The sequence below is a fragment of the Leopardus geoffroyi genome, chromosome C3 (assembly GCF_018350155.1).
Source record: "Leopardus geoffroyi isolate Oge1 chromosome C3, O.geoffroyi_Oge1_pat1.0, whole genome shotgun sequence".
Classification (NCBI taxonomy): domain Eukaryota; kingdom Metazoa; phylum Chordata; class Mammalia; order Carnivora; family Felidae; genus Leopardus; species Leopardus geoffroyi.
In genome coordinates, this window is record NC_059338.1 from 145,419,982 (window position 1) to 145,538,841 (window position 118,860).

At 42.8% G+C, this 118,860-nt stretch overlaps 3 protein-coding genes and 1 long non-coding RNA gene across 10 annotated transcripts in view; 2 read left to right on the forward strand and 2 right to left on the reverse strand.

The window, feature by feature from the left end:
* Positions 1 to 12,399: 12,399 nt before the first annotated feature.
* Positions 12,400 to 20,001, reverse strand: CHCHD7 (coiled-coil-helix-coiled-coil-helix domain containing 7). 2 transcript variants are annotated; one of them, XR_006706696.1, is made up of 5 exons: positions 19,873 to 20,001; positions 16,611 to 16,680; positions 15,058 to 15,156; positions 13,139 to 13,702; positions 12,400 to 12,926 (listed from the first exon to the last, which is right to left on the reverse strand). XR_006706696.1 is itself a non-coding variant. In XM_045455199.1 (4 exons), the coding sequence occupies exons 2-4, from the start codon at positions 16,662 to 16,664 to the stop codon at positions 13,598 to 13,600; spliced, it is 258 nt and encodes an 85-aa protein (XP_045311155.1). In that variant the 5' UTR covers positions 16,665 to 16,680; positions 19,873 to 20,001; the 3' UTR covers positions 12,400 to 13,597. The 2 variants fall into 2 exon arrangements, 1 of the variants encoding a protein (XP_045311155.1); XM_045455199.1 differs by having other exon boundaries at positions 12,400 to 13,702.
* Positions 20,002 to 20,329: 328 nt separating this feature from the next.
* On the forward strand, positions 20,330 to 70,684 carry PLAG1 (PLAG1 zinc finger). Of its 6 annotated transcripts, XM_045455202.1 has the most exons (6): positions 20,357 to 20,591; positions 53,206 to 53,309; positions 53,844 to 53,915; positions 60,828 to 60,926; positions 63,559 to 63,917; positions 64,438 to 70,684. In XM_045455202.1, the coding sequence occupies exons 5-6, from the start codon at positions 63,676 to 63,678 to the stop codon at positions 65,693 to 65,695; spliced, it is 1,500 nt and encodes a 499-aa protein (XP_045311158.1). In that variant the 5' UTR covers positions 20,357 to 20,591; positions 53,206 to 53,309; positions 53,844 to 53,915; positions 60,828 to 60,926; positions 63,559 to 63,675; the 3' UTR covers positions 65,696 to 70,684. The 6 variants fall into 6 exon arrangements, with proteins under 6 accessions (XP_045311156.1, XP_045311158.1, XP_045311157.1 ...); XM_045455201.1 differs by lacking the exon at positions 53,844 to 53,915 and having other exon boundaries at positions 20,364 to 20,591; XM_045455200.1 differs by lacking the exons at positions 53,206 to 53,309; positions 53,844 to 53,915 and having other exon boundaries at positions 20,330 to 20,591.
* A 15,562-nt stretch (positions 70,685 to 86,246) lies between these two features.
* LOC123586237 lies at positions 86,247 to 91,306 on the reverse strand. The gene is made up of 3 exons (XR_006706697.1): positions 91,159 to 91,306; positions 86,846 to 87,047; positions 86,247 to 86,479 (listed from the first exon to the last, which is right to left on the reverse strand). It is a non-coding gene; the product is annotated as an uncharacterized LOC123586237 (long non-coding RNA).
* A 26,925-nt stretch (positions 91,307 to 118,231) lies between these two features.
* The window catches only part of MOS (MOS proto-oncogene, serine/threonine kinase), a 1,880-nt gene continuing 1,251 nt past the window's right edge, over positions 118,232 to 118,860 (forward strand). The window contains exon 1 of the mRNA XM_045452892.1: positions 118,232 to 118,860. This exon is cut by the window's right edge and continues 1,251 nt beyond it. The gene's annotated coding sequence lies outside the window, so the exon portion shown is untranslated.

Genomic DNA, 118,860 nt, shown 5'->3' on the forward strand with positions numbered 1-118,860 from the left:
GTAATTGAAGTCCTTGTACAAATTTAATTTGTTCTTATTTCAAAATGTGAGCTCACTCACCCACACAAACACTAATTCTCGGATTTTGTTTGCACTGAACTGAAAAACAACTTACTTGGTTGGGACATTTACCCCATCATCGGGGCCTGGATTTGGCTCTGGAAAAGGAGGGACAGGCAGTTTCAGAATAGACTTTAAGGTATTCAGATGCGGATCTATCTTCTCTGGGAGCCGGGAGGCCTGCTTCTGCTGCAGCAGCTTTTCAAAGACTCCTTTAAGGAATTTTACCAGGCCTTCTCCGAGCTGTGCATGCGCCAAAACATATATTGACATGATAAACCACAATGGATTTAAGTGTTTAAAGTCAAAAATACACTTTTAAAAATAAGTACTTAAGTTGGCTGATTGAGCAATATACCTGCCTGCTGAATTGAATTTGTTTAGAATAAACCACAGGGTACACTTTTTCTCAACATTTTCCACGGAAGCCAGGAAAACCAAAGGCGAAAAACACAATTCCGTGAAACATTTCCTCATTTCTACTTTACGGAACAATCGCAACGTGTAGCAGACTGACATAGCCAAGCCAACAAACTCTGACATCTCTGCGAAAATGTTTAGGTTCAAATTCAAATTAAATATGCTTCCTACGCCCTGGCTCGGTACACTTCTTTCTGTCTTACACTTGTCTCTGATACCTCCTTTATCCCCTTCCTGATGTCCAAAAAATCTACTACAAGAGAATCCCCCCAACTTGAAAAAAAAAATTGTTGAAAATGTCAAGTACCCGTTTTTCACCAGTGGGTTCTGTGTTTTCCTGTCCGTGTTAAGAATGGAGGCATCTAGACTGTCTTTTCTCTTCCTTTGGGATGTACAGTTCTTATCACACGTTTCAGTTGTCTCCATCGTTTCCATTCGGGTGGAATACTGTGAAATATTTTGACTTGAGCAACTTCTTGTGTGGGTGGGATTTCTAGGGTGTTCTGAAGTGTAGAGGTGATGCTGTCTCACTCATTCAGGGAGAGAGAGAATCCCAAGCAGGCTCCACCCTGTGAGCACGGAGGCTGATCCGGGGTTCGAACCCACGAACTGTGAGATCATGACGTGAGCCAAAATCAAGATTTGGGCCCTTCACTGACTGAGCCACCCAGGCTCCCTGCCTCCAGCATAGTCTAAGAAGGGGTATATTATCGATTGTTTTGTAAGATTTCAAGCACCAGCTGGAAGCAGCAGAGGGGAGAAAATTTGTTTCAGGAGACAGGTAGTTCGGAGAACCCTTGCTCCCATCATGTCCCCTAGTTCGAAGACGTTCAGTGCGATCACACCGCAGGTGACCCCAAGAAGGTCTCAGAATTTGCCACAAGGGCCCTTGCTCTCCCACGTCTCCAAAACTGGTTCTCTGGTCTGAGGGTGGGACCTAAAGAGAAGTACCCCACTATGGCCCGGTTGTGGAGCAGATCAGAAGTTGTCGAATTCTTCCTATGGCCTACAGGGACCCTCCACATCCTGAGATGTGGATTCATTAGGCTGGCTGGCCTCCGTCCGAGACGAAGGTCTGATACACAATGTGTTTGGCACAGCAGGGCCTCCGGCAGCCAGGACAACGACCAGCATGCTTCCCAAAGGAGGAAGGAGTACTTCCGGAAGGAGGAGAAGAAGCACTTCCTCCTCCTACCTGAGGCTCCATTATTCCAATCTCAAACGGTGTCTTCGTTATTTTATACTAGCCTTCTGATCATGGCTCTGAGCTTGACTATGAGTACACAGTGCAATGTCCTGGAGAAAAGTGAGAAACTGAGGCAATCACGTTCTAAACACGAAACCAGATGCTCACGGACAACTAACTGGATTTTTCACCTAGGACCTTTGGATCCCGTGTGGGAAGAGATTTTCTTCAGAGGTGTTTGGCATTCTATAGATTCAAAAGCGAAAGTGTCTTTGAATTCAAAAACTTCATGCGCAGCCTTTGCTCATTTTATTTTTTTAACTTCACATTTTTCGATGTTGTGAAACAAACACCCTCTTTCCAGAATTTGAATCTAAACAAGAACAAAAGTATAAGCTAATCAATAGGAGTATCCACAGAGCTTGTAATAGGACATTGATTTGATATGGACTCTTTGCTCATTTTATGTATGAAAACGACACCTACTTACTCCTTGTGGTTTATGGTTTTAAAGTTCATTGTACTTACTCATGGTCCTGCCCTCACTGTTGTCCTTTGCTGTCTGGATCCTACAACGCTTTGACACTGCTTTTCGTTGGTGCATTTTCATTGCCTCAATAAACATCATTGCCAAGCTCGCTCTCTCTCTCTCTCTTTTTTTTTTTTTTGAAAGAGATGGGGAGCATGGAGAGCATGAGCAGGGGAGGAGCTAAGAGAGAGGGAGAGAAAGAATCCCAAGCAGGCTCCATACTCTCAGCATGGAACCCAACACAGGGCTTGCAATGAACTGTGAGATAATGACCTGAGCCAAATTCAAGAGTTGGTCACTTACCCAACGGAGCTACCCAGGCACCCCGATTTCCAAGTTCTTTAAATGCTTCTTCCTGCTGTCATAGGGACATTCATATGACCTCTTTTTACTTCCACATCCTAAAACCTAGGAGATGTTCATTAGAAAAGCAAAGTCACCCATTTGGGTGGTGGCCCCAACAACCGCCAGGGAAGATTGAGCTCTGTTGCCCGTGGCTATTGGCCATTGCCAATGCATCCCCTACCCCTTGCCCCCTGCATCACATTACTCCTCACCGTTCTCTTGCCTTCAGGGTCCTTTTTTTTTTTTACAGCACTTATAACTTTCTAATATGCTATCTAGTTCATTTGTTGTGTTTATTGCTGATTGTCTCTCCCTCACACTACAATCAAATAACTCCCAGGAGAGCAGGAGTCTTGGCCTATTTTGTGTAGTAATACATCTCATTTGCTTTAAATCTCTTTAAGGACGGTGTAGCACATATGGTAGGAATTCAATAAGTATTTGCTGTACAAATGAATAAATGCCACAAGACAGGTACTTCTCTAACGCTTAGGTCATAAAGCCTTCCTTACTGACTGCTAAATCGTTTCCTTGGTTACTTTCTTCATCTCCAGGTGTTGAACATTGGCAACATTTTAGCCTCTGTTCATGTCTTTCTTGTACAATCCCCTGTGGCTCAGGACTTTTACCTAAACACCCCCATTTCTCGGATCCATTCTGACCCATATTCTTCAAAGTGCCCCATGTTTCAATATATAATGCATATTCACTCTTGATTACTCACCCCTTTTAAGTAAATCCACCCCATCGCTTGTCTTACGGTTTAGGGAAGAATTCAGAACTTCAGAGCCATAAACATTTCAGGACAAAGGTTTCTATTCAAATTAACATAATGCTCTATCTTTGTAAATATGTTGTCTTCTTGAAATTATTGAGTTGCCAAACCATACAATCTCATGCATCTGGCCCTCTCCCTTGCAGATACTTAGATAATAAAATTACTGTAATTAGTTTGGTAATCACTCAGCACTAAAAAGAACCTCTTACTCAAGAGTTCTATTTTGAGAGTACGAGGAGTTCAACAACATGGAAGTGGATAGTTGGGTTTTTTGTTTTTTTTTAATGTTTTATTTTAGTTTTTGAGAGACAGAGATAGATAAAGAGAGAGACAGAGCTCAAGCAGGGGAGGGGCAGAGAGAGAGGAAGATAGAGAATCTGAAGCAGGCTCCGGGCTCTGAGCTGTCAGCACAGAGCCCAATGAGGGGATCCAACCCACGAACCATGAGATCATGACCTGAGCCGGAGTTGGATGCTCAACCGACTGAGCCACTCAGGCACCCCGAAAGTAGATAGTATTGATCTACTGTTCCAGCAAATAAAAACAAAGTATAAGGTCCTTGATTCTCAAATTTTAAAGCCCGCTATTTGAATGAAGATTTCATAATTCCCTTCTTACTTTTCCTTCTCTTCAAAAGGTAGGAATAGAGAATACAGATAAGTAATATGTATTGGTGCTGCCTGACTTGGTCGCTATCCTCAGCTTTTTACAGGTATCGTCTTTTTCAATTCAACCACCCTCTGAAGTTGGTATTTTAGAGTTGCAGAACTAGATACTTTTACATTGAGCAATTTGTCCAAAGCCTACGGCTTCGGAGAGCTTAGGATATTTAGAAAGAAGTACGGTCATAAATCTAGGCAGGACAAAGCAAAGCCCACACCTTCACCCACCAGCTGCACACATCCCATACCGTCCCTTCTGTCTGCAGCCTTTGACGTCTTCCCTCCCCCATGCCAAAATGATAAATAAAGGATTTTTAAAAAGAGGTAGAGGTAAGTGACCCTAATAACTATCTCTAAACACCCTTGTGCTAGATACCAGGGGTCCTAAGATCCGTGAAGGCCTGGAGGTGTAGACCCCATGGTCAACAGGACTGCGGAAGAATCAACCAGCCCGGGCTTTGTCGTGTTGTCAGTGTTTGGTTTTGTTTTCCTGAGAGGTAAAGAAATGTAGTTCATTGAGGTTGTGTAAGACATTCTTCAAAAGTGGGAATTACATACAGAAGCTGTCAAGGGTTTGGAATGCTGTTCTACAAGGCGACATACACATCTGAAATGAAAGACACAGAGAGACAAGATGACACTCTAGTTGCCAAGTCTATGAACTATAAATTCAAAACACCCCCCGCCCTAATCCACGGTTCTCCAAGTCCTTAAGGAGCCTATGTAGGGGTCAGGAAGGTCTTTGGGACAACAAAATGACAAACCCAGCCTTTTCATCCCGGAGAAAAGTCCACTCTGCGGATCACCCAGACCTTCGTGCCCCTCTCCCTTGCTACTTCACGACAAAGAACACTGTCATCTCTCACTAATGTCACATCTTACTTCAAGAGCAGAAAATGGAGACAGGGCTGACAGGGCGCACGGAATCAAGCGTTTCGAATGACTCCTTAGAGTCAATGAATGGTTCCGCGGAGAATCCGCTATACAACCCGTGATGCTGATTAATTTGTAAATTTCCTCCTCGAGTATAAATTTTCTCATTCACTTTTCCATCCCCTACAGAAGCCTTTTATTTGTGTGCACATTCAGCAAGTGCTAAATGGCGAAATGAACAGTAATCTGAATAATGGCCACAGTCAGGAGCCGCAAAGAAAACGAAAGACGCTGAGGAGGCAAAGTTCACCGCAGGGAAAATGGGAGTGGGTGGTGGGGGCGGTGGATGGAGGCAAGTTTTCTTAAGCGGCAAGGGTCTGTCTCGTGTCTGCAAGCCAAGGAGAGCACCGATTTCACGGGGTTGGGGGGCAGTTTAGATCCGCCCGTGTTTCTGACAACACCTTGTAGATTGCAGGATGCTGCGCTCGCGAGGAGCATAACTGTCTCTGTTTCTGCAGTTCGGTGCAGGACGTGATTGACACAACCCTCGTGTACGACGCAGGGACGAAACGACAGGCACCAACACATAATCGTGGGCAGTCAACTGGAGCTGCTCGCAGCAAGAAGGCACAGGGAAGGTAGAAGAGGGGGGAGCTGTGTGTGAGGCTGGAGTGATCCGGGGACTCAGAGTGCGGGATAGAGCTGACATGCAAAGTCTTCGGGCTGTCACAAGAGCTAGAGGCGATCCCTAAAGGGAAGGGGGGACAGTTTTTGAAGGGAGGGAAAGGAGAGGGCTCCTGTTCGTGGGTAGAGGGACAATCTAGCCAAGAGTCAGCTTTATTTGTGCATGTCACGCCCTGAACACTGACGGATATTTTCTTCTGGGTGACTGAGTAAACATTTCCAGTCCATCCGAAATGAATTTTCTTGTTCTTGCTTATTGCAGCCTTCAGGAGTATATGAAGCATCTAGGGTAGTGTTACGGCATGAATGAGAGAAAAAATATGGGGAGAGAACATTCTGGGCCAGATTTTATTGTGGAACTGTAAACGTGAAGGAGAGAAATAAAACAACAATTTGGCTTTTTGTAATCACTTCTAGCACAGATGGAGTTTGGGGAGCATCTTAGGGGGGACCTGCCGGGGGTGGGGGGAATTGAGTGAAAAGGTTAGAGTAATTGAAATTGTAGCTTTCCCAGAGTAGACCAAGAATAATCTAGGCTTTCACTTATTACAAATAAGTTAAGTGGATCTATTTTTTATAAATGTGTTTCATATATTAATATCTACATTCACAACACATGTGGAACTTTCCGTGGGTTTCACAACAACCTATGAGATAGGGCACTTTGGGGCGTCTGGGTGGCTCAGTCAACTGAGTTGGGCGTCCGACTTCAGCTCAGGTCATGATCCCACGCTTCGTGAGTTCGAGCCCTGCATCAGGCTCTGTGCTGACAGCTCAGAGCCTGGAGCCTGCTTCGGATTCTGTCTCCCTCTCTCTCTGCCCCTCCCCTGCTTGTACTGTCTCTGTCTCTCTCTCAAAAATAAACATTAAAAAAATTTTGTTTAGGGGCACCTGGGTGGCTCAGTTGGTTAAGGGCCCAACTTCGGCTCAGGTCATGATCTCACAGTTCGCGAATTCGAGCCCCATGTCGGGCTGTGTGCTGAGAGCTCAAGGCCTGGAGCCTGCTTTGGATTCTGTGTCTCCCTCTCTCTCTGCCCCTCCCCTGCTCATGCTCTGTCTCTCTCTGTCTCCAAAATAAATAAAACATTAAAAAAGAATTTTTTTTCAATTTTTTTAAAGATAAGGCATTTTTAAAAATCTAATATTCACAGTAGGCAAGGCTCTAAAGGCTGACGCTATTTACTGCACAGGCAGCGCACGGCAGAGCCAGAATGCAAATCCAGATATGTTGATTCCAGACGCATTCCATTTCCAATCATGTCATGTTTTACCTCTGTGTATTAAGCAGGATTTTTGGGGTTAAGCTCCGGCATCGGAAACTTTATTTTCGTCATTCCTGATCTTTGTATTCTCCAGGGCTCACTGGCCATCCATAGCCAGCACCCTGCACCCATTTGAATCACCCCGTCTTTTCTCTCAGCCCCTCATCAACCTCGTCAGGCCCTCCCCCCACCCCTGCCTACACTTCCCTGAAATCGGCCCACTTTCCCGAATCCTGCCAACGAGATGCTGTGAAATGACCCTTACTTTCTTTTTCTTTCTCTGGAGAGCTACCAGTATTGGTGGAGGAATCTGAGTTGATCCCAAGCCCATTTATTTAAGGGCTCTAAACGTCATGATAAAAGAAACAAAAATCGAGCCCCTGGAGTTTTGGTAGACGGACAGATTTTTAGATGTAATTTACAAGTCTTCCTGGAGGAAAACAGGTGCTTATTCAATTCAACTTTCTCATGCACTTTTACATCCTTCCAGAAGCATACGAGACTTTGCATTTCGGGGTGCAAGAGCTTCCACCCAGGTGACAGACGAAAGGCCCAGCACCCTGAAAGACGGGCAGCAGCCTTGCGGGGTCTGAAGGCGAGAGGCCACTTGTGATATTAGACCTGCTAATGAAAACGGTCCAGTGCTTGTAGCTGAAAGGCAGATCAAGCCCACCTCTTTTTCAATCTTTTTTAATGGTTATTTTTGAGAGAGAGAGAGAGAAAGAGAGAGAGACAGAGAGACAGAGTGTGAGTGGGGAGGGGCAGAGAGAGAGGGAGACGCAGAATCGGAAGCCGGCTCCGGGCTCTTGAGCTGTCAGCACAGAGCCCGACGCGGGGCTCGGACCCACAAACCGCGAGATCATGACCTGAGCCAGCCAGAGGTGCCCCAAGCCCACCTCTTTTTAGCTCCTTTGCAGAATAAAACATTTGACGCCGAGTGCCGGTTCTCATTTTCTTATTCTGCAAAATAAAAACAGAAGGTGAGACATTAATAGAACGTGTGGGCAACTTTAATTGCCTAATTTTACATCGGATTGTGTACGCAGCTCCCCGGGGAATACGCGGTGAGTGTCACTGCAGAGATGGGAGGAGGATGAAGAGATGACATCAATTCTGACTGGCGGTACTGGAGACGACACATGCGAGCTGAACCTGAAGGCAGCATTCAACTGCAGCCCTTGAGGGACGGCTGTTCAGGTTGAGAAAATGGGGCGTGGTCGGCCAATGTAGAATGTGACAGCGGAAAGGATACGGCCAGACCTTTTCCTGCCTGTCTCCCTCACCGAAGTCTAAGGTCTTTGAGGACACAATCTTGGCCTTGTATGTCCTAAAGCAGACTTGCTCCCACCTTCCTCAAGCCTGCAAGCACCCTTCACAAACGTCCCCAGATCTCAGAGGACCTTGTAAACCAAAGGAAGGAATCTGGACATTTATCATGAGGAAATGGACAGGACTTGGAAATTGAAGTCGGACTTACTGTCTTTGCATTCTGGAAAGGCTCTCCTGGCTGCCGTGCGGAAAAGGAACTGCGAGTCAGGCAGGAATTTACGGAGGAAAACAGTTGAGAGGGGGGTTGCAGTGATCCAGCATCATTGTAAGACCCCGTCTCCGCACCTCCAGAATTATTCTTCTAAACACAAACTGGATTTGACCCTCTCCAACTCAACACAGTTCGTAGCTTCCCTTTATGTACAGAATAAGGTTTAAAGTCTCAAGTAGGGCCTTCGAGGCCCCTCATGGGTACCTACTCTACCCGTCTACGTTTTTCCCTTCACATGCTCTGGCCTCAGTCAGTAAGGACTAATCCCCGAATACCCCACATACACGTGCCCCTGTGTGTTTATGAAGGAACTTACCCTCTTATTCCTACTGTGGTTCTCCTTTCCTTCTCCCGCACAGCCCAGTGAAGTTCTTTGAGGGCCAGATGGTTGACTTATTCATGCATGTTCCTCCACCCCCTTTAGCCCTAGCACTTTGTACATTATAGGCAAATATTTGTTGAGCAGAATTGAACTGTAATAACAGTACTTGTACTTGGATTCATTTAATATTTATTGAGCACCAGAAACCATAAACAAAAAAAGATGGATCCATTTAATTACATTAAAATGTAAAACACGGTATAGCAATTCTAAGTTAAAAGACAAAATATACAAGTTACAAATGGCAGAGAGGCAGATTCCTTACTATCCCAAGAGGCCCCCAAATCATTCACACCAAATATCTAAAAAAAAAAAAAAAAAAAAAAGTGGGCAAAGGAAATAAATACACTCATTCCATTCCATTTTTCACTCATCAATTGTAAGGATGAAAGGGCTGTAAAGCACTCAGTGGGACTGAGGGTGTGAGGAAGGAAACACTCACAGGCTTTGTTCATGGGAGTAGAAATTGGGCTGCTCCCCCAGGGACGGTGATTTGTCAATACCTACAATATTTAAAATGCAGACGCCTTTAACCTAGAAATACTTCTTCTTAGAAATGCATTATAGAGTTCGAACAGAACAAGCCAAGAGCCGTATGTAAAGATGTTTGCTGCAACCCTGTCTCTAAGAGAAAACCGTCAATGGGAGACTGGTTCAATGACACTGAACTACACAAGGGAAAACTGCAGCCATTGGAAGAAATGGAGTAGGGGCCTGGGTGGCTCAGTCGGTTAAGCATCCGACTTCGGCTCAGGTCATGATCTCAGTTTGTGAGTTCGAGCCCCTCATTGGGAGCCTGGAACCTGCTTCAGATGCCGTGTCTCCCTCTCTCTCTCTGCCCCTCCCCTGCCCGTACTCTGTCTCTCTCTCAAAAATAAATAAACATGGAAAAAAAGAACCGGAGCAGATCTATAATCACTGGTGGAGAATTATTCCAAACTATACAACTAAGTGGAAAAAGCAAGGTACCTCCAGCTTAACGCCCTATGATGCTTCTTTTGTGCAAAACAAACACATACACAGATATGCCTGTATCTGCAATAAAAAACTTGAAAACTTTTTGACGCCGGCTGCTTCTGGGCAGATTTACATTGTAATGCCTTTTGCATTGTGTGGACCTTTGAATATCGCGTACCCATTTGCATCGTCCGAGCACGTTTTTTCAATGTGTTCGACTTCAAAAGCCACCCCTCCCCCCAACAGGTGCACAACTGTTGATCATTCACACACACTAGAAGTTTACCAGGTACTATGGATATATAACCATGAATGACCTTGCTTGTATCCTCCAAGAGCTTTCAAGTAGGAAGTGCTTCTTAAGACTACACACACAGTGTGCCACGCTCACCCATTACACGGATAATCTACAATGAGATGCGCCCCCCCCCCCAAGGGTGAGAGGCACGTGAACACAGTAAAACACCTTCTACATATTTTGTTAGTTGATAGTTGACATCAAAGCTTTGTCTGACTTGAAAATTTTCTCCAGACACCAACAAACAGCCCCATACAATTGATTTCTCAGGTTAATCAGCTCCGCTTCTCCTGGAGTAGTGTCTTCGAGAAAGAGAAATACAATAGTGGCAAATGTAACAGCTGGGTGATGAACCCCTGGGACTCTGCCCCTCCAGAGTGGTGCAACAGGTTCTTGCACAATCTGGTTCCAAGAAGAGTATACTGAAGTTATCAGGGTATGTGTAAAGACACAAACAAGGGATTAGGGAATTACTAAAGGCAAACTTAGAACCGAACAACCTTGCCTAAGTGGAGCCATGTTATGATTACGTACATTAAGGATTTGTTGGTCAAAAGTCCCCAATGAGTTTGTCACCAATGGTGCCTCATAGAACGCGCTCAGACACACGTTCAAAGAACTATGCCATTCCTGCACAGCTATAGTCATCAAGACAGTGTGGCTAAAGACAGACATACAGGTCAATGGCACAGGATTCCAAGTCCAGAAATAGACTGACGTACACAATCGATTTGCAGTAAGAGCGCCAAGACAATTCAACAGAAGAAAGCACAGCCTTTACAATAAAAGGTGCTGGGACCTGGACAGCGACATACAAAACAATGAAGTTGTGGACTCCTACCTCACACCACATACAAAAATGAACTCAAAAGGGATCAGAGACCTGAACATGAGAGGCAAAACTGTACCACTCCTAGAGGAAACACAGATGCAAATTCCCGTGACCTTGAGTTAGGCAACGCCTTCTTAGATATGTCACCAAAAGCAACAAAAGAAAAACTAAATTGGACTTCATCAAAATTAAAAGTTTTGGGTTTCAGGAGCACCTGCGTGGCTCAGTTCCTGAAGCAGCCGCCTTCAGCTCAGGTCGTGATCTGGCGGTTTGTGAGTTCGAGCCCTGTGTCGGGCTCTGTGCTAACAGCTTGGAGCCTGGAGCCTGCTTCGCATTCTGTTTTCCCTCTCTCTCTGTCCCTCCCCTCCTTGCTCTCTCTCTCAAAAATAAACAAACATTAGGAAAAAAATTTTTTTTAATTTTGTTTCAAAGGACATCATGAAGTAAAAATACAACCCACAGAATCGGAGAAAACATGTGTAAACCACGTATCTGATAAGGGACTTGGATTTAGCACCTATAAAGAACTCTCACAATTCAGTAATAAAGATACACCACCCAACTTAAAAATAGGCAAAGGATCTAAATGAACATTTCTCCGAAGAAGATACGTGACCGGCCAATAATCACATAAAAAGATGCTCCACATCACTAGCCTTTGGGGAAATGCAAACCCAAACCACACTCTGATACCAGCTCGCACGCGCTAGGATGACTGTAACCAAAGGCGGATAATAAGTGTTAACAAGGATGTGGAGAAACCGGAACTCTCGTACATTGTAAAATGGTGCTACCACTTTGGTAGATAGTTGGTCAGTTCTTCAGATGGTTAAACACAGTTACTGTACGACCTAGCCTTTCACCTCCAAGGTAGGTGTACATTCAAAAAGAAATGAATGCCCACACCAAGACTTGTACCCCACTGTTCAACAAACAGCAGGACTCATCACAGCCCCAAAACGGAGACAACCCAAATACCCATCAACTGATGAACGGATCACAAAAAACGTGGTACATCCATACCATGGAATGTTATCCAGCAATAAAAAGGAACGAGGTGCTGATACGTGCTGCGTGAAGGAGCCTTGAAGACATTGGGCTAAGGGAAAGAGGCCAGTCGCAAAAGAGCACACATGGCAGGGCTCCATTTATATAAATGATCAGAATAGGCAATTCTAGAGGCAGAAGGCCGTTGCCTAAGTGTCGGAAAGGTGGGGAGAAAGGGAGGTGTGAGGAGGAAATGAAGAATGTGTTCTTTCTGGGGTGAAGTGATTTACTACCAATTGTGGTGATGACGGAAAACCATCAGAGTCCCACTTTAAACAGATGACTTCTGCGGTATATGAACTGTATCTCAACAAAGTTGCTATTTAAAGAAGAAACGAAAAGAAAAAGAGTGAGGCCGGGACAAACAGCGCCGGGATGAATGTTGATGTTGGTATGTACGTTTAAAGAGGGGACATTAACATTCCAAGCCCTTAAAACGGCATGCTTAAAATACTGAAATGCTGATCACACAAGTATGTATGAATGTCTTGTCAGGTCCTTTTTCAACCCATCATTTTTAGAGCAATCAATACAAATCAAGGGATTTCTCAAACAGTCCATCTTTTATTCAAACAGAATCACATTTAACAATCAGGGTCAGATGGCTTAAAAACATCTGACCTGGGTTTTGGACAAAGACCAACGAGACGGATAGTTTATGGTCAGCAGCCTTTAAAATAATACTCTTGACCCAGCGCCAGATAAAGACAAGGGACACAAGCTGTTTTCATTGATTTTTTTGTATACATTAAATATTATTAAATAATATGTTATAAAACTGTTCTGTAAATGAGACAAACTGGATTTAAATAGCTGGTGGGTATGAGAGTTGCCACACGACTTGCCCCCATCACCATACTGAATGCTGTTGTGTTTACGGCAGAAAACGGAGTGGGGCTCTAGTCTCATCCCAGTGCGTTCACCTATGAACCCCTGTATCCTTCCTACCCATCTCTTCCTGCAAAGAGAAATCCCACTTCGAAGAGAATCATCTTTTTCCCATGACTGCGCTTTAAGAATACTATCCCTTCAGAAGGTTATCCAACACGTGTGGATTTCAGTCACGGAATCCTTGAAGCCTCCCCTTACGGAAAGAAAAGAAAACCAGTTCTTGGGCCTGCCATTTGTCTAAGACAACCCCCCCCCCCCGCACTCCTGCTTCCCCGCCTAGTCAACATACTAACCTTATTTAAACAGAGGTAAGGGAGTGAAGCGAGGGTTGGGGTCTTGCTTTGCACTGAGCCGGAGATTTGAGGCCCGCCGCCCAGCCACCCTGAACTCACCTTCCCGGGCTTCTGTCCGCCTCTCCACCGCCACCTCGTACTCTTGGTGGTACAGTCTACAGACCACTCTCCAGACCCAGCTCGAGCTTTCCTCCCATCGCGTTGCCGCGCACGTCATTTCCCATCCTTGGAAACACCACCTTCCTTGCGCTGCCGCGAAGTCTTTCCTTGTTCTCTGTGCCCGTTACCCGCAGAAAAGCGGGACTCCTCATGTCACCTTTCCTAATGCTCCCTTACCTTCAGGAAGTAACGCGAACTCCGCGGCATGGCACAGCCAGCCGCGGCGGACCACCATCATGGCACTGAGCGCAAACACAGAGGACACGGGGCTAACTTAACTTTGTCTCCCCTTGTAGAGCTGGAGATCTGTCTGCGTAAGGCCCGAAAGGTGTTCAAAGGTCACAGTCACCGTTTATTAAAAATATTCATCTGCTTCTAAGTTAAACAATTTTAATGCAGTCAGTAGGGCATCTTTCCCATCGCCCCCAAGATCTCGTCTCTTTCTGCTGCTGTAGGCATAGACGGCTGCACTCCGTTCTGTCTTCTCTGGATCATGACAGAATTCTGCACGTAGGTTAAAAAAAAAAAAAAAAAAAAAGGAAGGAGAAGAAGAAGAAACCAAAATCAGACACATATTAAATGCTAATCATTTGCCAGTAATTGCTTATTACGTCCTCATAAGGGAAATTCTAAAAACCAAGTGTAAAGAAAAACCAAAAAACTAATTCTCATACTTCGGACAATATTTTCAAGCTATTAACAATTAAATAGAAGTGATTATTCTCATAGGAATCCATTGACAGTAACTGGGCTGGAATATACTGTTTAAGTACGAGAGCACAGGAATCCAGTCCATCAAGAGGACCTACTAAGTGACTGCTAAATGAAACCAACAGTTAATTCAAAAGAGGGACAGGAAGTAGCTGGATCCAGGGCTCAGAGAAAAAGAAATCATATACCGATGTCTCAAGAAAAAGGGGGGCATTTTAACTACCATGGGTGGTGGTGGGAAAGGAGAAGGCAGAAATGGAAACCTTACCCCCCCCCACCCCACCCCCCGGTGAAACAAGAAAATCATTTGCTTTATTCTGGTCCTGGAAGCTCCAACGTGATTCTGAAAAAAGATGTAAGAGGGGCGGTAGCCCCGGGGTCTGGGTGCAGAATACAGTCCCTGGCTCCTTTGGCCCTGGAAGCCACAGGTGTGGGAAGAAGGCTCAGCTAGAGCCCAGGGTTAGTGGAAGTCAGTTCCCCCTGAGGCCCAGGCCCCAGCCTGGGCCAGAGAGGTCAAGGAAGAAGAGGGCTGGAGAGTATGTTCAGTTCCTTAGCGATTGCACCCCAGGAGGGTGTGAGCCTTAGGGTTACCTCCTCACCCTTCTCGGGGGGTACTAGGTTCCCGGGGCCACTTGACAGTCCCTAGGGGTTCAGCCTCGGGGCTCAGCCTTGGCAATCCCAGGGGTCCCTCGCCTTCCAGCTCCAGCTCCTCAAAGGATGAGCCAGTGGTGCCCGACTCACTATGGCTGTGCTCGCTGCGGGTGTCACCATCGTCCCAGCCACGGCTGCTCACCCCGGGGGACAGTGTGGCAGCTGAAGTCTGTGTTACGACAGAACAAGTTATCCAGTCTGCTCCTCTCCAGGAAAAGTGAAATTGTAACAAGCTTATTGTTTTAGGGCTGCAGATCTTACGTGCATAGGAAGACCCACCTAAGTCAGAACTGCGTTGTTATTGCCTGGATGGAGTAGTAGGAGGAGGTGGCCACTTAAGAGCTCTCAAGGATCCTTTAGGGTGCACGCAGGATAGAGCCGAAGTTAAGTTTCCCCAGTCATCACTAAGAAAAGACTGTGGGTACTGACTAAGTTTGGGCTTCAATTTCACGCCTCAGAGAGGAGTTTTAACACAAAGCTAACCGAGCTCGGCTTACCCAGAATTTCCGGCAGTTTTTGTACTTCAGGAAGTAAGTGGAACACTTTTCCCTGTCATAGTTATTTTCATCCATACATCTGGTAGAAGCATCAGATTCCTTAAATATGTAAGATAGGCATCATTTAGGGGGTGGAATGGGATCAAAAATAAATAAATAAATAAAAAATCCCAAACTTCTGAGGCTCCTTCCCCCCAAAGCAGGTAACATGAACTCGTTCCTTTCTGTTCATTTTAACGAACGCGTCATGAACAAACACTGAATTATCTTTCCGACTATCCCAGTACTCATTCTGCTCAGAGCAGACATCTTCCTTTTCATAGTCTGGGTCAGTTTTCTGAATATCTGATCACAGGAACTTGAGCCGGAGCACTGACTGAGATCATTTACCCCAGTGAGTGTTTAACAAAGAAGCTAAGGCAAGGTGCAACGTGCTCGAAATCACTACTGCGCAGCACAGAGTCAAAACCCAGTCTCCCAGTTCCACTTGGCTGTTTGATGTTAAGCTGGTTTCGAGAGCCCAAGTAAGTCGCTAATAACTGGTCTACATCAAGGCAACTTAAATTACCACCACTCATCTCGATGTATTTTTGGCTATCACTCACTGCGTTACGCAAGTACATATACGATTATGTATGCCGTTTTAATAGATATCATTAATATCACTTCAAAACCTACGTGAGCAACACAGGGCTGTGAGTTCAAAGGAGAGTAGCAGCCATTTGGGAATTAAAATTAAGCTGTCTAAACCGGAAGTAGATTGGATAACAAACTTCAAAGTGAAAAGTAGGATTCTGAGAGGTCATCGAAAGGAAAGCGTTAACTAAAGGGGTAGGTAATTTGCTGCACAGCTCTAAGAAACACAGTCTCTCTAGACAGACTGAATAAAGCTGTTGAAAACAGATCTGATACACGAAGCAAAGCGAAATTTCTACGCCAAATATTTAACGAGTGTGTATATTTGAAAAATGTATATAGGATCAGGGAATAGCACCAGTCATAGGAGACTGCGTTATCCCAGGGTAACAAAGCCACAAGTCAGTATTGCTGGTCACACCACATACATGCCAATAAAACCTTATTATTACAACCAAACGTTTTGCTTATATGATAACCTTTGTGGAAATCTTTAGGCTTTAAATGGGCACATTCTATTATAGGCCCTTATTCTCAGCCAGGCTGTCTCAAGGACATGATGAAATTATTGCTATTAAAACATAAATTTCAGTGGCAGTTTAAAAACATAGTTTGCAACTTTCCATTTCTGGACCAAAGATTTTCCTTGCTGTTAACCTATGCCTGTCTGGAGTTTCAGTGACAGCTAAATGCTTGCATGTTATACAAGCAACAGTAAACTCAGAAAAGGTGAATCTTTGTCAGCTAAATTATGAACACCTAAAAATGTTCTAGTGAAATGAGGATACGCTGGCCAGGAATCTTTTTTGTATTGAAATAACTTTATTCAAGAACCGCAGAAAACAGATACCCACAAAAGCAGAACAAGCCTGTTTTTCCAACTTAACCTCATGAAAATTAAAAGCAAACCACCTTACCGACAAGCAAGGGTTTATGTCTGGATCTCTCAGCCGCCGTGCTACCATAGGCATCCTAACAGGTTTCTTACTGCAGGCAGACGTTGGAGAAAAGAGTTACATGGCAAATGAGAGAAAAATAAATCAATACATCTCATTAGACCCACGAGTACTTGAAAAATTAATTTTGGCATAATGATTATCGAGTAAGGAACTTCATATGGCCTCTGTATTCTGAGAATAAACATTTGGATGTGTTTTTCCTTTGTACTGCCATGGTGCCTCAGCACAAGGGCCATATCTAAATTCGCCCGCTGCAAGTTGATCATAATGCCCAAGAGGACAGTTCAGCTATAATTCAGTTTTAGTTTATCTTTATTTCCAAAGGTTAAGCTGTGAAATGTCCTAACAAAACCTGAGAATACAGCGTGCATTCTAACAATTACTTCCTTATTGTACATCGATCAGCATATAAAATGAGTGTGGAGTCATTAAGACAACCCAACTTTAGCAAAAACATTTGTTAACTAAACTTAGAGTGTGTACTCTGTAACCAGCACCAAGGTTGGCCAACATACCAAAAGAACAAAGTGATGGCTCAGCTGACATTTCGAAAAGTTAAAAAAGAAAAACTAAAGCTTTACTTCCAGGGGCGTCTTCTATTTAACTGATACTTCCCTTGGTTTAAAGGAAGTCACAGAATGTTACCGTGGTTCATTAATCTTCCGACTCAAGCCTTGCACATACAGCTCTGCACAAGTCTTTATCGATTAAAGATTGATCACAGTTCCCTAAGAGCCAACCGATGATGATTCTATCAAGTCACAGAGTACTTCCATAATAGGCATGTCAGCTGTACTCTGGGACAACTGCTCTCTCTAATGGAGTTCAACCGAAATTGGCATGTCTATCATCTTCGAAGACATGTCATAGAAAGGAACTAAAAGAGAAAATGTTGAAAAAAAACCAACAACAGTCAACACACTGTTAATTATTTCAAAGTGGCTTTTTTTGTTTTAATACATCGATATTCTATTGATGAGCCACCCGCAAATATTTTTAAATGTTCTGCACTAAGTTTAAGAAGCTGAGTTAACCTGCTCTTGAATCCTGCTCTAGCTTAATCATCTTCCACCTAAAGATTTAAGGCGAAACAAGCAATGATGCAATATGACGTACAAAACACCGCCCAGCAAAGAACCGCATCAGTCAGTATGACCAAAGGTCAGAAATTTTGTATGAAAGGGTTTCTACTTTTCTGGCTCTGGACGACACCATCAAAAAAATATCTGTCATGTTAAAAGAAATAAGGGACACTCAGGAAAATCAATCAAACCCCGTAAGTTCCTAAAAAATGGAGGCATTTGCAGTCAAGGGTTACCTAGTTCAGAGACCAGGCTGTCCAGGCTAAAGGAGATTAATCTTTACAAAGAAGGGTGGAAAAGAGTTTAGTTATTCCAGGATCCTTTAGATTTTAGGAATCCTCTAAGAAATTATTTCATTTTATGATTTTCATTGATCAATACATGAACATACTTAGGGGTGCCTGGGTGGCTCAGACGGTTAAGCATCTGACTCTTGATTTCGGCTCAGGTCTTGATCTCACAGGTTCGTGAGACTGAGCCCCGCACTGGCCTCCATGCTGATGGTGCAAAGCCTGCTTGGGACGTTCTCTCTCCCTCTCTCTCTGCCCCTCCCCTGTTCACACGCGTTCTCTCTCTCTCTCAAAATAAACTTAAAAACAATACATGAATATACCTTAACTAACAGAAACATCGAGGTAAAAAGGAATTTCAAGATGCTGTTCAATTGTATCTAGAAGCTTCTTCCTCTCCCGAATATGATTCTTTTGCAGGCTTGACTTCTTATGAAGAGATAACGATACTAAATAAACTCACATCCTTCTTTTTTTTAACATCCATCCTATGACGTGAGAATACAGAACTCTGCTTAGCTGTTCATACTCCTTATATATCATCTCAACAACGATCAGCTTGGGGCAAAATTCAGGTTGCATGCCTTACATGAAACTGCACTTTCACTGCATTTTAAAATCATCACCAATCAAGAATTCTTTGATAAAAATAACACCTGGGTAACATCACATATACACAAAATCAGGTTTGCAGCATGAAGTTATTCACATTTCATTTCCTTTCTCTTCCGGATTCTAAATACAAGTCAAAGTAAGTTTGGATTTCTAAATGTCACTTTCTTTGCATGAATCCTCAAGTATCACTGGAAATGAAGAGGAAATGTCAATTTACAGTGAGGAAAAGGGCTAAAGGGAAGATCGAGTGTTCCGATAGAGAGGGCTTATCTGCTTACTTTCTGAAGGCACGAAGCAAATATTACAAAGCAAGTTCTTCTTGCAGAGGACAGACAGAAAGAAAACCAAAGATTTGAGGGAGGGGTCACAAAAGCACAGCACATTTGAGGAATAACTCTAAAAATCTCTCCAAAAGGCAAACTGTAAAAAAAAAAAAAAAAAAATATATATATATATATATATATATATATATATATATATATATACACACACACATATATGTCTTGATTTCCCATCCAGTTCACATCCCCACTATGTCTTGATTTCCCATCCAGTTCACATCCCCACTACTCCCCAACTAGCTTTGAAAGGCAAGGGAAAGGGAACGATAGTGAACACGTCCATGCCCACATGCTGGTCAGAGCCCAGGCAAGGTCTGTGGGTCTGATACAACGCAGATGCAACTAGCAGGAAGCTGAAACACGTTATGCCAGAGCCCAAAGCCCTTAACCCACTGCTGGGTGCAGAAAGGCAGGGTCAGGAAGTCAGCATGGCATAGCGGGGCGGAGCGGGGAAGTCGAATGGAGAAACTGGCTGCGAGTCCGCGGCCTCGCTGCCTTCCGCGATGCTGCCTGTCGGTTTAACGGTGGACGACGGGCACAGGTGAACACACCTTGCTTTGACCTTGGATGGAGCCGAGTGGGGCAGGGGGAAAGGAAAAGGCAGGAAATTGGAGGTGGGGGTAGGCAATGACGCCCCAAAGGCCGAGAAACAGAGTGAAGAAAGAGCTAGGGGTGCCCAGGCAGGCCGAGGGTCACCTTCCTCGTCCCCAGCCCGGATAAACCCGAATCGTGGGGAGAAAGAGGGACAGGAAGGGGCCCGCGCTGAGGCAAGGCCTGGTGGTAGGGGCTTCACACCGAAGGAGTGGATTCGGGCCCCGCGGTGGCCCAGGTGCACCCCTCTCTTCTCGCATCCCTGCAGCCGCCGCGGAAGGAGGGGCGGGGGACCACTCACCTCGGGCCGCCGCTTCGCCAGCGCCCAGGCCGTCTCCAGCTCCAAACACGTCAATGGCTCACGCAGCTGGACCTTAAGTAGCGCGCATCCCAACGTGCTGCCCCCGCTCCCCGGCGGCCGCCGGCCCAATCGACGCGCGCCGCCGCCAGACTGACAGCCGAGCCGGGCCCTGCCGGGCGGGGGCGGGCGGGCCTCGCCCCGCCCCCAGCCGGCGGGAGGAGGGCCCAGGCGGGAGGAGTGGGCGGGGCGGAGCCCGCGGTGCCGCCCCTTTCCCCCGCCCCGCCGCGCCCCCCGGGCCGAGGCCCGCCTCTTAACACTTCGGCTTGACAGGCGGCACCGCCGCCCAATCGGCGGGCCCGTCCCTGGCGGCGGCGGCGCCTAGTGGCCGGCCCCGGGGCGGAGCGCGCGCGGGGGGCGGGCACAGCGGCGGGCGGGGACCGGGGGCGGGCCGGCGGGAGGCGGGGGTGGCGGCCGAGCTAGCCGGGGGAGGCGGCGGTGGGCGCGACGTCGGCGGCGGCGGCGGCGGCGGCGGCAGCGGCAGCTGCAAGTTGGGCTGCAGGGGCAGCGCATACACTACAATGGCTGCTGGAAAGAGGCGTAAGGAAACAATTTCCAGGCCCGCCGCGTCCAGCCCGAAATATGAGAAAAAAATTATTAGAAATTCCGCGGGCGGTGTAAAGGCGGCGGACGGGCCGGAGGGAGGATGTTAAAGCCCCGCGGTGAGTTCTCCCGGGGTCCGGGGCGGCGGAGAGGCGTTTAGCGGGAGAAATATCAGGGTTATTTAAATTATGGGACTAGCCGAGGGGGCAGAGGAGCAGCGGCGGCGGCAGGAGGAGGAAAAGTTTGTGCTACTCTCAGCCCCTGCTCAGGACCCCAGAGAGAAAAATAATAATAAAAAATAAAATAAAATAATTAAGCGGGGGTGTGAGGACTCCCGAAGTCGTTTCTGACAGGGCAGGGGGCGATGCGACTGGAGACCCAAAGGTGAGGTCGGTGGGAAAAAAAAAAAACCCTTTATTCAGGGTCTGGAAAGTTTGAAAAGTTTTCCTCCTCCTCCTCCTCCTCCTCTCTGGTGCTGTGAATATTGTGACAGCGGCAGCGGCAGCAGCGAGAGCGGAAGACATTAGAGACCCGAAAAATAAGGGAAAAATTAATATAAATTCAGTTTTGAGAGTAAACTCTCCGCATTTTCCACCAAAACATCCCGGGGGAAGGTCGCTTCCCAAAGGGCCTGGCGGAAACCCGCAGTCGGCAATATTTGGGGGGCACTTTGAGTGACTTGGGGTAACTTTGCCCCTTTTTCAAAAGAGGTTTTTCTTTTTTGGAGAAATGAATTTGTTTTTGCCCTTTCCTCAGGTGGGCGAGTCGGGGTCGGGGTGCGGGGTCTGCGGGGAGGTGTGAGCCCTGGATGTGTGGCTGCGAGGGGGGGGTAGGGGGAGGGGGTGCTAAATGAAAGCAGGAGATCTGCACAGAGCAGGGACAGCTTGTTGTCAGTATCATAAACAACCAAAATGGAGGGAGAACTCAGGCATATAACCAAATAAAAATTTTTTAAAAATCGCAAAAAATCCCTAAAAATCCGGGATGCTCCCCCTTTTCTCGCTAAAGGTAAAAGTATGAACCGCCTTTCCCCTGAAGTCCATTTTGACTTTGCAGGGACCAAGGAGTTAATATTTATTTATTTTTTAAAACTTTCGAAGGGCAAAAGCCTTTTATAACTCAACCGACAATGAGAAAACGTGAAAATCCGATGCAAGAGAAGGAGGGGGAGGGAGGGGGGAGGTGGTAGTGCAGAAACTGCTAAACTTATTGGTAATGTGGACTGATCTGAGATAAGATAAACACTATATTTGCTATTTTATAACTCTCTTTTAATGATCTTTGCGGGGTGGGTGGTTTTTTTTGGTGGAAAAAAAAAGTGATGCCATTTTCTTAATAGAGTTAATACGTGTGATTGGAAGAATAAACCTTTCCGGCTTTAGATTGCATTTTCGTCGCATTTATGTTTCAGGTTTTGTTAGTGGCTCCCTCCTTTCTTTAATCTGGGCTCTACAGAGGAGGGGTAGAGAGGTGATGTTGCACAGAGAGACTGGAGTGCAAGACTGGAGCACCTTTTGGGGAGGGGTGGGGAGTTGCTTGGTTTCTCCCTTCCTGACCCGTTTGCTTCACCTGTTCATCCTCAGTAAAGAATATTAAGCTGAAGTTTTCTGGTTTTACGTATATAAAAGGATGGTGCCTCTTGCATCACATTGAAGTTAATGGGAAAGTGCTGCTGATGTTGGTTCCACGTGGGATATGGGACAGAGCAGGGCATTTTAAAGGGACAGCTTCTCTTTTCTTGTGATTTTCATCACCTACACAGAATCACTGTCTGAGGACCAAAAGCAGAGGTGCTGGGAGGGTGTGGTGAGGGAAGAGCCTTCTCTTTCCACTACTCGAGTGCAGCCACCTTTAGGAGTGATGGAGGGAAAGGAGGGATAAACAGGCTCACCAGAAGATGGACATTGTGTAGATTAGTTTGTATCCAAGCTGTTCTTTTGTGTAACAAGCCTCCCAGGAACTTTTCATGTTACATTTCTTTGCTTTGGAAGCTGGTTTTGGAAGGATTTGTGGAAAAATGGAAATAGTTTAAGGTGTGTGGTGTAATGGTATAGCATTATTGAACAGTTATGAATTCTGTGCAGCAAGATCAAAGAGCTGTGGATGCCCATAATGTGATTTTACAGCCATTTTGTAAAAGCTGTAAAATACCTAATATTCAATTTGGCTTAAGGTACATCGAGGACTTCTGGTTGAAAACTGCAGACAGAGTGGTGGAGATTCTTTTACACTGTAAGCAGTAGGCATTTCTTTAAGGGAAAAAAAAAGCACATCCACCAACACCATGGAAAAGTTTACGTAGACCCATTTTTAAAGCCCATCCTATACATGTGCTGGAACTCTGCTACTTTGAAATTAAAAGGTTTTAAAATCCTGAGACCTGTCAGTCTGCATCTTTTCAGTTGAATTTATTTGTGTTATTTGCCAGGAAATGTTTACTGATCATAAACTACTATTGACTCTAATGGTTTACATGTTCACAGTATTTTCAAAAATTAAAATGTGTCCACTGTCAGCTGTGCTCTATTTGAGATTAAGGTTACCCTCGGAGAGAATTTACTTGGGCTCTGTTTTCCACAGGTATATGGAGTTCTGAAATAAATGCCTATTTTCTTTTGTTTTTTTTATGAGTTATAGCAATGGATTCAAATTAGAGCTGGATTTTTAGACTTCTTATACAGAATATTTTCTCCTTCCATACTGTACAAGCAGATTATTGTTTTGAAGCCCATTGTATGTTAACGTGTGTTCACAGCTGAGCCCCTATCTGCACCTTTCTGTAAATACCTCCCTAACAGCATTAATATCGGTGTAGTGTTTGAGTACATCATCTTGTGGTTTCTGATTTTGGAAGCAATTATAACTTTCTAAGAACTCATTAAAAATTATTCCCAAGAACCACTGTAAAATCAAAACTGATTGGAAAGTGATTAAACTATCAATGGGAAAGAGTAATTTCCCCTTCCCCAAAATAATCATCTGTCCAGGGGTTTCAGAACGCCATTAATATTTATAGAACCTTTGAAATACATTTTACATTTTCATTGTATTTTGGCTGGAGACAGTTCCATTAACTATAAGTAGTCAGGGTTAGGCTATGTGTTTAAAATAAATGAGACCTTTACATCTTGAATGCTTGCCACTTTGATAAACTAGATAGTAATATCATTAAATTCAGTTTCTGTAAAAGTGAAGGAAAAGTATTTCTGCCACTTGCATTAGACTATTGAGTTATTCAGTTTGTTTGGACACTTCAAGTTATGATTAGTGAGTTGTCAACCTAAATAAAAGTGCTGGTATTGTGATTTTTTTTTTTCCCCTTTCCCACAAAGGGTGGTATAAAACTTTCTTCGTGTTTGGGTTTTACACGGCTAGCTACTTAACTGAATTAGAAAATGCACTGAGAGTGTACAATGTATAAAAATCTGTAATTCCTTAGAGAGTCTTATTTGGATAGGACACAGCATAATATCTAATTTGAATTGGTTGTATTGAGCTTTTTAAATGTCTTAGATACACTACCTGTTGAACATACTTTTTCTGAAGCTACTACTAAATTATACAAATTTACAGAAATAATCTAAGGATATTGTATACTCAAACTCTTTGTTTCAGTTAGAATTAGAGAAACCTCCTAGTTTGAGATTCTTATTTGAAATTTATATGCCTAGTTCTGCTATTTGAAATCCTATAAGGAATTTAGCACTGTGGAAGATAATTTATAAATATGGGCTAATACTGACAAAATTCTACATCTGTATATTTATTATAACCAAAATATTTTAGTAAACAGATGTCTTACAGCTAAATAGTGAATTTGCTTTTATCAAAATAGTTTAAAAAGTTTTAAGGATACTCTTTGTGTTTTAATATCCTACGAAAGTGGGAATTTTTTCCTCATTTTTAACACAATTGTATACATTTTGATTGGTATTCTGGAAATTTTCCTTTCTGAGGATTAAATTGTTGTTTGCTAAATGAAATGTAATGCTCCTGTCTTTGACATTTGAAAAGCCAAATATCTGAAACATATATCTATAGCTAGCTGTCTTTTAAGTTTTGTTTCAATAATCATTTGCCTCTTGAACTGTGTAATCAAAATATTGGTTCCTTCTAGGAATGTTTTAATATTCTTTATTTAGAATCCTGTTTTTTGGAAAATTAAAATATATAAAAAATTACCTGTTACACACACATTCATCCACACACACACAAACCCAAGAAAAAAGTTTCACTGAATGAGTTTACTTACACTGCCTGGATTACTTTTTCTTTTTTTGTGTGTTTCCAAATGTATAGGAAATAAATATAAATTTTTTCTCTTTGTGTTGATAATATCGTAGATTCTTTAGTTATTTGAGTAAGGGAAGAGTTTCAGAAGAAGGAAAAACAACTGAATGTGTACAACAAAATCCAAGATAGTGAATATGTTAAAGGTAAAAGGGTTATAAATTGTCCCTTGAGCCATGTTTTAAATGTTTTAAGAACCTGATAAGCACCTTTTCTGAAACATCAAATACTTGGAATATGTATCAGCCACTGCAAAAAAACAAAAGTGGACTTTTAATTTCTTTAATTTTAACAGGAATTAATGCAGGCAGCATATTTAACCAATTAGTTAGTGTTTAGGTAGCCTTGGAAAAGTATTTACAAATAAGTTAAATGTGAGGGCAGGGTACATTGGATTGATAAACTGCAAAGTGAACTATGATTTTAGAATTCGTGTGTGGGAATTCTTTTCCATTTTACGATAAGACCACTTTGGAGGTAACTAATTTTTACTTCTTGCGTTTATTTCAGTGCCCAAATTTTTTGAAATGCCTGAACCTGACATCTACTGTATTACCACTTTTCGTTTGTAACAGGACAGCTTTTCTATTTCATTAGCAGCTTTCATTTCCAGGCATAATTTGAGAAATTAAATGAAAATGTTTAGATCATAATATTTTATGAAAGCATTGGTGTGTAGTTGTTCACGTTTGATGTTACAAGAACTATATGAAGTACAAAAGCCTCCTAGAAGTTATGACACAGACATAATTTGATTTTTGCTTTTAACTCGCTTGGCCTGCTGTCCAGGGGTGTGCATTCTCCTCAGTAGGTACACCTGCCCCTGCCTCCCCTCTCCACAGTGGTATGGGCAAGGACAGGGCTGTGGGGCACCACCGAGGGTGCTTTGGCATTTTTGTTTTCTGTATGTTTGGTATTTTTGTTTTGTGTGTGTATTGTTGTTTGTGGTCATTAGGGTGTCAAGGCTTTTGCTTTTTTTTTAAATTTGTAATGCTTATCAGAAACCAGAAATCCATTTTTGTAAAACAAATAATTTCTCATCTTCAAAAAGGGAGGTGGTGTGCATTAAAATTGTTAGTGTTTAAAAGTCCCTGGATGTCTTGTAAACAGAGTTACTGCAGGATCATGGCGTTAAAACTAACCACAGTGTGCGTTGGGAATTGGAGATGACTACCTAAGAAATGTGTGTGCATATGTAAAATGAGTGAATTTAGGCAATTATGTCCTAGGTTAATAGGATAAGCAATTTGCTTGAAATGTTTCCTTGCAGTTTTTTTTTTTAAGTGAAATTTTTTTCCTAATCTAAAAACCCAGAAAACCTAGAACTGTAAAGGTGCTAGAAAGTCTTTTAGGTGCCTTTTAAAAATAAGAGTTTAACTAGTGAAAGTGTATAACAGGAACATAAGAATGGACTAAAATGCCCAAAATTGTTGGGAAAGAAGTAAGTAGATGAGAATTTCAGAATAAAATAAAAATCATGGTAAATTTAAAAATTGACTTATGTGAGTAAAGAATAACTAATTACAGAGCAAAAATAATAAATTTACCCCCCCCAAAAGAGAGAGGTAATTGGGGGAATCTATAAGAGAGTGTTTTTAAAACAAATTGATGACTTTATGATAACCTTTTAAAAATAGGTTCCTCCAAAGCCTTTCCTCTGTGTCTTCTTAGATTTGAATCAAACTAAATTAAATTCTAAGAATAGTTTGTAGTGGTTTTTTTCAATTCTTTAAATTCAAGTAAGGAAAAATGATTTTCTTGCTATTTTTAAAAAATGTTAAAAGATTGTTTTAAATGTGTACCTCAGTGAAGTGTTCTGAAAAACCTTAGAAAATATTGAAAATTATTTTCTCCATTCTTCATCAGAAATTTTAAAGCTTTCTGTTAGGTTAATGAAATAGATTTTTAAAACGTAGGCTAAGAACCAGGTACTTTGTAGGCTTTTTTTTAGGGCAATTTAAATCATTTCCTACAGACTTAATAACATTTAAAAAACTTTTCACAAGGTAAAGATAAGAACATTCAACAAAGTTCTTAATTTCTGGCATGTTTTTGAGTGTCTGCTGACAGTTAAAGGAAAATTTTCTTTCCTATTTATGAAGTAGCAATTGATTTTCTGAAGGAGAAGCTAGACTTACTATAGTGTTATGTTCCCGTGTCCAAGTTTCCTTTAGCATGAGAAGGTATTTTGAGGGTAGAGGAGGCATCTTCTCCTAAAGGGCGGCCGAATCCTCTGCAGATTGTGAACGATGATCTGTCCTTGCACAGTCTCGAACTCTACCTTTTTTGAGAAGGAGAGACTCGTGTTAGACTTTCAGTTAACAAATACTTGAATTATTGTCTCAAGCCAATATCGAAACTGTACATGTGCCTGTTGATTCCTTATGATATCCTAGCTTCCAAAAAGTTTCTGAATATGGGACTATGAATTCTCAGATGAAATGCTACAGTTAAAGGACTGCCATCAGTTTTTTTGTTGTTTTTTAATTTCTGTCTTTTTGATCAATAGTTAGGCAGTAGAGCCTTTCGTTTTGAGATACATTTTTGGAGACTGTTAAACTAGAAATCAGTCGGAGAATGAGGGACTTAGCTCCTTTGGCTAAAAGGCAAGCTGAGAAAATGTTTTCATCAGTTCTGGTCACTAAAATATATTAGTAAAAAGTTGATTGAATCGTTCTTGATCAGAAGAATTTTAAGAAACGGAACCTGGAAACTTAAGGTAGTTCAGACACTCAGGTTAAAAATAACACCAGTTGAATTTTAGTCTGCTACATTTTCTCAGTAATTTGATTTTATTTTCTTGAATTGTCTCAAAGCTGGAATTACATAGTGCCCATATCCCTGTCCACCATACCCTAAAAGGATGAGAATAATAGGGTTTTTTTTTTTTTTAAATCAACTTTAGCCAATGAAATGAAAATACAGTTTTATTTAAGGGTAATGTTATCTTTCTTAAGCTTTTTGTATTTCCTAAGTATAATTTCTGTAACTGTTCCATTCCAAAGAAGAGAAATTAGCTCCTTTACTTTGAAATTGAATTTGTTCTAAATTTGCAGCTTATGAGAGTTGGTTCTTTATATAGCTGAATAAGATCTATTATAACCTTAAAAAGAAATATTCATGTGACCAGTATATGTTATTATAAACTACACCTCAAATATGAATTCACTTTCTTTGTATTTCTAACCTTATTTTCTGAGGAAATCTGAGAAAATATTTTTTATGTGTTTTTCTAATTTGTTATTGTCTGAGGTCATTTCATTGGGTAAAATTTCAACCTTGGTTATGTTACGCTTCTAATAGTGGTATTTTATTTGCAGATCACTATTCAGATGCTTAGGGTTTCAGCTCTAAACAGAATTAGCCATCTAAGAAAATAGGTAGGTTTATTATACCAAGCGGCGTAGAAGATCCCTGCTAGGTCTTATTTGGAAGAGTTTAAAACGTTTCTGAGAAGGAAAATGCCTCAAAGATAGGGTGCTCTTCCAACAACAGTGGGTGATATTTTATGCCTTTCTTGTTCTGCTTCATAAACCTTGAGCATCCTTGGAGCTACTGTCATCCAAACAAATAACTGAGTTAACTATGCCCTGGGCAAAGCACATGTACCAGGCTCAGCTTTTAAGGTAATTTGCTTTACTTTACTTTTAAGAGAAATGTGTAAGGCAAATGAATATTCCTTAGCAATAATTTTGCATACATTACCTTTTAAGAGGTTATACATGCACAGTATATTATCCTAAATCCAAATGAATCTGATTATCAAGGAATCGATGTAATTCGACACAAAACGAGGGTTTTAAATATTGGGATAACTTGATGCACTGCTGAAATTTGGGAATTTTCATTGAAAGTTGTTTCTGTACCTGAATTTATTTTTATATGCCTAGAATTTTGTAAACAAAGTGAAGACCTATAAATCTGACGCTTTGTAGAAGTTCATAAACGTCTGTTTTTTTACACAATGTGTATATATTTTTCAAATACAGGCACGCAATTACTTAGAAAATTATAATATTTGATTATTGCAGTTATTTTTGAAGGAAAAATGGTGACAAATGGGTTAGAAGTAACTTTATGCCAGTTGAATATCCACTGCATTTGAAATTTTTAATCATTAAGCATTTAAGACTCTTGGGGATATTTCAGTTCTTTTTAAGTAGTGTTACAGATGTTTTCCTGAAAAGTCTCCCTTTTTGGACATTATAACATAATTAAGGCAAGTGTTTTAAAACTTTAACTGCCTTTACCTAATCACAGCATTTTTGCTCCCAAGATCCTATCATTCTTAAAAGAAGTTTCTATCTTGAAGCACTTTTAATCATAGCTCGGGTCATCTTTTTTAAATATGCACTAGGCTTCTCTTGTTTCTTCAGGTAGGCTTTTATCACTATGAACTTCCCTCTTAGAACTGCTTTTGCTGCATCCCATACACTTGGTAGGTTATGTTTCCATTTTCATTTGTCTCTTTTATTTCTCTTTTGATTTCACCTTTGACCAGCAAGTTGCTGGTCATTCAGTAGCATGTTGCTTATTAATCTTGTGTGAATTTTCCAGTTTTCCTCATGTAATTAATTTCTAATTTCATACCATTGTGGTTAGAAAAGATGATGCCTGATACGATTTTAATCTTCTTAAGACTTTTTGGGGGTCTAAAATATGATCTCTCTTGGAAAATGTTCTGTGTGCACTTAAGAATGTTGCTTTTGATGGAATGTTCTGTGAATATCTGTTAAGTCTATCTAGTCTAATGTGTCATTTAAGGCCAATGTTTCCTTATTGATTTTCTGTCTGGATGATCTATCCATTGATGTAAGTTAGGTAGTAAAGCCCCTTACTATTGTATTGTAGTTTATTTCTTCCTTTATGTCTGTTACTATTTGCTTTATTTATTTAGGTACTTCTATTTGGGGTACATAAATGTTTACAAATGTTACATCTTCTTGTTCAAATGAACAATCTAACTTTACACCTCAGGGAACTAGAAAAGGAACAAATGAAACCCAGTAGAAGAAAGGAAATAACATCTGTTAGAGGAGAAGTAAATGAAAGAGACTAAAAGGACAATAGGAAAGATCAGTGAAACTAAGCTGATTCTTTGAAAAGATAAAATTGACAAACCATTAGCTAGACTCACCAAGAAAAAAAGAGAAGACTCAAATCAGAAGTGGAAAAAGGAGATACAGAAATACACAGAAATACAAAAGATTATGAGTACCATGAACAATTGTATAGCAACAAATTGGATGACTGAGAAAAACAGATAAATTCCTAGAGGCATACAACCTACCCAAACTGATTCATGATGAAATAGAAAATCTGAACAGACCAATCAGTAGTAAGGGGATTGAGTCACTAAACAAAAATTTTTCAAGAAACAAAAGTCCAGAACCAGATGGTTTCACTAGTGAATTCTACCAAACATTCAAAGAAGAATTAATACTAATCTTTCTCAAACTGTGCCCAAAAATAGAAGAGGAGGGTACTCTTCCAAACTCATTTTATGAAGCCAGCATTACCTTGATACCCAAAGTAAACAGGATGCCACAAGAAAAAATTACAGATTAATATCCTTGTTGAACATAATATAAAAATCCCCAACAAAATGGTAGCAAACTGAATTTAACAATACGTTAAAAGAATCCTATTACCATGATCAAGTGGGATTTATTCCAGGGATACAAGGATGGCTCAACATTCACAGATCAGTCAGAATGATAACCACATTAATAAGAATGAAGGATAAAAGTCATGTGACCATCTCAGTAGATGCAAAAAAAAAAAAAAGCATTTGAAAAAATGCAGCATCTATTTATGATAAAAACTGTCAATAAAGTGGGTGTAGAGTAATGTGTCTCAACATAATAAAAGCCATATAGGACGAGCCCACAGCTAGCATCATATTCAGTGGTGAAAAGCTGAAAACTTTTCCTAAGATCAGGAACAAGGCAAGGATGCCTAGTCTTGCCTCTTGTATGCAACGTGGTATTAGAAGTTTTAGCCAGAGAAATTAGGCAAGAAAAAGAAATAAAAGACAGGCATTTAAATTGGAAAGAAAGAAATAAAACTGTCCACTATTTGCAGATGGTGTGATATTATATATATGGAAACTCCATCAAAAAACTATTAAATTTAATAATCAAATTCAGTGAAGTTTCAGGATACAAACTCAATATATAAAAATCTATAATGTATCTATACGCTAATAATGAACTATCAAAAAGAAATTGAGAAAACATCACCTTTTGCAATTGCATCAAAAAGAAAACCTAGGCATAAATTTAACCAAGGAACTGAAAGACCTATATATTGAAAACTAGAAAACACGAGAGAAATTGAGGAAGATACAAATAAATGGAAAGATATTCCATGCTCATGGATGAGAAAAATTAATATTGGTCAGACGTCCATACTGCCCAAAGCAATCTATATATTCAGTGCAATCCCTGTTAAAATTCCAAGGGCATTTCTCACAGAAACAGAACAAATAATCCCAAAATTTGCATGGAACCACAAGATACCAGATAGCTGTGAAATAGTCTTGAGAAGAACAAAGCTGGAGGCATCAAATTTCCTGATTTCAAACTATATTACAAATCTATAGTAAAGCAGTATGGAAAAAAAAAAAAAAAAAAAACCAGTATGGTATTGGCATAAAACACACACATGTATCAATGGAACAGAATCGAGAGCCCAGAAATAAACCCACACACATATAGCCAATTAATTTATGACAGAGGAGCCAAAAATGCAACGAGGAAAGATCACTCTCTTCAATAAACAGTACTGGGAAAACTGGGCAGCCACATACAATAGAATGAAACCGGACCACTACCTTATACCATACACGAAGATTAACTAAAAATAGAGTAAAGACTTGAATGTGAGACCTGAAACCGGGACATCTGGGTGGCTCAGCTGGTTAAGTGTCCAGCTCTTGATTTTAGCTCAGGTCACGATCTCATGGTTCCTGAGTTCGAGCCCCGTGTTGGGCTCTGCGCTAGCAGCGGGGGGAGCCTGCTTGGGATTCTCTCTCTCTCCCTCTCTTATTGTTCTTCCCCCACTGGTGCTCTCTTTCTCTCAAAATAAATAAATAAACTTAAAAAAATTTTTTTTTTTTAAAAAGAAGACCTGAGACCTTAAAACTTCTAGAAAAAAAAAAGGCAATAAGTTCCTTGGCATCGGTCTTTGGTGATGATTTTTAAAAATCTGACACCAAAAGCAAGAGCAACAAGAGAAAAAAATAAACAAGTGGAACTACATCAAACTTAAAAGCTTGTACGCACCAAGAAAACCAACAAAATGAAAAAACAGCCTACTAAATGGGAGAAAATATTTGCAAATCATTTATCTGATAAAATCATTTATCTGCTAATGCCCAAAATATATATGAACTTACACAGCCCAGTTGCAAAATAAACCAAACAATTTAGTTAAAAAATGGACAGAGGATCCGAATGGACATTTTTCCAGTGAAGACGTGCACATCACCAACAGGTACATGAAAAGATACTCAACATCACTAATTATCACAGAAATGCAGATCGAAACTACGATGAGATATCACTTCACACCTGTTAGGGTGGCTGTTTCAGAAAGACTAGAAATTACAAGTGTTGGCAAGGATGTGGAGAAAAGGGAACCCTGTTCGCTGTTGGTGCGAATGTAAATTGGTACAACCTCTATGGAAAATAGTATGGAGGCTCCTCAAAAAAGTAAAAATAGAACTACCAGATGATCTTGCAATTCCACTTCTGGGTATTTATCCAAAGAAAATGAAAGCACTAACTTGAAAGGATATGTACATCCCCATTTACAATGGTCAGGATACAGGAACAACACACACACACACACACACACACACACACATACGCTGGAATATTATTCAACCATTAAAAAAAATGAAACCTCACCATTTGTGACAGTATGGATGAACCTTGAGGGTATTAAGCTAAGTGAAGACAGAAGAAGACACGTTCTTCATAATCTTTCTTATATGTGAGAAATTAAAATAAATAAAACCAACCTCATACATACGGGGAACAGATTCGTAGTTGCCAGAGGCAGAGGGTGGGGCAAGGGTGGGAGAAATAGATGAACTAACTTTTTGTTTTTAATTTAAATAAATTGGAAAGAAACACACACAACAACAGAAGAGTGTGTGTGTGTGTGTGTACACACACTTGAGATACAGCTGCTCTACTTAAGCACTGGGTATAATGGGTACAATGTCTTAAATGTAATGGTACTCAGTTTACCTTTTATCAGTGCAGGAAGAGGAAGAGAAGGTTTGTTGTGAGAAAAGTGCAATTGATCCCATTCAGAGCCTGACTCATAAGAGCTTTTCTAAAATGCATGGTACTTCTGCCAGAATTAAAAGGAATTTCTTAATTAAAACCGAAATCGCCGTGAGTCTCAGAAGTGTTTTCATAATCAGGTTGCGGGCACACTTGTGTGTGGCCGCCTGGGCCATTCGGGTGTTCTGCCGTTTGCCTGTGTTTTGTTCTCAGTGCTGCCACCCTGTGTATGGCAGTGCCTGTGTACCGCATGCACTAATTTTCTGTGCTTTTTATCAAGCGATAACGTCCAAAACCACTTCTGAAAAAGAAGCAGATGTATTATAGTAAATTTTAAAGGCATTTTAGGACACTGTGCTTCTGTATCTAAGGCTGTACTAAATCAGAGTTTTGAAGTTACACAGTTCAGAAGTATGGTATTCAGCTGCCAAAAAAGGAACTTTGGGAATTTTTAAGGGTAAACGCCTTTATCTGTTTCATCGATCACTTCACTAACATAAGGTGGAGTTGTACAGGTGTTTTTAAGATAGCTTGAAATTGATCAAATAAGAAAGCAGAGGGTTTGATCCTTTAAAGATGAGAGTTTTATTTTAGCCAAGTTTTAGTTAAAAGTTCTTCCTAGTAAAAAGCAAAACCAAAATGAGCACAAAAAAGAGACTGTTTCTGTTTAAAAGAAAAAGAAACTTAACTTGATTGGTTAAATTATTCCCCGAATCATTAGCCAACATGACTTTTAAATTATATCGCCCAAAATATTTTGAGTATTAATGCCATGCGTCCGTTATAAAGGACTTTGGCTGGAGAGCAATGTTTTCCTTTACCTATATTCTCTCATTGTATTTCCACCTCGGTCTTGTGGGATAGGAAGTGCAGGCATTATGTAAATGCAAGGGGCAGTCGTGATTTCTGAAACTGGCATTCCGTTACTTTGTGTAAGTAAGTCCTTAGGATGCACTGGCCATGTAAGCTAGTTATGGTACATTAATTTGCTCATGTAAACCTAAATTATATCCAGATTGGAATTTATATATTTATTTTTTAAAAGCTGTAAAAATGAAATTTTCAGTCATAAGGTCGATGCTAACGCAAGTTAGAAAGTGCTACATGTCTACTTATTTTTAAGCCATCTACTGGGAATTGGGAGGAAATTCTAAGTTTGCTGAGTTAAAGGAGATTTTTAAAAATATAAACCTGAACTTTGTTTTATAGGATTTCATGATCTCACAAGGTGTAGTCTTGATCAGTTTTTGCTTTCAAACACATTTATAACAATGCCATCCAGCTTCAGGATAATGAGGGTCTGTTTTTGAATTTTTGAATTTAGCTCCATAAACAATGTAATTCTTTATTATGACCATTGAAAATAGTGTTTAGTTAATTTCAGGTATTAGGCTTCCGAGATAGAAGGTGTCACTGGTGATCTTACCACTCAGGAGAATTGAAAGAATTTAATGCTGTGTGCAGCAGCATCCCAAGTCCTCCAAGATTCCAAGTTAAGTTCCAGATCCCTATTTTGTTATTCACGTACTTACCTCTGCAGATTTAGGGAATTCAGAGACACACCCCACATTTCAGTGTGCCCAAGTTTTGTTTTTTTTTTTTTTACTTTGGCCAGTCCCTGCAATGTTTTCCTCACACACCTGTCCACATCTTCCCTGTCCCATAAGTCCCATCTCAAACCATCTTCTTTTCAAAGTTTCTTTATTCTCCAAACGGGAGCCAGAAGTAGGAAGAGTACTTCCTGCCCCTCTTAGGGAACTTGTATTTGCCTTCTGCCTTTCCTTTGTTTTTCTTTTATGCCTGCGGATGATAGGTTGATGGATGAAAGGGAAACAGGCAGTATATCTTAAAGTGCAAAACGAGGGGTGCCTGGGTGACTCAGTCAGTTAAGCATCCAACTCTTGATTTCAGCTCGGGTCACGATTTCATGGTTTGTGAGTTCGAGCCCCACAGCAGGCTCTTCACTGGCAGCACAGAGCCTACTTGGGGTTCTTTCTCCCTCTCTGCCTCTCTCTTTCTCTCTCTCAAAAATAAATAAATAAACTTTTTTTAAAAATGCAAAATGAATGGTATAGGTGGTAAAAATTATAGGTATTCCGAGGAGGGAGAGGTGTACTTGAGGTGGGCTTTCAACAGGAGTGAGTTAGGAATGGGCAGAAAGAAGGGAGGGCCTTCAGGTGAAAGGAATGATTTCAGCAGAAGTGAGGAGGCAGAAATGTGCTTATTGTCCGTGGCCTCCAGGAATACCAGTCTGACTGGAAAGGATGGTTTGTTGGGGGGCAGCACCAGGTGAGACTGGAAAGGTGTGCTGATGCCTGAATGTGAACAACCTTGATTCCCACCCAGCCCAACGAGTTTGCACTCTGTGCTGTGGAAGGCACTGTAGCTTTTTGAGGAGGGGAGGATATGAGTTAGGAAAGTAAAGTCGGCTCAGAATCCAAAAGCAATTGAGCCCATGGGTGTGAGAAGGGAGTTACAGAAATGTTACTATAATCCAGATTGGAAGCAGTCGTCCACGGCTGTGCACATGACTCAGATCCTTATCACCAGTCCCTTCCTCACTGGCAAGTTCTAGATCCACATTTTCAAAGGCCTTTTTGACATAGTTGCCTGGATGGAAGGCTGGCTTCTCAACTCTCAACATCCTAAAGCCAGCAGTTCAGACTTGAGTAGTTTTATTTGTCGCCCGACCATTCCTTCCGACCCCTGGTCACAAAGCCGTCTTTTCTACCCTTCAGTTGGAACTTGTGATGTAGGTCTAGTACTTCCTTTGTAGAAACATAAAACATACACGGGCATATAGAGGAAGAAGTGGCTCAATAGCAGTAGATGATTCGATCCACAGAGGAGGTGGTCCTAGAGCAGCCGATGGGAGGGGAGAACTAAGAACAAGGGAGGGGTGACCATTCTGGGCCCGTGGCACACACCGGGCGCTCCCCCGTAACTGGAGTACAGGATGGCAGAGGTGAACAGAATGACGGTTGAGGAGGCTGGAAAGGGAGACGGGGGCCAGGATGTACCAGACCTTGAATGCCGCACTGAGGGATCTTTATGCTTTGAGAAGGAGACCCCCTGAGATTCACGGTTGCGTCTTTAGTGATGCAGAGCCAGTCTTCTAGCTGTGTCTCTGTTCTCGGCCCCTTGGCTGCATCTTCTCCTCGCGGATTCTCAGCCCCCACACCCTCGTTCCCCCACCCTTGCGCCTGATACCCTGCCCAGTCCACAGGGAAGACGGGGCCAGCCACGCGGCTCCCCGCCTACCTCCTCCTTACCTCTCGCTCTTCCAGAATACTCCTGTGGGTGGGGCACGCTTTAGCAGAGCCTCAGGGAGTCTGTCTAGGGGGGGCTGGGCCTCATGACCTGGGGAGGCACGTATCAGTTGGCTGGAGCCAACCGGCTTACCACACACCCCTCCCGTCCTGGTATTTCCCATCTGCCCCCGTTCACCTGCGAAGTCTGCTTCCATCTTCCCCCGTCAGAAACAAAATGTCGTAGAAGACCTTTGCCTCTGCCCCCCGCCCCACCCCCAACTGTGTATCTCTTCTCCCTTCCCATTGGTGCCACACTCCCTGACAGCATGGTCTCAGCCCGGTCTCTGTTTCCTTCATCTTCTCTACCTGATCCTGCCCCCCTATTTTACGTCTGTGTTCCAGGAGAACATCCATCAATAGCCCAACCAATAGTAGCATCTTTCCATTTTATGGCCACTCGGCTTTTCTGCAGGACTTGACGTGCTCCTGAAAACCCCCTCCTCTCCTGCTCTTCTGGCCCCACTCTCCCTGCTCAGACACCTCCTGTGCGCTCCCCTCTGGTGGTGCCCGTTCTCCCAACATCTGGGCGTCTCCTCGGGCTCCTGGGACCCCGTCTCTCTGCTCGCACCCCTCCTGAGCACAGGCTCCCACTCCTGCCGTACCTGTGCCTGGCAGCTTCATGCTGAGAAAGCTTCAGTCGCTCCCCCCTCGTGGGCCTCCACGGCTGTTAATCTGTGTACGCAGACATCTCCACGTCTGCGTACAGGACGCTGTCCTCACATCTCAGCGGACTCTACAGAGGGCCTGCCACGGGCTAGGTACCCTGCCAGACACGAAGCCAGACTGCACGGAGACAGACGGTAGAGAGTTCGCTCAGCTCGTGGCAGGTGGTCTGGAAGGCAGTAAGGAACACAAGGATGAAGAGTTGGGGGGCTGGGAGAGAGGGACCCTTACAGACCGTGTGTAGCGGCCTAAAGGAGAAGGAGCAAACCAGGAACACCCTGCGAGGGGCGCTTCCCGAGAAGACCCTGACGGAGGAGGAGCCCAGCCAGGCACAGGGAGCCGGGTAGGGGGTGAGGCCAGAGAGCCACCCCGCGGGACTGTCTCGTGCCCCTTTGGGGACAGCCGGTCCAGACTGGTTCGAACTCCTTAGCGCCACATCGGTTGCCCTCTGCCAGCTGGCCCACACCTCGGGCCTCGTCCTCATTCACGACTGCCCCTTCCGTGTGCCAGAGGGCCCGGGGTGCAGTGGAGTCATCCCCTCCCTGGTGTCCTCGAGAGTGCAGCTGCCTGGGACTCGTGACCTCGCACCTTCCTCACAGCTCCCTCCCCTGCTCCTCTGAGCTTGGTCGCCTGCCCGAGTGTCCCAGAGCACTCCCTAGCCTGCCCATGTCTCGGTCCGGGTGACACCTGTGCTCGCCCAGCCAGCTCCCTTCCCTGCTCTCATCCTGTGCGTGCCCAGCCTCCTCACTAGACGGAGCCCCTACCTCCTCCCTCTTTCTGTCTCTGGAACCGGGCTCACCCACACCGGCAATATCTGGGGAGGGGCGCTCTGCCCTCGGGGCCATACCAGAGGGTCAGCTGCTGTGGAGGGGAGCTGGAGGAGGCTTGGAGCCGCGGCTAGGGTGTGTTATCAGAGTCCTGCAAGAGGGTGTCCCAGGACAGCGTCCCTGAGAGGAAAGGCAGTGGCACTGGGCCCGTAGAAAGGCAGCGAGAAGACGCCTGGGTTTGCCGGCAGGCGTGGCAGCCGGCCGCTTGTTGACCATGAAGTGTAGGGTGGCAAGGATGGGAGACAGGGAGGTGGCTTGTTCCATCTCTTCTGTCCCCCACCCTACCCAGTGGGCTCCTCCCTTCGCAGCCTGAGCCATCCCTGAGACACACAGAAGCCCCCTCCTCGCCCTCACCTTGCGGTGAGGCTGCGGAGACAAGTACACCCCAAAAAAGACAGCCAGCCACGCATACGGGGGAGAGGACGTACACACGTCCAGAGTCCCGGAGAGAGAAACTCACACACACACACAGACTAAACACACAGTGGGGACGGGAGACCTGTGCACCTGGGGATACTAGGTCTTTCTATAGATGTGTGCATGAATTAATGTCTGTGCTTCAGGGGAGGGAGAGAGAAAGCAGCATGCCCAGCTCATACCCAGAGAGGGGAGAGATACAGAAACTCCGTCTCACCCCTGCCTGGGGGACACCGACGTCTGGATGAGGGGGGAGAGAGTGGCACACATCCGGAAGGTGGAGGAGGTGGAAGGACGGGGAGATCCATTCCAGGATGGGGAGGAGGAGACACACATACTGCAGAAAGGTGGGGGGCAGTAGACATCCTTACAGCAGGCTGGTGGAGAGACACTCACCTTGGGGTGCACAAACACACAAACCAGGAGAGGGGAGACAGAAGTATACCTCCACCTGGGAAAGCAGGACCACAGAGAAACGCAGAGAGCTTTGGCATGCTTGTGCACCCACACACGGGTGTGCTCACACACAAAGGAAGCCACACACACATCACACACCCCAGGAGGGCCAGGAGGCAGACGGTGCGGGAGGGAGGGGGGTCCACACACAGGAGATGGCACCCAGGGCAGTGAGAGGAGACGTGACGGGGGAGCGCCCCCCGCGCCTGAGGAATCCAGAGACACACGCTTCCCCCCGCCATTGGTGTTTGCACTACCGCAGCCGAGACCCAAGGCCGGGAAGCGCTCGCTTCGCCTCTCGGTCCAGGGGAGTGATGCGTTCTGACGCCCGCGCTGGCTTTTCCCAGAGGGACAGTCTGCATATGGACATTATCACTTGACTGCCGAGGGTACCCTGAGCTCCAGTGTATCCCCTTGAGGTCACACATCTCCGGAAAGGTCACACCTTGTGCCTTTTACCCCCAAATAAAATACTAGAATTGCTGGACATTTGCACAGTTCTGACTGTAACGTACATGTTCATCGCAGCCATCCTGAGAGCGTTTCGGGCAAGTTCAGCCACCTTCAGTAGACTTCGGAAGCCTTTGGCTCGGCCCGCACCGTCGGCCGTTACCTGAAGCACTCACCCCGACCCGCCCTGCCCTTGGCGCCCTCGAGTCCTTCAGCTTGGGATTCTCTTCTCCTGCTTCTGGCCTGACTCCGTGGTTCTTCTGTGCCCCCAGAGTCCTGTGCCCCTGGCCTACAGCTTGCTCTGACTTGCACTCGGGGATGTCCCCCTGCCCTGCTCAGGGAGCTAAGTCTTCCCTATCATAGCTTCGCACAGCAAGCACGCAGTACGCTTCGCGAGGCTTGAGCTCTAAGAGTTGGAAATGGAGTCTCGGGTGGGTCCCGTGGCCTCACTTACCCAGAGTTCCTTGGGGGTTCTCTCCCCGCTCTCCAGTCCCAGTTTGCTCTGCCCCCTGTCCCCCCAACAGGAAGCCAGGCGCTCCAGGCTTCAGGACTCCTTGCTTCCCTGGAGCTGCAGGCAGGGGGCCTGTACAGGCTCTGCCCGGCTTCCTCGTGGCTGTCACCCCCTTCGGCCACCCCTAGACACCGAAGCCGGACTTCCTTGTGGCTCCGCCACCACCCCACTGCCATCTCTCCCCCCGCCGCCCCCCGCACCTCTCTCCCTGCCCATGCTCACTCCTGTGCTGCCCTGGCCTTGTGGCAGGCGGCCTGGGGGGGGGGGCTGGTTAGCTGCGGCGGGAGTGACGTGGTAGCTACAGAAGTGGTGGATGGGGAAGTTGGCTCACTTCTTGAGCAACGGCACCCCCGACGCTACGAAGTGCTTACCGTGTGCTCACTGTCCAGCACACTTACACATAGGGACCCTTTCAATGCTCGCGACGACTCTGTAAAGAGAGGTACTGTGCTTATCCCCCACTCACAGAGGAAGACACTGAGGCTCAGAGAAGTTAAGTAAGTGTTAAATGAGATGATGCATGAATACAATCTCAGCAAAATACCTGGTTCATCTAAGTGCTTACATGGCTTTTGTTTTCTAAGCAGCCCTGTCCACTCTGTTCTATGAAATTCTAGCTAATATAATGACACCGATAATAGTTGTCATAGAACTAGGATCTCTAATAATCGAATAGTAGATATATATTATAATTATAATATATAAGATAATTATATATAATATAGTAAACTAATATTAATCTATTGTATAACTAATATTTCCCTTTTATTTGCATTCTAGTATTTAATAAAATAGAAATACCTAGTATTTTATGACCTGGTGATTAATACTAGTCTATTAATAGTTAATAGGGATTCTAATTAGAATTTGTAATAGACATGACATAAGTGCCCCAAGTTCACTGAGGAAATTGAGTCTATCAGATATGCCCTATCTGCAGTCCGTCCTCTGACCACAAACCTTATTTGCACCCTAACCCCTTCTTCTCTTGCCTGCTGGGAAGCTCTGCTCTCCTGCCCGGGGCTCACCATCTCTTTTCCTGTCCCATCGAATATGGAAATGCGTACCCCACACTGGCTACGTTTCTTCAGCCGGTGGACAGACCAGACCAGAACAGCATGAAGCCCTCACTGGACTCTGCCACGTCCGTCCGGCCTTCCTCTTTTTTTCCACAGACCTTGCACGCGCACATACCCCTACCCCCGTTGCCAAGTCCAGCAGATGCTTTCCCCCAGTGTCTGGTCTGTCTGCTCCGTGACACAGGGCCCTTCTACCGCCGTTGCCTCCACAAGCCACCGTATTCATCCCAGCCTGACACAGTTCTCTGATCCCGCTGGACCAATTTATTCTCCACCCTTAGTAGAGTTAAAAAAATTACCCCATCACAGTCCGCTAAGTGATTATTTGAAAGCCTAAATGTTGAAAACCCTCTCCCACACGATTTGTTTCTAAAAAACAATCTATAGAATCGAAAGGCCACGAGTCCTAAAGCTGTTTGTCATGGTGTCACTTTTACGCACAAGTACAAAGGCCTACTGGGCTTCAGTTGGGTAGCATACATCGGTTGATTGGCCTGTGACCTTTGTGGCAGGGCCAGGCTTTCAGAAATGATCATGCACATTCCTTAGCTCACAGAAGTTGTAAGTGTCATAAACTACACGCAATTTCTTTGTCACCGTCCACCGGTTTGTATTAAGCACTCATACGGTTTGTGATACATCACATATGTTTTTTACCATGTAGGTTATGTGTGGTGCTGCCTTTAGAGAATTTCTTAAACTTTTGATTATAGAATATTTCAGATACACAAAAGCATAGAGAACAGTAGAATGATCCTCATATTCCCAAAACCTGATTCAACAGTTCTGTCTCAGCCTCTGTAGGCAGTCATGTGTTGTCTGTCCCCTACCCATGCGTATCTCTTCTGGGGAGTCTTCTGATGCAAAATTACTTCATATCATTGCATTTTTCTGGTGTATTTCCAAAACGTACAAACTCTTTCTAGAGATATCACAGTACGATGATCACAACTCAAAAGAACGATGTCTTAACATCGTCAATTATTTAGAAATGTTCAAATCTTTACCATCATCTCAATATTTTTTAAGTTTGCATAACCCATAGGGTCTGTATCTACAGGTAGTTGATAACATCTCTAAATCTTTTCTGACCTACTGGTTACCCCTTCCCTATGTTCACCCTTAAAATTTGCTTGTTGAAGAAGTGGGGTCTTTTTGGTTTGGTTTAGTCCTGTAGAGTTTCCTGCACATCCCTTTCTTGGTAACTGCATCCCTGTAGGACTGCCCGACATGCTTCTGTGGCCCCTCATTTTATGTAAGATTCAGGTTCTCCTCTTACCTCCAAACATGTTAGAGTCACCTAGAAAGAAAAGTAGGAAGGATTGAATTTGTGGAAGAAGTAAATATTAAGCTAAGTGCCAGAAACAAGAATAACATCGATATACATCAAATAAATACAGGCACATGATACTGTGTTTCCAACGTAATATCAAAGTTCACATCATTGAAACGTTAAATACAAATAGGTAATTTTTTTCATTAAACCACATACCTTTGTAAACCAAAGTCAGATCTTCTTTGCTTTATATCCTACTTTGTGAAAACGTGACATCACATAAAGGTTATCTCCTGTGCGCTTGGATGTTACTTCTGCGTGTTCCTCACAAGCTAGCTACGTGTGAGTCAGCGCCACGATTTATCTCACCTTCTCCTGGTGTTGGCTGTGCACCTTATTTCCAGCCTTTAAAGAAGCGTTGATGAATGGCCTTGCACGTAAACCTTTGTGTGCACCTCAGGTTATTTTCTTCAGCTAAGTTCTTAGGTGGGAAATGGGTGGGGGAGATGATAAATGCTTTCCTTGGCTTGGCAACTGCACGGCCATTTTGACCTCCGGGAGGACATCTTCAGTCATCGTTAGCACATGGGAGTGCCCACTTCCTTAACTCGCCTCCACGTGGGCCTTGACCACTTAAGGAAATCTTGCTGCCATCTATGCTTTTTGATTTTTCTTGTGCATATTTGTCTTTCGTATGTTTTCCCCTCCGAGCTGCCACTGCTTGCTGCCATCATTACGGTTGCCTTTGACGGCTGAGGCCACTCATATTCCCCGTGCCAGAAATCCCAGGACCCCGACTTGTTATCATTTTGCCTGAGAGATTGGCACCCGGTGAGGGAGGGCGCACGGCACTACCTCCTTCGTCAAGTGCATGGAGCGTGTGGCTTCGTAACGTCTACTTTGGCCGTTCACAGCCTGTTCCTCCTCTCTGTTTTTTTCTCCCTGTTCTAGATCATTGACATCACAGTATAAGTGAGAAGGAGATTCCTACTACAAGTGCAGTTACAGTGAGGGGGAAAAACTCACCTGCCAAATTCTGAATTAATCCGAATTCTCAACGCAAATTATGGAAGTGATTATTCACATTACCTAATTCCTTTCTTAAAAAAAAAGGATTCAAATTGGCACCTCTTTTGGTACCTTTAAGTATTAACTGGGGGGATATCAGCTAAGAAATCTAGATACTAAGAAGGTGCAAACCTTGTAATCAAGATTCTCTGACGCTATCATACGTACTAAAACTACGTCACATTTGCATTCCGCCTTCCAGAGTGTCGCCGTCACTTCACGCTGCTCACCTCTGTGAACGAGCCCTAGCGTGAGCCTTGCTGACCACAGCTTGCGTCCCCTCCATTCCACTTACTGCCTTCCCTGCGGGACCTGGGCTTCTCGCTCTGCGGACGCTCTGCGCCTCTCCTTTCCTCTTGGTCCGTGTTCACTTGCTCTCTGCCGCCCCGGCTTGCTCTCGCTAGTGCTCCAGAACACTGCGCTGCATCGCCTGCCCGCTTTCCCACCTTGGTACTCCCAGCCCTGGCAGGATCCTTCCCCCTGGCTGCTGCTTTTCCTGGGCTTCCAGATGGACGGTCATATCACCACGTGATTTAGAACTAGCATGTGTCAAGTGGTCCTGAAATGACGGCTTGAGTCCAAGGCCCGTCAGGATTGGGTCCCAGGTTCCTCTCTGGCTCCCGTTCCCTCTCCTCCCCCCACAGCACCAAACCGCAGGTCCTCCCTCGGGCTCGTCAGTGCGGTTTCATATGCCCGCCCTCATGCCATTTGCACTGCTGGAATGTTCTCACCTCGCCGCGTCCACTTGGCCAGTGCCTGTTCATCGCCGAAAATCGTGCCCAGCCGTCCCCTCCTCTGTGAGGCAGTGCTCACTTGTCTTCTCTGCCCTCCGCCCGTGTGTTGTGGGGTCTCAGGTCAGCGTCTGCACACAGCCTCTCCTCCTGGACCTGCTCCTCTGCTCTGGGTCCCATCCCGCTAACCCTTCATCCTTTCTTTCCCTGGTCCTATCAACACGTAAACGTGCCAAGCCTCTGCCAGCTTCGGAGCAAAGGCGGTGACACAAAGTTCACTCCTTTCTGTACCTTCCCCTTCAGCCGACACCATTCCTCTGAAGAGCTTCAAGCCTCAGATCTCTCACATCGCACCCCTTCCTCAGCCTCAGCGTTCCATGCGGCTTCCTCCGTCCCCCTGAATCTTTCCAAGATTACTAAAAACCTACCCATCTCCACAGCAAAAGGGAGTAGGATTTAGTTCTTATCTCGACTACTGTCTCTCTTATCTTGACTACTTCCTTCCTTTTGCTGTTCGGACCGTCCGGCTCCCTGGTCTGTCCTCCCGTTCGGTGGCATTCCCCCACCCCTGCGCTGGCCAGCCTCTTCTGTCCATTGCGTAAGCAGAAGGTTCCTCCTTCGGCCCCTTTCCACGCTCCTTCCCCTGAACACCTGCGTGTCGTGAGCGGACTCGCCCCTGTGTCTCTGTCACAAGCCGTCTTCAACCAACAAGCCTGTGTTGGTTCTCCCTTGTCTGTTAAACACACCACCAGGGTGCTTTGCGTGTGATGCCCGCTCCCATCTATCCCTCGTAGCAACCTACCGGGTTTACGTATCTCACCTTTTCAGCTGCAAAAGGTAGGTCCCTTTTTACCCACAGCATCACAGCTGGTGCACTTGACGCCTGTCACCACCAGTCAGGATTGCTTCCGCAGATGCCACGGAGGCTGACCTCGCCCACAGAAGTGCCCTTTGCCCTCCATGCTCGGCTCCCTCCAGCCCTTTCACAGCCTCCTGGTCCCTTTCAGCCCGCCTTTCTACAGCCTCATTCCCCACTCCCTCGCTTAGGCCACCATCAGCTCCAGTCAAGGAAGAAGTAACTGCCCCTGCCATAGTCCACGCGCTCTGCAGGGCCCGCCGTTGTCCCTGCCCTGTCCCTGCGCCTCCCGTGGGAGCCGCACCCCACCTCCAAGCCCCCCTTGACAAGTCGACGTCTTCTCTCTCTCCGCTCACTTGGCTCTTCCTCCCCACATTTTCCCCTCCAAAGCTCGAATGAGTCTTTTATCTCTGTGAATTCCCATTATTCTTAATCTATACTTATTATGGGGCATTTTCTACCTTCTGTTTTGTGTTATCGGTAACTATAAATACTCTTTTTGAGACATCTCCCCTTCTAGATTACACGCTTCTTGATAATAGAACTGGTGACTAATTACATTTTTTGTTTTCCGTGACAGTTGAATTAAATGATGGCGATTTATTTATCCAAAACTTTACTCTTACAGCTCATTCCCAGAGACTGTGTGCAGGTAGGGAGACTCTAATGGTATATTGAGGAAGACGAACTTGCGAGACATGACCACAAGATGGCACAGTGACTGCAGTGTCCTGGTATCTGTTGAGGGTGGGCCAAGAGAGGAGAGAGAACAAGGTTTTCTCGATTGCCGGATACTCCAGGGAAATCCGAGAGAATTTCCAAGTTTAAAGTATCCGGTCAATTCTTAATCCTTCACAAAGGTCATCAAGTAGGTTGGGCAGCTGTCTTCTTCCACACTGGCTAGTGGAAGGGAAGCCTTCCCTCCCTCCCTCTTTTCTCTTCCTCCTGCTACTCATTCAGTAAATGTTGCAGTACCTCCTCAGGCATCCACTGTTCTAGATATTAGGGACCCGGAAAGGGTCGGTAAAAAGCAAGATCTCTGCTGTGGTGGAACTTACTCCGTGGCCCTCGCCGGTACTCAGCGGAAGCTGTTGGAGACAGACCCAAGAGTTCCTTTGCTATTTTTTTGTTACTCCTGAAGTCGCTTCTTCCCCCTCTGGCCCAGCACGGATTGATCTGTAGCTTTAAATTACCCAAATGAAATTTAGTTTAAAAAGCAAAAGGACAACAAGTCAGCGTATCGTTGTGATCAATTTTGTCTTAGCCGTGATTTTCTGTGACCTTCTACCTTACTCGCCGGCTATTCCGCTTAATCAAGAATCGACCGTGTTCACTTTGCAGTTAAAGGTATTGAGGTTCAGAAAGGCCAAAACGTGCGTATTGCATAGGCAAATACATGGAAAAATACATACACAGGTCTCTATATCATTCATTACCTTATGGTCAAGATCAGTGCCAGTAAAACTCTTAAAAACAGGGGCACCTGGGTGGCTCAGTGGGTTAAGTGTTTGACTGTTGATTTCGGCTCAGGTCATGATCTCATGGTCGTGAGATAGAGCCCTTCGTCAGGCTCTGCTCGGAGTGTGGAGCCTGCTTGGGATTCTCTGTCTCTCCCCCTCTCTCTGCCCCTCCCCCGCTCATGTGCGCGCTCTCTCTCAAAATAAATAAACATTTTTTTAAAATTCTAAAAAAACAAGCAAGTCCAGTATTGTGGCAGGTACCTACAGATCTATTTGACATAAACTACGTTGTTGCCAAAGGTACTGTTTGCCAAGGTGGACCTAATATAAATTTATTTCGTTCAAATTGCATCTAGTGTTTAGAAACATTTCTTCTGCCACGGGATGAGCAAGAGTGTAAAAGTAATACGGGTACCACCGTTCGGAAGTCTCAAAAAACACACACGGCTTGTTTTAAAACTGGGAGAAGTTACCTTCCGCTGGAGCAACCTCCTTTGTGGTGTGTCACAGTTGAGCACTCATTTTTTGCCCCAGGATTGGATCCCCGTCTCCTCCCTGTGCCTCCCCTCCATACCTGATCCCTCCACCGGCCTGGCTCTGCACGATGGGATTCATTTTCCCACTCCTCTTGCCAACCCTTGCTTCAGATTCGGGAGGATGATTGCAGGGGATTAATCTGAGATGCTATGGGAAAGAGACATTCCCACGTTCGAGAAGTCACAGTGTGGAATTTCGGCTTACTGCGGGCGTACTTCGATGCAGTACCTTTTTCCCCCTAACATGTAGCTGTTTTCTCTGATTTGGGGTGATCTTTATATTTTCAGAGGCGTGATGCAATCTTTCACCACAGTTAAGCCGCAGGCAAGGGTCAGTCCATCCCTGGGTGGTCACGATCACGTATCACCAAATCAACGTTCAGTTCAACGTGCAGAATGGCCCTTGGCTCCCCGTGGATTGGTTTTGTCGTAGCTGTGATTTGGGGTTATGTGTGACTGTGACCGCCATAAAAGTTAAGGTACACACCACCTGTGTCGCAGAGATGAGACGATTAAGAGTATACCACTTACCAAACGTCACTTTAGTACTCATCTCGGTCACATCTGTGTGCGTGGTCGTCTTTTCACGGAGCACCGCCGCTGTTTGTCCGTCAGAGATCGTGCGGGCTGTGATTCTGTGGGAGCCAGGGCCAGAACAAGAACAAACCAGAACAAAACCCCCTATTTTTAAGTGCACTTCAGGCCATTTGGGGGCGGCACTTACTTCTGAACAACACACTGAGAATAATGGCTTTGCGTTTTGAACCCTCAGAACTAAGCCAGAACTTTCCATCCGTGACCCCGCTGACCTTGCACCGCACGGTAAGTATTTATTCCCACCTTGCAGAGGACAATGCCGAAGAGCCATCCAGTTGTCCGAAGTTACAGTAGGGCCGAGGCAGGATTCGGGCACCGCTGTGGTTCCCGGAGGGCAAGTCCCTCGCGTCCAGGCACCGTCCCCTGTGCTGCCCTGGGCTCTGTGACCGGGTGGAGGCGCTCAGGTTGCGAGGCCCTCTCCGCAGCAGAGGAGCCGAGGAGCAGTGAGCGGAGATTGCCAGAAGCGTGCCGCTCGGGTCACGGGTCACGGGTCACGGGAGGGCGGCTTTCTGTAACCCAGGGGCCCTTCGGAGTGGGGCGCGGGGAGCAAGGCGGGCGTGTCCCGCAGGGGAGAAGGGGCGGCCCGGTCCCGGTTGGGGGCCTCCCTTTGAAGGCTTTCCACCCCTTTTTGTTGATTACGTGTTGACAAACGCTGCAGAGGCCTAAGAAATGAGTTTACAACTCGGGAAGGTCAGATTTCTCCGGAAAAAGGTTAAGCTAAATAAAACCGGAAAGGAGAGCCCACACTCCATTCCGTTTCGGAAAGCAACAAAAGCACACGGAGGCTGGTCGTCTTCTGAATTACCTAGAAACGTGGCCGGGGATGGGAGTGGGGGGCAGCAAATCGTACAGGTGCCCACATTCAGGGTAATTGGTAAATCATCAGAATAATTTAAAAATGCTCAGCCTTCGGTAACATGACTCGCAAGGCCCCTCTACCCGCTGCCGGTCTCTTAGCTCCAGCGCCTGCCTCTGGCTGTGGCTCCAAAAATAACAAATTGCCTCAAGTTACCCAGACGCGCTGCGCAGTTTCTGACTCCCTCTACCTGCGGTACCTGCCCAAGCGTGGCTGATACCTGTTCTTTTGTTATCTTGGCCCCAGGGTTACTTACTTTTAATTAATCAAAGGCAGGCCCGCCAATTAGCCTGGCACTTCTTTCTTTCAAGGCTTCCACGAATTAACATATTTAAAAGGTACGTACAGAGGCTGCATGGAATCGCTTTGGCTGGTAGTTCCTTTGGTATTTGATAAAGGGAACTTATCCCAGAACTATTTGTTATTTGTAGGTCTCAGTTCCAACCAGAGTGTATTCCTGGAGCCTCTAAATCACATAGCACGATGTGCCAGTCTCTAAAGCAACAGGTGAAATGCACTGGCTTCCTCCACGGGCAACAGCTGAGAATGTGGCTCTCAAGCCGCCTAGACATATCCTTTCTAGTAAGGACTGAATGTGGCTCTTCCATTTAAGCCAATATTCCTCTTTTTCTTTTTTCCCCCTCTGAATGGGAAGGGAAGATTCTAGTCATTTTGAGTCATTGCCCTTACAAAGGATTTTAGTTTATCAGTTCACAGAAAGTGGTGTGCTTTGGGTTTTTTGGTTTTCGGTTTTTGGTTTTTGTTGTTGTTTTTTTGTTTGTTTTTTTGCAAACTTCAGTGAATTCACATGAAGATTTGTTGGTCATCCTCAGTAATTTGTTTTTTCTCAACATGAAAACTTGGGCTTTTTTTCTGGCTCATTGAGGTATGACTGATATCTTCATAAACTGCACACATTTAAAGTGTATAATTTGCCAAGTTGTGACCTACGTCCACATCCCTGATACCCTCACCACAACCAACGTAGTGAACATAACCATCATTGTGAGAAGTTTACTCGTGTCCTTTGGCGAGCTGTCCCTCCCAAGCCCCCCTCCTGTCCCCGGATAACCACCGAACTGCTTCCTGTCACTACAGATTAGCTTGCATTTCCTAGACTTTTATATAAATGGAATCATTTCATATATACTCTTTTTTCTGTCTGACTTCTTTCATTCGGCATAATTATTTCCAGCTTCCTCCATGTTACTGTGTGTATTAATAGTTCCTTCCCGTCTATTGCTGATTAGTAGTCCATTGCATGAATCTGCTTCAGCTTGCGTATCCACTCACCATATTGATGGGCATTTGGGTCGTATCTGGTTTTTTTTTTTTTTTTTTTTTTACTATTACAAATAAAGCTGGTATGAATATCCACGTACGAGTCTTTGTATAGATACAGGTTTTCGTATCTCCTGGGTAAATACATAGGTGGTGACATGGCCGTGTCATATGGTAGACACATGCGTAACATTTTAAGAAACTGCCAGACTTTGAAAAAGATTTCATTGTTTTTTCCTTCTTGCTAGTGGCACGAGTTCCGTTTGCTTTACATCCTCACCAGTACCCGATGCAGTCAGACGGTCAGTGCTTTTCACCGTAGTCATCCTAGTGGGGTAGATGGCGCTGTCTCACGTGATGTTAACTTGCGTTTCTGTAAGGACCAATGATGTGGAGCATCTCTTCATGTGCTTACTGGCCATCTTCATTGGTGAAATGTCTATTCAGATATTTTCCCATCTTTCAATTTGTTTGTTTTCTTATTGTTGAGTTTTGGAAGTTCTTAGTATATCCTAGGTACAAGGTCTTTATCAGATCCAGGCTTTGCAAGGACTTTCTTCTAGTGGCTCGTCCTCTCATTTTTTGAACGTTATCTTTTGAATAGCAGTTTTAAATTTTGATGAAATCCAGTTTACCAATGTTATTTTATAGGTTGAGGTTTCAATGTTGTAGCCAGGGAATTTCTGAGTAACTGAATATCACAAGATTTTTGTCTGTTTTGCTCCAAAATTTTTATAGTTTTAGGTTTTACATTGGTGTCTATGGTCCACTTGGAGTTAAGATTACATATAGTGTGAGGTATGGATTCAAGTTGTTGTTGTTGTTGTTGTTAATGGACAGCAAACTTTTCCAGCACCGTTATTTGGAAAACCATTCTTTTTGGTAAAATATTTTTTTAATATAAAAGTAGGACATTTGTAAAATACAGAAGAATATAAAGTGTGTATCTTGATAATTTTTAAAAATAACCTAGATACATTTAAGGTTATTACGGGGGAATAGTTCTAAGTGTTTAAGTGTAGACTTCACGAAATTGGAATCATAGTGTATTCTCTGTCTTACTTTTTAAATACATCATATCAGTGTTTTCCCCATGTGATTTAATACTCTCTAGATGCACGGTTTTTAATGGCTACATTGTTATTCTGTCACACAGACATACACCTTACCCCTTTTATTACACATTATCAATTTTTATTCTTAAAATATACTTCGAACATACTTACACTTAAATCTTTGTCACCTTTCTCGTTGTTGTTGTTTTTTGCTTACATTTTTAGAAATGATTCATGAGGTCAGCATATATGAACATTTAAAAGGCTTTGATGACATATTTCCACAACGTAGTCCAGAAAATTTTAACAGTCTACACTCCCACCAGCAGCTACTAAGAAACTTAGTTCTTACGTCAAACTTTTTTTTTTTTTAAGTTTTTTTTTTTTTACGTTTTTTTTTAAAAGCATCAGGGATGCGGGGCGCCTGGGTGGCTCAGTCAGTTAAGCGTCTGACTTGGGCTCAGGTCATGATCTCGTGGTTCATGAGTTCGAGCCCCGCATCAGGCTCTGTGCTGACAGCTCGGAGCCTGGAGCCTGCTTTGGATTCTGTGTCTCCCTCCCTCTCTGCCCCTCCCTTGCTCACACTCTGTCTCTCTCTCAAAAATAAACATTAAAAAAAAGAAGAAGCAGCAGCAGCTCCTCTTGTCATCTAAGATGAAAACCTCTCCCTTTTCTCAGGCTCCCATCTGCTCCATGTTCTTCCCTGCCTCTTCATGCTCACTCAGCACAGAAGCTGTCCCAGGTCTGTCCCACCTGGCATCCTGAGTCCCCCCTTAGGTACCAGCCCTTTTCTTCTCCTCCAGTGCAAAGCTCTCTGGAAGAGAACCTCCCTTTGCTGGAAGTCATTTCCTTGCCCAACTGGCAATCCCCCCAGGGGTGCTTCTCCCTCCTCCTCCTGCCCCACTCGTCCCCTCCCTCCCACTCCACCCCCACGGTCTTTCTTGCTGTGGGGTGGTGTCTTAATGTGGGAGCGGCAATCTACATTCTGAGTAGCTTTGTCTTTTCGTGGGGGTTGCCACCTTGTCCTTCCTTCTATCTGAAGCTCTGTCTCTGCCCATCACGTCTTTAAATTACCTAGTTTTGTCTTAAAAGCGGTGGCCTCTGGGCACCGACACGAGTTAATCAGTAACTCGGTTTGAATCCGTCTCTACAAGAGTCAGCTACACAACTAGGTCTGCCTTCTTCTTACCTCCTTTGTTACTGTGGTCAGGCACTCAAGGGCTTGTCTGCGTTCTTCTAGGAGATGCCTGTTTTTGCTGGTTCTCAGCTCTCTGCTTTAGACTATTCCAGCACCCAGCTGCTGTGTCTCATTTGCACAAGCACGCCCTATACTTTCTTCTCTCCCTTCTTTTTCCTCTCTTCTCCCCCCACCCCACCTCCCCAAGTACTTGTTCTCAGCGTCTCATAACTGCCCCACTTGCCGTCCTTGGTACGTGAGTGTACAATGTCCCAGCCATTTGGGTTTAGTGCACTTCTGTCATTAGAATCTGTAAACCAGTGTCTGTAAACCATACTACACTCCGGCCGGAGCACCACCTCAGAATATGTAATAAGCCAGGCTTCCAATCTCGGAATTCTTCTGGCTAGCTGCCATGCCCCCCACACACCCTTCCCTCCCCCCTCCCTCTCCTGATTGTGCCTTCTGGAAGGTCACAGTCACCAAAACTCAGCTGTATTCTTTCCCTTTTCTGACCCTCTGGTACTTGTTTATACCGTATACACTGCTGATTCGTCCCTGTAATACTGCCTTATGGCAGCTTTTGTTTTAATTAACAGTCCTATCGCTTCCCTTGACATCAGGTATCTCTCCCGTGGCCGCAGATCTCTTGCGAACAGGGGCCGTGCCTGTTTGCATCCCCAGGAATTTCAGATCGATGCCGCATGTAATAGTTGTTGGCAATATTTATTGCATCAGTGTCAGCTGTTGGTCTTAATCAGCGGCAGCCACGTATGACTGAGCGTCGACTCTCTGGTCTGGAGAAACGAAGCCGAGGATTTCTGCAAGAGACTCCTGGCATCCCTTTCCTGCCTCGGTTAGCGCCTTTGGTGGTAGGCCTTCGTCACCTGTACCCACAGAACGAAGCTGTGGCTCATCCAGATCCCCGAGTACTTCGGAATGCGTCTTGCTGCCTCTTCGTGTGTTCTTGAAGACAGACTTGCCAGCTGCGAATTCGCTTTCAGACAAATAATAGTCTCATCATAAGGACACAGGCAGGAGCTGAGCAGTTCTCTGTCTCCTTACTCTGTCTCTACTTGGGGGCATTTCCGGTTTGCACCCTGGCCTGTGAACACATGGCCTGAGGGAAACACTCCTGGGCAGCGTTTCTCCATTAGCTGGTGTTTAGAAAAACCCCAAACAGTTTTTCTGAAAATTTTATAGAGAAGATAGTGGATGTGTTTGAAATACAAATGAGGGAAGTAAGTGGCAATTTTGAGAAATGGCAGTGAACTGGGAATATTTGAGTAAAAATATGAACAATCTAGAGAACTTGTGATTTGGGGGGAAATCTATAAATCCAGGTATTTTGAGTTACTTACTTTTCGCTTATCAATGTACTATGAATTGTTTCGTATTTGTCTCTAACAGGAATTGAGCTAGCTTTTCCGATAAAGTATAAAAATATGATAATGCATAAAAACCAGTTTGGTTCATATGCCATTAACCAGATTGGTTCTGACTTTTGGAATTTCAAACTAACTCTTCTTTTCTTTTTAGGTTGCCTCTTGGTGCTGCATTGGCCGTATTTGGCACCCAGAATGCTCCATTCTGTGATGATCTATTAATAAGGTTACCTTGTAGAGTTTGGAGCAGGGCCTCAGGTAGGTGGCTTTTATCATTATATGGCATGGCTTTCAAAGTGATCCATTATTTCAGTTTTTAAATAATTTAAGACGTCACATTAAAAGCTTTGAAAAGCATGCCACATAATAAGCATGCCACTTACTATTTTAAGGTCTATCAATACGTATTGTGCTCAGCAGGACTTTATTAATACTTATAGTCTGATGGAAGGATTGGAATACTGGCAGTGAGCAGTCTCCCTTTGTGCACAAATTGCATCGCTGCTGTAAAAGCTTACTTGTTCATCTTCCCCAAATAGCCTGCAGATGAACTCTTCAGCTCCTCTTTCTCTGAATCTTGCTCGGAGTGATAGACTGTCCCACGTTACCAGTCTATCTCCTTTCTGTCTGCGGGAAGGGATCTGATTAACTACGGGCAGGTGGGGAGGGCTGCTGTCTCTGCTTGCTGGGATGGGGCAGATGCTAGGATAAGGGACCCAGGGGGACAAGAGCAGTTTGCTAGCCTTGCTGGAAAGGGGACACACCCAGGCATCTAGATCTCCCGGCCCCTAGGTGCAGCTCAGTGGCACAGCGTCGAGGTGTAGAGATACTTGGACATCCAGGCACCCGTGGATGTGGTACCAGGTAAGTCTGTCAGCAGGACTTCTGATGCAGGATTGAGGTTTAGAGGCCAGGACCCTCGGCCCTAGGAGAGGTAGAATGATAAGAACAAAGATGGCCGTGCCAAGAGCCAGACGATGGGCCCAATGGGGTCATGAGCTCCACTGAGGGCAGGCAGGGACCCAGCTCTGGGGGGAAGAAGGATGCAGGCTGGGAGCCGGCGAGGTCCCACAGTATACGTGAACAGAGCTTTGTCGTCAAGTAAAAGGTACATAAATTAATCTGGCTGAAATTCCTAATCACTGTATCTGTGAAGAGTAAGCATTAAAAATCTAGTTAGCATACTGTTTTGAGTCATTTGTATATTTGTACAGTCCATTTTTAAGATATATGAGAAGATGTTCCTAGTTTTTTAGTGTTACAGGTTGTGGGTTTTTTTGTCCACTAGGTTTTGTTGAAACTGTTTTAGCGGCTAGAAAAAAAGAAAACTGTTTTCCATTACTTTTCCTTAGCCAACGACATTTATGTAGATTTTCCCGTTTTGATTTCTCTTGTGTCGGTAATCCCTCAGACGTTTTCTCTGACATTTTCAACGTCATTTCAATGTCACATTTTAATTTCACGTGAAGAACATCCTCTTTAAAGAATTTGAGTTTCACTCTGTTCCTTTTTCTTTCCTATAAAACTTCATGGGCTGTTTCCAAACGGTAAATCGTAATCGACACGGTTGCGTGTGCTCAAGGAGGTATGGAATAGAACATTTGAAAGCAGAGATGTTCTGAAAATGCAGGCCGACTGAGCACCACCCAGGCATGTCTCTGCAGTGCCTGACAGGTCACCTGCAGGCCTCTGAGTAGCACATGCCCACGTGTCCCTGACTTTCAGCGCCCCCTGACCGAAACAGGAGGGACCCCCAGGTGGTTGTGATGGTCCCCTGGGTTCCCTTCCACTCCTCTGCCAGAACAAACTAACAGCTTCGCTCTACAAGCCGCCTTCTGAGCTTGCTTTACGCTGCTGTGAAATTTCAGAAACATCAGAACACGTTTGTTTACCTGCTCGTTTTGATTCCTGAAATTCCTTCTCAGGACTATGGTTATGGTCAACAGATATTTATCGAACATCTACTACATGCCAGAACACTGACCAGGTGCTGGGGGTACAAGGATAAGTAACAGTCTCCCTGCAGATGAATTTAGGATCCCGGGGGAGAGGCAAGTAATTCCAAGAAGAGCTTTACCAGGCACAGGCTTAAACTCCGAGAGGTAAAGTTGTGAAGTTCGTTCTCGCTCAAGTAAAATCAGCCAAGGAATGTAATTATCAAGTCTCTTCTCATTGCCATGGCCGGGGCGGTGCACCTGCCCTCTGGAGGTGGAGGAGGGAGTGGCCACCCTGACCTGACCATTCTGCCTAGACCTGATATTATTTACTCAACTATATAGGAATATATAGAAGCGGCTGTTTCCAGACTGGTTGTGTCCTGTCTGGACGGCCACATGGGCATAACTTAGGAAGTCATGACACACAAAGAGCCTTACCTGGATGTGGGCTATCTTCCTGATACAGTTTAGTGCAGCTCAAGATTTTGCACACACACTTAACACTTATACCTCTTTGTATCCCATAGCACAAGCCTGTCTTTAAAGTGCATTTTACTTTGAGATGGCCTCAAACTAATTCTCTGCATGAGCTTTTGTAACTACAAAAAACTTTTCCTTTCTCATCACATGTGTTTTCATGTGCACTGTCTCTGCCTTCCCGTTGGCATTTTAGGCATATGCAGTACGAGTGCTTGGAGAGTTCAGACCCAAAACCCGGAGGATGCTGTTTGTAATTGAGTAGTGTCAGGCAGGCAGCCATAAATGAATGGAGGCATGTTCTCCAAAGGTCGGGGGCCCATCAGTGTCAACATTTTTAGAGTTGATATCAAGCATTTTTGTTGTAGCCCCAGGAACATAAGAATGAAAACAACAACCCCTCACAGTTCAGGAGATAGGCAGTTTTCCAAAGGAGCGGACCTGTGAGTTACCTACCTACTTTATACCTAGCCAGAGCACCGATATTCTGGAAATGTTTCATGCCAAAAAAAACAAAGCCAGGAAAACCTCTAAGAACAGTTAAAGTTTTGATTAAGCAATCTTTGCATTCAGATGCAATTGCGATTCTTCGCTCTTTCTCAGGCACCATTGATTCCCTTGTGCGCAATTGCCCTCTCATTTCCTGTTTGCAAATACTGACTAAAATTGCCCTTTGTGAAGAAAATGGAAATACCTGGTATAGCACCCTTGTGTATTTTTTTTATTTGCTTTTTTTTAAGCAGGTTCTTTTTTTTTTTTTTAATGTGTATTTATATTTGAGAGAGAAAGGGACAATGAGAGAAAGAGGGGAGAGGCAGAGACAAGGAGACACAGAATCCAAAGCAGGCTCCAGGCTCTGAGCTGTCAGCACAGAGCCCGATGCGGGGCTCGAACCCACGAGCCGTGAGATCATGACCTGAGCCGAAGTCAGACGCTCAACTGACTGAGTCACCCAGGCGCCCCATTAGTTTTTTATTTGGATGAGAATATACAGTCTCGGGGGAAGAACCCTCCACATACTAGTTGAGATGAAATGCTAACTTCTAAGTTATGGATCATTATGAGTCACCCAGGCGCCCCATTAGTTTTTTATTTGGATGAGAATATACAGTCTCGGGGGAAGAACCCTCCACATACTAGTTGAGATGAAATGCTAACTTCTAAGTTATGGATCATTAAAAGAGAGCTTTTAAAAGAGAAGAAAAAAATTTTAACATGACATTTATGTTCTATAAAATCAATAACCAATGAAAACATTTCAGAATTGGAAGATAAAATTTACTTGGATGTTCCATCTTCATCACATTGTCTGTTCCTCCTCGCTGGATACTCTAGAAAATGTAATAAACAGCCATACCTGGGTTCAAGGTGGCCCAAAAAGGAACATCCTAATTGTACAGAGAGAGAACCGATGTTGGAGTGTGTTGGTTCCACTTTGGAATTGGTTGAGTTTTTCCCGTTGGTCCTTAAAAACAAATAGGTCTGCTTTTTCCCTTCACTTCTCTGTTGGCTTCTGGTATTTGATTTTTAAATATAAGGCCCTCTACCTATCAGTAAAGCTAAATTTTATGGTAAGTTTCAAAAGGGTTGTGTTAGAACTACATTTTAATGGATTGCTCCAAAGTTGAAAACATCAAGTACCATTATTCAAAACAGGCAGTCTTATTTTTACTATTTTAGTTAACTATGATTTCTCCGGGAAAATAAGTACAGTAATTTTAAGTATTTTGAGTATGAGGCTTGTTATTTGCTCACAACTCGGGCGGGTCAGGTGCCATCCCAGCTCTTGGCCGTGTCTCCCTTTCTAGTGGCTTATTTAGTTTATTGGACCACATTGTAACTGTACTATATAATTTTTTACTTGAACATAGATAACGTATATTCCGTCCTATGTCTGTTCCGGTGATCGAGCAAGCCTGTAAGTCCGTTTTGACGCTGGAAGGCACGTGCCCTGCTTTAATTATTTTCATTCATTCAAAAAAATGTTTACTTTTATGAGAAACAGCAATAAATAACACTGACACAGCTCCTGCCCCACCATCTATTTTTAATAGGCTTAGGTCTTTGTAGTTGCAAGATAATATTTTTCCTTTTATTATTCATCAATAAGAGATTTTACAGACTTACAGAAATTGAATGCCGTAAAAATTTCCACATTACATTCACAATCAAAAAAGCGTTCTGAGTATGCCATCGCCCTTACTTCAAAATTGGTCCTCGGTTATGTGATCTTGTTAATTTCTTCCACATTATTCAAAGTTCTGTTGTGTTTTGTACTTGTCAGTTAAAGTATTAACTATTGGTAAGTTTCCTTTTGCAAGCTACCTATCTATATGAAAAACATGTTTGAAGCAAATGTTGACGTTTTCTGCATTGTTTACTAATGGTGTTTTATGATTAACACATGGGAGAATAAACACAGCTTTGATTATCGATGGCATTTGCCCTTAACTATCAAAGTACATGTTTGACCTTTAACTTAAATACGAAAGAAGTATTGATGCAGGTAAGTGTTGTAAAAATTCACAGCTGTTAGACAAATGACAATCAGAACTGTGGAATTTAAAAGCACAGAAAGTTTCAGTACAGGGCTGTTCTTAGGCCGGCGTCCCCAGAGGAATTTGTTTTAGTAGACCCTCTGACGTATGATTCATTTTTGCTTGTTATGTTTCCGTGTGAGTCACTGTTTTAGAATGTAAAACATAGGAAGATGAACATGTGTGTGTACGCTGTTTTTATGTGTGCAAGTTGCCCTAGGAAAAAAACGTGCGTTCTTAACACCAGCAAACACTGGAAGGGCATTCTGAGGTGTTAGTTTCTATTTGAAACGGGTAGATGTACATTTTCTACCTGGCTTCCCAATTCTTAGATCAAGGCAAAGGAGAATGGTAATCCTCTGAAGAACATGGTAACCGCTCTTTGACGCACAAAAAAGAAAGATAGGAGTACACATTTTGTTGCAGACTTTTCAGAACGGTAGTTACGATACTTTTTAAAAGTTGTTCCTGTTCCCGTAAAAAAGAACCCAGAAGTAACTTGAGCTGACGTTTTAGTTAGGGTTACATAAATGCGAAAAAATGTATATTTTTTAATGCTTAGTTTATCAAGCTCAATAATAATGAAGTCTAACCAGCTGCTGGTTTCCTTTGTCTGAGGAAGTAACTAGCAGCCCTTTGAAATTATTTGGTCATTCATAACAGCCCAAAATAGACTGAATTTAAGGAAATTAACTGTGACTTTAGAATTATGTTTTGTGATAGAATGAATGAAAATGATGGCTTTATGATTTTATTTCAGACTGTAAAATACGTAATGTTTTGAAATAGTAAATATTTCACATCAAGATTCAGATTTTAAACTATTGAAATACTTCAACTCTAAAGGATTTTTATTATAAATGACATTGAAGAGTAAGCATCCGTGAAATTTGTATGCATCTACTTGAAATGCAGCGAAATTTCTCCTGGTCAGGAAAACTACATGAATGTATTGTTTACCGGTCCACTTTGGTTTTCACACTTTTTTCCTACCCAAACCACCATCCACCCAGATAGGTATGCTGTTGTTATTTGAACCGTTGCTGCAATTACTTAAAATTTACTTCGCAAACTGCCTTTATTAAAAGAAGCAAAGTCTTGTATTTGTTGCCTCGGTGGGGGGGTATCGTACTGGCAGCTCCGATCGGGGGAACGGCACTGTTCCCTGGTCTTGTCTTTTAAGTGGCACCACAGGATTTATCCACTTGCAAACTCATTTGCCGACCCGTCCTCCTCCTAGAACGCAGGCCTATAAGAGCGAAAAAGGAATTTTAGGGCTTCTGCCACCTCTTGACCACATAGGTGCTGTCAGGATATTCCGCTTCTTTGGGCCTCTCCCCCTAAAATGGCAGTGATGATAAATCCACCTCTCAGGTCCACTGAGTCCCAGGGAGATCATAGAGATGAAAACACTCTGCACTTGTAAGGTATTTATATTATTGAAATAACATAATATACAAAACAGGCTTTCATGTGCTTAACTACCCTACCAAAACCTCAGTATGTGCCCTGGGCAAGTAAGTATTTACAAGTATTTAATTTTATTATTTTGCAATTTTGATGTGCAGAATTCAGTTCTTCCATTTATGCATGTCCTGTGCTTTCCAAAAGAATGGAGCTTTCGCTTTAACTTTTTAAATATCTTTTATTAGTCACAATTTTTATTTTTCTTATTTTTTAAACTATGAGAATAATGCTGCTTTCAAATGTACTTTTAGTAGTCTTGTAATGATGCTTGAATGTCCTCTAGTAAATATTTTATTTACACAACAAATTTTTAAAAGTACGACAATTTGATTTCAGGGGAAATTACTTAGATTTGTGTTTGGAACGTTAAGTAAAATTATTTTCACTTAACTTGTCATTAGGGAATCCTTTCACTACTATATTTTAACTACTTGATTTCTGTTACCCCTCTCGTGTTCTTACAGTCACGATTTCTGAACATTCGCCTTTAAAATATTCAGAGTTTATTAATCTCTCTGTGCCCTGTAGTCGCTCCAGTAGAGAATCCTAGTTTTTTCTCCGCCTCTTGACCATTCTTTTCGCATTTACTTGTACCATCGAGAATTATTAACAGATTTGTTTCCTGCGCATGTCCTCAGTTTACTGAAGATCATGCTAATAGGCATTTTGTAAAGATACTTTGAAGATCTTTCGACAGTGACCTTTTAAAACCCAGCGACGCTCCGTTCCTGATGCCTCCGCAGCACACCTGTGTATAACTTCCCTTGCATGCTTTTGAAATCCAAAGAGCACAGAGTTATCGCTACATTTCAGCCATCCTGCGCAGCATTCCGAGAAATAAACTGGCAGGTGTTGCAGGTGACCGAAGTGTAGCTCCGAGAAGCCCGTAAGTGTGTGCACTGTGGGCACACAAGGTGCTGGCTTCAGGAGTCTGCTGTCCTGTGGTGAGGTTCCAGACGCACTGAGTTCGTCTCCTCCGTACTATTATTAAGCTCAACGAAATGCTGATCGGTTTGGTTTACAAAGAGCGACTCTAACATCCATTTCTCTCAGTAGGCAAGTTAGACTTAAAAAATTAAATTGAATTTGGGAAAGAAGTGGGGAGTCATTCAGCATCACACAATGCCATTTATGTAGGTAATACTACTTTACTTTTTGTTTCTGCATTTATTTGGTCATGTAAACGTGCTTAGAACTAATACAAATTTGCAACTGGTGAAAATTAATGCATGACTTACCAGCAGAGTATGGAATGTAAGCATGTGCCATGAAATTGCAATTTTCTCATTCTTTATTTTCTATCACTTACGTGCCGGTCCCATTTAGAGTGTAGTCCACTCTTATTTTTTGTTTCATAGATTGGCCAAAATGGGAAGGACTGGATTCCGCTCTCTTCCACGAAGAGTCAATGGGACTGGCTGAGATCAAGGTCTGAGGCTCTTTCCACCTGTCACCAGGTAGGCACTGAACAAGAATCACTGCCATTCTGTGCATGTCTCTTTAAAGCATTAGATTGATATGCATATTATGAAGGTGGGCTTTTATTCCTTGTTGAACCCACAACCTTGTATTATCCTATCGTTTTAAATGCACCTGTAAGTAATTTGACTTTTGTAATATGTTGAGATGAAAAGATATTATTAGCCATGAAAAAACTTCAGCTGGTCTTAGAAACGTGTAATATTTGAAATCTCCAGTTCTTCATTGCTCAGTATGTACATCCAAAGATGATGAAATTCACTTGTTATTCCATATTGAGTATCACCAACTTGAATATAATCCATGTCTGTATATTGTTTCATGGTGTACTTCTAATACTGGTTTTTTTTTGTTTTTTTTTTTTTGTTTGTTTTTTATTATTATTAGAAGCTGCCATTTTTTTCTCAACTGAAATTCTCTGCCCCTTATGCTTGGATCTCTAAACACAACAGTGACAAATATGACCAGTCTTTGAAATATTTTCAGATATTAGTTACAAACAGGGCCTCAGATACTTAGCATTCCATGTTGATTTTACAGTCGAAACATTTATCAGCTTGTTTCCCACGGTACTCTAAATAAGTGCATGGAAGCATGATGTTAGGAAATGAGGTGGTCAGAATTGCTGTCTTGTCCTGCGTTGGCGCAGTGCTTTCTACCAATTTACAGTGTCATTGCTGGTCACAGCAAAACAGCTGTGTAGATATTTCTGAGAGACAGAAAGAGAGAGAGAGGGCGAGAGGGGGAGAGGGAGAGAGGGAGAGAGGGAGAGAGAGAGAGAGAGAGAGAGAGAGAGAGAGAGAGAGAGAAGCTGTCTCTTGAATGAGGATATAACCAGAAAAGAACAAGTCCCTGAGATTAGGAAACTCTAAAACGGGGAGAGCATATTGTGGTAGCATCAGTAATGTCACCTGTGTTGACTGTGTTAATGTCACTTTTAAACAGCAGAAGGCATGCAGACAGTTTGCACAGCTTGAAGGAAGGCCTTGCTTGTGTCTTCCTGCTGACGAAGAAAGTATACGTGAAGCCCACACTGGTTAACTTACCCCCAGGCTTTACTTTTTAGCCAATGAGTGAATTGCCCTGTTTTGCCTGTTTAGGGACAGCCTCCCCCTTCAAATACAGTGGGATCTAGTCCAATATGCACTTCGTTTCACAGAAATTAGATTCAGTCTAGAGCCCCTGCCCAAATATAACTGGACACGGCAGGAGTCCGTATGCCACATCCAGCCCATAAGGGCAAATGAGTCTGATGGCAAAACCCAAGGGGTGTAAAGAAACGGGCTTTCGTTGTTTTTTGAAATACATCATAGCATGAGAAGTCCAAGTGAGCAGTACTTGATAACAGTCATTTAGCGACGTTCAGTTTTCACTTTAAAAAGCAGGTATTTTTTAAAAGAGGTTGTAGGTCTCATCATTTCTGTGCCCCTTAGAAGTGAGTTGTTAGACTGGCACCCAGGAACCTGGAGGAATCCTTTAACTCTTTTTATATCAGGTGGATCTTTGGGGACTTGGTTCCTTACTCTGAGAAATACAGTTGGTAATACTCACTGTCTCTTGTCCGTGAATTTTCAAAGTTTTCAATCAGTTTAAAAAAGTTTTTTAAGTAGACCTACTCTTTGCCATGCAATACGTACACTTCATCCTTCCTCACAGCACCCATAACGAACCGAAGCTCTGACACACCTTTTACCCGAAACACCTCCACAGTGATGCGTCCTCGCACAGGTATTGTGCTCCAAGCCAAAAGTCTCACTGGTGTGCCACCCACGGGTCACAGGTGTGCCAAAGACTGGTGCCCCTCAACTCTTGGAGAGGCCTGATGACTCGGGCTCATCCACTAACCTCAGGGTGCCCGATGAACAGAATCCTCTTCTGTGATGTGCAAGAAGGCGAGGAAGAAGTCCCTCAACCCAATCTTTCTTCCCCCCGAGTGACCAGGAGCCGTGATCCTCACTCGCCTCAGTATAACTTCATCAGATACTCTGATTTCAAGAAGAGAAGTCATTTCTCCTCTTGACTCGGAAATCCTTCTGTGTGTGATAATAGAGAGCAAATCTCCACCCTGGGTGGTGCCTTCAACTCTCTCAGGCCTCCTGTGTCTGCATTAAGCACTTCCTCCGTGAACTAAATGGCTCACAGGGTGCCTGTAAGAGTTTCCCGTTGCTTATCTGTGTTTTTCTGTAACACGGAGTCTGCCCAGAGTTGGCTTGCCCAGGCTAAAGGGGTTTTTTCCACGGTAAAAATATTTGCAGAAACCTTTTTATGCTCTTAGATTTCTGTTGTCTAATCCCTTGTCAAAATTGAGGCTTAATGATGCCACTTTTAGTGTCACGTTTTGACGCTTCCTGAGAGTTCCTGGAATCACTACTGCTTTCCCTACGTATGATCATTTGTCAGGTAGAATTTCAGGGGGGTGCGTGAACTGTTCATTCTGAGCAATGCGTTAAGATGTGTTTTGCGAATATAAAGAAACCTACAGATATTACATTAGACCAGCTGAATCCATTTTATGGTTCCTTTTTGAATTCAAAAGCATCACATAGCAAGTAAAATTTTTAAAAATTAAATTTAGTTACAAACTAGTTGTTTCTTATTTTTTTTTTCCAGTCCCTTTTTGCTTTCTTTTACGACCACATGAAACTTGAGAAGCCACCTAAAGCTAAATCATTTAGTGGAGTTGGGCAGTTCCCAAGTGTCCAACAAGAAGGCCTGCTTTAGGCTGCGATGGCCACTGTCATTCCTGGTGATTTGTCAGAAGTAAGAGATACCCAGAAAGTCCCTTCAGGGAAACGTAAGCGTGGTGAAACCAAACCAAGAAAAAACTTCCCTTGCCAACTGTGTGACAAGGCCTTTAACAGTGTTGAGAAATTAAAGGTTCACTCCTACTCTCACACAGGAGAGAGGCCCTACAAGTGCATACAACAAGACTGCACCAAGGCCTTTGTTTCTAAGTACAAATTACAAAGGTATTAAACTCTATTTGTCTTTCAGATTATATTTTCTATTATGTTGGCCATTTGAAGCCATTGTAAACGTATATATCTGTATACACATTCTTTAGCCGCTTTGCAGAGAGGAAATGTTACGTAGATTAGACGTGGGCTAGTTTTAGCGTTCTGAGCCACATACTTTTACGTGTTAGTGTCTTTGGATTTTTTTGTAAATGCAATGCTTAATGAGAGTAGAATTTCCGTGCGTACAAAGAAATTGCCAGAAAAGGGTACGGACGTTTTACGTGAGTATGTTCAGGCTCGCTCACTGGCTTTCGTAGTCGTAGCTAGAGGCCGGCAGAAACTAACGTGGCAACTTGAACGGCTCGAGTCCTGCAGAGCCGAGGGGTAGTGACTGTCCTTGTGGCGCATGCTAAGTTAAGACGCGTCCGTAATCAGGGAGTTTCTGGCATAGCGTAGTAGCGTAGCTTCCGTTTGAAAAGTGAGTCCGTCGCACTTGTGTCGTGGTACTTACAGAATATGTCTGTGTTCAAAGGCACATGGCCACTCATTCTCCTGAGAAAACCCACAAGTGTAATTATTGTGAGAAAATGTTCCACCGGAAAGACCACCTGAAGAACCACCTGCACACGCACGACCCTAACAAAGAGACGTTTAAGTGTGAAGAGTGTGGCAAGAACTACAACACCAAGCTCGGCTTCAAACGTCACCTGGCCCTGCACGCCGCCACCAGCGGTGACCTCACCTGCAAGGTCTGCCTGCAGACGTTCGAAAGCACAGGAGTGCTGCTTGAGCACCTCAAGTCTCACGCGGGCAAGTCGTCCGGCGGGGTCAAGGAGAAGAAGCACCAGTGTGAGCACTGCGACCGCCGCTTCTACACCCGGAAGGACGTCCGGAGACACATGGTGGTGCACACTGGAAGAAAGGACTTCCTCTGTCAGTACTGTGCACAGAGATTTGGGCGGAAGGATCACCTGACTCGCCACATGAAGAAGAGTCACAACCAGGAACTTCTGAAGGTCAAGACGGAACCGGTGGACTTTCTCGATCCATTCACCTGCAACGTCTCCGTGCCTATCAAAGACGAGCTCCTTCCGGTGATGTCCTTACCTTCCAGTGAACTGTTGTCAAAGCCATTCACAAACACTTTGCAGTTAAACCTCTACAACACTCCGTTTCAGTCCATGCAGAGCTCGGGACCCGCCCACCAGATGATCACAACTTTACCTTTGGGAATGACGTGCCCGATAGATATGGACGCTGTCCACCCTTCTCACCACCTTTCTTTCAAATACCCCTTCGGTTCTACCTCATACGCGATTTCGATTCCTGAAAAAGAACAGCCACTAAAGGGGGAAATTGAGAGTTACGTGATGGAGCTGCAAGGCGGCGTGCCCGCCTCATCCCAGGAGTCCCAGGCATCATCATCTAAACTGGGGCTGGATCCTCAGATCGGCTCCCTAGATGATGGCGCAGGGGACCTGTCCCTGTCAAAAAGCTCGATTTCCATCAGCGACCCCCTAAACACACCAGCCTTGGATTTTTCCCAGCTGTTTAATTTCATACCCTTAAACGGCCCTCCCTATAATCCTCTGTCGGTGGGGAGCCTCGGAATGAGCTATTCCCAAGAGGAAGCGCATTCTTCTGTGTCTCAGCTGCCCCCCCAGACCCAGGATCTTCAGGATCCCGCAAACACGATAGGTCTCGGCTCCCTGCACTCACTGTCCGCAGCGTTCACGAGCAGCTTTAGCACGAGCACCACGCTCCCGCGTTTCCATCAGGCTTTCCAGTAGGAGTCCACGACGTGGACCGAACGCAGACATCTGTGTGTAGCCCTGCCTTAGGTGACCGTTTGTATTTTAGTGCCTACGTTAAAACAGCATAAACATTTCTGCTTTTGTACAGTACCGATTTTCATTAAGCCAGTATGACATAGAAACAAGCTTTTATAAGCGAGCTTCGGAACCGTTTGCGTTCAGTTCTGTTTACCTGGGTATTTTGTCCACGCTCACTGCCAATTGTCCTGTTTTAAGATGGTTTTTCCTCTAGGGAAGCCATTATTATCAGTAGCGGTAAAGTCTTACGAGTCCCACGTTCAAATTACTTTTAGATCTCAAAATGTCCAGTTCTGTCCAATAACCATGGCTCTGCCTTTTGACATTTGGCTCGTTAAAGAGTTTTGCAATAGGATGTAAATTTTCTAAAATGTATGTGAATAACCTGAGAGTTTTTAAATTTTTACTAGTCTCTAAATGGATTCATAAGCAAATGTTTCAAATGAATTAAGAATCCAGTTTGGGGAGATGATAGATGTTTCTTTAGCTATACCATAATTTCAGGTCAGTATATTTTGAAGACTTTGCTATTGTCTGGCTCAGATATTTTGCTGTCTTTATTATGCACATGTAAGGAAAACGAAACCTAAACACAAAGCACCAGTATTTATAGCAAAAAAAAGACTCCTGGGAAGGTGACACAGCATTCCATGTTACTCAGTAGTTGGCCTTAAATCAGTACACAGGATATTTTTTGCCACCTTTCAAAGTTGCTCTCTTTCCGATTGAATAGTGCTAGTCACGTTACGGCATGGGACTCTTCAGAGTCAGTGTATGGATCGATCTCTGGGCTCCTTAATCCTTTCCGCCTTTCGTGGCCAAAGGGTGGGGTCAAGTGCAGTCAGCAGTTCTATTTTAAAATGTCGGTCCACAGTTAGCCCAGAATCGAGAGCCATTGTGGAACACAGGTGTTAGGTGTGTTTATCCCAGAGCGGACCGTCTCTTCTTGGATGGCGTGATAGATAGACTGCTAAGAAGGCAGATGTGTGACGTAAAGCACTTGGTTCGGCTCGGGAACCTGTCTAGGGATCATGTCCCTTGTTGCCAGGGTTGGAAACTAGCCTCTTGAAGCGTAAAGTCAAAGCATATCGCTTACGTCACTCTTACTTAACGTGAAAGCGACGATCGAGAAGAGTGTGTTCCCTGGACGCAGCAGTTCTTATGGGCTTTCCTCCTAGTAGACAACCACCAGCATCCTTCTGAAGGTCACATTATATTCTTCTAAGTGTTAGCTGGGACATCTGCCTAAGAAACATATCTATTAAGCACTTGCTAACACCTTATTTGGGGACCCTGTCTGTTGGGGTGGGTAGGAGGGGGAAGGTTTATAGAAGAGTGTATATCTCTTGAAAAAAAAAAAAAAAGAAAGAAAAAGAGAAGAAAAATATTTCTGAGTACTCATTAGCCCTGTACGGAAGCTTCTTTTTTTCATTCACAGGGCCGATTATCACTGCAGATTGCGATGTTTACCCAGAATTTCTAAACATGAGTGCAGATTACGGAATATAATACATTATTTAAAATATTTGGGAGTAGTATAATTTGTGGAAAAATGTAAATTGTAATAATGTAAAGGGGGGGTTTCACTATATATATTATACACACACACATATATCGCACTTCATAGAACCAGAGTTGCTCTCTTAAAGGAGCTTTGGCTCCTGATACTTTATCATGCTCCTATTTTTTTTTTTAAATTCTAGGAGCAGTAGTTTTTATACTTATGTATTTAAATTTTATTATTAAAAAATTACATTTTATAAAAAGTGTGTTCCAAAGGCATTAAAATTATATATGTTAATAAGGAAATACATTTAAAATTTTTTTCAAACTGCTCCTAAGCTTTTGATTAGGAGACTATTTGCTCTGAAAGTAGGCTTTTAGCTCTGCTTTATTACTGCTTCCTTTAGTTTCTATGAAACAGATTGCTTACTTAAATCATTAGTTGAATGATTAGTGTTCAATATTGCTTTAATCACCATTAAAAAAAAAAGGAAAAAGAAATTGGTGACAGAGCACAAATAAATAGAAAACCTATTTTTAAGTAAACGTCACAAATACAAGTGTGGAAGCACTACTTTGTCTAAAATTTGCTTCAGGAGAAGTCAAATTAATGACCTGAGACGCTGGCCTTGGTAGGCTGTATTTCACTGCTCATAAACGATTAAAAAGGGAGTACCAGGATTTATGCAGCAAAGCATTTTGGAAATGGGGAATGGCACCATATGCGTGTATATCTTTTTAGCCTAATTCTCGCCCTGCACGGAATTCAGATACACAGAGGCATTTCTTTCAGGGCACCTGGGTTAGAATTGTAGAGTCTTAATATTCACGTGAACACCCCTCTCTGCCTGTTGCTGCCTCACAGACTTGAAATAACGCTTCCGAGGAAGAGGGACTTTCAGCTCTTTTGTTTCTCACATTGACTCTACTGGTCACCAGACCCTTTTGGAGAGAATTTCTGTTAAACACGAGGCAGCCTCATTTACTTTAATTGCACAATGGTCTAACAAGGATGCAACACAGAACTGGCTCTTTTTTCCTAGAAAAAGAAAAGTGGACATGTGTTTTTCCATCACCTGGATGTGTTAAAAATAATGATTGCCAATGCTGTTTTTCACTCTCCCCATGGCCAGAAGCCTCATCCTTGAAATTTCTAGTAGTGCCTTTGCTTGGTTTAAAAAAAGAAAAAAACAAAAAAAAGGGATTAAGTAAAAACGTAAAAATAATTCAGTTTCTTAGAATTTGGACCTCAGACAAGATATTGAACCTCATTCAGTTTGAACTTCCACACGTGTGTACAGATTCGATCCGCAGACACAAAAGCACGAGTGCGGAAGGGTCTTGGCACCGTAAGCAATATTATCCACTGATGTATGCAAATATCATCTTCATAGTAAAGTGGTCACTGTTACAATTCACATTTTAAACTCCTATTACCGAGTGCAGTTTGCAAAACTCCGGTCGTCCTGGCTGATCACACATCACTCTTTGTGCAACTTTTTCATTTCATTTCGTGTTTCTTCCAAGCTGTGTATTTCTGCCTATTTGTTGCTTGTGCTTTATTAGTCATTTGTGGAATATAGTGATATATTGTGTTAATTGGGACAGTAGCGGTTTTTAAAAACCATATACTGACTGAAACATGAGCCAGAGCTGACTGCTTTATTAAGCTAATAATGAATGTTAAAAGAGTACATAATTCAGGATCGTTCATCTAGTAAGCAATACACGTATATAGGCCAATATTTTTTTTTTTTAAAAAATAGAGCTTGGTCAACCTCTATACTACACATATTACAAGATATAGCACTTTCAAAACGAATCTAAACCTTTACAGAAACTTTCTTATAGGTTATGCCTTTTATTTTAAGACTTATTATAATTTGTTTCAAGTGCCATTAGATGATATATATGTAGGCCTTTGATATATAATGCTTTGTGTTCAAAAATGGTAGATGGTATTTTAAACAGGTACATTTTTACAGTGTTTTCTTATCAATTTGCTATATTGCACAGAATCAGTGTGTGTCTTTTCATAAGGTTTTACAATGGTTTATTTTTTTACAAGGTTTACGTGTCTCAAAACACACTGTCTTCCCAGTATGTAAATTAAAGAATACCAGTTCACCCAAGTTGCTTCTAGCCTACTGAGATCCACGTGACATTGGAGGAGATCTTCTAAATGGCGAGCATTCGTCATTAGCAATGGCAGACTGTTGTCTCTGACGAGTAGTGCCTCGGTTGACTCTGTCTTCTTTTTCTCACAGGGTGTCAGCAGCCATGCCTACACCACAGATAGTCTTGCTGTGATCACCTAGATCCACGCGAGTCGTGTTGTGTAGTTTTGTGCTAAGAACCCTCCAGGGCGCCCTTTCGATCACGTAGAGCAGACCCATGCCACCAGCAGTGGTAAAGGCACACGTAGGCCCTCATCCCCCTTAGGCCCTTCTACATTATCAGCCCTCTGAGGATGGAAAGGCAGTGTCTTTTGATAAGTGCTCTAGCTCTAGAAATGACAAGAACCATTGCTAATGTATGAAACACTTCCTTGTATAAGCTTCAGTGGTACAGACGAACCAGAATGAATGTTTATCTTCTCAGAAACACTCCTTCGGTATTATGTTGGGTCATGCTGCTAATGGAACTTGGGATACAACTCTTCATGGTGCTACAAACTTCTCTGTCTCGTTCAGTCATATTTTTGTATCCATAGGAAAACAAGAGGACTCCATTAGGCGTAAAGGTGTACAATATATTTTTATACTGTGACTCAGTTTGTCATGAACAGACTTTTACAGCACCCACCACAATGTATTCGCGTGCACTTGCAAAAGGAAATCTGGGACGTGCAAATGTTACCGGAACAAACCCAGCTTTTGTCTGCGAGGTGACTATTACTCAAAGTGAAAAGTGGGCTTCGTAATACGGTGTGGAGTGAAGAACATGCTGTAGGTTACTAACAGCCCTTTGAATTTAACAAAAACTGGGAATCCACTAGGAAATGGATTGCATCATGCCTGAGCATAAGCTGGACTGCTGAAATTGTACTTTTAGCTGACGAGAAAGTGTTTGGACTAGTACTCTCAAGATGTTCTAATGATAAAGGTGTGAGTCAGAATAGACCAGAAGAATCTGCATTCCAGGCTGAATTTTTGTATATTTTTCTTGCATTTAAAAATCGCTATTCTGTGATATGGGGAAATCAAGTGGCTTATCATGTATATCGTGTACTTAAAATGTATTCACAAACTACTGTTGTATTTGTATAAAATATAGACAAAGATCGTATTTTTTGTGTGTGTATAAGCTCTGTAAAATAGCAATCACATTATGAAGCTGCACTGATACATTTTAAACATCCACATCCAAAGAAGCAGGCTATTTATTGTCCAGTTACCCAGATATAAAATATTACTTTGCTGCTAATTAAACAATAGTACTGCAGCTTTTTGTGGCCTACAGTGTGATGTTTGCTGTAAGAAAAAGATATGTGAACTCCACAGAATATATGAATAAAATTCTAGAATGGCTTTAGATAATGTAGCCCTTCCTGAAGTTTTAATAGAGGATCAATTTCTGTTGGGTAAAACTCCCTTTTCTTCACTTTGAATTTTAAAGATTTTCTCCTGGGGTTAACATAAGGTTCTAGTAGCTGGCTGGAGGACAATGCTTGGTTGTTGAAAGGAAATGTAAAGTTCCAGGGGTTCTTTTGTTTTGTTGGAAAACTTTTGTACCTTTCAAGGAAGGATAGAAACTGTAAATAAAAAACAGTCGAAATATCATGCATCAAAACTTTAATCCAGGTGAGAGTCCAGAAAAAAGAATTCCCAAAAGGCCATTAGAATGTATAAACCCATAATGGTTCTTGTTCCCGTGACATAAGATTGGCCTTAAGCATTCCTTTCACACGAAGTGTCGGCCGGTTCCGGTAAATTATCCTTTTGGAGGTTCCCTGGGGGCTCTTCGTCTAAAATTTTGCTGAAAACCCTCCCGTGACGGTTAACTGGACCAAAACGCACACACCGCTTCATCTAAAACGCATCGGTTAAACAGTAATGCAGCTTCAGAAAGAGAGAAATGGTCGGAAGGTTCAGTGAGTAATCTGAGCAGAACCAATTGTAGAAATAATTTGTCACGGATCCCCCCAGCACCTCTTCCAGTGTGAGAGGAAAAGTCCCTCTTTATACCTTTGGCTCTCCCGATTTAAGGCTCACCTCCTCCTTTCCCGTACTTCATTCCAGAAGATCTAAAAGCGTTTCTTTGTTAACTCTTAACGTTAAGGCTCAAGACATTCTTAAATTCGTGCATATGAAATATTTCAAGGACCGTCGATCAAAACAAGATGCTTTCCTTAGTAACAAAGGCTTAGAAAAAGTATGTTTGGGATTAACTCACTCAAGGTGTAATCTCCCTAATGGAAAAGTCATTAGAAACGCAGTTTGTTCATTGCTTCCTAGACCCAATGGGGTTAAAAGACTTTTTCATTTGTGTTATTGTTAAATGCAGAAGTTCATACCAAGGGTTTACCATCCGGGGAGGCAGAGGTTCAGTCTGGCTGTGGAAAGCTTGAGGTCTGCTGTCACTTTTCCTTAATCAGACATCTCTTCAGCAAAAGGCACCACTTTGTGCTAAGTCCTAGGGTATTCCAAAGAAATCAGCTTTATAAAAAGAAGGTGATTTCCTGATCAAGCCTCCGACTGATGATGGCAGCATCATTGCAGTTGGGGAAAGCCTAAAAACTGTATTGAGCCATACCCAGTAGCCCTTTTTTGCAGATCAAAAGTGGTCAAAAATTGGCAATTTCAGCCTAAAACGAAAACCAAACAAAAAATCCAGGGTGTCTTGACTTCACTGCGTTCTGTTCAACACAGAGGTCAATAATACATTTTTCTACTCAGAAGGTGTTTGACTCTTGGCCAGTGTGATGGTTAATTCTATGCACCAACATGGCCGGGCCGTGGTACTCAGACAAGATGTTGTTGTGGGGGTATTTTTTAGATGTCATTAGCATCTATAACCAGCTCACTTTAAAACAGACTACCCTCCATAAGGTGGGTGGGCCTCATCCAATCAGTTGAAGGCCTTCAGGAGAAAAGACTTGAGGTTCCCCAGCAAGAGGGAATTCTGCCCCCCGACTGCCTTCAGACTCGGGCTGCAACAGCAACACTTCTCTGGGTCTCCAGCCTGCTGCCCTGCCCTGCACATTTCGGGCTTGTCAATTCCGTGATCACGTGAGCCAATTTCTTTTATATTTATATGTTTATGTTTATATTTATATTATTTATATTTACATTTATGTTTATGTTTATATTGTTTATATTTATATTTATATTTATACACAAGTCCGATTGGTTTCTCTGGAGAACCCTGGCTAATACAACTAGTGTCAACTGTCATTCTTTAGAGGTGCTAGTTTTACCTGGAAAGAAGTAGAAATCTTTCGATCTCTGATGACAGTGTTCTGCCAGAGAACGTAAATTCCCAGGTTCTGAATGCTTTAGAGAAGAATCACACACACAGAAGAACGCAGTGCATAGTGGAGATCGTACACATAAAGGAGTTGTCAGAATCTCCTTTTCTGTGCTGTTGTTTTGGCTCCCATTATTGCCAATGAAAAGGGTTTTCTCCTAATGAGCATGTTTTTACAAAACATCAACAGGCTAACTCTGCTTTCCTCCGTAGAAGCATGCTTGAAATGTAGACCAATATTTATTATACATGCACGAGTGGAAATATTTGTGAGTTGAATCTTTTCTTTTTTATTTTTTTATTTATTTATTTATTTTTTTTTTCAACGTCTATTTATTTTTGGGACAGAGAGAGACAGAGCATGAACGGGGGAGGGGCAGAGAGAGAGGGAGACACAGAATCGGAAACAGGCTCCAGGCTCTGAGCCATCAGCCCAGAGCCTGACGCGGGGCTCGAACTCCCGGACCGCGAGATCGTGACCTGGCTGAAGTCGGACGCTTAACCGACTGCGCCACCCAGGCGCCCCGAGTTGAATCTTTTCTGAAAGCAGGCAAGAGTTCATTTATAATACCACCTCAGTCAAGGGGTTCAGAGGGGACGAGAGTCACAACTCCCATAAGCTATGGAGTTGTCTATTTCCTATTAGAATTTTTGCAAAGGTTTAACTTTTGGTTTACTCTATTTGTAACTGGGGAACTTTAATCTTGGGGCTGGTGGGGGGCTTTCAAAGTATTGCCAGTGCATTCAGTAGTCTTACTGGAATGATGTTTCTAAAAATACATAATTGATCTGATATTAACATTGACACACCCCTGAAGACATTTCTAGGAAGGCTCCTAGAACCAGACTTTCATGCCCTAGGAATGTTCATTGTGTAAGTGGGTTAATGGCCTAAGCCTTGCCCTATTTAAGATTTCAAGGTATGTCAACTTTTCCCACCCCAGAATTAGTGGCCTCAGTGGCTTTAACAGATACACACCCTTTTAAGCATCTCAAAGACCTTATTGTTTCAAGCCTCCAGGCAGATTAGTTCAACTCATCCCCGGTTTTCTAAATTAAATTACCTACTGCAGGAGTGAAGGGCTACATATTGTATTTTCTGTTGTAAATTCTTTCATACGATATTTCCGTATTTGCTTTTAAATTGTACCTTTACTAACAGAGCATCAGGCTAGTACCAGTGGACCCTGGAAATTCTCATCCATTCTTTTTTTTTTTTTTTAATATTTATTTATTTTTAAGAGAGAGAGAGAGACAGAGTGTGAGCAGGGGAGGGGCAGAGAGAGCCAGAGACACAGAATTGGATGCAGGCTTCAGGCTCTGAGCTGTCAGCACAAAGCCCGATGCGGGGCTCAAACTCACAAACCATGAGATCATGACTTGAGCCGAAGTCAGACACTCAACCAACTGAGCCACCCAGGCGCCCCAGTTCTCATCCATTCTTAGCAGTGTCTGCCCATTGCCTCCGCTCTGCCTTCTCTCCTTGTCATGTGAAGTGACTCACTGTTCCCTGTGCTCCTCCAACCCTTTGCCTTCACCTGTCCTCTTCTCCGTCCCCGGAATGCCGCCTCCTTCTGCTGCTCAGGAATCCCACATGACAAAATCTCAGCCATGCTGCACCCCCATTCCACACCTTCCCTGGTCTCACCCACTGAAAGGTAACTTATTTTCCCTATGAACACTTACCACAGCTATGAGGTCTTCTCAGGGATGTGTACATGTTTTAACTCTCCTGGGCACTTGAGGGCTGAAACTCTGTTCACACGTTTCCCTGCACGTAGCAAATAATTAACACACATTTGTTGGTGTTGGCTGCGGGGCCATCAACCATCTTAATAATTAGGACATGTTGTTTTTTTTTTTATTTTTTTTTTTTAATTTTTTTTTTTTTTTGAACGTTTATTTATTTTTGGGACAGAGAGAGACAGAGCATGAACGGGGGAGGGGCAGAGAGAGAGGGAGACACAGAGTCGGAAACAGGCTCCAGGCTCCGAGCCATCAGCCCAGAGCCCGACGCGGGGCTCGAACTCACGGACCGCGAGATCGTGACCTGGCTGAAGTCGGACGCTTAACCGACTGCGCCACCCAGGCGCCCCAGGACATGTTTTTTAAAAGAAATACTCTTTCGGGGTTCCTGGGTGGCTCAGGCAGTTGAGCGCCTGACTCTTGATTTCGGCTCGGGTCGTGATCCCAAGGTCTCAGACTCTGCGCTGAATACGGAGCCTGCTTGGGATTCTCTCTCTCCCTCTCCCCCTCCCCCACATGCTGGTGTGTGTGTCCTCTCTCTCTTAGAGAAATAAATATTTTAAAAATAAAAAAGATGGTGTGATCATATTTAAAACGTCCATTTTGTTCTGCCCTTTTGCATCAAAACGAGCAAAGTCCACAACAATGTACTGTTTCCCAGAAGTGAACCACCTGACATGACTTCACTACAATGGCCCACAACTGGAGAGCCTCTGAGAAATCTAATTCTTGTAAATTTGTACTGCATAAGCTCGTAGCAAGGAGTCGTTAGCTCTGTTTAAAATTTCTGGAAGGTGGGTGGCTAGACAATAGGCATCAGTAGGTAAGGTTCTCTCTCTCTCTTTTTTTTTTTTTTGAGTTTATTTATTGGGAGAGAGAGAGAGAGAGAGAGAGCGCGCGCACAAGCCGGGGAGGGGCAGAGAGAAGGAGAGACAGAATCCCAAGCAGGCTCCGCACCATCAGCATGTGTAGCCCGACGCAGGGCGCGAACCCACAAACTTCGAGATCGTGACTTGAGCCGAGATCGAGTTGGATGCTCAACCGACTGACCCACCCATGTGCCCCAATAGGCAAGTTTCTTGAGATTTTTATTTCATCAAGTAAAATTCTCGTAACAGAAACTATCTCTTCGAAATCCCCTTAGATCTTACTTAAATTTTAACTTGCCCATCTTTACAGTTAGACCACTGAATAAAAAGCCACTGAAGGGGAACCTTTTTGTTCGCTTATCCTACACGGACAGTGCAAATGCATTCGTTCTTAAAAAAAAAAAAAAAAATCAAAACCAAACTTTAAAACAAGCAGACGTTGGAAGTTCTCCCCTCACCTTGGCAGACTAGCCCAGGGCGTGAAGGCTGCTTCCCCAGGGCCACCAGCTACCCCAGGCTGGGCACCGGTCACCCGACACTGCTCGAGCTCCTTCTGTCTCAGGCGGCCGAATTTCCCCACCGGAACCTGCCCCACACGCCTCTTATGGGGAGAGGCATCGCTTATCACATGCAAGGCTACAAGCAGAAATCTCTTAAAAAGTCTCATGCTTTACCTTCAATTTTCAAATTCTGGGAAGATAACAAAAACCGTGTGTCTCTGCCTCCCTTGTCAGCACTTACTACTATCTTCATTTTACAGGAAGGAACTGAGGCTCGGAGAGATTGCGAGTTGGAAGTGGCAGGTTTTAAACCAGGTCATTTGACTCTGGGGTCCATGCCAATTGACCGCTATGGTTTCAGGGAAGGCAATATCCAGGCATCCAAAAGGAGAGAAGAAAGTGGGGGTTGAGCATTGGGGAGACAGTGCCCCCAAAATACGATGAGAATTTTTCGCTGAGCTGAAGGAAGATCCAAGACCTGAGATCAACAACGAGCGGAAGAGGATTACCAAAAAAGGTCTGTTCCACCAAGACAAAGTATAAGGAACATTTCCACACAATACAACCTAGCAGCAAAATACATAGACCAATATCTTAGGAGAAATTCTAGGAGGATTTGGTGAAGCCACAATCCCAGTTAAGAAAATATGGGAATTTTTTTTTTTTTTTTAATTTGAGAAAGAGAGAGAGAGAGCATGTGTGGGGGCTAGGGGAGCAGAGGGAAAGAGAGAATCTTAAGCAGGCTCCACACTCAGCACAGAGCCCAGTGCGGGGCTCAATCCCACAACTCAGGGAGAGGACATCCACGTTACAGCAGGATTTATCTTTCTTTATACTTTTTATTAAGTTTATTTATCTTGAGAGAGACAAAGACAGCCTGATCAGGGGAGGGGCAGAGAGAGGGACAGAGAGGGCATCCCTAGCAGGCTCCGCACTGCTAACGTAGAGCCAGACGTGGGGTTCAAACTCATGAAACTGTGAGATCACAACCTGAGCTGAAACCAAGAGTTGGTCACTCAACCACGACCTGAGCCAAAATCAAGAGTTGGACGCTCAACCAACTGAGCTACCCAGGCGCCACCCCCCAAAAATGTGGGGAATTATGAGAATAAATGAAAAGCAAAAATAAAAAAATTTAGGTCCCAGATGCTTACAATCTGGAAGAAAATCAGAACTGACATCAGACTTACCTGAAACACTGAATGATAGAAGCCAGTAGAGTCAACCAAGTCGTCAAACAGATGTTCGAGCAAAATATGAGTTCTGACACATAGATTTTTAGAAAGTAAATTATTGTCTTTTTATTAAAAAAGATAAAAAAGCTACAAATAATCCAGAGAAGAAACAATGGAATCAATATGGACATCTCAAGAAAGCAGAAGGTAAGTGGTGAACAATAATGCTAATAATTTGATTAAATCTAAAGTATGATCATTTGTTAGTGGAAAGTATTTTTGAAAGATAAATCCTACTGGGGCACCTGGGTGGCTCAGTTTGTTGAGTGACCAACTCTTGGTTTCAGCTCAGGTCGTGATCTCACAGTTTCATGAGTTCGAGCCCCATGTCTGGCTCTACGTTAGCAGTGTAGAGCCTGCTAGGGATGCCCTCTCTGTCCCTCTCTCTGCCCCTCCCCTGATCAGGCTGTCTTTGTCTCTCTCAAGATAAACAAACTTAAAAAAAAGTATAAAGAAAGATAAATCCTGCTGTAATGTAGATGTCCTCAAGGGGGTATGTGGTAATCATAAAAGTAGCTAGGGCTTACATATCAAGGTTTGGACACACATGAAAACAGGAGTAAAATAATTTGGAGACCTCTGCATGAAGCCATATAGCAAGGTACTAGGGAGTGAGATTTGGAAAAATCCAGTTTGGTTGGGAAGCAATTTAGAGCAAAAATAATACTGGAAAAGTTCAACTCAAAAAAACATTTTTTTAAGGTTTATTTTTGAGAGGGAGCAGGGGAAGGGGGGAGGAGCAGAGAGAGACAGAGACACAGAATCCGAAGCAGGCCCCAGGCTCGGAGCTGTCAGCACAGAGCCCGACATGGGGCTCAAACTCGTGAGATCATGACCTGAATTGAGACCTGTATTGAGTCACCAAGAACAAAAGATAAATTCCCCCCGCCACACCAAATAGTGAAATATTTCCACAGGCACGGCAGAATTTTGAATTCTCCCAAACTTCTTAAACCCTGATAAATATTGCCAGACGAAGGTGAGCATTTTTCTCTGTATTTATTCTTCTCTCAGTTGCTATTTATATGTGCTAACTTCTCCAGATGGATGTTACTACCATAATGTCACTTTCTTCATTCTTAGGATCTTGAAGTATCCAAAGGATTTGGGGGGCACAAGAGGAATTCCCAGTGCTGCAAGTTCTCAGCTGACTATAAAATGTGTAAGTATAATTAGCAACATTTTCCAGACACACAGGTACTAATGTAACTCATCAAAATTATTAACTGTATCTAATATATTGACTTTAAGCATTGCTTGCAAATATATTTAAATAAATTTGCTTAAGCATTTATAAGAATGCCAATGATGGGCATTCCTTGGTCACTATTGACCATGCTTTTTTTTTTTAATTGTTCATTCATTGTTGAGAGAGAGAGAGAGAGAGAGAGCAGAGAGAGAGAGAGAGAGAGAGCATGAGCAGGGGAGGGGCAAAGAGAGAGGGGGACAGAGGATCCAAAGCGGGCCCAATGCGGAGCTGTAACTCACAAGCCATGAGATCATGACCTAAGCTGAAGCAGGATGCCTAACCCTACTGAGCCACCGAGGCACCCCTATGCCTTAGTAAGCATCCGTGATCATGGGTCCTTATCAATTGATCCATGGGACAAACTCCCAGAAGGGGAACTCCTGGGTTGAAGAGTATTTGAAATTTTAATTGTAAGGGATGTTGCCAGACTGCTTTCCAAAAACATTACATTGTTCGGGTGCTGTAACACTTAACCATCCTATAGCAATATGTGAAAACAGTACCTCCCACTTGCCCAACCAGAAAGTAATAGGCCTTATGTTTCCTTTTAGTTTTGCCTGTCCGACGGGAGTAAAGAGATGTTTCAATTTTTACTTTACAACATTTTTTTTTAATGTTCATTTATTTTTGAGAGAGAGCCAGAGCGTGAGCAGGGGAGGGACAGAGAGAGGCAGACACAGAATCCGAGGCAGGCTCCAGGCTCTGAACTGTCAGCACAGAGCCCGACCTCACAGACTGAGAGATCATGACTTGAGTCAGAAATCGGATGCTTAACCGACTGAGCTACCCAGGTGCCTGCCCCCCACCCCCGGCCTTTGTGTTTTAATGGGTTGATTCAGTTCATTCATATTTCACCTTGTTATATTTTATTATATTCCTTCTATCTTATTCTATACTTATTATATTTAATATATAATGTTAAATAATATTACATACACTGTATACCATATTGTTATATCGCAATATTGCAATATTATATGTTATTATTATTTATATTACGGACTTTTTATTTAAAGTCTTTTACCTTATTTTTGTGAGTTTGATAGAGCTGTTACTAATTTCACTTCTTCCTCTGGTTAATTTTGGTCTTCCTTTGTATGTTTTCATTCCATTAATCATTATTGTCCTGTTTTCCCTGCTTTATTAATCAGTCCCACACAACTCACCTTTTATCTGTAGACAAAAATACGAACTATTTTCCTTCACTGAGACACCCCCCACAACACGCTAATTCTTCCCTGCTCACCTCCTCTACCCTTCTCCTCAAGAAAAGATCCCTTTACCTCCCCACCTACACAACCCTCACCACACTACCTGGGCGACTCCGGTACTTTGCAACATCATTTAGCATTTGTTATTTTCTATAACTCTATTGACCATCTGGTGAAATGTGTCATTCCAAAAGTGGATATTTAAGTTCTATAATTTTCATTCTGTTGTTTTCTATAATTTCTCTTTCTCTGCTGATGTTTCCCATTTGTTTGTTTAGGGAGTATATTTACTCTTATCCCTCGGAGCATAGGTTGCAAATCCTTTTCTGCTAATTCTAGGCTCTGCTCCCTCTTGCTGTCAAGCCTCCGTCAATTATCCTTTCTCTTGTGTGTGACTCACATGTTTCTTTTCTTTGTATTTCTAGTAATTTTGTGCATGTGTATTCTAGTAGCTTGGGGTATGTTTCTCTAAAGAGTATTTATTGGGTTTGTTTGTTTGTTTGTTTGTAGCCCATCTCCTCCACGGTTAGCTGCAATGGATATAGAGGTTCTTTTTGCTTCCCTGGGGCTATTTGGAGTCTGCCCACTAGATGGCTATCAGAAAGTTAGAAATTTGTGCAAATTTATACACATAATTTGGCTCTTACTCGACGGCTCTCTCTTTTCTGGGATTCTCCCCCCTTCACTTTTTCAGCTGCTGTTTTCCCTTTAAACTTTGGTTTTTCAAGTCAGTAAGACTGCAGAGTTTTATCTGAGTTTTAGTTGCCCTTGGGAATGTAATACACTTGGAAAGTGACTTTTATTTGCCTCGGTTTATAACACTTATATCTGAAAAAGCTATGAAATCTGTTAAACCTAGAAAAGTTTCCTCGATTTTATGGGTGTGTTTCTTTGGTTCACTGTGTATGGCCTTTGCCTACAATACAAAGGGTTGTTCTTTTCTTGTGTGTAATCTGGATAGCAGATATTCTGTGTGGTTACTACATCATATGATAAGTCTATGATTAACATGATAACAAACTTTTATGCCATCTTCCAAAATGGTTGTACCAAATTTTTCATTTCTGTGAATAATGAATGAGAGGTCCCGTTGCCCCACATCCTCCTAGTGTTTTGATCTTATACGATTTTTGAATTTTAGCTGGTGTCTCGTTGTTTTGATTTGCATTTCCCAATGATAATTGGGAACCTTTTCATATGCTTATTGGCATATGGTTCATATGTTGAGAAGGTTCATATGTTGAGAACCTTTCATATGCTTATTGGCAACTGTGTATCATTTTTAGTAAAATGCCTGTTCAGATCCTTTGCCCATTTTTTAAATGGACTTTTTGGTTTTTATTAGGTTATTTTCTTATTGTTAAATGTTGAGAGTTCTTTATATATTTTGGATGTAAATCCAGATAGGTATTTTGCATAGACTTTCTCCCAGTCTGTAACTTGTGTTTTAATTGTTTTAAATGTCTCCTTGAAAGAGAAAGTTTTTAACCTTTGTAAAGTTCAATTTATATATATTTTTTTCCTTCATAGATTGTATTTTGGGGTAGTATCTAAAAACTCACCACCAAACCTAAGGTCATGCAGACTTTCTCCCAGATTTCTTTTAAAAGTTGTATAGTGTTATGTTTTACATGTAGATCTATAGTCCATTTTTATTTAATTTTTGTAGAAGATGTGAGGTATGTATCAGGATCCTTTTTTATTTTGTCTTATTTGGCATGTGGATATCCAATTATTCCAGCCCCTCTGGTTTATTTCTGGCCTCCCGATTCTGTTCTGTTGACCTGTGTGTCTATCTTTTTCACCAGTGTTGCACTGTTATAATTACTGTAAAAGTCTCAAACCCAGGGAATGTGAGTCTTCCCAGTATATATTCCTTTTTCAGAATTGGCTTGGCTATTCCTTTTGTCTTTGCATACAGTGTGTAGATTGTATTTTCGGATCAGCTTGTGAGTATTTCCCTTGGATTCTGTTTAAGATGATACTGAATGTATAAATCAAATTAGGAAGAACTGACATCTTGCAAATATTGAGCCTTGTAACGTATGAACCAGGGTATAAGCCAAATCATCTAGATCATCTTTGTTTTTGTTTTTGTTTCTGTGCTTGGCAGTTTACTGTGTATAAATCTTGCATGTATTTTGTCAGTACTGTCTTTGTTATTATTATAAGTGGTATTTTTTAAAATTTCAAATTCCTGTTGGTCACTGGTGGCATGTAAGAATACAAGGAACTTTTTTAACATTACCTTTGTGTCCTGTGACCTTGCTAAACTCACTTATTAGTTTCAGGGATTTTGTGTGTGTAGATTTTGGGGGACCTTCTACATAGATAATCATCTATGAATAGAGACAGTTTTATTTCTTCCTTTCCAGTCTCTATGTCTTTTCTTTTTCTTGCACAAACCAGGACTTCCAGTATGATATTAAATAGAAGTAGTAACTGAGAACCTCCTTGCACTGAGTCTCTCACCATTAAATACAATGTTATTTGTAAGGTTTTCACAAATACTTTTTATTAGGTTAAGGAAGTTCTGTCTATTCCTAGGTTGTATGATTAAAAAAAAAAATCTGAATAGATGCTGTGTCGAATGCCAGTATTGCATTTACTGATATGATGATTTTTTTTTTACTATTTAGTATACTAATATAGTGAGCTACAGGGATTGATTTTGAATGTTTAAACCAGCCTTGCACTCCTAGGATGAACCATACTTGATAGCAAGGTAGTATCCTTTTTAATATATTGCTGAATTTGATTTGCTAATATTTTGTTAGGGATTTCTGTGTCTGTGTTCATGAGAGATGTTGGCCTTAAGTTTTCTTTCTGGTGGATATATGAGAAAAAGTGTGTGTGTGTGTGTGTGTGTGTGTGTGTGTGTGTGTGTGTAGATATATAGAGCTATAAAAATAAATGAAAGAAAGAAAAAGAAGGAAAGAGTATCTTCATCAGTTTACGGTTATGCATCCAAAAACTTCAACCCAACAACTCAGCAAACAAGCCGAGTTTTTAGCAGATACTAACAAGCTGATTCTAAAATGCATACAGTGTACACAATGTATGTAGACGTCAGTCTAGCATTTTTCATATATTAACTGCTTTCTCCAACAGTGAGGAACCTGGCTCTCATTACACACTATATTTACTTATCCCGTTATGGAATACACATAAAGTAGTTTCATAATTGCTCACCCATACTTTCTAACTAGAGCACAGTATTTGTTTACAGTTCTTGTGGTCTTTAGCCTGTGGGCATATATTCAAAATACTGTGTTCAAAATCATCCTTCATACCCTTTCAGTGTGGTCATGTTATCCAATTAGAATAGATTTAAGTTCCTTTGTTTCTGTGTTCTATTTTTTTGTTATTTCCCACCCTTGTTAATATTTTCTTTAAGCATGTGAAACATTAACATAGTTCTAAAATTCAGAACATATGAAAAAGTAAATCAAAGAAATGCCCGTTTGTCATCACTTCTGTTCCAGTACCCTCATGCTTCCCACCCAATTTCCACCCATTAGCCTTGGAAAACAATCTCATTAGTTTCTGGTCTATTCTTCTTAAGTTTCTTTTCTTTCTTTCTTTTTTTTACTCACAAATAAGCAGACACATGTATATTTTTCTATCTCCCTTTCTTCACATAAAAGGTATATTACAGATATATGCTGATCTATATTTTGCCTTTTCAATGGACAATATATCCTGGATATCACTCCATGTCAGTCGATAGAAATCACCCTTATTGTTTATTTTACTAAGTAGTGTTACTTTGTGCGCATGTAGCATAGCTTATTTAACCTCTCTCTCATGTATGGGCACTTCGATTGTTTTCCATACTGTACAATTACAAATAATCATGCAAATGATAACTTTCTTTATATATATTTTCATATTGTCAAAGTATATCTTCAAAGTAAATTCTAGAAGTGGATTTATGGGCCAAAATGCTTATGTAGTTTTCTTGATTTTTGCAAATTCCTCTCCAAAAGAGTGGTATTAAAGTGTATGTCCATTTATGTTGCTTCTATGCAGATATATTTATACTTTTCTCCAATATCTATAGTTATTTTCATGAAAAGGTTGGTCTGCATCATGTATTTCATCATTATAGAAAACAAGAAATCCGTTGTGCATCACTCTTAAATATGGAATGACAGTCAGTGATCATCGGACATTTCAGGCAACCCCCACATGAAAGAGAGGGATGCCTGGGTAGCTCAGTCAGTTAAACATCTGACTTTTGGTTTTGGCTCAGGTCATGATGTCATGGTTCGTGAGATCTAGCCCCACGTCAGGCCCTGCACTGACAGCATAGAGTCTGATTGGGATTCTCTCTCTCCACCCCTCCCCCCTTCATGCTCTCTCTCTCTCTCTCTCTCTCTCTCTCTCTCTCTTTCCCTCTCTCTGCCTCTCTCCTGCTCACGTTCTCTCTCTCTTTCAAAATAAATAAATAAACTTAAATTTTTTAAAATAAAAAAAAGAAAGACAGAGAGACTAAGATGACAAAAAAAGGAAAAAGGAAACTCAGATGAAACAAAGGCAATGAGGAAGAGAAAATAATTTTTAATCCCTTAATTAATATTCTTAGGGGTATATGTTCACAACACACATAAAAAACAGTGTGTGTACATGTAATACAAAGACAGAGGTATGTATGTGTAAATACACACACACACACACACACACACACGCACTCACACATATATTTCCTAACTCTGCCTCTAAGAGGGCTTAGAAGCAGTGATACAGAGTAGCAGTGAGCACACAAATATCCAGATGTTGGTTTCTAAGTACCATTCTCCACTAACCAGTTCGGAGCTCTCTGGAAAATGGCTAATTCTAAGACTTGGAGCAAGGAAAGTACAACAAGACAGTCCTGGGACATCTGGTACCAGAAAGTAAAGAAATGTTCAAAGGATGATATGGAACATGTGAAAAATGACACAGGAGCCACTTTGAAGTGGCACCCACTAGCCTACTTTAGGAAAACGTGGGCGAAAATAAACAAACGAATACAGCAACAGATTAAAAGCCATGGAATAAAAGAATTTAAAAGGTCATGATAATAAAAATTAAATGAACAAATATAAATAAGTAGAGAAGTGGGATTCCAGCTAATAACTAGAGAAGAAGGGTAATGAAATTAAAAACCTATGAACTGGCAACAATCATAGTGATAATTACTTCACAAGATAATCATCAACGGATATAAACTAGTGGGCTAAGTATTGTTGAGAAGCAGCATGTAGGATTCAAGTACCTTACCACAAAATATTTATTAATTACCAAAAGAGTAACTTTGCTATAGAGAAACCCAGAGTATGCCAATTTAAACAGCTGATCAAAGTTAACCTCATTAGTGGGGTGCCTGGGTGGCTCAGCCCGTTAAGTGTCTGACTTCAGCTCAGGTCATGATCTCGCGGTCCGTGAGTACGAGCCCCGCATCAGGCTCTGTGCTGACAGCTCAGAGCCTGGAGCCTGCTTCCGATTCTGTGTCTCCCTCTCTCTCTGCTCCTCTCCTACTCATGTTGACTCCATCTTTCTTTCTCCCTCTCTCTTTCTCTCTCTCTCTCTCTCTCTCTCTCAAAAATAAACATGAAAAAATTTTTTTAAGTTAACCTCATTAGTAATGGAACAAATCAATTGTCTGTAACTGATCAAATTTAAGCTCATCAGTAATGGGATAAATCAATAGACTACATTGAGAAGAACACAATAGCATTTTCCATCACCGGTATTCCTGCCACAATTTTATGACCTGAATTTAGTCATGGGGAAATATCAAATAAATGTAAATTGAGGGATATTCAACAAAATGCTCTTCAAAAGTGTCAAAGTCATGAAAGACAAACACTGAAAAACTGTTTTAGGTTAAAGAAAACGAAAGAGACTTGATAGCTGAATTAGTTTTCTGTTGCTGCTGTAACAAATTACCACAAAATGTGAGAGGAAAGAGAGAAGCTCAAGAAAGACCTACAAGGATCCAGGACTTGCTGGCTTCAAAATAAAATTGTTCTTATTCCCATGATTTCCAAGATACTCAAATTGATAAAAGATCCCATCCAAAGTAGGACTGTAAGTCCCTGTTTAATATCTCGGAAAGATCCGAGACAGTGCCTCAGAAAACCAGTTAGCCAGACAAAATACCATCAAAGCATCTTAAGAGTACAATAAGGTTTCTAGGAATCTTCAGTTTGTGGTCTCTCTGCTGTCCAAGTGGAAGCCTCTCGATGAGGCTTGTGTATGTAATTTTTTTAATGAACTGGATTTTGTAAATTGATTCACAGGAAACCCATTATGTTTCTAAAGGAACTGTGTCAGCATGCAATTTTAAATTTTTTTTTTTCAACATTTATTTATTTTTGGGACAGAGAGAGACAGAGCATGAACGGGGGAGGGGCAGAGAGAGAGGGAGACACAGAATTGGAAACAGGCTCCAGGCTCTGAGCCATCAGCCCAGAGCCCGACGCGGGGCTCGAACTCACGGACCGCGAGATCGTGACCTGGCTGAAGTCGGACGCTTAACCGACTGCGCCACCCAGGCGCCCCTAACATGCAATTTTAAATGGTAGGAGGCAGTACAAAAGGAAGAAGGATCATGGGGCAGTCGGTTGAGCATCTGACTCTTGATTTCTGCTCAGATCATAATCTCACAGTCGTGGGGTCAAGCCCTGAATTGGGCTCTGTGTTGGCTGTGGAGCCTGCTTAAGATTCTGTCTCCCTCTCCCTCTGCCCTTCTCCCACGCACACGTGCACACGCGCGAGCACTCTCTCGTTCTCTCTCTCAAAAAAAAAAAAAAAAAAAAAAGAGAGAAGAAGAAGGATCTTAAGGTCATGCCTCACAGATCCTCTCCATTAACTGTTAGGACTTCTGAGAATCTTGACTTTCTTGTCTCTCAGTGGCTTCATGTGAAGCCCAGTCGGTGAGATTTCTGGGTATGTGTTTCTAGAAGTTGGTTCCTAAAAACAAAACCGCAAAAAAGTTTAAAGGAACTGTATCAACATGGACTGAAAGGAATAGAGGCGGCACGCAACGAAGAGGGCTTTTCGCTCTAAGACTCCTTGGGAAGAAGCAGGGTGCCCAAATTCCTCAGCTGCCAACGTGGCAGCATTTTATGGAAAAGGAAGGCTAACTCAGCAGGCAGCACCGGGGGCCCAGGGCTGTGGTGCACCGCCCCACATGGTGGGCTGAGCCCTAGCCAAGGCAACACGTGCCCAAGGGGCTCCGGAACTGTATAGGCCAGTGATTCCCGGGTGCTCCCTATTGCAGTCAAATGCTCTACCCCTGAGCTATACCCCCGGGCCTTCGGGTGCTCCCTATTGTACCTTGTTACGGATGAGAGTCATTCTCTCATACAGCAGTTTTTCTGGGCCTGTCCCACCAGTGTATGTTGGGTGCCCGGTTCCCGGGTCTCGGACTGAGAGACCCTGTACTTGAGGTGCTATGTCAGAAGCTGTGCCGGAGCCATCATCCGCCTCGGAACCAGGCGGAGAAAAGGAGGTTCTGGACCTCGAACCCGAGTCAGTCCTGTATTAGGGATATTGGGAAGCTTGTATGTAATTTGCACGTGGGGGGAAGACAAGTCCATAATTTGAGGCCAGAGAGCCAACCGTGGCAGACTGAAAACACGCCCGCAAAATCTTTGGCCTGCCTTCCACAGAACGATGCGATCTAATTCGCCTTCCCTTGAACCTGTACTGACCTTAGTGACTCACTTCTAAGAAAAAGAATGCAGCTTAAGCTGCTGTGAGATCTGTAAGGCTAGGTCATAAAAATGAGCCAGGCTTGGGGCGCCTGGGTGGCGCAGTCGGTTAAGCGTCCGACTTCAGCCAGGTCACGATCTTGCGGTCCGTGAGTTCGAGCCCCGCGTCGGGCTCTGGGCTGATGGCTCAGAGCCTGGAGCCTGTTTCCGATTCTGTGTCTCCCTCTCTCTCTGCCCCTCCCCCATTCATGCTCTGTCTCCCTCTGTCCCAAAAATAAATAAACGTTGAAAAAAAAAAATAAGTAAATATTAAAAAAGAGGAAATTAGGCGTGCCTGGGTGGCTCAGTTACGCATGCGACTTCAGCTCAGGTTATGAGTTGAATTCATGAACTGAACTCACAGTTCTCAGAGCCTGGAGCCTGCTTCAGATTCTGCCCCTCCCCAACTCGTGCGCGCACACTCTCTCTCTCTCTCCCAAAAATAAACATTAAAAAAAAAAAAAGAAATTAAATAAATGCTTTACTTGGCTCCTCTAGTTAAAGACTGCGTAAATAACACAGCCCAGTGTATCTGTGGTAGAAATATTTCTGATTACTACCTCCGCCCTGCCATCAGTTATTGGAAACACGTCCTGTGACCTTGATCACATATCACTGTTGACATTGGGGAGCCCATTTCCACTGAGGCATCTTGTACTAGAATCTCTTGAGTGAACAGCCGCAAGTGCACTTTGTAAAGATTCTGGCGCTTCCCTCACTGGCTTGACACATTCTCTAGCCTCGTTCTGAGGTGCAAGGCTTCAGAAAACACAAGAGCCACGTAACCTATCTGAGGACAACGCTTGGGAGAGTCCTCTAACTCTCTAAATCCCAACCAGAGCATGAGATGAGAAACCAGAACAGGGCATCTTATTGTGTCTTCATAGCATAGATGACGGGAATGTCACTTGGAGCTCCTAATGTAAGTGAGGTAAGTATTCTTGACAAGGAAGATGATTTCAGCCCGAGCGTAGACATTTTAAGCTGCTCCAGCAAGGCCAGAAGTGAGGCAGGGAGAGGCACTGGCAAGGCTTCTCCTGGTTTTGTTGGTTGGGAGGAGGTTAGCGAAGTTTCTTAGGGTGAGGGGAATATATTTATTATTTTGCTTTAACGTAATAATGGACAAACTTTTTCATTGTGATTTCAAGATCAGGATGGCAACTGCTAGGAGCTCTGGAAAGGACAGTAGAACTTTGAAACTCATGAGGGACAAAGGGGAATAAACAGAAAAGTTGACCAAGGCAGAAAGAGTAAGGAAGGGAGGGGCGCCTGGGTGGCGCAGTCGGTTAAGCGTCTGACTTCAGCCAGGTCACGATCTCGCGGTCCGTGAGTTCGAGCCCCGCGTCGGGCTCTGGGCTGATGGCTCAGAGCCTGGAGCCTGTTTCCAATTCTGTGTCTCCCTCTCTCTCTGCCCCTCCCCCGTTCATGCTCTGTCTCTCTCTGTCCCAAAAATAAATAAACGTTGAAAAAAAAAATTAAAAAAAAAAAAAAGAGTAAGGAAGGGAAAAAAGAAAAAGAAGAAAGTCAGATAAATAGCAAATATTAAAATAAGTTAGGAAAATTAAGTTTCATCTCATTATGACATTAAGTGTGAATTATATGAATCCCTAAACAAAAGACTTTTATCAAAAGAATATATTTCTTTTTTTTAATTTTTTTTAATGTTTTTATTTATTTTTGAGACAGAGAGAGACAGAGCATGAGCAGAGAGAGAGAGTGAGACACAGAATCTGAAGCAGGCTCCAGGCTCTGAGCTGTCAGCACAGAGCCTGACACGGGGCTCAAATTCATCAACTGTGAGATCATGACCTGAGCCGAAGTCAGATGCTTAACAGACTGAGCCACCCAGGCGCCCCCAAAAAATATATTTTCTATTAAAACATAAGAGGGGGCACCTGGGTGCCTCAGTCAGTTAAGGGTCCAACTCTTGATTTCAGCTCAGGTCATGATCTCACGGTTCAGGGGATCGAGCCACAGGTCGGGCTCTGTGCTGATAGCTTGGAGCCTGCTTGGGATTCTTTCTCTCTCTCTCTCTCTCTCTCTCTCTCCGTCTCTCTCTCTCCGCCCCTCCTCGCTCATGCTCTCTCTCAAAATAGATAAACTTAAAAAAAAATAAGAGAAACAGCTAAAGTTTCTTTTCATATAACAGTGGTGAAATGTGAGTTTGATGATGAGTGTTGGGAAAGGAATGGCTAAATGAAACTGGTTAATAAAAATGAAACAAGTGAGGGGCGCCTGGGTGGCGCAGTCGGTTAAGCGTCCGACTTCAGCCAGGTCACGATCTCGCGGTCCGTGAGTTCGAGCCCCGCGTCGGGCTCTGGGCTGATGGCTCAGAACCTGGAGCCTGTTTCCGATTCTGTGTCTCCCTCTCTCTCTGCCCCTCCCCTGTTCATGCTCTGTCTCTCTCTGTCCCAAAAATAAATAAACGTTGAAAAAAAAAAGTTAAAAAAAAAAAAATGAAACAAGTGAAAAAAAGAGTTAATTACAAGTTCATAAAACCTGCAAAAAATGAGGAAATTAGATAACCTAAGAACCCCAAAGTAAAATGTATACTAAACATAAACATGCATTTAGAACATCAGTTGTGAATACCAGTGTAATAAGTTGGTTACTTTCTCCTATAAAAAGACACACGTGTTGTTTACAAGAAACACACTTAAAATGCAGGGATAGAGTAAGCTTAGAAACATATGGATTTTCCTTTTAAAAATTTTTTTCATGTTTATTTTGAGAGAGTGTAAGCACACATGTGCACAGGAGAGGGGCAGAGAGAGAGGGAGAGAGACCATCCCAAGCAGGCACCACGCTAGATGTGGGGCTCAATCCCGCGAACCATGAGATCACGACCTGAGCGAGATCAACAGTCCAGCACTTAAATAACTGAGCCACCCAGGCGCCCTGGTTTTTCCTTTTTGAATATCCCTGAGGATATAAGGGAACTAAGGAGGACCTAGACTGATGATGTAGCAAGAAGTGGCTCTTGACAAGATAGAAACGCAGCAAGAAACAGAGGACAAACTTTCCGAGTTTATAACTTTATCCATTTTTGACTGCAGTGGGTGGCGGGGCGGGGGTGGGGGGAGGCAATGGAAGTCGCACTCAAAAGTGTTTCATCATGTGACTGCTTATAACTTTACTGGAATTTACTATAATTTAAGAATAACCTTAAAATGCTGGCTTCCATGGGGCGCCTGGGTGGCGCAGTCAGTTGGGCGTCCGACTTCAGCCAGGTCACGATCTCGCGGTCCGTGAGTTCGAGCCCCGCGTCGGGCTCTGGGCTGATGGCTCGGAGCCTGGAGCCTGTTTCCGATTCTGTGTCTCCCTCTCTCTCTGCCCCTCCCCCGCTCATGCTCTGTCTCTCTCTGTCCCAAAAATAAATAAACGTTGAAAAAAAAATAAAAAAAAAAAATGCTTCCCACATTTAACCCCCTACCTGAGTACCTGAGTATTTTTTGAGATTTCACAGTAGCTGGGTCTTTTTTTTTTTTTTTTCTTTTTTCAACTCTGTACCTGTTTTAGACGATAGTAGGACAATAAAACTGAAGTGAACGTGTTTTTTTGTTTAAATAATTTATGGCTCCTGTAATAATAATGGTGTAGATGTTCTTCCTGGTGTCGGCAATGAAAATTGGCAGGTGAGGGGTACAGTTATCTAGATGCGCTGGAATAGGAGAGGCAGCACACAGGTTGATGATTAAATTGGTTAAAAAGATAATCAGGATGGATAAACAGATAAAAAGGTAGGTAGGTGGGTACATAGATAGATGATAAATGGCAAAAAAAAAAAAAAAAAAAAAAAAAAAAGTGGATCCGCTCCTCCCAGTAACGAACGTTCAAAGTCAGACAACACTAGAGGTGGGTAGTAGATAGACCCCAAAGCGGGAGGAATGATACCACCTTTACGTGGGGTTCTTCATGGTTTACAAACACTCCCACAGCCATCGCCTTCCTTCATCCTCACAAAAGTTAGAGTATATTTTATCATCTTCATTTTTACAGATCAGAGAAGTAACTCTTAGGTTTAAAAAAAAAAATGGATGAGAAATAGATCCTTAAAAAAAAAGCAAAAAAAGGTATCAAGGCATCACAAGTGGTATTATTATTATCAGAACACATAGATTTTAAAATTAAAATCTTCAAAAAGGAAAAACAAGGACACGAGGTAATAATAAATGCATAACTTTAAAAACAAGATATAGTCGTGATAAATTTGCTGCACCAAAAAAAAAAAAAGGTAGCTAAATATATAAATGGCAACCATTAGAAATGAAAGAACTTCATTCTAAAATTATATTAAAATGAGAGTAACCATTTTCTCAGAATTAGATATAAAAGGCAAAAATAAGAAAGGACATAAAATCAAATAACATAATCAAACCTGATGTGTATATGAAATAAAATTTTGTCATTTGATGAGGCACCTGGATGGCTGTTGGTTAAGCATCCGACTCCGGCTCAGGTCATGATCTCACGGTCCACGAGTTCGAGCCCCGCGTCAGGCTCTGTGCTGACAGCTCAGAGCCTGGAGCCTGCTTCGGGTTCTGTGTCTTCCTCTCCCTCTCTCTGCCCCTCTGCCGCTCACGATCTGTCTCTCTCTCCTTCAAAAACAAATACACATTAAAACAAATTTTTTTAATAAAAATAAATTTGAAAAACCTTTGTCATTTGAAAAAGGAATACACACCCACATATGTATGTCCAGGTATTACAAAATCTTATATGCATTTGGTCAAAAGTAAAGCATAAACACAGTTTTAAAACTATACGTGTTAGGGTCACCTTCTCTTAATGGAAGTAGAAATAAATAATAAAAAATATGACTTTAGAAAATACATAACTACTTGCCAACTAAAAAAACATCGTCCCAAATACACGTTGGACTAATGAAGAAATCCAAACTGAAACCACTACCTAAAAGAGATCAAGAAAAGGAGAACGCACCCTCTCGAAACCTCTGAATCAAAGTGTTAGTTGCGCTGGAAAAATATCTGTCACTTGAAATCTCTTCGTTCTTCAAAGAGAAAGAAGATAAAGGAACTTCATGTGTCTCTATGGGGGGAACTGGTAACTGTCCTTCAAAATCAATCCTCCGCTCACCACAGTAAACCAACAGTAGCTGGGCACATGGCAGGACGAGCTGGTGCCCAGTGACACCCGCCCAGGACTCCCTTGCAGTTAGATGTGGCCACATGACTAAATTCTCAAATATGAATGAAGTGGTATGGACCACTTCTAGGCACAGGGGGGACATGCCTTTTCTCTATTGTCTCTTCCTTCCCTACCAGCTGGAAGAAGGCGTGCTGGTGACCCACTTTTGATTACGCACCCAGGACTCTGCCTTAGAGCAGAATCAGCAAACTAGTTCTGACAAAGGCCGATGGGAAAATACTTTTTGTTTCGTGAGCCATCTGGTCTCTCATGACTACAGTTCTGCCATTGAAGCTCAAAAGTAAAATGTAGGCAAGATGCAAACATATCAGTGTGGTTGCACTGCAGTAAAATTTACTGGTAAAGAGCAGGTAATAGGCAGGAATGGCCCTCATTGGTATGCTGCCCCCAGCCCTCGAGAATGGCAGAGTTTTCCCACTTGCTTGTGTTCCTGAATGACATTATGGAACAGGCCATTTACCCACCCAGGACCGTTCCATGAAAGAAAATAAAGACGTTTCGCGATCGAGTTCCATGAAAGAAAATAACAAAGACGTTTCGCGATCGAGTCTCTGCTCCAGCAACTTAGCCTTCATTGTAACTACTGTGTCAACTTAATTTAAAAAACTTTTTATTTTATTTTTGAGAGAGAGAGAGAGAGAGAGAGAGAGTGCAAGCAGGGGAGGGACAGAGAGAGAGGGAGACACAGAATCCAAAGCAGGCTCCAGGCTCTGAGTTGTCAGCAGAGACCCCGACGCGGGGCTTGAACCCACGAACTGTGAGCTCGTGACCTGAATCAAAGTCAGATGCTTAACCAACTCAGCCATCCAGGTGCCCTGTCAATTAATAAATTAAGGGGGAAAATAGAGTCAATTTGAGAAATAAAATATGAAATAAATTAAAGGTGAATTTAGTGAGGTAAAAATTAGGAAAAATGAATGCAGAATTGGTGCTTTGCAATCACAAAACTCAATAAGGTCGAAACCCTTGGTGATCCTGGCTAAAGAAAAAAAGGGGTGAAGAAGAGAGGAAAAGAATTATGAGACTACTTTATCTTAACCTATTGAAAATATTTTGAAAATTTAGAGGAAATGGATGGTTTCCTAACAGAATATTAATTATAAAGACTCAAGAAGCAGTAAAAAACTGGACTAAAACAAATGCTAATCAAATCAGACAAGAATGGAAAAGTGATTAAAACTCTATTATTTGGAAAGACCAATACTTCCAGGATAAAACTCATAACTGAGTTCTATCTGAACTTTCAAGAGCATGTATTCATTCATTCTATAAATATTTACCGAGTACTTACCATCTTCCAGGCACAATTCTCTCTCCAGGGCGAAAAAGTGAACAAAACACAGTCCCCACCCACATAGAGAAAGACAATAAATAAACACCCAAATAAGTACATGATGCACATTGTGATAATAAATGCTGGGGAGAAAAGCAAAGCGGAGGTAACAAATGCCCCTAATGATAGGGAGTTTTCCTAATGGCACATTTTTCATGTGGTTATTTCTCATCCACATATCTTCTTAGGTGAAATAGCTCTTCCTGTCTCTTGCCCATTTTTAAATTGGATTGATTTTTTTTAATGTTTTTATTTATTTTTGAGAGAGACAGAGACAGAATGCGAGTGGGTTAGGGGCAGAGAGAGAGGGAGACAAAGAGTCCGAAGCAGGCTCCAGGCTCTGAGCTGTCAGCACAGAGCCTGACACGGGGCTCGAACTCACGAACCGTGAGATCATGACCTGAGCCGAAGTCAGATGCTCAACAGACTGAGCCACCCAGGCGCCCCGGGATAGTTTGATTTTTTTTAACTGCTGAGTTTTGAGAGTTCTTGATATATTCCGGATACTAGTCCTTTGTTGGATACGTGGTTTGCAAATGTTTTCTCCCAGGCTTTAGTTTGTATTTTTATCTGCTTGGCAAGTTTTGAATTTTTATGAAGTCTAATTCATCAATTTTCCCTTTTAAAGTTCATGCTTTTAGTCTCCAATCTAAGAATTTTTGGCATTACCTTAGATCTTGAAGATTTCTCATACGTCTTTTCCCTTTATGTTTTACATTTAAGTTCTTGATCCATTTTGAGTAAATTTTTGTGTAAACTGTGAGACCCTGAAACAGGGTGGGGTTTTTTTTTATTTGTTGCGTTTTGGGTTTTGCTCATAGATGCCTACTTGCGCCAACATTTATTGAAAAGGTTATCTTTGCTTTTTTTAATTTATCTTAAATCTTTGTCAAAAATTGGGCATATTTGTGTGGATCTATTTTTGTGTTCTCTGGTCTGTTCAACTAATCTACATGTTTATCCCTCCACCAATACTACACAGTCTTAATTACTATAGCTATATAATAAGTCTTGAAATGGAGTACACTAATTCTTCCCATTTCATTTTTCTCTATCAAAATTGTTTTAGCTCTTCTGGCTTCTTTGCAATACCACATAAATTTTATTTATTTATTTATTTATTTATTTATTTATTTAGGGGAGAGAACAAGCAGGGAGGGGGAGAGAGAGGGGACAGAGGATCTGAAGCAGGCTCTGTGCTGACAGTAGCAAGCCTGATGTGGGGCTCAAACTCATGAACCGCGAGATCATGACCTGGGCCATAGTTGGATGCTCAACTGACTGAGCCACTCAGGTGCCCCTCCCACATAAATTTGAGAGTAATCTTTTTATCTACAAAAAGCTCTTGCTGGAAATTTGGTAAGAATTGTGTTAAACCTGAATATCAGTTTGGGGAGAACTGACATCTTTACAATGTTGTCTTCTAATCCATGAACATAGTATGTCTCTCCATTTATTTAAATCTTTTTGATTTGATTTCTTTCATCAATGTTTTCTAGTTTCATGTACACATCTTGTACATGTTTTGTTAGATTTACATGTAAATTTTTTTTTCTTTTGAGAGATAGGACTGTGTGTAAGCAGGGGAGGGGCAGAGTGAAAGGGAGAGAGAGAATCCCAAGCAGTCTCCATGCCCAGCCTGGAGCCCAACATTGGGCTTAATCTCACGATCCTGACCTGAGTCGAAATCAAGAGTCAGATGCTTAACTGACTGAACAACCCAGGTGTCTCTCTCCCTCTCTCTCTCTCCCTCCCTCTCTCTCTCCCTCCTTCTCTCTCTCTCTCTCTCTCTCGTGATTGTAAATGGGGGCTGTATTTTTAATTTTGATGAGAATGTGTTCGTTGTAGAAATACAATTGATTTTTGTATGTTTATCTGGTATGAATTTGCTGAACTCACTTATTAATTCTAGGAGTTTTTTAATAGATTTTAAAATATTTTCTATATAGATAATAAGCCTATCATCAGCACATAGAAACAGTTTTATTTCTTCCTTTCTAAAGTCTATTTTTCCTTTCCTTTTCTTTTCTTGCCTTATTATACTGGCTAGAATGTTCAGCATTTTATTGAATAAGAGTGGAAGAGCAAACAACCCTGCCTTGTTCCCAATCTTAGGAGAAATACATTCAGCCTTTTGCCATTAAGTAACTGTTAAGTGTAGATTTTTATAAATGCACTTTATTAAGTTGAGGAAGTCCCCCTCTACCCCTAGTTTGTAAAGAATTTTGTTAAGAATAAGTCTTAAATATTTCAAATTTTTCTGCAATTGATGTACTCATGTGACTTCTTATTCAGCCCATTGATATGGTGGATGACATTATTTGATTTTCAAACATTGAACTAGCCTTGCATTCTTTGAATAAACATCACCTGGCCATAGTGCACAATTTTTTATATGTTGCTGAATTCTGTGTGTTAATATTTTGTTAAGGGTTTTTGCATCAATGTTCACGAGGAATATTGGTCTATAGTTTGCTTCTCTTGTGCTGTTTGGTTTGGGTATCAAAGTAATACAGACTTCATAAAATGACTTGGAAAGTGTTCCCTCCTCTTCTATTTTCTGGTATAGATTATGCAGACTTGGTGCTAATTTTTCTTTAAACCTTTGGGAGAATTTTCTGAAGAAGCCATCTATGCCTCAGGATTTCTTTGGGGGAAAGTTTTTACATTATGAATTCAATTTCCTTAATCCTTATAGAGCAATTCAAATTATTCATTTCATATTGGCTGAAATAGGGTAGGTTTTTTTTTTTTTAAGGAATTGGTCTATTTCACTTACTTTGCCAACTGTATACATACAGAATTGCTTGTGGCATCTCTTATTATATTTTTTATGTTTGCAGGATCTGTAGCAACATTCCCTGTTTCAATCTTGATATGGGTAATTTGTGTTCTTTTTTATATGTCCATGTTGCTTGAAGTTTGTCCATTTTTGTTATCTCAGAGAGCTAGATTTTGTCCTATCGATTTCCTCTATTGCTTTTCTGCCTATACTTTGCTTTCTGACCTCTTTTATTGCATTCTTAAGCTTATTTTGCTCTTCTTTTTCTAAGTTCTTGAAATGAGAATGCAGACCACTGATCTGAAATTTTTCTTCTTTTACAATGTGAGCATTTAGTGTTACAAATTTCCTTCTTAGTGTGCTTTAGCTGTGTCCCACAAATTTTGAATATGCTGCATGCATATCACTTCAATGTTGTTTTGGTTTTTTTTAATTTCCTTTGAGATTTTTCCCTTTGAAACACGGATTATTTTCAAGTGTGTAATTTAGTTGCCAAGTGCTTGGAGACTTTCCTGTTATCTTTGTGTTATTCTTTTCTAGTTTAATTAATTATATCATGATCAGAGAACATACTTCGGTATGTTCGGTTTCATTTTTTTTTTTTTTTTTTTACATTCCTTGGGGTTTGCTTTATGGATGTGGTCTTCGTGATATATTCCACACACACTTGAAGAGAATGTGTATGCTGTTGTTGTTAGGTGGAATATTCTATCAACGTCAATTTGAAATAACAGAGTACAAAGAAATATGTTGAACAATACCGTGAGTATCCAGACAGGGGAAGGACTACAGATAAAATGGCACACATGTTTCAACAGATAATTTGTAAAGAAAAAAAAAAGAGATAGAGAATCTGTAGATTAAAGACCTTAAAGTACACAGCAAGGTAAAAATAATGTGTGATATTAACCATAGTGTCTAGGGACGGACCCATGGTTGATAAAAACCATTAAACACATTCGCATGCGTGCACACACACACACACACACACATACACAGAAGTGATTACTATAAAAGTCAGGGTAGTGGTTACTTTTGGATAGAGACGGTTATGATGGGATACACAGAGGGGTTACTGGGGTAGCTGGCAACATTTTATTTATTAGTTTGTGGTTTTATTTCTTGACTTGGGTGGCAGTTACAAGCAGTGGTGTGCTGGTATTTAACAACTGGCTCTCCAGGGGGAAAAGAAAGCCTGGGCTTGTAGCATTTCCTGATTTCCATCATGTAAACACTACCACCATGGCCAATTTTCAAGCTACCAACATGATGTCATCGTGGAGCCGGGAAAAGATTGCACAAACGGCCCTGAGAGGGCCGCGTGGGCCAGCTCCGGCACAGCACTGGGAGGTTGTGTTCCTTGTAACAACTCTCTGAGCTGTACGTTTAGTTTTTGAATAGTTTACAGTTAAAAGGATAAAAATAAATTTAAAACAACAGGAAACACGTAAAATGAGCCTTGAACGTCTTTCAGTGTCCGAAAGCAAGGAAGTGCTGAAAATAGAAATAAAGAGCCCATAATGAGAGGGGTGTGTCAAAGGGACCCAGTAATTAATTGAAAGGGTTCCCAGTGGCCAAAGCTGGAGTGATTTGAGCAACAAGATAAAGTAGTATTGGGTCATTACCCAAAGTGTAAAGTAAATATCCATGCCTGCATATTGATATAAATAAACGATTGAACAGGGGAGAGAACAGACACATCTGTTGTGCAGAAGAATCCAAATAACTTATGTATATGTGCAACCGCATAATCCCTTGCCTCTCCAGTAAGGGCTGCACAGAGTGACTTCTTTCCAATGAGCACAGTATGGAAAAGGGGGGTAAAAAGAGTGACTTCATAGTAGAGAAACATGACAAACTCTCCCTCAGCCATGTGATCAAGGTCAACGCCAACAGAGGTGAGTCATGTCGATATTTTACACCCTTGATGTGATGTGATGAACATGGCACTTTATTTCCATAATCTTCCTTCCAGAAACCTGTAAGCCCAGTCGAGTCATGAGGGAAACATCAGACAAATCCCAAATGGGGGACATCATTCTGCAAAATGCTTGACCAAGACTCCTTAAAACTGTCAAGATCATCAAAAACAAGGAAAGTCTAAAAAACTGCCATAGGCATGACAAGCCTAAGTAGACATGACAAGAAAATATCATGTACCCTACATGGGATCCTGGGACAGAAAACAGGGAAAAACTAAGGTCATCTGAACAAAGTATGGACTATTGTTAATAATGTTTCCATACCGATTGTTAAATGTGCCGTGCAAGGCAAGCTGTTAGTAATAGGGGAAACTGAGTGTGGGCTATCTGCGAACTCTCTGTACTCTCTTACAACTTTTCTGTAAATGTAAAACTGTTCTAAAATGAAAAGTCTAAAATTAAATAAAATTCTAAACCATCTACTCTGTGTCTCCTCCTTAGGAAAACCACACATTCAGGCGAACTCGGCTCACCTAAACTTTACAACCCCCAGACCTCCAATGAGTGCTTGGTGTTGTCTAGAGGTCTTACTGTCTTGTCCTAAACAAATTTCTCTGCCTTTTTCCAAGTCACATTTCCTCACTTGTCACATATCTTCCACACTGCTCTCCAGTCCAGTCCCAGCTGGTGGCCTTCATGTTTTACTAAGAAAACAGAAGCAAACAGAAGAGAATTTCCATATGTTTTGGCCACTGAATCTAACCATCTATTGTCCACATACTTAAGACCAGCGACTCCATTTCTGCACGGGGTCCCACCTCCCCTGCGGCCCCCCGTTAAAGTAAAATCATTACTTTTCCCCTGTGTGTAAGATCATTACCGTCAGCAATGTGTCCTGCGAACGGGGCACACTATCTGGATCCCATATTCCCTTCCAGCTTACCCCCCATTTTTCTGTTCTTTGCAGCAAAATGTCCTAAAGGAGTTACCTGTATTCGCCATCACTGTTGTTTTAAAATAGAGTGTATTGGGGCGCCTGGGTGGCGCAGTCGGTTAAGCGTCCGACTTCAGCCAGGTCACGATCTCGCAGTCTGTGAGTTCGAGCCCCGCGTCAGGCTCTGGGCTGATGGCTCAGAGCCTGGAGCCTGTTTCCGATTCTGTGTCTCCCTCTCTCTCTGCCCCTCCCCGTTCATGCTCTGTCTCTCTCTGTCCCAAAAATAAATAAATGTTGAAAAAAATAAAAATAAATAAATAAATAAATAAAATAGAGTGTATTGGGGCGTCTGGGTGGCTCAGTCGGTTGAGCGTCCGACTTCAGCTCAGGTCATGATCTCACAGTCCGTGAGTTCGAGCCCCGCATCGGGCTCTGGGCTGATGGCCCAGAGCCTGGAGCCTGCTTCCGATTCTGTGTCTCCCTCTCTGCTCCTCCCCCGTTCATGCTCTGTCTCTCTCTGTCCCAAAAATAAATAAACGTTAAAAAAAAATTTTTTTTTAAATAAAAATAAATAAAAAAATAAATAAAAAAATAGAGTGTATTAATAGAAAATTCGAGGTATGGTAAGGCCAACAACGGACCAGGAAAATTTTGACAGTTCGTTACTCATCGTTCCTAAAGGCAGAGGAAGGCCACGCCATTGCTGGGCCCCTGGGGAATCACTGGGAGGTAAAGAGGTGGAGGCAGAGGGAGCCACTGTGGACAAGAGCTTTACTGTGGTTTCCACGAGAAGGAACAGGCAAGGTAGGGCAGGCAGGCTTGGGATTGACTACCTCGAATCACTTCAGTGGGCTCTGGGGCACAGGATGTCCCTTGTTGTCTGGTAGTTGGCCCTGGGTGGTCAGGGCAGGGGATAGGTGGCCCAGAATGTGAGAGTTGGGGATATGGGCTCTGGACTGGTTGGGTTGTTTTTGAAAAGTGTGCTCAGGAGTGAGTCATTCAGTATCTCTAGGAACTGGTAACCCCGGAAGGGGCAGACCATCCAAGATCAGCAAGGCCCCAGATGTCAAAGCATCAGCACAGAGAAAATAACAAACATGGTTCATACGACCATTTCTTCTCCTGTTTTGGACGCACTCAAATCAGGCGTTCTTCCTTCTACTCTTGGCTTCCTCGTTCTTGTAATGACATCTTAATCCTCCTGGATGTCTTCTTACCTCATTTTCCTCTGGTGGGCCCTCCTCCTCTTCAGCCCAACCTCTGAAGATTGACATAACCCCAAGGCTTAACGCCCTTCTCATTTCTGTCTTCACGAGCAGCTCATGAGGGGTGCTGCGTGGACCCCTGTGGGGTCCCCGAGAATCCCCCTCAGGAACTCTAGGAGATGGCGATCGTCCCTGCTTGTCTCACTCAGCTCTCGGCTGGTATTTGTGTTTGTGATGCAAAAGGAAAGGTGGGCAAAACTGCCAGACCCTCAGCATTATTCAAGGCAACAGACTGTGCTAGTAAGGTATTGTTTCTTCACTGTCTCACACTCCCACTAAAAAAAAAGAGGCAGTTTCACTTAGAACTATGTCCAGTAAAGTGCTTAAAAGTTTTGCTTTTATGAAATCTCCATCGTTTGAACAGGGTGTATACTTAAGGCATTTCTGCTGTATACCAACATATAATTATCCTGGGGAAAAGCACTTGTACAGTTGTTAAAGTTGCAAGCTGAACCAGCCTCTTTTTTCACAGGACACCATTATTTATAATTGCCAAGACATGGAAACAACTTAAGTGCCCACCAACAAATGAATGACTAAAGATGTGATATATACGTAGAGATAGAGGTAAAGATACAGAAAATTAAGCCATTAAAAGGAAGTAATCCTGCCTGCCATCTGAGACCAGCACTGGATGGGCCTTGAGGGGATTACGCTAAGTGAAATACATCAGAGAAAGACGCATAACTGTAGGATCTCACGTATTTGTGGAAGGAATCCAAAGTGGGAAAAAAAGAGACCAGATCTGTGGTTACTAGCAGCAGGAGGTAGGGGTGGGGGAGAACTGAAAGGAGGTGATCAAAGCTGTAAACTTTCAGTTATAAAGTAAAAAAAGAAAAGAAAAAGTACTATGGATGTAATAATGTACAACATGCTGACTATTTAACTACCACTGCTATATGGTATATGAAAGTTGTTAGAATAAATCTTTTTTAAAAAATGTTTACTTATTTATGTTGAGAAACAGAGCACATGTGAGCAGGGGAAGGGCAGAGAGACAGGAAGAGTGAGAGAGAAAGAGAATCCCAAGCTGTTAGCGCAGGGCTGGATGTGAGGCTCAGGCTCATGAACCATGAGACCATAACCTGAGCCGAAATCAAGAGTCAGATGCTGAGCCATCCAGGCCCCCCTAGAAGAAATCTTAAGAGTTCTTAAGAGTTCTCACTACAAGGAGGGGCTGCTGGGTGACTCAGTTGGTTAAGTGTCTGACTTTGGCTCAGGTCATGATCTCACGGTTCATGAGTTCAAGCCCTGCATCAGGCTCTGAGAGCCTGCTTTGGATTCTGTGTCTTCCTCTCTCTCTGCCCCTCCCCTTCTCACACTCTGTTTCTCTCTCTAAAATAAATAATCATTAAAAAAAAAAAAAAAAAAGAATTCTCACTACAAAGAAAAAACTTTTTCTTTCCTCTTTTTTTTTTTTTTTTTGGTATCTATATCTATATGAGACGATGGCTGTTAACTAAACTTATTTCGGTAATAATTCACAATATATTTAAGTTGAATAATTATGCTGTTACCCTACACTTATATATACAGTGCTGTATGACAATTATATCTCCATAAAATAAAATGTGGGGGGGAGTACATACTGGAAAAAGAAAAGAAAGTTTAAATAAATTATAACACATCAATATAATGGATAATATGTAGATAAAAACCAATCAGTAGCTATCTGCACTCACAATGGAAATTCCCCTAAGATATAATGTAAATAAAAGATAACATTCAGAACAAGGTACATAATGAGCCACCTTTTGTGTAAAAATAGAGAAAAATAAGGCTCTGTATCTGTGTCTACTTGGATATACATAAACTCTGAAAAGATACATAGAATCCAGTAAGAATGGTTTCCATGGGTAGGAGGAAGCAATGGACAGAAGAACAAGCTGGAAGGGAGGTCTTTTCCTTGTGTATCATTTGATACTTACAGATATAATACCTATCGGAAAATTAAATAAATTAACCTTTTATATTATTGGTGGGGGCTGCGGAATGTAGGTTGACAGATTCTGAGCCCCAAAAGTTTGAAAACCTCTGATCTCACCTACATAAATCCCCTGTGAACCCGGAGATGGTTCCAGGAAAAGAGTCTGCCAAAATCGCACATAACAGAAGTAAAAGAATTCTATTCATAATAGGATGAGAAAACTCTTACCCCTCAGGGTGATGTCCTTAAAGACAGCACAGCGGACTAGGTGCACGTCCACAGCAACCACAACCACAACAAAACAGCAAGGATGAAAGTTATGAGGGATCACTATAACATTATAACAACTTTTGCAAGCCCTTTACCCTACAAAGAACATAGAGGTAACGTTCCAGCTCTTCCCCTTGACTCCGCATCCTCCCTTATCCTCCCTTGCTCCCGGGAACTTTTCCTTCTCTTGCCCCATCTGGCACAAACTAGTCAAGAAATCCCCGGCTCTAACTGCTGTGTGCACAGGACAGGAAAGTGCCCTGGGGTCTGGGAATCCAAATGTGCCCGAAACTGTGAACCACAGTGTGGCCTTCTGGCTGCTGGGGCCTCCTCAGCCTAAGTCAAATCGGTCTCCTGGGTCTTCCCGGGGCACTGTGTGCACTTCACCCTTGGCCTTCTGCGTGTTCCGTCTGCTGGTGGGCTTGGTGGACCCACTAAGTGATAGACTGTGCACACAGCCTGCCTCTGTGATCAAGGTCCACATCTTTCCTTCGACCTCACTCTTTTCCAGCTAGACCTAAAACAACAAAGTTCTGAAACGATTCTAACCCTCCGGGAGTGCGTGGTGGGTCTGGTAGCCCTGGACGAGGTGGGCGGACTCCTCTAATTCCAAGTCTGGGCTTACTAGAATGCCCTCCCAGGTGGCTACCTTCCTCCAAGCTTGTTGGCATCCAATCCGTTTTCCCATAACTCCCAAAAGACACTTTTATTTTAAGTTTATTCATTTATTTGGAGAGAGAGAGGCAGAGAGAGGGGCAGGGAGAGAATCCCAAGCAGGCTCTACGCTGTCAGCACAGAGCCCCACGTAGGGCTCCGACTCACCAACCGTGAACTCATGACCTGAGCTGAAATCAAGAGTCTGATGCTTAACCGACTCAGCCACCCAGGCACCCACAAAAGAAACTTTCTAAAACTGCATATCTGGGGGCGCCTGGGTGGCTCATTCGGTTAAGCGTCCGACTTTGGCCCAGGTCACGATCTCACGGTCTGTGAGTTCGAGCCCTGTGTCGGGCTCTGGGCCGACAGCTCGGAGCCTGGAGCCTGCTTTGGATTCTGTGTCTCCCTCTCTCTGTCCCTCTCCTGCTCTCTCTCTCCCAAAAATAAATAAACACTAAAAAAAAAAATTTTTTTAATGCAAATCCGATCACGTCCCAGAGGCCACAGTGTGGAGCAGAGGTGGCCCCCAGGAGGGTGTGCTGCTGTGTGTGCAGTGTCACAACCTTCATGTGATGATTCTGAGTGAATTTCAAAGGGGTCCAAAAACTGGGGAAGGATCCTTTTTAAGCTTCTTACAATTGTTATTAAACATTAACTTTCTGTAACTAATACAAGGAAAGGACCAGTTGGTGACAGCGGCATTTTTTCAAGCCAGTCCGTGGAATGGCACCAACACCCCATGCATCGTATAGACGCCTAACAGAATAGGTGCTTGTCTAGGGACAACTGTATACGTGCTCCACCCACCTCCAGGGCTCAAGCCAAACCAACCATTCTAGATAATGGATAGCCCCCAATTACTTTTCCATTAACTGCTGGAATTTGGCAGGTGCCCCAGAAATATCTTGTGATGTGCATTCAAAATTGAAAACCACAGAGGACACATGAAGGCATCCCTGGCTATGCATACGTTAATACCTCCCCATCAAGTCCGGTCCCGAGAACTAACGGATACGTACAATGGATTCATCTTTGGGCTGCGATTCTGGGTGCAAGGGCCTACCCGCATTTATCATTTTCCTGATTTCTTCCCCATCGCTACAGTACAGGATGAAAAAGATGGACAAAGGTTTCTAGATTTTACGTGTCAGATCATTGACTGACTGCCCTTTACTAAGATCTCAGGACTCCTAGGCTTACTATGCTTTCCTAGACCTTGCAAATAAATAGCCTACAGAAATTCAATGCAAACAATTGTCGAGCAAACGTGGAGCAAACATGCATGTGATCCGTGAGGGAGAAGACAATGCCCCTGGCTTTGGAGCTTCATTACAGCTCCCCCTACTCTGCAGAAGCAGAGAGTTCCTAAAAGCGAAGCTCTTGGATTTGGGCTTCTGCTCAGCCCCTAACCATGCATAGGCATTTGCTTTCAGAACACGAAGGGTCTGGACTGCCAGGTATTTGGCACCTGGCTGCTGGCCACATTATCGAACCACCACGATTAAAAGGTTACAGGTTGTTCCAAGCGGGGCCAGCACTGTTCAAATGCCTCCCCCAGCTGGAGGAGCAATTGTGACATTATCTCCCCACTGATCCGTATTATCCCTTTGGGAAATTCCAATCTAACCACATAATCCAGCAGTTAAGCCACTGAGACCCCACACTTGCAATCTTTATAACGAGAGGTGCTGAGATGCTTCTTATAACATGAACACCTTCCCCTTACAACCACGGAGCTTCACATGTCCCGTTTTCCCAGCCACCTTCATCAAGAGCCCCCAGCAGCCACTCTGAATGGACACCAGCTAAGCAACCCAGCCAAGCCTACTATGTCAGCTTCATAAGAAACCTTGGCTCCTGGACACCTGGGTCATTTTCCCACCTGCTCCTTGTGGCTCCAACCTTACAGGTAGAAGTGGAGCCCCACTGAGCAGAATCCCATGAGAACTCGGCAGTCAACTCTCTCTGGATGCAAGGGCTTCATGGAGGGGTCTCCCCGACTCTGTCTCCGGAAGGTCTGTATATCTGCTGTCACACTACTGGGGGGATGAGGGGGCGGAGGTTCAATACTAATGCATACACTGTGTTCCATATCCAGAGATAAATACAGGAGAGAGAGAGAGAGAGGGAGAGAGAGAGAGAGAGAGAGACCGATTTTCTCCATAGGGACAGTTAGAATTTGGAGTATCCTAATCAAGAGTTCATATTCCAGACTTAGAGAACTGGCATGTCAAAATTACGATGGAAATATATACCAAAAGGTTTAAGACCTAGAAGAAATCACTGGTGAGATGGATATCTTTGAGACTTTGCCCAGTTATAGATTTTATGGGCCCCATGATGCTTTGAATGAATGAACATTCATTCAGACAACAGGGAAGCCAGAGGCTATAGGCGGTGCTCAAGAATCGCTTCACTCCCAGAAGACTCGGTGGAATGACCGGACAAGCAGGGTGGAGGTACATGTGTCTTCCAAGGAGTGAATCTGCCACGCGAGGTGTCCAGGGGACACTGCGAGGGACTTCCCATAGCCTTCTTCAGGACTCAATACTTCTTCCAGGCATCCAGATCCCACCCCCCCCCCCCCCCCCCCCCGTCATCCTTCCCTCAGCGAACTGCCAATCTTACTTGACTCTTCAGCCACACAACCCACCCTGCAGATTCTGGTCTTACCAAAGCCTCCATAATTGCACGATCTAGTTCCTTAAAACAAATCTCTAGATAGATAGATAGATAGACTTTGTCATTTCGCTATTTGCTTTTTATTTCATATCTATAATTTGTTCCATTTTTCCTGCCTTCTTTGGGGTTGAGTAAGTTTTAAGATTTTTTTCTATCTCCCCCATTGGCTTATTAGCTATGCCTCTTCATCTTATCGTTTTAGTGGTTTCTCTAAAGTTCCAATATACATCCTTATCATAGTCCACCTATGTAATATATCACTTCAGTTATAATGTAAACCTTACACCATGTTTCTTCTCCCCTTTGTTCCTTTGTGCTACTGTTGTCATGCTTTCTACTACATACGTTTTAAACCCAACAATACATTATTAATATTCTTTTAAGTATTCAGTTGCTTTTTAAAAAACTTTATTTTGGGGGGTGAGTGGCGCCTGGGTGGCTCAGTCGGTGAAGCATCCAACTTCGGCTCAGGTCATGATCTCATGGTTCAAGAGTTGAGCCCCACGTCGGGCTCTATACAGACGGCTCAGAGCTCAGAGCCTGGAGCCTGCTTTGGATTCTGTGTTTCCCCCTCTCTCGGCCATCCCCCACTCATGCTCTGTCTCTCTTCGTCTCCCTCTCTCAAAAATAAACAAACATTAAAAAAATAAAAAAAAAAAAACAACTTTTCTTGGGGCGGATGCAGAGGGAAAGGGAGAGAGTGGATCCCAAGCAGGCTCTACGCCCAACGCAGAGCCCAACACAGGGCTCGATCTCACAAACCATGAGGTCATGATCCAAGCCGAAATGAAGAGTTAGACACTCAACTGACTGAGCCACCCAGATACCCTTCAAGAAACTTTTTAAAATAAGAACAGTTAGCTACCTATTTACTATTTTCAATAACCTCTATTCCTTTGTGTATGTTCAGGTTTCTATCCACCATCATCTTCCTTTTGCTTAATGTTCTTCCTTTAACACTTGTGATGGCATGGGTCTACAGAGAATAAATTCTTTCTGTTTTTGTTTGCCTCTCGGGGATCCTTTCAGGGATCCTTTCTATAGTTTGTTACTAGAGAAGTTTCTCTGAACATGTAGAGTGCCCATGAGTACTGAGGAAGGCACTTGGGATGAGCGGTGGGTGTTGTACGTAAGCGATGAATCACTGAATTCGACTCCTGAAGCCAACAGTGCAGTGTATGTTCACTAGCCAAACTTTAAATAAGAAATAAAATTAATTTAATTTAATTTAAAAAATGAAGGCAGAATGAAAATGGTTTCAGAAAAGGGAAAAAAAAGAAGGCTATTACAACTTCATTTTTGAGTGCCGTTTTTGCTCAAGATTAATAGACGGATGCCTAGTTTTTCCTCTCAGCAGTTTAAAGACTGTTCCATTATCTTCTAGATTCCAGAGTGTCTGATAGGAAGTCTGTGAAAGCAGAGGAACACTACAAAAACCCTTACTGCCGCCCCCGCCGAAACCTTGACTACAGAGCTTAGCTTGACTACAGAGCTTAGCTGACTACAGAGTTCAGCTAAGCTGCGCTTAGATTCCTGACCACACAAAAATTATGAGGCAACATATGTGAGATATAAACCCCACTGAGCCTTGGGGCCATCTGTTATGCAACAAGAGATATCTAATTCAGAGGCTATCCTAAGAACTTCCACAAATGAAAAATTAGTTACATGAAAAGCACCCAGGACATAAAAGCACTTGACATCTCATCAGCTGCTTTAAAAACTGAGGCGGGTGGGTGCCTGAGCGGCTCAGTGGGTTGAGCGTCAGTCAGACTCTTGACTTTGGTTCAGGCATGATCTCACGGTGCGTGGGATCAAGCCCTGTGTCAGGCTCTGTGCTGACCACATGGAGCCTGCTTGGGATTCTCTCTCTCTCTCTCTCTCTCTCTCTCTGCCCCTCCCCTGCTCGTGCTGTCTCTGTCTCTCTCAAAATAAATACATAAGCTTAAAAAAATCAAAATAAACCAGACAAGAGGAAGGTGCAGAATGCAAGAAAAAGAAGATCCAAACCAAGAGAGAGTCAAAGAGAATCCCAAGAGTAAAAGTAAAGGGAAACCCAAGATGGTAGCTATGTTATAGACTAGAACCACCACCCACTCTGAAATAAGAGAGTGGCGGGTGTATGTGCCAGAATTCGTAAATACCCAACACCCAGCTTGGAAAGTTGGAAAGGATTGCCTCTGGGTGACAGGTGAGAAAGGGCGACTGGGGAGCACGGCTCCTGTCTCACCAAACTGTAGGGAAATCCTATGTCAGCCACCGTGGGGACTTTCTCACATCCACTCTCTCCCCAAAGGTAATCTATTTACTGCATCACATAACTGACGCGTGCACAGTGCCTTGCTTCATGCAGAATTAGTTCTCAGAACTCAAACGTTGCCATTCGATCCCCGTCTCTCTTTGACCACATCTTCGCTGTGCTTTATTCCGCATTCACTTCTCTCTCAGGTAGGCACTTGCCTAAGGGGCTACTGGTTCTTCATTGGTCTAGAGAATTCCTGAAACTGGGACTTCCTGAACCAATCATTACGGCCGAGAGAAAGAGTACATGATAATTAGCCAGGCCCGAGGGCCCTAATAAATGAAAAGACCCCCTTCACCGCTGGAACTTATGGAGAAGTAAAAGTCCAAAATGACTTAATTGTGCAAACATTTCAAGGGGGCCAGTCAGGCCTGGCGATTACCCTGTGCCAGCTTTCCCCTTCTCAAGAGTAGCGTAAGAACCGATTTATCATGGTCCTATAGAAAGGAAGCTATCCTTGAAAAGTGTGAACGTGTAGAGAGCACATCTGAAAGGGACTGTTATTAGGACTTGCAAAGAAGGAGTCTTTGGAATCCTCACCGCGACCTAAACTATTACCCTGAAATGGCATGAGGGTTCTAGAGCATGCAAAATCACCCCAGCTGAGCACAGGAATTAGACACACCTCCACGTCCCCCTTACCACCTCGGTTTTTGCCAGAAACACCTGAAGGAAAACCAGGGCAAACACCATGCCGACCACATTGATTCATGGTGTGCATGGAAGAGGAGATTAGGATCTGACACAAGTTGCCAAGAAAGCAGCCAAAACCTCATTAAAGATGTTGAGAGAGAGACTGAGGGGAAGCCTTCAAGAAGATTCTCTTTCCACTACTTGCCCAACTTTGACTACGAAGCCTATACTCCAGCTTGTCCTCTCAACAAGAGCTAAAAGATCTTCTAGTAATAGGTTCTTCCTCCTCCAGAATCACCTAAAATCACCTACTGTGGAGTTCCAACAAGTTTCCTGATGTTCTGTTTCCAAAGAGAGGAGCCAGGGGAGCCAGGGCCTTCACTATAAAGTGCTTTCTTAATTTCATGTACGATTAAGCCTTAAAGCATTAGCACTGAAATCCTCGAGCTGGCAAGGAGACACCTTAGAAATAATTAGGATATTTTTGTCCATTAAAGGTAGCACATTTGAGTACTTTAGAATAGATGAAAATGATATAAATCTTTCCTTAGATAGGTCCAGGCTGCAGAAGGCCAAGCGAGAAATGTATTGCTTGTATTTCAGATTTAACAAGTCTTAGTCTAACAAGAGGCGCTAAGAAGATACATTATATATTTTATGTAGAAATGGGTTTAAAAGTTTTGTATTTTAAAAGTCTTAGTCTAATAAGAGGCATTGAGTAAGGCAAGTTTTTAATCAATAAAAAGAGAATTACTTACAGTTTTATACACAACCTATCTATCCAGACACACACATAAAACCATTCTCTTTGTACCAGCTTTAAAAAATGCCTTCCTGTGAGCACCTGAGTGGCTCAGTCGGTTAAGCATCTAACTCTTGGTTTCAGCTCAGGTCATGATCTCACAGTTCGTGAGTTCAAGCCCTGCCTCAGACTCTGCACTGACAGCATGGAACCTGCTTGGGATTCTCTCTCTCCCTCTCTCTCTGCCCCTCCCCTGCTCACTCTTGCTCTCTCACTCTCTGTCTCTCCCTCTCTCTCAAAAATAAATAAACTTAAAAAAAATTTTTTAAATGCCCTACTTCCAAAAAGCACTTATGGTGCTGTAATTGTCAAGAATGGTCTGCTTAGAAACTTCTAAGCGTTCTGTTGCTTCAAGCATATATACAACTTTGTGTTTACCCCTTTGGTTGAATGTGTGTAAGTACATATGTATTTGTACCAAGCTAAAATTAGAAATGGTTTTAAGCAAATACGTCTATTTTTTAAAGCAGAGTCTTAACCTCAAAAAGAAATAGAACCTAGCCAAAGGCTTTTTAAAAACTGGAATTCTACACTGTAATTAAACATTAGGATAATAGTAACTATTATGTACAAAATGACGTCAGAATTTTGACCCAAGTACACAGGTCCTCACGCAAATCTTTAAAGCTTGTAACAGTTGATGTGCGGTGGCCGTGGAAGAGTGTCTCTCAGATCACTGAACGCAGAACGTACCGCTGGCCAGCGGCCCCCCAGCAAGCTGCACTTACTCTAAAATCCGCCACGATGTTTTTGTACTGAAGCCAAGCTTCCCAGCACTGCTCCCAGACGGTGGCTGTGCAGCAGGGACGCAGAAGCCCGCCCATTCCTAGGAGACACAGGATTCCTCTAAGGGACACCTTTGACTTGAGGACTCCTCGTCCGCCATATGGAACCTTCTTAGGGCTGCGTTACAGGCGAAGACTCTTCCGCCCCACCTTCCTTTTCTTCCTCTGTCCTTCACAACAACGGCCAGAACTGCACCACGGGCTGACAGCCCTCCAGCCCAGGTCCCTCCTTATTTTTCCTCCTTGTGTGTCCCTGGTAGGTCCCTTGCGCGTCTAACCTTGTGATGCTATCTGCTCCTCAGAAAAGGTGGACTAACACAGCATCCATCCTTTCTTAATAAAACAGAATTCGACTGTTTCACTAGATACTACATACCTCCTTAAAATCTTCCTGGAGGAAAATCAAAGATGTTGGGATTCCCATTTAGGGAATCATTTGGATTTTACACATCGTAAACTGTGATATAATGTGATATTATTACGTTGGCAGAAAAATGTTACATATTGTGTAAGGAAGCTAAAAACGAAAAATAAATTTTAAAGGCTTTACTATCATCTCATGTTTACTAAACATTGGTGGAATATATGAACATAGGTAGCTAAATGAAATTTTCATACAGAACTTGGGAAATTCATCTGCTTGATTTGCCCTTTACTCCTCATCTCATCAGTTAGGCTAATAATTGGCTTCTGTCCTCCTCCAGGGTTTGAATACCACACAAGAAGAAAACTTCTTGGCTGAAAGCCACTACCTCTTAAGAAAACTGCTGATAACCTCCCAGAATTGAAAACAAATTAAATCATATTTATCACATATGATATATGCATATACATACATGATACATGGAATTATAAAGACTCAGAATAAATTATTATGAATGACTCTCCCAGAAGATAATGGGACTACGCATCTGTAGTGGCATCAAGTATGAGGATCAAAATAACTGCCAAAGAAATCTGAAGCTTGATTTAATAATTTTGTTAGACAACATTAGTAATTACATTAATTTCGTTTGGAATCAAAATCTTCAGTATAAGAGAAAGCGGAAGGGAATTATAGAAGCAAAGTGTTTTAGTTAGGAACTATAATGTTAGAACTGAATCAGAAACAATATGAACCCATGCTTAAAAAAAAAAAAAAAAAGCATATGTTTTCCAATTCTGTCAGCTAATATGAGCTAGGAACAAGGGACTAAGAGAATGAACCTAATGAGTAAACTTCGCTATTATGATTTCTAATTCCATCTTTCCAGGATACGTTGGAAAAAATGGCTGATTGCACGTCTAGGGTGGGTAGGTTATAAGCCTGGGGCAACTTGCTGAACCAGGAGACAAGAAATAATGCAGATTAATGGGACTGTGTCAAAAGAACACAAGTGCTGTGATTCCCATGGGTGCATCAATTTGCAGTAAAAGACAATGGTTGTTGCAGTTGGTTAAATCACATTGAGACTCTGCAAAGTCATGAGTCTATAATGATATACAGGAGGAAAATTAGCATAAAGATGAATAAAGATGGCGAACTGAATAGCCCGTATTAGTGTGGAATCCTTTACTCAAATATGATGTTATTTTGATTCATTTACTTTATCAGGGAAAAATTCAGAATTTAGTAAATATTAAATACATACTATTAACAGGTGTTTTCTGGCTTAAGGAAGGATGCCAGTAGAATGATCCCATAAACTGTGACTGTAAGTTGGACAAAGACATTCAAGATTGCCAAACCTCAATCAGATATCATTTCAAATGTCCACAAGCACTTTATGGTCTTCAGAATATGGAAAAATCGCAAGATACCATTAAACTCAAAGATTTTGAAAACCAGTTTGAAAGGCATTTGCAAATGTCTTAAAATCTTGTGAAGTTAAAAGGTAGAGAAGCTAGAAGTTACACGTTACAGAAGTAAAAATGTATTTTTGCATCTTAAGAGTCAAAACACAAAATCCAAGTAACCAGCCCAGATGAGAGCCACCAACCTCTGTGAATGGACAGAAGCAGCAGGTACTGTGTGCAGATTCCATCCAGGGACACGATCCGAGCAATCCATAGCATTACTATCTGGCAAGTGGGAACCTGTGTGTATTTCAGATTTTATACACTTGTTAACATGTAAGAGGATTTGGCCTATTAGAGTGATGGCCTGTATGTCTAATTTAAAACGTATAATTGAATAATTTGTTTAGATTGGTCATTTTCAGTTAAGGTCTGACTACATATAGTATTCAAACTACTATTAAAAAAAAAAAAAAAAAAAACTTGAGACTCATCCCAGCCATTGTTTATTTCATAAATTTGTAAGTATTTCATACTCAGGATAGATTAGGGAGAACTTAGTGACAGCTTAGCATATACTAAATAAAGCCCATGAACTTTTACCACTGGCGCAAATCTTGAGGTGGCCGGCATAAACATTTCCCCCTTTCTAGAATGGACGGACTTCTGCTAGGGGCTTGCCCGAAGCTGTGGTCCAAACTCTAGATATTCCAAACTCTAGATATCTCTTTCAATTCCTCTTTCAAAAAATCAGCTCTGGGGGCGCCTGGGTGGCGCAGTCGGTTAAGCGTCCGACTTCAGCCAGGTCACGATCTCGCGGTCCGTGAGTTCGAGTCCCGCGTCAGGCTCTGGGCTGATGGCTCAGAGCCTGGAGCCTGTTTCCGATTCTGTGTCTCCCTCTCTCTCTGCCCCTCCCCCGTTCATACTCTGTCTCTCTCTGTCTCAAGAATAAATAAACGTTGAAAAAAAAAATTAAAAAAAAAAATCAGCTCTGGGACTCAGGTCAACCTAGATGACTCAGTATTCTTCCCATCTGAGGTGCAGGGTTGGAAACAATATGGGTAATATCCGGATATTACTAGCATCTCTGTGTGCTTTTAGTCTCATATTTCATCAAATTCCAGCTTTGGGTAGCTAGTGCTGAACTACAAATGTGGCTTTTAAAAAAAGGCTACCACATGTATGTATCTAACTTAAATGGCAATATAAATTTTTCACTTACGATTTCAGTTTTTGTTATATTGTTAAAAGGTGCATTATAAACCTAAGCATTTTTGCCACTTTCTAGGGCCATTTTAACTTTTAGCTGGTCAAGTTATGGGTTACTTTTATCTGATCGAAACACACGTATTGAGCACTTACCATGTTCCAGTTCGAAGTGCTACGCAGCTGAGAAGCAGGGCACTATCAATATTTATATTTTATAAATGACCTACCCAAGACCACCCGGCTGGTAAGTATTAGTTCCAGGACTGGAATTAGGATGATTGCTCCAAAGCCTCTTCATTATTTTAAACTCCGTGCTACAGTCCTGTATCTTTTCTTATATTATGAAAGGCTGCATCGTAATCAAACAGCCTCTACTCCTTTATTTTCATTTGTATTCTTATACTGTTCCAAGAAAGCGATTTTATAAACAATACATGAGGTGATAAACACTATTGGCCAAAGTTGCATGTATGAATGGAAATACACATAAATATAAAATTAATTCTCTCCACATCTAAGTCTGGCCAGGACACTGTATCTGTTACTAACCAAGCAATTAATGATTCCCAGGGCAAAGCAAGATCCATTAACCTCTGTGCCAGTGAAAAGCTAAATAGAGTAAAAATCTGGAGGTAGACAAAGTTTTCACCGAGAAATGTACGGATCCACATAGTACAGCAAAAATAAGATGTGCAACCAAATATTTTAGAGAAGCGGCAGTTTGTTCTGACTTGTCTTCATGACCACATCTAAATCCGTCATCTCATTCGGTGGGATGTGTTGGATGTTTGACTGACACTGAATAGAATTAAATAAAAGCCATCTCCCCCAAAGCACTCTACACCCTTACAAGTTTGGGATCGATTTAATTTTCCATAAAATAAACCCATAATAGTAAAACAACAAAATGCTCATGTTGATATTACTTGTTCTACCCAAGATCAAATTTTGACAGAATCCTTGTCATCTGAAGAGGGAATAAAAAAGTATATCCCCCCAAAATGCAGGGGAAAGTAACATATAGGTGTATCAGGTATTAGTCTTTAATAAAATTATGTTATTTCTCTGAATTCTGTGATAACTATGTTGTCAGCTTTTCAAACTGTGTAATTTGTTGTGATTTCTCATCTAAAAAATATTCACTTCCATGCCTAATTTTTAAATAGTTTTCTTACAAATATTCAATTTGTATAAGCTTTGAGCTCCCACAAAACTTGGACTTGCCCTTGACCATCACATTATTTTGGAAGAAACCAGAGTAGCTCTCTACGCTTACAGACATGGAAACAAGTCCAGGATACATTGCAAAGCATAAAATTCAAAGTTCAGAATAATATCAATAGTATAATACCACTTAAGTAAAACAAAAAAAAAAATGTTTTGCAAGTTTGACTCCATAATCTCTATCCGTAGCAAAGTACACTTTTTTTTTTTTTAGCTTTTTAGTTCTAAAAAACAGCAGAAGGGCATTTTCGACCTTAATTCATGCTTGTAGAGAGCGATACAACACTTCAACGACCTCGGTACGCCTATTCCCTCACATTGTAACTTTCCGAAACTGAGCTGTGACCGGAGACCGCCGGGAAGCCGTGGTCACTCGGCGCGCATGCGCAGCCAGGGCTGTGGCCGTTCCGACGCGGTCGTCATCGGCGGGGTCGTGCGCGTAGTCGGCACGACCTGGAGCGTAACGGCCTTTTGAAAACGTCCTCCGGAGGATTACGGGATGATTCTGCATTGAAAGGCGAACGCACTTCTGTGTACGCCGAAGGGCAAGTTCGCAGCAGCGGGGCGCACACCACGCCTCGGGCCGCTGGCCGCCTCGGGCGTCACGGCCTCGTCCACGTGCTTCTCCGCCCCCTGGGGAGCGCCGGGCCCGCGGCCGACGGGGCTGCGCGCTGACTGCAGGGCCCCCCGTGCGTCGTGCAGGGGAGGCGCCCGCGTCGTTGGTCCCGCTGCCTGCGCACGAGCCGCGCGGGGAGAGCGCCCTCCTGGGCCCCCGGGGCCGGCGAGCGGAGGCGCTGCCGGACGCCGGAGCCCGAGCCCCCGGCCCGGCCGCCCTTTGGGAAGGGAGACCTTGCGCGGGCACCAAGAGCGATTCTCTCCTGCGGCCCGTGCTCCGCAGTCTCTCCGACTGAAATCAGATTCAACGCGCTGGTAACTCGGCCCTCCGCTGTCGCAGCTTGTGAGAAACACGCCCTTGTCCGCCTGATCCCGAAGTAGCTCTTCACAGAAGGGCTGCCAATCGGAGCATTTCCAATCGTTGCCTTTTTTTGCTCCTCGGCGGGTGCACCCAGTGTCCCTCTCTCCGTTGTTTCATTTAGCACTTCGAGGGTAGGTAGTGCCCACCCTGTTATCAACAAATGTCATCCTTTGCCTTTATTTGGGGATGACAAGGTTACGGCACTTGATCAGATTAATCTTAATCCTCTGCGTTTTTAGTATATTACAAGAAGGCAGGAGGCTCTTTGATCTTTAACCTCAAAATTTAAGTCGGAAAAACTAGTCAAACTTCAGATTGGTTTAGCTTGTAGTGAGTTACATCTGCCCTGGCAGGGTACATTTTAAACCACTATTGTTTAACAAATCGGTGTCTTACGGGTATAAACACCTATACACTGTTTATTATGAGTTTCATAAATAATAACTAGCAGTTAGGCATTACTTATCAGGTCTTGATCTAAGTATTTGAAACAATTAGCAATTAGGTATAACTTTTCAGGTCCTGATCTAAGTATCTGGAACTCTGTTAATCCTGACAGCAATCCTGAGGTAGGGCGGATGAAACTGAAGGACAGGCAGGAACCCAGGCCATCTGGCCCCAGAGGCTGTCTTAAAATGGATATTCAATGAAATACTCTTTTTTTTAAAAAAAGATTAGCTTTAAAAAAAAATTAATGTTTATTTTTGAGAGAGAGAGAGACAGAGCACGAGCAGGGGAGGGACAGAGAGAGAGGGAGACAGAATCCGAAGCAGGTTCCAGGCTCTGAGCTGTCAGCACAGAGCGGGATATGGAGCTCGAATTCACAAAATCACAAACCCTGTGAGATCATGACCTGAGCGGAAGGTGGACACTTAACCGACTGCGCCACCCAGGCGCCCCAGCAATGAAATACTCTTGAGCAGATTGGCAGATGATGGGTATAATGAACTTGGGGCTTGTGAATGTAGAGTACATTTTCATTAATACCTTACATTTTATATAAATAATAAAATCAACCTTTGGAAAATGAACTCTCTATGCTCTTCTCTTAACAATTACATAACAAGTCACGTCATTTTGCCAAGAAGGTTATGACACTCTATTACTCTTCTTTGACTAATATTCGCAGCATTCCTCATGCCAGGAAACTATATTATACCTATGTGCCAACTATGTGACAACTATTAAATAAATTTTGCAGTATGGACTTACTGTAGAATTTTATTACTTTCTTATTTTACTCTCTCCACTGTCATCCTTTTGTATTTTGGGTTGGATTCAACTCCCTTTCTACTAAAATATTTCATAAGTGTCCACTTTTTAGACTTTTGTTGTTATCAGTGTGTACAGGACTCCCCAACTTGTATCCCGAAATAAAGAAGTTTAGTAATTATTACCCTAATTTCTTTAAGTGAAAAAACTGAAGCTCAAACAGGTTAAACACTATACACGAGATCACATACTAAGGCAGATGGGTAGTATAGACTAGAAATCCTATCCTAGGGCTCAACAGACTTCAAATGGCTTACGTAAATGCCTTGTGTTTATTCTCGTATCTTCTCAGAACGAATCTATCTCAAAAGCATAGATCTATCATCATAAAAATATAGTTTAACATCACCTGTGTGCTCTCCGTACAAGAAGAACAGAACTTTAAAGACGTAGATCCTAACATGTTCCTCTGTTTTTTTATCAATAGGGTAATGTTGGTCTTTTCCCCAAAGACATGGAACGCAAATTAGTGGGAGGTCGGGAGTTTGTTGTTACGGAAACTAGAAAGGAAGAATTTATGGTTGCACAGCAAGCCCCTGGTTTAATTTCAACATCTGGGGGCGCCTGGGTGGCGCAGTCGGTTGAGCGTCCGACTTCAGCCAGGTCACGATCTCGCGGTCCGTGAGTTCGAGCCCCGCATCGGGCTCTGGGCTGATGGCTCAGAGCCTGGAGCCTGTTTCCGATTCTGTGTCTCCCTCTCTCTCTGCCCCTCCCCCGTTCATGCTCTGTCTCTCTCTGTCCCAAAAATAAAATAAACGTTGAAAAAAAAAAATTAATTTCAACATCTGGTTGTCCACATTACATATAGACAGTAGTGATTCTGTGCCATTTTTATTCAGATCTTTCCTCTCCTAGGATTCTCTATTTGTTATTATTTGAAGCTCTGATCATGGCTCTGAATCTGAATCTGTTCTTTTTTTCTCCCCCGCCCCCCTCCCCCCCCCCCCCACTCTGTTTCGACACTTCTGTAACTCATTTGCTGGGAAGTCGAGAATCTCTCTTGTAAGTGAGCTTACCGGGTGGGCCAAACTACCATGGCCCAGGGTTGTTAGGAAGTCCATACGTTGCTAAGAAGTCTTGCTAATTTGCTATGTAAGCTGAATGGAGTGTCAGAGAATTTTCCTTTCCCCTGATGAACTTAGGAGATGGATGTTTTGACCTGTATCAGTGATTCTATTTGGATCGATTACTTCGAGGTTAGTTTTTTATCCATGTATGAATGTTGCACCTAATTATCCCTGTAATCGGTTAAACAAATGTCAGCTGTTCGTATTTCAACTCTTCCTGCCAATAACTGCTGGAAGTGATTTAATGCAGCTGGAAAACAACACTGACAATCATTATAGCCTGCAAAGTGTGAAATCATTTCATTGCACTATTGTGGTCTCCTTAGTCTGAGGACTGATCACGTTCTGCGGATGACGCTTAAAAAAAAAAAAAAGCCGGTTTTATTATAATTAGGGAAATACTGGGGAAAAGGGGGTGAGCCCAGGGGCAGCTCGGTGTTGTTTATCTGGTGAACTCTTCTCAGTCAAGAGCTTGTTTTTACAAGAAGGCGCTTTCAGCGTTGAAGGGAAATCCTGTCATCTGAAAAAGAGGGCTGTGCCTCATTCAAGATTGTTTTCCCCCTTCTGATAAAAACACTTGCTGATTGCACCCCAGATGCGGCTCCTTTGGGG

What these genes read in the sequence shown, in the direction of transcription:
- PLAG1 (XM_045455200.1), top strand. Translation starts at nt 63,676, where the DNA reads ATGGCCACTGTCATTCCTGGTGATTTGTCAGAAGTAAGAGATACCCAG. An exon ending in TCTAAGTACAAATTACAAAG is followed by an intron (nt 63,918 to 64,437) that starts GTATTAAACTCT and finishes CTGTGTTCAAAG; the next exon opens with GCACATGGCCACTCATTCTC.
- CHCHD7 (XM_045455199.1), bottom strand. Translation starts at nt 16,664, where the DNA reads ATGCCTATGGTAGCACGGCGGCTGAGAGATCCAGACATAAACCCTTGC. An exon ending in ACATAAACCCTTGCTTGTCG is followed by an intron (nt 15,157 to 16,610) that starts GTAAGGTGGTTT and finishes TACATATTTAAG; the next exon opens with GAATCTGATGCTTCTACCAG. An exon ending in AAAACTGCCGGAAATTCTGG is followed by an intron (nt 13,703 to 15,057) that starts GTAAGCCGAGCT and finishes ACCTACGTGCAG; the next exon opens with AATTCTGTCATGATCCAGAG.